Source organism: Squalius cephalus (genome assembly GCF_949319135.1).
Source record: "Squalius cephalus genome assembly, chromosome: 5".
Classification (NCBI taxonomy): Eukaryota; Metazoa; Chordata; class Actinopteri; order Cypriniformes; family Leuciscidae; genus Squalius; species Squalius cephalus.
In genome coordinates this window covers 2,759,419-2,896,250 of record NC_137126.1, presented here as the reverse complement: position 1 = coordinate 2,896,250, position 136,832 = coordinate 2,759,419, and the positions used below count along the sequence as shown (strand labels likewise).

The 136,832-nt window shown below is 39.1% G+C and overlaps 1 protein-coding gene across 1 annotated transcript; it reads left to right on the top strand.

Annotated features, from left to right (window-relative positions):
* Positions 1–18,408: 18,408 nt before the first annotated feature.
* On the top strand, positions 18,409–117,763 carry pappaa (pregnancy-associated plasma protein A, pappalysin 1a). The gene is made up of 23 exons (XM_079872091.1): positions 18,409–19,480; positions 22,194–22,486; positions 23,505–24,274; positions 28,104–28,249; positions 29,148–29,441; positions 30,647–30,839; positions 32,871–32,992; positions 42,910–43,408; positions 54,214–54,342; positions 55,435–55,526; positions 64,356–64,552; positions 75,433–75,540; positions 76,701–76,836; positions 76,953–77,166; positions 85,355–85,523; positions 92,075–92,258; positions 93,490–93,691; positions 93,809–94,004; positions 97,036–97,183; positions 98,332–98,447; positions 104,193–104,264; positions 105,375–105,473; positions 116,805–117,763. Exons 1-23 carry the CDS (start codon positions 19,093–19,095, stop codon positions 116,907–116,909), a joined length of 4,872 nt encoding a protein of 1,623 aa, XP_079728217.1. The 5' UTR covers positions 18,409–19,092; the 3' UTR covers positions 116,910–117,763.
* Positions 117,764–136,832: the final 19,069 nt, after the last annotated feature.

Genomic DNA, 136,832 nt, shown 5'->3' with positions numbered 1-136,832 from the left:
GACAAGTTTGTACTGTGGTAAGAGTTTCTTATACATGTTCAGTCATACTAAAGTTCCTCTGTCTTGTAGGGCTGTACATCAGTTACATCCGTGACGTCAGTGGGTCGGGATGGCTGGAATGCAGTGACACCTCCATCAGAAAATCCAGCTGTGCAAATGCAACACATAACACCAAGAAGAACGGCAAGAGGTAGATACTAGTGCTCAAATAATGACTTTACAGTCAACTTAGCGTCTGGCTGAACTTCTCCTGGCTCCTGTTAACAGCTGTACAATCCTACATTGTCTTCCTCGTGGCATTCCTCACTGGAGAGACACGGTTCATCACGTCACCCCAGGAAAAGCAGGATGTGCCTATACCATCGGGAAAAAAAATATAAGAAATAAAAAGATCAAATATGAAATGGCTTTCCCTCCATTATGAGAACTTCACATCTTCTCAGAGCTGGTAAAGTCAGGTGAGAACTTTGCACACTCCTTTGCATTGGTTTTGATTGGGGTGAGTGTCAATAGTGCTTCATCATCACTGCTAGTAGACGTTCTCTTCAGAAGAGCAGTCAGTCAATTGCAGAAGCTTTGGTAAAATCAGTAGAAATGAGCAGTGCATGGTGTTAAAACCAGGTGATGGAAGAGTTTGCTTCAAAAAGTGCTGTCCTGGTCAAAGAGAGGAGCCTGTGCGACTAGAAAACATATTGAATGTTAATTGAGTAAATGTAGTAAAGTGAATAATAGCATCAAACAGTTAATTGCATACTTTACGAGGGTAACTTTGACAGCCCTAATAAAACTGATAATAAATAAATAATTAAATGCACACAAAAAAGAATTAAAGTAAGAGTGTAAAAATGTGACATCCATTACATTTTGAGAGGTTAAAATAGTTTACAATGTCACTTCAAGTAAATAACTTTCTTTATACGGGTTCAGATTACATTAAAAATGACACCCGCTGACTTTAGACTTTTTCATTAAAATAACAGATCAGATAGTGAGTCTATAACTGGCCAGTTGCTTTTACTCATTTTATGTTTGTCTAGTTTATGATGCCATCTTAGTCACATTATTAGATATATTTAACTCTGTTTAGTGTGTCATGCAACTTACGTATTACATTGCAATAGATTAAAATCATTTGAAATGTTTTACTTTTCTGCTTTTAAAGTCTATGTAAAAAAAAAAAAATTCTAAAATATTGTATGCATTTTCTAAGAAAAATAATGTATTTAGCCTGTATTTTAACTACAGTTCATGGCACAAAGCACCGTTATTAGATGTTTTTGCACTTTAACACCTAAATAATGTTGAATCTAACATAAGGCGCTCAATGCATATTTACAATTAGGGTAAATGAAATCAAATGAGATGATTTTAACATGATTTATTGAAAAGAGTTCTGAGGGCAGAGATGTAGGAAAGCTCTTCTCCTCAGAAGACACTAGGTGGCAGTGCAATATTTGCTTTGCACTTTAAGCTGCTGCATTTCACAGCAAACCATTCTGATGACCTATCAAACATGTGTTTCAGTTTTACGCTGTCTCGCTGTTTGTTGAAAACAGGAAACGACTAGCTGTCTTTATTGGTTCTCTCTCTAAGCCAGTCAGTTCTTACAGAAGTGATTCAGAAGAATGTCAACAGGTAGAACATTTTTTCACCAGTTTCATCAACAGACCTGTATAATACAGAGAGTGTCTGGTTGATGGTGTTGTTAAGATTTTCTCTGCTTTATCAATATAAAAGGAAGTTTTCCAGAAAGGAGACCCACAGGTTTGGCTTCCACTGATGTAACCCTGATTTATAACACTATATTTCCTCACGTGTGTGGAATATATCAGCCGCTTCTTCAGATGCTGGATTCTGTCCGGTCTCTGTTTTATATTGAATCAACAGAACTGGATCAAATTTATGTGAAAGTGGGTTTCTGGCCAAGAACCAACCACAGTTTGATTTTTAACACGCCAATTAGGGGCAAATAAATCTACAATAATACAAAGATGCAAAAAGAATATCGTGAAGTGAGTGGGTCTACAGAAAACTGAAGCAATCTAAAGTAATAATTACTAGCTGATTATTTCACAAACGTAATACAGTTTTGCTCATGGGTGTCAAGTTTACTTTACTTTCAACACATTTTAAGCCACAAACCTGACTTATATAATAATTATCCCAGTATCTTTTTAAAACATATTCTGTGCACCTTGAATCCCAGAACGTGCGTTGTTGTATGTGCAAACATGTCTTTTGTCATGAAACCTAATCAATCACATTATGGAGTTCCAGCTCTCCTGTTGTGATGTCTTTAACATACTGTCTATGGCACGCTCAACCACTTTCAGCTATAAAAGAGCTATTTAGATCATACATCTGACCTCACAGACAACAGCAACACTGCTAATGTTATTCCAATAAGTTCCTTCATTCAAGGTCAGTTTGGAGAAAATGTTATTTTCAAAGATTGAACAGTTTGTGTCTGTTGACCAGATGGAGTTCATATTGTGTTTGGACTTTAAAGGGGTCATGAACTGCATTTTTTTAACCGTGTAAATCATGACATATGAAATAATAGTCTGATTTTTTCAATTTGATGGAACAGTTCATCGAACCTTTAGATAAAATATATCTTAAAAATGTTTGCAAACGTGTTTTTTGTTGACTATCATCTTTGATACATCAAGGCTCATGAAGTGTGATAGAGAAGGCAGTTAGTAGATTGTGTGCTACAGTTTTGATCCGGTTTATCATTTTGAGGCCTTAGAAAAATACAAATAACTTTAGCTGAATTTTTACATCAAAAATGTCAAAATGTTGTCATGTAAACAGCAATAAACAATGTCTTGTGCTGATGTAATCATCTCTGTACGTAATAAAAACAAGGAAGTAAATGATTCGTTTTTGCAGCTTGGTTTCAATAAAAGCTGTTTTTTGGACTAACAAGGAAGTTTTGAGTTCTTACAGTAATAACTTATAGCATGTTATTACAATGACATCTTATATGTTAATTGAAATTATTGATTTCTCAATTCATGACCCCTTTAAAAGACCAAAAATATGGCTTACGATGCAAGTGAATCCATTTTGTGACATTTTGCGATCCTGTTCCCACACGATTTCCTTTACTCTGTCCACTTTTCAGATATACGTACATTATATATATATATATATATATATATATATATATATATATATATATACAGACAGACAGACAGATAGACAAATAGAGATATTTCTGCGTCTCAGAAATTCAGACTTTATGGTAATTGTATAAGTTTAATACTCTATTCTGATATTGAGAGATATAAAGTCACTCAATCATGCAAATTATGCAATGAAATATAATGAACTACTTGCAATATATGTTGCTTGCTTTGTCAAAATAAATAGATAATCGGCCATTAATGAATAAATGGGGGGAGGGTGGGATGTGTTATTGGTCTTTTTATTTAAAGGAATTAAATAATTGAAGGATTGAAAGGGATTTAAGCAAAAACGGAAAAGGAAATAAGAGCGGTAAGAGTTCCAGGTCTGCTGTAGTTGTGAAGTAGGCCTGATTAACTATTTGCACATATTATTTCATTCTAAAATATGCACACATTCACTCTTATTTGTGTCTAATATGTCAAAAACGCAACAAGTTTCTTGCCTCATCACATTCAGTTATGAATTACATGAATCATGTAAATGAGAGCATATTTTCAATTCAAAATGGTGAAATTTCATTAAAAACAAACAGTTGGGTAGTTTGCATTAATGGATATTACTGTCAGTCACTGAACATTTCTATCGTAAAACAGTTGTCAAATATACAGTATGTTTACACCGTAACCCCAACTGAGCCTCTGATCTGATTGGTCATCTCTCGATCATTTAAACAATTTGTGCATTTTGACATCTTGTTGCCCTCAATGTCTCTGGTGGTTACGACCCTGAATGAAAGTACTTTAAATGAAATTACATCGCAGCACTTCAGATTCGAGGACACTCTCTCGACTCTCTCTCCTGATGTGGGTTTATATTGAATGGCAGAATTGCTTTTAATTGGATCCAACTAGGAACTTTATTGCATTAAACTTGTGGTGTCTGGGAATTTGTGTAAATTTTATAGTCATTTCAGTGTCAACTTTACACCGCTACATTGTGTCATCAGACAGAGGTTAAAGACAGATTTCTTAATATGGTTCAGATATTTAATGGCATTATCACTTAGGATATTTGACTCCTAGTGAGATATAGTTGTAGTTGACTGAAAGCGTTAGAGTTTGCGGTTGTTTGGTTTGTAGTTTGGTCTGTACTGTACTGAGACTGTCGTTTAGCCAGAGGCTGATGCTGTAAACGTCTCAGCCTTGATAATTCATCAGCGCAGGGTTTTTATAGTAGCACATCACTGTAACTGCTTAACACAAACCATCTAATGAGGCCTAACCACCTCCATATGGACAAGAAAAGGCACGAGGAGAGACTGTTTTACATCATGCGCTCACTGCGACAAGAATTACAGCCTTTAGTAATGCTTCATAACAGGATCTAAAATGATCATGCAGTGCGGTGAACTGGACGAGCACAATTTATGTCTCAATTTGAATTAAAAATTGTAATTCAAAGTTTAAAACGAAAGTATAATTAAAATAAAACAAAAACAAATGTTTGAATATGAATTGTCCATGTTTACATTCAAACATGTTTTGTGTCTGAGATAAATATAGAAATTGTAGTTTATCAATAATTGATGTATATTTCATTAGATTTTTGATACTAGTTTAATATTTTCTTTATTTATTTTTATGCTTTAATATTAGTAATCCTACACGTGTGGTTGTACCATTTATTGTCTTCATTTACAGGTCTTTTTTTTTTTTTGTAGAGCACATTTTAATATAAGCCATTCTATTACACACTATTATTAGGCTTCCTTGTTACAGTGTAATTAATGTAAATGTACGTTTACTCGACAACGGCGAACTTAAAACAGAAAAAGTTTTCTTTTGCGTTTTTCGTGTGCAGACGACAACTTTGTCAAAACGATCCTCGTTCACACGGATCCGTGAAAACAACTAAAAACGCTGTATTCTGCTGCCAGGCCAGTAGTTGGCGATGTCACTCTGTAAAGAAACACTACATGCCTATAGACTGAACACGTAAACACGACGTCACCGTTTTCCCAAATGTGGGTTTGTGTAGTTTACACAGATGATAACGGTATCAGTTTCAAAAACATGCACTTTGAAACCCGTTTTCAAAGTGTTGTGTTTTCAGGCCCCCAAAACCATAGTTCGAATTACAGGGGGTACTGGGGGTACCCCCCAAAGGGACAGAAATATCAGTTTTGGGGGGGTCAGATAATTTTTCTGATATTGTGAAAAAATATAATTACAGTTACAATACAAGTCAACTCCTATTTTCACAGTAGGAACATTTTAATGTAAAGCGATTTCAGACACCCCTATTGTGGACCGTACCATTTTTAACCACCGTGGCTAGAAGCAACGGAGATAGAGAACGACTTCAACTTCTCAAGCAAGTGTCAACGTTGAATGACAAAACGCTAGGGAAATTCCTCCAGTATAGGCTAAATTCGGTTTGCTGCTGACGTGCATGGGTAAATGTAAGTTGCTAGCTGACGTCTAGCTTGTTGATTTTACAACCTTCATTTATTAACGTGTTTTGTTCTTTCATAGCTCATGTCACGTCTTCATACATTGAATTACCGGCTACTTACCCACTGAGGCTAGTAAAGTGGACCTTGGTTAGTTACCAAGATAATTCTCTATTTAAATCAAGCTTTGTATGTTACCGCTATGTAGTTCTTCTGTGGTAGTATGGTTTTTCATAGTATGCTCCTTAATCACATTAAAGATTGCTCAGGTTTCACATATCTCCAAGTAATTGTGTTGATTTGACACTGACTACCATAGACTATAATGGAAAATTGGTTTCTGTTTATACAGTATATGAGAGGGTTGGGTCTTACCCCCAGGACTTATGAAATCTAAAAATAAACCAAATCAATATTTCATGAAATAGGCAATTGGCTTCTTGTAAAGGTTTTACTTTTACTAGTAATTAGAAAGGTATTTCAGTGCACTTAACTTCTAACTTTTGGGAGTTGATCAAAACAGTTCTCTTTTGGATATATAATAACAATGAGATATTCTGTAGCCTACTGATTATCAGTTTGTCGCATGTTTAGACCTTGTATGTGTGTTGCACAACACATGTTGGACTTGGCGATCACGGTGGGGACTGATATGGTAGTGGACCATGATGGGCATAGAAGAAATGAAGGAGCAGTACCCCCCAATTATGGTGGGGTAATTCGCACTCTGCCCAAAATGCCGTTGTCGTGTAAATGAACTGTCAAAACGCACAAGTTTTGAAAAAACGGTGTTGTGTAAACGGCCCCTAATATTAATTAAAGGAATAGTTCACTTAAAAATAAAAAATCTGTCATCTTATTCTCATCCTCAAGTTGTTTCAAACCTGTATGAATTTCTCTCTTCTGCTGAACACAAAAGAAGATATTTTGAAGAATGTCAGTAACCAAACGGTTGATGGACTATTTTTTCCCCTACTATAGAAGTCAATGGGGTCCAACAACTGTCTGTTTACCCGTGTTATCAGATATTATAATAAATATGTTTGTACTACAAAACATTAATAGTTACACTTCTGCACTGTTATTAACTGATTAGTTCATTCTGAACACAGCCACATATCCAGTTATAAAAGTTTTATTATTCTTATTACTTATCCAGTTTTATTATTATTTTCAATTAAATGTGCAAAAGTTATTTAATTTTTTACATTACAAAACCCAGCTGTTTTAACAGGGACCTTTTATATCCAATGTATTTACAATGAAATCAAAGTTATTTGTGCGTGGTGTTTATGTGTCTGTGAGCGACTCTGTTACCTTTGATTTGTGTGTGTGTGTGTGTGTGTGTGTGTGTGTGTGTGTGTGTGTGTGTGTGTGTGTGTGTGTGTGAGTGTGTGTTTATGTGAAAGATGAATGTACAAGTTTTCCGTGACACGTAGAGCAGTGGACATCTGAAGCAAATGCTTTTGACTTATAGTATAATAAATAACAGTGGGGGAGCGCGGGGCACAACGCAACGCGGGGCTAGTTGTACACTTGTTTTAAATACTTCCACACATGCTAGCATGACGAAACGTGGTGTATTTACTAGTTGCCATATCAACACTATATAGAGATAAAATTGCGCCAAAATTATTTTTTTATTTTTTTTTGGAAGATATCCATAGACATTTATTAAACCATAGCAAAAGTACATTTCTTACTTAAGTTAATTTTTCATCTCTATTTTTTGTGTTTTATATAAAATTAAAATCTTCAATATGTTATTTAACAGTTGAGATAGTTCTTTAATGCTTCGCTAACTAGCAGAAGACACTAGAAGTGTTTAAATCCCAGTTGTGCCGGTGGGGCATGTTGTCACACTGCGTTACAATGAGCCCCTATTAGAAATATGTTATTATATTCTATACTTTTATTAATTCTATTGAGAAAACATGAGAAAAAGGTGAATAAAGACTGAGAGTCAATGTTCAGAAGTGACTAATTATTTATTTGTTTTGAACTATGTTGTATAGCTGTGTTTTCCTGTGTTCGTAGTCAAAACTCAAAAATGAGTTTATATTTTATTATTAAAAAATGCCATTATTTTATATGAATAAGTTCCATCCATCCATCTTCTCTCGCTTATCCGGGGCCGGGTCGCGGGGGCAGCAGTCTAAGCAGGGATGCCCAGACTTCCCTCTCCCTAGACACTTCCTCCAGCTCTTCCGGGGGGACACCGAGGCGTTCCCAGGCCAGCCGGGAGACATAGTCCCTAAGCGTGTCCTAGGTCTTCCCTGGGGTCTCCTCCCGGTGGGACATGCCCAGAACACCTTCCCAGGAAGGAGTCCAGGAGGCATCCGGAAAAGATGCCAGAGCCACCTCAGCTGATCCCTCTCGATGTGGAGGAGCAGCGGCTCTACTCTGAGCTCCTCCCGAGTGACCGAGCTCCTCACCCTATCTCTAAGGGATCGCCCAGCCACCCTGCGGAGAAAGCTCATTTCGGCCGCCTGTATCCGGGATCTTGTCCTTTCGGTCATGACCCACAGCTCATGACCATAGGTGAGAGTAGGAACGTAGATTGACCGGTAAATCGAGAGCTTCGCCTTGCGGCTCAGCTCTTTCTTCACCACGACAGACCGGTACATCGACCGCATTACTGCAGAAGCTGCACCAATCCATCTGTCAATCTCCCGTTCCATCCTTCCCTCACTCGTGAACAAGACCCCAAGATACTTAAACTCCTCCACTTGAGGCAGGAACTCTCCACCAACCTGAAGAGGGCAAACCACCCTTTTCCGACTGAGAACCATGGTCTCGGATTTGGAGGTGCTGATTCTCATCCCAGCCGCTTCACACTCGGCTGCAAACCGTCCCAGTGCATGCTGAAGGTCCTGGTCTGATGGGGCCAGCACGACAACATCATCCGCAAAGAGCAGAGATGAAATTGTGTGGTCCCCAAACCTGACCCCCTCCGGCCCCTGGCTGCGCCTAGAAATTCTGTCCATAAAAATTATGAACAGAACCAGTGACAAAGGGCAGCCCTGCCAGAGTCCAACATGCACCGGGAAGAAGTCTGACTTACTGCCGGCAATGCGAACCAAGCTCTTGCTCCGGTCGTACAGGGACCGGGTAGCCCTTAGCAAAGGGCCCCGAACCCCATACTACCAGAGCACCCTCCACAAGATGCCGCGAGGGACACAGTCGAATGCCTTCTCCAAATCCACAAAACACATGTGGATTGGTTGGGCAAACTCCCATGAACCCTCCAGCACCCTGTAGAGGGTATAGAGCTGGTCCAGTGTTCCACGGCCTGGACGAAAACCGCACTGTTCCTCCTGAATCCGAGGTTCTACTATCGGCCGGATTCTCCTCTCCAGTGCCCTGGCATAGACTTTCCCGGGGAGGCTGAGAAGTGTGATCCCCCTATAGTTGGAGCACACCCTCCGGTCCCCCTTCTTAAAAAGAGGGACCACCACCCCGGTCTGCCAGTCCAGAGGCACTGTCCCCGACCGCCACGCGATGCTGCAGAGGTGTGTCAGCCAAGACAGCCCCACAACATCCAGAGACTTGAGGTACTCAGGGCGGATCTCATCCACCCCCGGTGCCTTGCCACCGAGGAGTTTCTTGACTACCTCGGTGACTTCAGCCCGGGTGATGGACGAGTCCACCTCTGAGCCCTCAGCCTCTGCTTCCTCAATGGAAGACGTGACGGCGGGATTGAGGAGATCCTCAAAGTATTCCTTCCACCGTCCGGTGATATCCCCAGTTGAGGTCAACAGCTGCCCACCTCCACTGTAGACAGCATTGGTAGGGCACTGCTTCCCTCTCCTGAGGCGCCGGACGGTTTGCCAGAATCTCTTCGAGGCCAGCCGATAGTCCTTCTCCATGGCCTCGCCGAACTCCTCCCAGGCCTGAGTTTTTGCCTCCACAACCACCCGGGCTGCAGTCCGCTTGGCTAGCCGGTAACCGTCAGCTGCCTCAGGAGTAACACCAGCCAGCCAGGCCCGATAGGACTCCTTCTTCAGCTTGACGGCATCCCTTACTTCCGGTGTCCACCACCGGGTTCGGGGATTGCCGCCTCGACAGGCACCGGAGACCTTACGGCCACAGCTCCGAGTGGCCGCGTTGACAATGGAGGTGGAGAACATGGTCCACTCGGATTCAATATCTCCAGACTCCCTCGGGATCTGGTCGAAGCTCTGTCGGAGGTGGGAGTTGAAGATCTCTCTGACGCGGAATGAATAAGTTAATAATTGTATTTTATTTAGAAAATATTTTAGTTTGTCTTGTATATTTTTTGTTATTATATCAGACATTTTAAGCTGTCATATGGTCTTGTTACAATGTGCCCCACCTATGGGGCATGTTGTCACATTTCACTTCCATTCTTTCGGGGTATATCAAGAAAAAAGTATATACTGTATTAATAAAACAAAACCACATAATTGTACTAGAAATGTGTGAAATTAATGTGGAAAAAAATAAATACTATGAACCATAAGCAGATTTACACAAACTGAGAAAGTCAAAAAGCGTTACTTTGTGCCCCGCTCTTCCCTGTTATTGTAACGCTTTCTCCAAAAAAACTGTCTTGGTGGAAAAATCTTTACATATGTGAAATATGTGCAATTAAAAAAATAAATAAAAAAAAATCAGTTGTGTAACTGTGTTGAATTTTCTTTAGAATCTAATTGACCCTTCGCAGGGAGTTTGATTGACAGGCGATCTGACCAATCATGATCCGCCCTTTTTGTCCGACAAAGCAGTCAGGAGAGTTAGTAGATTAACGTTGGAGGATTTGAACTTGAAAGGCGGTGTGTACTGACATCTTTCCACGGTTAAAACAACATTCCTTATGTTCATTCATGTTTATTTGATGCTATAAATTAGAAGGAAGAAATGATCGGTTCACGAGCAGCTTTAACTGAGACTCTACAGCGATCTGTCAGACACAAGAAAGACACATAAAACGGTATTTATTGTTTAAATTTCCTCAAAAAATTACCAAATTTGAAAGTTGAGACTTTGTTTCATATCAAAAGTAAGCTGGTCTGTCAGTGTGTTGTCAGTGTCCTCTCTGCTCCGCGATGTATTTTTCACTGTGTGAGAACATGTGTGGCGTGAGAGAGGCGTGGCTTGTCGGACATAGCAACAGTAACTAAAGGGGGCGGGTCTTTGTGAACTTCTCCTATAATTCCAGTGCAATTTTACCACCCTGTGGATGCATGGCACATTCTATTTAAATTCTCATTTAAACTCAGGAACTGAAAGGGAGCATGCTTCTTTTCTCTGTCACAGTCAGTACAGTTACGAAGCTCAAGACCAATCAACCGCTCTTAATGTGAGGATTTTGGCTGGATTTGTGGATGACTTCATCCTCAGATGACACCATGAGAACAACAGAATTGGTTACGCATCACCTCTGTCTTGTTTTAGAGATTAGAGTGAGTGGTGGGACAGCAACTGCTCTTGCTTGTGACTCTAATTAACAGCAGTTGTTCAGTCCAGGATGTCCAGTCTGAATGACAATGTATTATCCTTCCTCCCTGGGAATTTATATGTGAACACTCAGCTCATGCTTAAAGTCCCCCTGTGGTGAAAATCAAGGTTTAATATAGTTTATATGTCTATGTGGTGTTTTTAATATGCTTTAAAGTCCCCCTGTAGTCAATTGCTTTATCCCTTACAACTCATCTTTGATCACTAAAATGACATTTAAAAAAAAATTTTCCTTGAAAAAAAATTCTTGAATGTAACTCGACACTCTTGCCTCATTTAGTTGCCTATACGCGGTTCTAATATGCAAATGAGCCCCGCCTCCACTCACTCAGCTCAGAGATCCACTGGTTGACGATCACACGTTGATCTGATTGGTTACAAGGTAGTTTGTGACGTCAGAAACACCAGCGATTTCAAAGCGTGTTTTTGAGACTGTCTTTGGTTCACTGCAGTTTTAAGGAGGAAATACTCAGCAATGCTGTCGACTTATGAATTTACACATGGTTTGTCTTAAAGCGTATTAAAAACACCACATAGACACATAAACAACATTAAAAGCTGGATTTTCACCACAGAGGGACGTAAGGAAAGGAAACTTTACTATCAGTGTGCAGAAATATCCTCCATTTATGTGCACCTAACACTGGAGATTCTTCTAGTTGCAGTGAGCTAAACAAATCGTTATACAGCAGTGGCCAAAAGTGATGTCCGGAGGGGGTATTTGTTTTTAACGACCCTGCAATGTCAATAAAACCATGTAAATATGAGGGAAATAAGGTATTTATGTGACAAAATTATTTGCCAAAAAAGGAAATCTACAGGTTTTATTTGACTATGCAGAAAAAAAATGCATAGAAAAACAAAACTCTTATACATTGACTACAAGATAACAATTTTTTAAAATATTTTGTTGGTTCTCTCTTGTTTTTGCATTCGTTTCTTTGTATGACAGCCTGGACAAAAAATTATGTCTGCACAATTTAGCATGTTTCATTACAATAGAACAATTGACTCAAAGCGCAGCTAAAAATTTTTTTTACAAAAAAACAAAAAAAAATATTTGAATAAAGGATAACAGATGTCAATTTTCCTAGACTAAACATCACTTTTGGCCACTACTGTATGTCATAAATCATATTAGCACGTTTTCTAATCAGGCACAATACTGAGGCCTTATAGACGGGCTCATTTGTTTATGAACCCGATTTTTCACGACACATGAGCAAATATAAATACCTCTATAATATATAACAGCAGTAGTACACCTATTTACATTTCATGTCAAGACGAGCACATTAATGTGTTTCTCTAATAGAGCAGCTGAGGAAGTTAATGGTAAAGTTGACATGTTTCTTCTTTCTACCCTTCTGACTGCTGTAATGTAATGTTTTTCCTCTTTTTGGAACGTTGTGAAAAAACTTTTTCTTTTGCTGTTAAGGGCAGGTTTGATGACCATGACGATTTCTGCTTCTAAGAACCTGAAAAGTGTGAAAAGCCTCGATACTTGACAAGATATAATAGTGGAAGATGAACAAGGGCTTTCAAAACTGTCCCAGTGATGCACCGAAATGATCATTCTTGGCCACAGTATATTTGCTTATACTATTATCTTTATTTTCCTCATAATGAATGGGTGTTATTGAACTACGGTTCCCAGTATTTGCCTCAAGAGGACCTCATTGCAGCCTGTAGGCCAGTGATGTACAGGATTACATCCACGCTTTGGGGATTTTGGTGGATTTTGTGTGCCGGATTTTCTGCTGTAGCTTTGTTTGGAACTATTTTTTGATGGCAGACCAAAACAGACAGACAAACTGGTGATATCATGTCTAAAATAAAAGATGCTCAATATAGAAGACTTGTTAATTGAACATTTGCAATCATGTGGTTTTTCTGAATATCATCACGGCCTTGATCCGAATCACAACCATGATGGTGTTTGGGAAAAACAGCGCTTTTACTCGGTTGTTTTTGCTTCTAACGTAATATACACTATGTGGTTGAAGCATAAACTAAGTTACTTGCAGAGGAACATTGTTTTGCTAATTTATTGGAATTTTGCATGAATGAATCTGATGCTTTGTTGCGTATCAATGTACCCATGGTTATCTTACCAGTAAAAAAAATTAAAAAAAGTGCCTGATCAATAAATCAAACTAGATTTTTATGCATATATTAAGTAATGCTTTTAGTGCACAATGCTATGGTTTGGTTGACGGGGCTTAAGGGTAAAATAGGAACAACGGCATAATTAATAATCCTAAATTTAGCTTTACTATAAGAAACATACAGCTTTTCAAAGCAAAGGAACAGAATGAGCACTACTACTTTGTGAAATGTCTTTAGTATCATGTAGCGAGACAACAGAGATTTTTCATATTTCGGGAACAACACTTAAAGACAAAATGAAATAATCGTGGCCATAAAGAAAACCCTTGAGTAACATAAACTGGATAGTAAGTTTGAAGGGATAAATGTAAATAATGGGAAACGAGAATCATCAGCAATGTTGCATTAATCGCAAGATTCTAATGTTCATTTGATTGCTCTTAAAACCAAATGCAAATAGACTTTATTGTGAGGTTTCCATTATAATTGTTTACAATTATTACAACATTTACAAAAAGAGGGCTGTGCATTTAGCTTGTTTTTTTAGAATGCATTAATGGATTATATTCCAGTGTGTTTTTCCTTTTCTACTCCAGGCTATCAGAAATCAGCCTAGAGATTGACGTTTGGAGGATTATCGTGTTATTGTCTTTCAAACATCATGCCCTGAATCTTACATGACCGCGTGTTGTTAGCACAGGTTACCCTTTGATGCTGAACTGGAATAAGATGTGCAACTCTCTGTTTATGGTCCATGACAAGATTAAGGTATTTTCTCAAATCAGTGTAAAATAGCAACACATACTCACAAGAATTTTGCACACATGGGTGTGCATTTCTATTTTTGTAAGGCCCTAGACGGATTACACAACACACCGTGATGAGTAAAGCTGTAATCTTTTTTTTATAGTAACAGAGGACAGAAAGGTCCACATGCTCTTGCATGCACAGGTGAGGAGTAATGATTCTAAATTTGACGAACAATTTAACGTGACTCTTGATAATGTAGCCATAGCAGATTAGTCTGGAATGTAATTGGTTATACATGATCTGAAGGATGCCATCGCAGTTGAGCAACAGCACACACTCACAACCTTCAATAGGCTACACCATCAATCTCTTCACTACTTCTTTCCCAGCATTAGAAAAACGTTGCGTCGTGCACCTTTAGCGACAGTTTCAAAGTGAAATGTCCAGTGAGTGGCGCTTAAAGCGTGTTTAGATTTTTCCGGATAAATATTCAAACGTTTTATGACTTCGGAGTTTGTACGTATCACCGCAGCTCTGAAATGTCCGGTGAGTGGCGCTAAAAGATTAATGCTCCATCGAGTTTTAAAATAACATACACCTACTCTAAACCCTACACCTACCCGATAGTGTTAACATAAGCAAATGTGACACAAAAACGCAATCGTTATCATGGCATTTTAGTTTGTTTGTGACCTGCATCTGATAACTGAAACTGCAGTGATATGTACGTATTGGTACGTATTTTGCGTTTTGCAAAAATTTTGCCACATGTAGGCTATGTGTTGTTCCTTCCTGTTCACTCCAAGAATGATAACTATAATGATGACTATATCCACACCAACACACAAAAACGTCCTGTTTATTATGCTGCAGTTTTGTCGTCTGCCGTTAAATGCTTGAGCTCTATAAAGCAGGATGGATTCTGATTGGCTGCAAAAAGGTCTTTTAGTGATTCTAACGAGATCGTTCCTCTGTGCCGTTACAGTGGTGTGGACTTTTCTATTCTTTTACATTTAGAATTGTTTTTACAACATCTTTATCGTTATCATAGTTATCGTCCTTGGTATGAACAGGCCTTAACTGGGCAAATGGGTTGTGTTTAAAGTAGCCTCGTCCTCAGACATCACGGATCATTGGCTGAACTTCTGATGCATATGGCATGCAGATTTTAAACACTTTGGAAGTTTCAAAGTCGCCTTCTGATTTTCTTTAACAATCCACTGGAAACAAAGCTGTCGTGATGCCAAGCCCCCTTATGGAAGAAGAAAGCTGTCATGTTTAAAGACAATGAGTGATAATCAGGATCAACTAAACGCTGGAATTTCAGATGTGAACTACAAAAACACGAATTTGTGAAAACGGTGACCGGTGAAAACACATGGTATTACGCGTTCAGTCTATTGGCGCGTGTGTTCCTATACAAGGGGACATCGCCATCTACTGGCCTGACAGCAGAATACAGCGTTTTTAATCGTTTTTGCGGATCCGTGTGAACGTGGATCGTTTTGACAACGTTGTCATTGTATGTGAAAAGCGTTTCAGTTTTTAGTACATCATTGTCGTGTAAACGTACCCCAAGATTCATATGAATTAGCTACCAATTCAGCAAAACATAAAATACACTCAAACTTGTCATAATTTGCCCACCTTCATTTCATTCAAAACGGTTTTCTGTAGAACTCAAAATGAAATATTTAGCATATGTTAAGTGAATAATAATAATAATAAGACGTAATATAGCACAAGTCATATTAGTAGTTTGTGTCAATTTAGGGGGCTTTAGTACTTTTTAATATGGAAAAGCATAGTTTGGACATCAGAATTGGGTAATAATCATTGGTCTCTATATTAGTCTGACAAACTAGAATCTAGTCAAGGGTTAATCAGTCTTACTTTACAGATCTACTCTTTTATGTAACTGACATTAAAAATGTATGTCCAGTTCTGAAAAAAAAAATAAAAAAAAAATAAATGAAATGACTAACTTGTAAAACTAGTCTAAGCAGTTTATTCAATCAACCACAGCCACTGTTTAGAGTTTACCCAATGATATTGGACAAATTAAGCCACACTGCCATTGAATACATAGGCCTGGTTTCACAGACAGGGCTTAGATTAAGCCAGGATTAGGCCTTAGTTAGAAACGTGCCTGATCTTGAGTCAAAACAATGGCACTGACATATTTTAAGATATCTCAGAGCAAGTTAAAACAGCTCAAACATGCATTTTAGTCTGGGACTATAGACTTAAGCCTTGTCTGTGAAACCGGGCAATAATGTTACATTCAGTGACTTAGAGAACCCAACACAGAGCCATTTAAGTTTGAACATTGCCTTTCTAAATTGCCTTTCATATTTCTTAATGAAGAGGTCATAACATGTTTGGAAAATATACATGTTCAGTTCAATAACTTGACTGAATCATGAACAACAGCAAAAGTGAATAGATTTGAAAATGTTTTACTTTAAAAACCATTATAAAATGCACAACAGATCAGTAATTTCAATGTACAATCAGATCTGTTCAAAAAAATTTTTTTTGTCTTGTTTTCCAGTTAAGAATATCTGAATATCCTTAAAACAAGCTAATAAATCTTGAATTAGGTTTATTGTTTTCTTTTCTTTCCAGATTGTAAGGCATAAACCTTTTCAAATGTTGTTTTGCTTAAAACTAGGAAAAATAATTTCCCAAACTTCATTCAAGATATATGATCTTAAAACGGTCTGAATACGCTCATATTTTAAGCATGTTTAGCCATTAAAATACTTGATTGAGGACATTATGATTATTTGTTTGCAGTGTGTTGAAAGTTTAATGACATTTTTAATTGATCTGTTAACCATTCTTTCATCCAAGTTTTCATTGAAAGCAACACTCTAAAAAATGTTTGGGTCAAATATGGATAAACCCAGCCATTGGGTTAAATTTAATTAATTGAATTAATTAATGATTTTTTTTTTTTTGGTTGGTTGGTTATTTTTAAATGAAAATTTTAACCCAATGTTTGGGTTTGTCCACATTTGACCCACATTTGGGTTAAAACAACCCAGCATTTTTTTTTTTTTTAGAGTGAATTATGAAGTATTACCCCATACTTTGCGACATGGAATTTAGTGGAGCTGAAGGCTTGCTCTGAAGATCAGTCGGGGTGAGCTGACCGCTGAGACCCATGCCATTCTTCTGTTCTGTCTGGACAAAGAAAAAAAAGAAAGAAAGAAGTGGTCTCACCACTGCAATGTGACAAAACTGAGACAAATATTTAACATTGGTTTGGCCCTGTTTAATGGTAGGTAGCAATTTTCTGCTGTCTGCGTGTTCGTTTACACCAAACAAACAGAGAACAAAAGCTCTTGTGGCATTCCTCACCAGCTCTGTCTCCACGCTCCACACAGATGGTCTGCCATACAAAGGTGGACCACCTCAAAGAACTGAGGAAATCAACTCGCCAACAATTTATGTAGAATAGCGCAAATTCCTAGTCTTTGTCCTTCTCCATCCCTTTCTCACCGTCATATTTGTTCCTCTTTTAGAGGGGTGCGTGCAAACGTGAAGTTTTCTTTCGCACCGTAAATTAAGTCCAGTCACACGTTACAATGCATTCACGTGATAATGTACTACTGAGGGTTACACTATATTTTAAGGTGTCATTGTTAGTGTAGTACTGAGTAATATTAATTAACAACATGCATTGACTGTCCGGTTAAGATTAGGGTTTGATTGAGGGTTAGTTGCATGCAATTATGCATGGCAAGTACATGTAACTGTAACAAGGACACTGTAAAATAAATTGTTACCCTATACTGAGATATTATAATCAAGTACATGTGCTTAAGGAGTAAGCTTGTTATTATTTTATTTTAATTATACAATACAAATGAACCTAATTGATATAATGCAAATCATTTTCTGTATAAAAATCTATTAAATGTTTCCACTAGCCTGCCTCGGTGGGTGTCATAATTTTTAATCAACACTTTACAATAAAGTCCCATTATTGTCAATGAACAAAACATTTGTTAGTTTGTTTAATAATCTTTGTTAATGCTATTTAAAAATGTATTTGCAATTTATTGCATTATAGTAACTAATGTATCTAATGTTAACAGATGGAACCAAATTGTAATGTATTACCATAAATCATATTTCTAATTTATGTAGTGCATTTTGGTTCATTTTGATTCCAGTTAGGCTATAATAACATTGTCTGGTAACACACACTAAAAACAAATTACTTCACGTGGTAACTGGTTTTATTAAATTAAGAAATATTATGGCTTATTCAGCCTGACAATATTAGATCAAATAAGTTTTTTTGTTGTTGTTTTATTTTTTATTTTTACAGGGCTACTGTACAAGTGATCCAGTGCGACTCTCTTGTACTGCGAAAACTTTCAAATGAATGAAATTGTTTGAATTGTAGCCGCTAGAGGGACACACACACACACACACACACACGCACACACACCCCTTCCCAACTCTGGAAACACTATCCAACACTCTTGGAGGAGCATGTGTGTAAATGCTCCTGCCGTCAGTGCTTTACCTGTGACTTCAGCACATCACGAGAGGAGGATCGCAAGGAGAGAAACTCATGTAGGACCGAAACATGGGCTGGTCTGCTTCCATCACAGTCTCACTCTTAAAAGACTGAAGGATCCCCACCAGAGCTCACAGCATACATGAGCAGAGATCCGCGATGCTCTGGACACCTCCGGACCTCCTGCAGACCCTCTCATTGACTTCAACTTCAACTTCAGCACAAACAGCATGTGAATGTGCTCCATCCTCAGATATGACAGCCCGTCATGTTTGGACGTGTTCTGCGCTCACGAATTGTTCTTGAACATTGTTTTGCGAGTAGAGAAAGACAGAAGTGCACAGAGTGTGAATGAAGCTCCTTATTCATTGATTACTGATCGAATCAAAGAACTAAAAAGAAGACTCACTTTTGCCTGCAGAAGGAGTAAAAAGAACAACTCCAGCTCGTAGAGCTTCATGGATTTGTGTATCTGGAACATTCGTCTTTGACAAAAGATTGTGAAAGAAGAGGAAAAGAAAAGAAAACAACAATAACAAGTGGAAGGACTTTGGAGAGGAAGAGTGCGTCCGTGCGCAATTCTCTGGCCACCCTCCTCATCATTATCATCTCTCTAGTTTTTAATAAAATGAAAGTTTGGACTTTTCTCCAGTGTCTCGCCATCCTGCTCGTCCTGTGTGTGGGGTCAGACTGCGGGACGGTCCTGAGAAAGATCCGATCCAAACGCGAGCTGGTGAAGATCAGAGAAGCCAAAGCGGTCTTCCCGGGGGCTTGTGCCACACGGCTGCCCCGGGGCAAGCGCTCTTTGCCGGCACTGGACCGCCGGCTCCCCCGCCAGCGCGGCCGCTCCTCTCCAGCGGAGGATGCGAGCTCCTCTCGGGGGAAAGCCGTGTATTTCACGGGCAGGGGGGACCAGCTGAGACTCAAGCCCGGCGTGGAGATACCAAAGGGCAATTTCACCCTCCAGATGTGGGTCAAAGCGGAGGGTGGGCAGCGTTCCCCTACCGTTATAGCTGGTAGGAACAGATTTATGCATTTTACGTGAGTTTGAATGTTGGTGGAAGAGTAATGCATGTGAATGATGGCGCTTGACCGGGTGACTTTGACAGTATTAACTTCCAGATAAATCAATCAGTTCCAGTAATCACGTCAACGCAGAGGCTCCATTTAACTCATTTCTAATATTAGCTAACGAGACAGGAACATTTTGCAGCTTAGGTTTGCTGTTTCAGATCTGAGCGCGAGAGTCTTTGCGCGTTTGAAGAGGCACCGGGTTAACGCGCACGACCCTCGAATCCCTGAAAGACCCCAAATCCCCCCCACCTCCATTCAGCTCGGGGGGAAACACATGAGAAAAGTGAAGCTGTTCTCAGCGTGCAGATTGCCTTAAACGCGCGCATCGGTTACACAAATGACCAAATCGCATTGCATTGCATTTACGTTCTCATCCAGTAGCCGCAGACTTCAGAAAGCGCAATTCTGAGTTTGCAAACACAACTGTTCTGTACGTTGACGCGGGTTTTTCAGTGAGTAAGCATTACACCATCGCTTTCGATTCCGCTTTCTGCCGACAGAGAGCGTAAAAGACACAAAACTAGTCTTTTTCTGAAAGTCATGAGCAAAAAAAAAAAAAAATGCTGGCTGCTAGACGTGAGTTTTTTTCCAACGCTGTCACGCACGACTAGAAAAGACCAGAGTGAGAATCCACTAGTGATCCGGCAGTGGGCATCACTGATTTACGCGGGGCTTCTGATGTCAATGCACCCCCCCCCCACCTCCCCAGTAACCCACCACACTGAGATGGGATGACATCATCTGTTTCAGGCTTGCAGTGGGTTTGCATTGGACTGAATGCCTGACCAGCACAGTATCTCTCACAAACACGCATGTATCCGATCCGTAAATACATGCATGATGATGCTGTACTGTGACATAATCAAAATGTAATACAAAAGTCTGACATCACATTCAATATTTGGGATTTTTCCATTTATGTAAACAAGGATTTACAAATTATGCGTTATGGCATTACGCACTGTAAGAAACGGATAATTACCAGCACCTTTTACGTTAAGGTAATGACCTTCAACCCTAATGCAATGTGTCATTTAAAGTAGGGGTACAACACCTGTGAAAAATCAAGACGAAAAAAAAAAGATGACTTTTCTTTGTGTCAATTAAGATTCTGCACTATTTTCACTGATTTCAACAAGCTCTCACTAAGCATATTTATGACATTGACCATGTGAAACTGTAGATCAGATTTCCTTGCTTCTGCACAAGACGTGTTTTAACTGGAACGTTTTCAAATCATGCTGTTATAACATGGATTGAAAAAATCAGCCTACAAAAATGAAAATTCTGTCATCATATACTCACCCTAATGTATGTTTTTTTATGAGGATGGAATTAAATATGGATATCATAAATCCATGCATTATGATGTTTTGACTCATATAGATATATTTTTGGCTGTGATGTACAGCATGCACTGAACTCTATGTAGACTGGCTCGCCCATAGACAGGGACGGCTGCTACCTAATAAATTCCTTTAAAATATATATATTTTTTCAAGGTATTTGAAGAGCCCTTGTCAGTGAATATCTGTTGTGTTAGGATATTTAAAAGAAACAAAACAAAAAGAAGTGATTGAAGTGGACTCTGGCTTATGTAGTCATGCTTAATCTTTTAAATCTAATTCATGCCTCTGAGAATGAAGACATAAGGCACTTGTTTTGAGGGAGGCCAGTGCTTATTTTCAGCAATCATTGTTCTTGTTGTTGTTTTTACGCAGCGTTAGTCTTAATGTCAAGACTTAATTTTGTTATTGTCTTGTTTTGTTTTTTGAGTCATGTTTTCAATCTATAATGCAGAAGATTGAAGAGTGTGTGGAAAGAGGCTGCTGAATAGGAGCATTTGACAATATGATAGGAGCATTTGAGTATTTGACAGCATTTGACGTAGGAAACATAAAGCTAAATTCAGCTCCACAAAACGCTTATAAATGTCCTAACGCCAGTAAGTTCAGCACCCCGAACAGCGCTGCGTTTGTGTCTGCAGGATGGATGGTAGATTTGGCTGAGTGCTCTATAGACCATGAACATTATTTACAGTCATGACTTGGCAGTTGAAGAAGAACCTGAGACGGACATCACCAGACAGCAGATTGGACAGAAGATCTTGCTTGTTGAGATGGAAACCGTACAGGAAAAACCAGATTGTCTTAATTTGAACAAAACCGAATGTCTCCAACGGTTCAACATGCTAGATTGGTGTGAGAGCAAGAAAAAAGTGCTTAGCTGACACTGATCTTCCATAATGATGAGATACAAAATTGACTTGCACAGCAGATCAGATCTGAGATACATTGCAAGCTTGACCGGTTAGGTGACATCAAAGGAAGGTCAAAACATGGCTTGACAAAGACACACTGTACTGTACTGTACTTTTTTGCTATATAAACTTGTGTAATGCATTTAACCCCCAGAATCCCTAACCCGAGATAATATGTAAGTGTGCCACGTGCAAAGTATTCTTTTGATCTTGGACTGGCCCGAAAACAGCAACAGCCTAAACTGCACACACTACTAATGTCATTTCCTGATCCCATCCCTTCCTCAGCTACTCTGTTGTTTTCTGTCAAAGCATATTTTGCATGATTGTTTCCTGACTTGTTGCAATTGTATTTCCCTCCTAATGCATTTGTTCTTGTACATTCTCAACCACAGGTCTCTTCGACAAATGCTTCTATGCCTCCAGTGATCGTGGATGGCTGTTGGGAATTAAAGCTGTGAGTGAGCAAGGAAACCGTGACCCGCGTTTCTTCTTCTCCCTTAAGACGGATCGAGCACACAAAGTTACCTCCATTCATTCGAATGCCCGCTACTTGCCCAGCCGCTGGGCACATGTGGCTGTGACTTACAATGGCCTCTATATGAAGTTATATGTCAATGGTGCTCAGACTGCTGTTAGCAGGGAACAGTCAGGTGATGTCTTCAGCCCCCTTACTAAAAAGTGTAAGGTAAGTTTAATTCTTTCAGCCTTTCAGAATTGAACTTTTTGCACAATACCTTGAAGAGTCACACACAACCAATAAATATATATATATATGTATGTATGTATATATATATACATGTTTGTTATTAGTTAATGGTGAAGTGTGTAATTTCTGTTTCTCTAGGTGAACCAAACAGAACTGCAGAAATATAAATATTTTTCCAAAAATAGGTTTCCAACCAGGCTCATTGGAAAAAATGTGTCTGTGGCAACATTTCTGCAAAATTTGCTTCTTGCACATTTCGTGACATTTCCATTGTGTCTAGTAAGTTGCACTACATGTGCTTTCAATTTAATCCAATTGGCTGTTTGGAAATGAAACGTCCAATGAGTGGAGCAAAAAAGTTAATACTCTATTGTGTTTGAAAATAATGTTCCACCTACCCTAAACCTAACCTATAGTGTTAAAGGGATAGTTCATCCAAAAAAATCTGTCATGATTTACTCACCCTCAATTTGTCCCAGACCTGGACGATATGAATTTCTTGAACCAAACAGTTGATGAGCACCATTGACTTCCATATAATATTTTTTCCATACTATGGAAGTCAATGGGACCCATCAACTGTTTGGTCACCAACATTCTTCAAATATCTTCTTTCTTGTTCAGCAGAAAGAAATTCATACAGGTATGGAACAACTTGAGGGTGAGTATAAGATGACAGAATTTGCAATTCAATGAAATCAGTGAATTGCAGTGAGTTTTGCAAAAATGTAGACAGAAGCACCTTTTTTTCTTCCTTCTAATGAGCCTGTTGTTGCTGAATTGATGTCATTCCAGCTAATTTTACTGATAGCACCACAATATACACAAATCAACCTACCAAGGGCTAACTTACAGAGCTTTCCACATTTAACACTGGAGTATTTTATCAGAAAAAAGTTACACTCTTCACCTTGCCAGATCTTACATAACACACGTACTGTATGCAAATACAAGTTAACAGATAAATGTAACAAAGTGTTCTGATCTAAAACTCAAGGTGCTGATGGTGGGTGGAAATGCCTTGAATCATAACTACAGAGGCTCTGTGGAACGTGTCGGTTTGTGGCGACAGGCTCTCTCTCAGAGGCAAATCATGAGGGACATGCATGGACAAGAGGACCCTGAGGACCTGGTTGACCTGGTGATCCGCGAGACCTTTGAACACCCAGCGCGCAAATGGCTGGCAGTGAAGGACGGCAGTTTCCCGATACCTGATGAGGGTTCTCGTGCTGGGTTGTGGTCTTTGGACACCACCCTGGAGCCTCCAGCCTGCGGACAGACGGTGTGCGATAACACAGAAGTGGTGCGCAACTACAATCGTTTCTGGAGCTTCCGTCGCCCCAAAACAGTACGATACCGTGTTGTGAACGTGTTTGACGACTTTCAGCGTAAACCCACAGTCACAGATCAACAGATTCACCTGCAGCATCAGCATCTGAATGAAGCCTTTAGCATGTACAACATCAGCTGGGAGTTGACTGTGCACAACGTCAGCAATTCCTCTTTGTATAACCGTCTGGTGCTCGCCAACTGTGACATCAGCAAGGTGGGCGATGAGGATTGTGACCCTGAATGCAACCACACCCTGACGGGCTTTGATGCTGGTCACTGCAAGCCTAGGACGCGATGCCCTGAACATAAACAAGGAAATGGCATCTGTGATCCAGAGTGCAACTGTGAGAACTATGGTTACGATAATGGAGATTGCTGTAACCCTAGCATCACCAATGTGACCAAGACCTGTTTCAACCCAGCTTCTCATTTAAGGTAAGCTGTGATTTATGATGCCAACTTGTTTAGTAAGCTGCACAAATATTTCAGAGATTGTTATTTTGCATTTATTTTAAAATATGGTTTGCTCCTTGTGGTTGTGTGAGTTTTCTGCTTCAGTTAAATGCTAAACGTGGATAATTGGGCATTTAGGTATTATAAACATTTGCATCATTAATTTCTGCTTTGAAACAATGTGTATTGTGGAAAGCACTGTAAAAAATTAAAGCAACTTGAGGTTAAGGTACAGGTAGCGGTGGGGTCCGTTGGCCTACACAGGCTTCACTTCAAGTCCAGGCATAAGTGCAACTTTCCTAGCGGCTTGGCTTCACATTTGTCAGTCAGCGCTGAATAGGCATGTAACAGTAGTCATATTTGCCCGTTTTTGTTCTTCTTTTTTATCTTCAGTGTATTGCCATAAAGAGTTCTGAAAAACTGGCAGTTTATTTCAGGTTAGAAGTTTTTCCTTTGAGTTTTCCACGTATAGACGACACCATTGTCAAAACAATGCCCATTCACACGGATCCGCGAAAACGACTAAAAATGCTGTATTCTGCTGTCAGGCCAGTAGATAGCGATGAAACACTATAGACTAAACACGTAATATGCATGTGCATGACATCATCGTTTTCAGAGATTCACGTTTTTGTAGTTTACACGGAGACCGTTTTCAAAAACTTGCACTTTGAAACCCATTTTAAAAAATCTGCGTTTTCAGGCACCCAAATGCTGTTGTCGTGTAAAGGGACGGCCAAAACGCATAAAAAGTTTGACGTTTTTAGTTGAAAACGGTGTCGTGTAAACAGCCCCTTAGTCCGGTTCCAGGAGGGCCACTTTCCTGCAGATTTCAGGTCCAACACACCTGCCTGGAAGTTTCTAGAGATCCTGAAGACCTTGATAAACTGGTTCAGCTGTATTTAATTGGGCTGGAGTTAAGCTCTGCTGGATGGTGGCCCTCCATGAGCAAGAATGGACGACCCTGGAAAAGAGCAAAATGGGGGAGTTCAGATTCATACCTCTGCTACCTCTTGGTATGATGAAGCTAAATATTTCTTTCAAATCTCCAGATCATTCTCCACACTTCAGTTGCATTAAAAGGTTATTGAAAGGGAGAAGCTGAAGAGCATGTATGAATAGTGGCCATGTCTCTCTAGGTCAAGGGTAGCCCACCCTGCCATCCTGCAGAGTTTGGCTCCAACCCTAATCAAACACACCTGAACCTGCTAATAAATGTCTTCAGGATTACTCGAAAATGACAGCCAGTGTGTTGGAACGGGGTTGAAACTGAAGGGTGCAGGAAGGTAGCCTACCCCTACCCTAAGCCAGTGTTTTTCAAAAATCACTTTTTCACGTTTTTTTTTTTTTTTTTTTCATTGATCAACCCCAGTACAATCAGTACAGTCTCTATGAGTTGAATTAGGTATGTTAGATGAGGGAAACATCTAAAATGTGCAGTGGTGGGGGCCAGGACATGTATGGGAAGCACTGGTCTAAGTAATCTGCAAAGGCAATTGCGGTTTATTACTGTCTCTCACAACTCTTAATTTATTACAGTAGGATATTCACTCCATGAACACTTCAAGAAAAATGTTTTTATCAAGGATTTTGTCTGGTCCGTTGTATGATGATTTGCTCCAAGCTTTAAACACCACTATTTTCGCCAAAAGAAGACAAAAAAAATGATCCAAGGAAATTGGATTTCTAAGTCTGAGTACCTGAGGCCACTGGATAGAAAGCACAAGATGTTCACAATTCCACCAGAATGTAGATGGTCTGGTTTAACTTTCGCTCTATGTGAATTGTAGCAGTGTTCATTTGTTTCAAAAAACAGGTATAGCCCAAGGACACATGTAGCAATCCAAAGCTATGAGATTTGTTTTAAAGAGGATTTATTGGCTTTAGAAGTAGTTTTTTGGTAGTTTTTTATTTTTTTATTTTAGTTGGGTGGACTACAAAGTAGAAACCACAATTTCAAGGAAGCTTATTTCTTGTTTAGAGTGGTCTCCAAGCAACTATTTTGTTTTCAAATTGTAGTCATAAACGATTGTTTACAGAAGTGCACGCAGCTTCATGGGAAACGTTTAAACATTCCATGTTGTGAGAAAATAGTGAATGAATTGATAAGTGAAAACTACCTTTTACATCTTTGTTTTGATCTGTATGATTCATCCAAATATTCCAGTACTGTCCTTGAATTTCGTCACGCCTTAATTGAGCTTCTCGTTCAAGAGAAAGCAATGTTTTCTATTAGCCGTTTTGAAGGCTTTCCAGGCCGCAGAATCACATCCAGTGGTATTCCTGGAGCTCTTTAAATGACTCTGTGTGCGGGCTATGAGGTGACATCAGTCACAAAAAACACGCAGGTGGTTTTTCCCAAATATTATCCCATCGCAATCATCAAGAGACTGTTTATCACTGGACATCCAATCCAGTAACAGAAATCAGCAGTTGGCCAATCCTGAGCATTCAATGGAAATATTGCAACTGATGGATGAAAGATGGTTTAGAAAGATTAGAGTGAGAAGAAGCAGAAGAAGAATTTTCAGATAAGCACCCCAAGTGGTTGTTTATTTTGTTTTGATTATGGGATGTCTAGGGAGACAGACTGATGGCTGCGCCGCGAACATTCGTCAACATTCCGTCTTAATTGTGGAATTCTGGAAGAACACTGCGCTACATGCGTGGCACAACAATGGCTGTGTGGTCGGAGGTTTATTTTTGTAGACCCGAAGCCTGTTACCACTTTTCTTGTTTGGAAATCTAGCTAACAGGAGACATCGGGTTGGAGTCTCTGAAAAATGTGAATGATATCTGCTTAAGTTGTCTAACATGTTTTAGGCATGTGTTTTAAGTTATTTCTCCATGCTTTTTGAAGAATGTATACAGTGCCAGATTGTTATTGCAAGCAAACAGCCTGTCTATAGAGAGAGAGAGAGAGAGAGATTTGTGCTTTATCCTCACAAGCTCACTGATCGGATCTGACGGCATATACCTTGGACACAATTGTGGTTAACCCTGAGCTAAAGTTAAACACTTGTGTGAATCCTCACCATGTGCACATGCTGTACGCAGTAATGCATCCCTGGGTTTGGATCACTTTGTAGATGTGCAATAAGAAAAATGTCTGTCATGACTTTGGTCCAAAGACTAGTCACAGGTGAAAGGTGATACTACGTTATCATTTGGCTTTCCCCTTGGCTATTGTGTGTGTTGGGTTAATTGATGAATGGGGTTTTCTGAGCTGTCACATGGGTCATCTCAGGGAGGTCTTTCATCAGGTGCTTTACAGTCGTGTGAACTCTGAGTGCCAATGAAGCCCATAAACATAACATAACCTTAATGGTTTAGCCCTAATGGAGTGCTCTTGTGTAAAACGAGCTCTTAGCATGTTCAGTTAAAGGAGCTACACACTCATAAAAGCACCTGTCTCTGGAAAGACACTTACATGCGCAAGCCTGGTTTGGTCTGCTAGCTTGCTGCTAAAACGTTAATGCGGACCAGACAAGGGAAGCAGAGAACAAGGTTAAATGGATTCTTGAAAGCGATGTTAAGAGTTGCTATACAACTTCTCCACAGGCATAGTAGAGACAGTGCTAATGAAAGAACAAAACTTAGTGCTGACTGCTATTGCAGATAAAGAATTTGAAATGTAATGCTAATTAGTGATAATTTCATTAATGAAACTTTTTTAGTCAAGGGCCAAGATTTGCTTTTTTTTCAGCCACTTTGCAGTGAGGGAAATGTAGATTTATGGGTGTGTCATAATGAATGCCAAATATGCAGTGGATGCATCAACCAAATAAATGATCTCTGTCTCTGGCTCCAGGGCCTATCTGGATGTGAAGGAGCTAAAAGAGATCCTCAAGCTGGACGGTTCAACGCACCTCAATATCTTCTTCGCCAATTCCTCAGATGAAGACCTGGCTGGAGTTGCTACCTGGCCATGGGACAAGGAAGCACTGACACATCTAGGTACTGAGAAATTGCTACATAAGCATAGTCCAGGTCAAGAGTTTGAATTGCGTTCCCGCAGTCATTTAATGCTGAAAATATCACTGTCACAATCTATTCCTATTCCTATACCTATACCATTTCAGTGGTTCCTACTCCCAAGACTCTCTGTTTGCTCGTCATAAATTATAAAAATTGTTATAGAGGCCTTGAGTAAATGATTAAGGAAGTAAACAACGTAAGTCGACTAAACAATGATGAAGAGCATGCAAAAGAATATGATCAAAATTCAAGTACATTTCGGCTACATATACACTGCAAGAAAGTGCACAGTTCAAGAGTTTCCCAAAAGCATTGTAAGCCTACGTTGATCATAGAACCATTGCTAACAATAGTCTCTTTTTGCCCTCCCTGATTACAACTACTTACACAGCACTCTAATTACTTATAAATATTGAATATGAACACGACCAAACATGATGTTTTATTGCATGTCGATGCTTTTAACATTTTTTTAGTGGTAAACCAAACATCAGAACACTGAATATGATTGCAAAGGAAGACCAGAAAACATCTTACTTTTGAAATAAACAATGATCAGGGCAAATCAAAATTGGATTTGGTTGACAGTGTAAATGCAGCCTTCATTCCACTAATTCAGATTCACTCTATATCACTTCAGTTTTCTACAAAAACAAAATCTGCTCAAAAAGACAAGTTGAAGGATAACCTGTTGTACAGTAGATCGCAATGCAAGTGCAAGGGTCTAACATTTCAAAGGATGTAATTTACATGACATACAACCAAATTTAAGTTTGTTTGACTTAAATACATTTGTATTTCAAATCACATAGTATAAACTACTGTTAAAAGGTACAAGCACATCAGGGTTTACGCTGTGTTTCTTCTCTTTTCATAGGCGGTATAGTTCTGAATCCGTCTTTCTATGGTACATTTGGCCACACTCATACCATGATCCATGAGATCGGTCACAGTCTGGGACTGTACCATGTGTTCAGAGGCATCTCAGAGATCGAGTCCTGCAACGATGCGTGTTTAGAGACAGAGCCCTCGCTGGAAACCGGAGATCTGTGTGCCGACACGAACCCCACACCCAAATACAAGCACTGCAGGGACCCTGATAACGGCAACGAAACGTGTGGCAACCACAAATTTGAACAAACGCCCTTTAATAATTACATGAGTTACACAGGTAAGAACAAATACACGGAAACTCCCCTTTCTCAATCTGCCTTTTACTAAGTAAATCACAAAGCCAAATAGTAAACAGATAGAAATACTGCTATAATTAATACATTGACTTATTCTTATTCACCACAACAGTGTGACTTCTTAGTGACTTCTTATTGGTCAGAAACTTCACCCCTCTCTCACCTCATGCTTGTAGCCTGCTTGAAGAGCACTGAAAGCTTAAAGCATTGGTAGACATTTCCAAAACTACTAAATGGGATTTCTGGGATGCGCACAATAAACGGACACTACAAAGCATCCACACATTTTGAAAATAGCATTTGGTCACTAAAAATAGGGCTTTTATCCTTTTTTTGAATAATCAGTCTAACATTTTGCCTGTAGGGTAGGGCTGTCAGGTTGGAAAAGCAGGTGAACTGTGTATCATTTGCATATCAGTGATAGTAGCCATGTGTCTTTATGCTAAGTGAGCTTGTGTATGTCGAGAAAAGGAGGGGACCAAGCACTGAACCTTGAGGCACCCCAGTAATGTGACGACCTCTCCTGGAAACTTTAACACGATCTTATGCTTTATAAGTCTTTATAAGACAAGACTTAAGCCACTGAAGTACCATACTGGTGATTCTCAGGAGGATATCACATGAGGGCTGCCACTTCTGTAGCTGTAATGTTTGGACTAAATTCCCAAAAATTGTCTTACTAATGCTAATATCATAGCTAGCATTTTATGTTCCGTTTACTAAATACATACTGTTAAATAATATTTTCATGCTTTTTGCATAATTGAAGACTTGTTTGTAAAAGACATAAAAAAGTATTCATACATTCCTTTGCACTTTCTTTTTGACTAACTGAGGGTCTGTGTAAAAATGTATATGATTTTTTTTTTTTTTTTTTTTGCACAGTATATATTTGTTTATTTCACTCTTTATTTAGATTATAATAGATCTTCAAATGTAATGAATATGTTTGTAATATTTTAAATTATGGGACTCTGGAACATTTGAATTAACTTTTTTACTTAAGTTTGTCACATTGCTAAAAGTTACTGTTTCTCATGTCAGTTCAAATTGCCAACTGTGAAAAATGAAAAGTATTGATTTATACAACGTTGTTCTTTGATCTTCTCAACAGGAATGCCTTTTCATGTGCCATGTGCTATCAGAAACTATGTAAAATATCTGAACTTACACATTTTTTCCCCAGATGACGACTGCACTGATTCCTTTACACTTAACCAGGTGGCTCGCATGCACTGCTATCTGGACCTCATCTACCAAACCTGGCAACCCAATTACCGGCCCCCTCCAGTCCCCATGGCACCCCAAGTGGTAGAACAGGAACAAAACTTCATTACTTTAGAGTGGTTTCCGCCCATCTCTGGCCACTTCTATGACAGGTGAACTCAGGTTGCAATGGCATAGCACATATCCTAGAGACTATTTTAAGAATACATGTATCAAAATATATATCAGCATTTGTTGTGCTCTCTGGGAAGATGCAATCTGATATAGGAAAAGACGTGGAATATAAATGTGGACGTAGGCAGAGAGGAGACATGTCTAAGCATGTTCTGTTTAGTAAATATTGAAAGAGGAGAAGTCTGAGACATTTTGTAATAGTTTTTGAGTACAGTGAGAGGATAGATTGCAGGAAGTGCAAAACAACCGAGAATTCTCAGCGTCTGCCAAATAGCTAACACATGCTATCAATTAATAGCGCTATTTCTAAACTGCGTTTAACTGGCTGTGTCGTAGATACAGTGGAATTGTTCACATTGCCTTCCAAAGTCTTCTTGTTGGCACTGGATATCCACATTTCATGACTCAGATCTGTGGAACTTTGTTGGGTTGAGTCTCTTTGTTATTTTGCATCAGTTTCCTTAGAGCTGAATGCAGTCAGAAATATATATTCGTGGGCCTGCAGACGGTCCACGAGGGACCATTATGTGAGAGACAGGTGGAATTCACTAAGGCAAGCGGCAGGGGAATCCCCTCAGAGGAGCATGTCCAGACATGTCGATCTGAAACTCTCCACTTGGACCATGTGACATTGTTTACTGTATATCCATATAACATTCTAACACCACAGTCTGACTGCTTAAGCAGCACCCAGATTTGTCATTGCCCTCTGACTAAAAGTGCTTAATGAGTCATTGAGGCTGATAAGCGAATTCTCACACCAGAGCAGTCTTGGGGTGTAACATTTTTAAGTAGTGTGACAGTAGCTTAACCTTTTCCAAAAACAGTGTACAGTAGTTTTTCCAGTAACAACCTGCTTTTTTCAAACAAGTAGTGGTGTAGCACAACAAAAAAACTGTGATTCATTTGGAAGACGCTTTTATCCAAAGCAACTTAGGTTACACCTGGTATTAAGATGCGTTTTGGGTCGATCGGATCACAAGTAGACGAGGGAGACACATACCCATTTACACCTGGTGTTTTAATCTGTCTCTTTTGTCCACTTTCAACCACTTCTGTCCTGATTTTTTCGAGGGGAGGGTCTATGTGCAGGTGAATGTATGGGTTTTTTCAGATCTTTTAATCTAATGGACAAAATAAGCTTGTGCATTTTACATATGAACACGATCGGAGACGACGGAAAAACACATGGAGAGCAGCGGCTTTCGTTCCTGCTCTGACAGCCACAAGATCACGCTTGGTACGTTTGTCGTATTCAAACCAAACTTGGGGCTTAATGCCAACAAAGTTTAAATCCCGTCTGGCTAGTGCGCTTCCCATAATGTATTTTGAAGCTGTTTGAACACATTCAACCACATGAGGGTTTACACTACGAAAGCAATCCGGTCTAATGAGGTTTCGACTACCTCTGGAAGTGGTTGAAAGTGGACGAGCTCAAAATGTTGTATACCCTGTTTGCTCCTGTATTTAGCGTCGTCCACTTGTGATCCGATGGACCAAAACACATCTCATTACCAGGTGTAAACAGGGACTTACATTGCATTCAAGAGCTATAGAAATAGGAGATAATTCGTTTTTTCTTCATTTTTTGGATTTTTGTCTTTTTAGAAATATTTAGTTAAAGGCTGCAGTATTATGTTTTCAAAGTTAGTGTAAATGTCACTGTTCAAATTCACTCTAATCGAGATCCTTATTTTTTTGTGCTAGAAACATGGTTTTGATTAAATGATAACTTTACAAATATTTTCAAGACCCTATAAAATTACTTTAAGTGCAGTTTTCTGACTTTTGAAATTTGATTTTGTGGGGTCTTTAAAAGGGCAGCGTGACTACACTAAACTATTAGTGCTGATTATATTGAGTGCACTATTGTTGGTATATTTATGATTTCTCCCACTCTGGCATGCTTAACAGTTTTTGCCCCATATTGAAGATATCCATCTAACTTGCCATCTTCTTGAATTTGCTGTATCTAAGTTGCATTTTGTCTGTCTCTGTTGGTTTCCTAGAGAAGTGGGATCAGTATGTGATAAATGTTCAGAGGGTCACGTCCTTCTGCAGTACGCCTCCAATTCTTCGTCCCCGCGCCCCTGTTCCCCGTCTGGCCACTGGAGCCCCAGAGAAGCCGAGGGTGAGTTTATGTACCACCACCATCTCACATCATTTCTTCTAAATACACTTTGGCTAGACCTGCACCCAGTCAATGCTTCTTTAGAGAATCGACGTACCGACTGCATCACAGGCTATTGCGTGTGTTGTGTCTAAGATGCAAGTGCCAAAAGTGCCTGAATATTACACATTTTTTCAACTATCCCGATATAGAGAATGTGTCATAGAGTTGATTAACTCGTCTACTGTCTGCATTCCGGATAAGTGTGATTTAGACTCAAGCAAAAGCCTTGAGAAAATATTTGTGGTCTGTGCATGTCCCTGGACAGACGCTTGTGTGAATTTCTGGTCCAGAATTTGTAATGCTCAACTGTCTCTGCAACCAGAAAAGAAAACCTCAATGTCTTTGGCCCATTGAAACTCATTACAAAAAGGTCCGTATGTCTCAACGGGATACTTGCTTAGCAGAGTCAAACAAGTGTGCCGGCTCTCCTGGTCAAAAGCATGCGATTGCCAAAGTCTCATGAGTTCATGGCGGCAGCATCCCAAAGGAAATGTTTGTTGTCTGTTGCCATGGCAAATTTGCATCCCAAGAGCAAGATTCTCATTTAATATTCTTCTGGTGTAATAGGCTATCCAAACCTGTAGATCTACACTACTTGTCAGAAGTTTGGAATAATTGATTTTTTTTATGTTTTTGAAAGATTTTGTGAAATAATATTATTAGAATTTAAAATAACTTATATATATTTTAATATATCTTAAAATGTAATTTATTCCTGTGATACAAAGCTGAATTTTCAGCATTGTTACTCCAGTCTTCAGTGTCAGTCACATAATCCTTCAGAAATCATTCTAATATGATGATTTGATGCTCAAGAAACATTTATGATTATTATCAATGTTGAAAACAGTTTTTATTCAGCAAAGATGCATTGAATTGATCAGTAAAGACATTTCTAATGTTACAATGTTTTCTAAATCATAAATGGCACCGAAGACTGGAGTAATGGCTGCTGAAAATTGAGCGTTGAATAAATTCAATTTCAAAACATATTCAAATAGGAAACATTCCTTTAATATTTTAATGATATTTTGCAATATTACTGTTTGTACTGTATTTTTGATCACATCAATGCAACCTTGGTTGATCATAAGTGACTCCTTTCAAAAACTAAATTATTATACAAATCTTAATTATTCCAAACTTTTAACCAGTAGTGTACTTTGCATCACATTTCAAATTCTATAGTCCCTGAGAGAACTCAACTCAAATACAGGGGAAAATGTATTATATTAAAATGAAATATAGAGATTATCCAAAGCAAAATTATTGTAAACATCTTATACAACCATTCGATAATTCAATGTTGTTGTTTTTTTGTTTTGTTTTTTACAAACAAATTACAGCAAACAGTTTTCTGTTCATGTTACTCAACGACTGCTTTCAGACAGGCGTCTCGAACACTGTAGTCCTGTCTCAAACTCTCACCTCTAAATGTGATTTTTTTCTATGTGAGGGTGCTCAAACAAACAGATGGGGTCGATGTTTGGCGGGTTAGCATGGTCCAGGTACTCCCTGTTGGTTTACGTCCCTGTTCAGAATCCCAGTGAAGGATTTCGGACTATGTGTGTTCTTGTGGCGGCGTCAACGTTGCCATGATGGGATTTTCAAAGTCTGTGCCCATGTAGAAAAACGAGTGGCTGTTGTGTGTCAGCCGAGCAACTGCCATTGAGTGAATGAATTGCATGGAAGGCTTTCTCCAGGTAACATAGAGCTCATTGAAACAAACAGAGGAATGTTCTGATAGTGCCATGGTGAAATCAACCCACGGCTCATAGTTGGCTTTGTGATTTACAGTGTTCTTGTCCAGTGTAGTGAAGAATGATAATTCCTCACCATGTCAGGGCATTGTGACACTGGCTTCTCACACTGATCCCAGCAAAGCACCCTAGATCTCTAACAACACTTTAAATCTTGGATGAATGAATGCATCCTTTTTCTCTATTTTCGTGTGGGGTTTTTTGCCTCTCGATATGTCTTCTGCTTGTTCTCAGTGTAACTGTGAACAGCTAAGTGAACAGTTAGCTGGCGATGGAAATTTTTTCCTTTATAAATAGTCTACACAGCTGTGCTGCTCCAGAATCTGCAGACAGCTGCTTTATTAATTATTGTTTGTGAGCATGGCTGGCATAAAATAGCATTGTGTTAGGTATGCTCTTACTCTGCAAATCAGAGCATTCTTGGTTCTTGTGGGAGTTTTGGCCGGTGATATATAGCGTATATGTTTTTGTGGTCAAGTCAATGCTGTTTTAAAAGCATTAAGGTCATTGTTTGGAGGGGTGCTTTCATGAGACGATGCGTTTCTTTGCAATTAAAATTATTCCCATGGTCAGGACGCATTCGTTCATGCCTGTTTGGTCTTGCAGTTTTGAATCAAATAAATGCAGCCTTGGTGAGTATAAGAGACTTCTTTCAAAAGAAAAAAAAAAAATTACTAACCTTGGGGAAAGTTACTTTTAAAAGTAATGCTGTACAATATTGCGTTACTCCATAAAAAAGTAACTAATAGCGTTACTTAGTAACTTTTTATTGAAAGTAATATCACCTTTTCTCACCTGGGCTGTGCTTGCTTGATTGTTTTAATAACAAAAACACAAAAGTTCTATTTTTGGCAAATGTAAAGGCCATTTCACTAAGTCTCAGGCTGAAGGAAGTGCAAATCCACACCTGTACTGTAGAGGGCGCCGCTCAAACAAAGCTTTCAGATGCCATTCTGGATTACAGAAGAATAGGACACGGGAGAGGAAGTTTCATTACTCCGACTGCATCCGAAATCGCATTCTTCCCTAATGTATAGTAGACGAAAAACAGTATGTGACAAATGAACTATGTTCGAATTCACAGTACTCATAAAAGAGTAGGCAAAAAGTACCAGGATGAACTACTTCTTCTAGTGAGATTCTGAAGTGCATGGGAGAGGATTTATGAATGGATTACATTCATACTACACAAATTCATACTACAGGTGAAACTCGAAAAATTTGAATATTGTGTATTTCAGTAATTAAACTTAAAAGGTGGAACTAATATATTATATAGACTCATGCAAAGTGAGATATTTCAAGCCTTTATTTGTTATAATTTTGATGATTATGGCTTACAGCTTATGAAAATGTTCAAAATTTCAGAGATTTTGAATTTAGAGTTTGCATAAGCTGTAAGCCATAATCATCAATATTATAACAAATAAAAGCTTGAAATATCTCACTTTGCATGGAATGAGTCTATATAATATATTAGTTGAATCACTGAAATACATGAACTTTTGCACGATATTCAAATTTTTCGAGTTTCACCTGTATATAGAACATACTTTTTTTCAGAAGTCGTTAAGTAATTACTTATTCAAAATAAGTGCCCACTCAAGAGTGTGCGATTTCAGACACAGCCTCTTACTTCAGCAGTAAAACACACTTATTAGTGCGGTTGAATTGGATCATCAAGTGTCAGCAGCATAAACATTGGTTAATAAAGTGAGATTAAATACATAAAGTATATTTGTAATATTTAACATGTTTAATTATTGCAGGTTTGCAAAATATTCTGAGTTTGAATTTTACTGTTTTTGTTCATTTTGAGGATTACCGAATCTGTTTTTTTGCATGTGAGATGAGTAAATGCATGCTCACTTTAGTCTAGAACTATAATAATCATCATGTTCACACACAACGCCTCTGCACTTACTCACGATTCCTCTGAACATGAGGACAGGAGGGCTGTCAGTCAATACATGGGAAAACAAAGTAACTTGCGTTACTTATTTGAAAAAGTAACTCAGATGTTTTGTTGAAAATTTAAAAGGAATGTGTTTCTGTACTTGAAAAAAGTAATCTGATTACTTAACTCGCATTACTTGCAATGCGTTACCCCCAACGCAAGTTACTTTGTTTTCCCATGTATTGACTGACAGCTCTCCTGTCCTCATGTTGAGAGGAATCTTAAGTTCAGAGGCTTTGTGTGTGAACATGATGATTATTATATAGTTCTAGACTAAAGTGAGCATGCATTTACTCATCTCACATGTACAAAAACAGATTCAGTATTCCTCAGAATGATATATGGGTCATTGACGAATAAGGTTTTTAAAAGTGTAAAAAAATAGAATGGAGATATAACTATATTTGAAACCATTTTTTTTAGTTTACCTAGGTGTTAACAATAAGATTTTGTGGTTTGTACAATCAATTAACACTGTTTTTTGTCATTTTTACAAGATGAAAAAATGTCACCAAAAAAGTAATTCGGTTTAACCACTGATTTGAAAGTTAAAAACTGATTTGACATTGATGTTGAGATAATATATAGTGTGTACCACAGAAGAAATATTAAAACAAATTATCACTGATCTCATAAATGTAATCATTTATTGGACTACTCTAAACACTCCAACATATTCAAGTAAAACATTGCACAGGGAAAGGAGAAAAGGGGAAATGTAAAACAAAGAGCCTTATCTGCTTTATATTTGTATTATTGTAGTTCCTTTAGTTATTAAAAACAATATTATTCCATTTAAATATTTACTATATCGGTTTTACCGAATGACCTTTTGACACTTCAAAATCTTTAAAATACCTTTATATGCAGTAAAATATAATTAAAACCTTTTGGATTCAGTAAAAGAGATCAAGTTGTACTACCTTACATACTTTGGATGTTATATATATATATTTTTTTATTATTATTAAGGACTTTGGACAAAAAAAATGACCCGTCACGTCATTGACCCATATATGAATATCTATGACCGGTATTGTGATTCAAATCACATTTCAAATTCTAGCGCTTTAAGTTCATGAGGCATTGCATCTCTATGCAATTAAAATGATTCCCACGGTCAAGATGCGTTCGTTCATGCCTTTTTGGTGAGATGGTGTCTTGCGGTTTTGATTTATATCTCTAGCAGATGGAAAGGCTCATTATCAATTGGAGGAGTGTTTCCTCTTCAAAATCCTGCTTTGATGATAATGAACTCATGCAGACAGTGATGGATGCGGGTCAGCGATTGCTGTTAACCTTATCAGAGGGCACTTCACTTCAGAACAAATCATTTTACTGAAACGTTCTACGACTGGAGATGGACCGTAATTTATAAGTTCCTTGATATGGCTCTCTGTTTTTAGGCAGCACACGTTCACAGTTTTAAAAATAAACACACGCGCTCTCTCACACAAACATTAACACTTGTTGCGGAGACATGCCTGGGCTTGCCGCTGCTTCAGCGTGTAAACGGCTCTCTGTTTTCCCTCTTGGAATGATGCCCTGTTAATCTCAGTCCCCTAAACGCGCCCCTCTTACGCCAGTACTCATCCTGCGTGACGTGCCCCGAAGACCCCAGCACAGCTGCTTGGCGATCTGTTTGTTTGTGCTTCTTTGCAGCGTCCACCCTTTTCTCCCGATGGCATTGCCGCTCCACCTGCCGGCCCTGGAGTTCACCGGGTTTGTGGCTCATGTCCTCAAGCCACTCCTGCTGTTTGTATTCGCAACCTTCATGAGTTGGAGTGCCTCTCTCGTAAATCTTTATGGCCAGGAGAATTATTGCAGACAAAGAAAGAAAAAAAAAAAAAAAAAAGCATGAGAGAAAGTTAGAAAGGGGGGGGGGGGGGGGGACTGCAGATTGGGGAAAACATAAAACCCATTCTTGGCACTTTAGGCCACAGAAAATCACATGCGGTTTGTGCCGTTTGCAGACAACGGATGCAGACCAGCAGAATGAAGGGTTGGTTGGGCTGATTGAAGAGTGAAAAGAAAAAAAGATTCATGTCTTAATGACTAACAGTCTATCTGCATCTGCTCAATCTACATTTTGTAGCAATTTGTCCAGATGTTTGAGGCATGTTTTAATCATGGCACAAACAGACAGTGCTCCGTCTCCATGCTTGTGCTCCGATATATACCCGATGTACGCTACTGGTCAAAAGTCTGGAATAATTGAGATTTTTTATGTTTTTGGAAGAAGTCTCTTATGTCAACAAACTGCCTTTATTTTGATCAAAAGTACAGTAAAAACTGTGAGATATATTTTTACTATTTAAAACAGCTTTTTTATTTATTCCTGTAATGGCTAAAGCTGAATTTTCAGCATCATTACTCCAGTCTTCAGTGTCTCATGATCCTTCTGAAATCATTCTAATATGCTGATTTGATGCATTTTTAAAATTTATTTATTAATATAAATGTTGAAAACATTGTTTTTGTGCTGCTGAAAACCATGATACACTGAAAAAAGTTTAGGCTAAGATAAAAAAAATAAAAAAATAAAAAAAAGAGAGAGAAACAATACTTTTATTCAGCTAGGATGCATTGAAGTGACCTAAAAAGACAGTAAAGACATTTTTAAGGTTACAAAAATTTCTATTTCAAATGAATGCTGTTAATTAAAAAGAATTCAGAAAACTGTTTCAGTTTCCACATCAATTTTAAGCAACAAGAATTGTTTTCAACATTGATAATCATAAGTAGCATTATCAATAATTGAGCACCAATAAAAAATTATAATAACTCGGCACGAAAATAAAATTAGAATTAGTAATTATGCTGAAAATTCAGCTTTGAACACAGGAATAAATTACATTTATATTATAAATATAGTAAAATAGGGAACAGTCCTTTAAATTGTAGTGCTATTGTGTTTGACTATTTTTATCAAAGAAATGCAGTCTTGGTGAGCATTAAAGACTTCTTTCAAAAATATAGAAAAATCGTAATTATTTCAAACGTTTAACTGGTAGTACATATTTTGCTTGTCTGTGTTTTTGTGGACATTGCGTGGTCATCATCACGCTAAGGGTTTTGTACTACTTCTGTGGTTAGTGGAGTAATTGTTATAATTGATGTTAGTATACGGTAGCATTTGGCAGATCTTTTAAGATTTCTACCATACAAAAATAAAAAAGGTGGCAATCGGGAAACATGCTGTAACTATCACACCACATTGGGGGAGTGCATCACAGTATAAACATTTCAGTTCCTGTTGCCAGTAGGTGGCGCTATGATGTGACACACCCGTGTGATCAGCCCCTGTGAACAAACATTCAGCAAATGTCTGAACTATATCATAGAAGATATACGCCTTTTACTATTTTCCTTTTTTGTTGTTAAAAATGTTGAGTCTTCTGGCTCAAATACAGTAACTGTTAAACAGTCTTTAATTGAGCCTTTGATCTCATTCAAGACTCAACATTTTAAACAATAAAAAGAATCTAAACTGACAAAAGTATTCTTTAATAATGACTATACATATATATATATATATATATATATATATATATATATATATATATATATATATATATATATATATATATATATATATCCAATACCTTATAAAAGGAAGTAATTATGCCTGAAAACATTGTTTTCAGCAGCAAGGTATTGTACAACCATGTTTAAATGTAGGGCTATATTAGTTGGCAATCTAGTGGTTATAATATGGTATTACATTTGATTTATTATGTTGACCAAGTTTGGTGGTGAAGGCATGAATACCCTAAGAGTATTTTAAAGTTCTCCACATGTTCTTTTCAAACTATCCAAAATCCATTTTCACTTCAGTTTTAGATATCTCTCAGTACATTGTTAAAGGAAATGCAAAGTAGAAATGTTGACTTGGCAACTGCCTAAAATAAAATGTTTAAGTTTATATATATATATATATATATATATATATATATATATATATATATATATATATATATATAAATATATATGTTTATGTTCAGTTATTTCACTTTAATGGCAATGAAAATGACCTAATAATTGTCATGAAAGTGAAATTACTGAACCTAAATATACGAGCTTGATAAAAATGCTCATTTTAGAAGAAAATTTCAGATGGCACTTAGAGGCTTTTGCATCTGAAGTCTTCATATATATACTGTAGATATACTTGTTTAAGTAATAAAATCTTTAAGTTTATATATATATATATATATATTATTTATACAGTATATATATTACTTTACCTCAGTTAACTTTTATTTGATCTCAAGTGAAGAATAAGGGTGTTTATTTATGGCTTTAACTTGAGTTTATAATCCTGGTCACTATCAGTCACATGGCTCCAGGAAATATGCAGCTCACTTCAGTCAGAATCTGTTTACTGTTTATCAGTATCATTTACTCAGCTTGACCTCAGCTGTTTTCACTAGGCTTTTTCCATCATCATACTGAAGCAAACCTGTGCTCACAGTTCAATGCACCGCAATTACCTTAAGCGGGATGTTTTCAGCCATATAACGCCACCCCCCCCACCTTCCCTTTTTTTTCCATGAATGAGCACTTTCCTAGACAAGCTAATACCCTGATGGTATTAGCTAATCAAGTGAAAATGCAAGGCACTAATTCATGGGCGAATTGTCAGGTCACCTTGAAAGTCATCCCACCACTGCTGTGGCAGATGAACCCTGACTTGAATACCTCCGGGACAGGGTTATTAGTCCACCATGGAGTCATTTAGATAAAAGATGACAGTTATTCAACTTGTGAAATGACTACCTGATGAATACATTCATTACAGCCGTTTAGGCTCTCTTTTTTAAATGTGCTTGCAAGAAGATATGCTCCCATCTTGAAAAGTTCTGTGGCCGGTCAAATGCAGCGTAAGCAAGGTTAGAACGTAAACCTGCGGTATCGAAGACATTTTTATTGTATGTTTACTTCTATTCTGGCCACACACATACTCACAATAATAAACGTGTTGAGATGATGTGGCCTGGAAAGCCAAAAAACTCAGTGCTCAGTTGATTAAACACTGGAATTTTGTGCACTGCCCAGAAATGAGGTTAGCAAATGGAGTTTGCTGTTTCCAGTTTGGAAGTGCACAAAGGAAAAGCAGGAGAACACACTGTCTACAGTGCCCTGGCTTCTCCCCACATTTGATGAATGTTGGGGTACGTCACTCCCCGTAAAATGAGTTGCTGTTGACTCCAAATATGGCTGGACTGCAGCACATGAGAGGTAATTGCCAGGCTGAGATCGAAAGCCTTGTGCGGGCCTCATCCTCAGGTCGCTCGGATTTCTGGTTCTTGCCACAGAAACGAGAGAGAATGTGGAGGAGAAATGGACAGACAAGATTTAACAACATGCATCAAGTGTGTGACTGTGTTTCTCATTGTGCATGACTCCTTTTTCTGCTGTACCTTATGAATTATTGTTCCTGCTCCACTTCAGATACTGCACAGTACTGGGTTACTGGTCTTATTTTATTGATACTATGATGCAATGTTTCCTTGAAATGTTTACTACATCAGCTCTGTACACTGTCAGAAAACATCTGCAACAACTGAACCTTTAGGGGTACAATAACTTGTCACTGGGGTAGTACCTTTAAAAAGACAACTATGTACCTTGTCAACCCCTGGAAGGTCCATTTCAGTACTACTATGAACTTTTAAGGGTAAATAAGGTGCAAAGTTGACCTTTTAAGGGTACTACCACATTGACAAGATGTCATACGTCTAAAGGTATACTTTTGTGCATTTTTTTTTCTTATAAGACTGGATGCATTTTATTTTTTTTATTCAATATTTGTATGCAATAGGAAGCGATCATATCTATGAAATTTAAGGCTCTCTGTTTGCAAAAGTTGGCTTGGGTGCCGTAGAGTTATTATTCTTGTTTGAAAAACTGGTTCATATCCTTCGCTGAACAAGACAAACTGCAGAAATCGGGAAGCCTCAAGTTAGTCCCCCTTCTACAAGAACAAAAGAATTGCTTAATTTTTTTATCTGTATCGTAAACAGTAGCCTTTCCTGTCATTAACTGGTAAAGGAATATTGTAAAAGAGACAATGTACCACAAGTTAAAACTTTCTCAAACTGAACATTGATTTGAAATACTCTAATAGATTTTAATGCAATTGATGCATTTCTTAGGACCACCAGATGTGGAGCAGGCATGCGAGCCCAGCGTCCGCACGTGGAGTCCGCATAACGGCATGGATCTGCGCATGGTGCCGCCTCCCTGCCCTCTGCAAGGCTGCATGTTACAGCTGGAGTTTGCTCATCCGGTTATCCCTGACTCGCTCACGGTGTGGGTGACCTTCTCATCCCAGGAGGAAACAGTTCTGCCTGCCATCCACAATATCATCTTATTGACTATAAGTGGCAACAACCTGTCTCTGGGTCCCAGCAATTTGTTCTGCGACACACCACTGACCATCAAGCTGGATGTGCACGAGAAGGTGTACGGAGTGCAGTTTTTCACCATGGAACAACATTTGGAAATTGATGCTACTCTGCTCACGTCCAAACCTGACTGTCCCCTGTGTCGAGGATGCGAGCCGCTGCTCTATCGGCTCCTACGGCAGCCGCCGTTCATGCACTCACCCAAGGGCATCATCCTGAGGGACTCAATGCGGAAATACGTGGATAGGTGAGTCTTTTGGATTCAATAATGCTGTAACAAATTGCTCATTTACACCTGATGAATTAATGAATGTTGACCTTACTGTGAAGATGGTAACAGTTCTTTGAAAAAAAAAAAAATATTGCTTTATTCCTGGTTAATTATTTTCTGTCATTACATGATTTTAGGTCCTGGCTAGCATTTAGATACTCTTGTCCTGCCAGAAAAAAAGTCGTATTGACTTTGGAACTTGTCTTCGATTTGGAACTGTTTTACCATAGAACAAAAGTAACGTAATTCAAAGTTGGAGTGTGAAATGTGCCTGGTCAGTATAAGGCACAGCAAATCCCTGCTCAAATATTGCGGTGTGTCTCTGTACTTTTTCAATTCTCGAAAGAAGCCAAGAGAAACAAAGAGAAGGATGCAGCTGCTGGTTGATTTCAGTCCAGCGCCTGGCTTCAGAATGCCAGTTAACATGCTCTGCCGTCTTGAGGTTGTTCTGGCCTCGACTGGGCACCTCTGGTTTGGGCAGTATTACACTAACGCTTCCCCATTTAAGGCCAGATACTGGGTCTCTGGTCAGCGTTTCTGTATTGGCCACTTCTGGATGCATGTGAACTTAAGGGTTTAGCTTTACACATATAGTAGCACAACGTTCCAGAGTGTTTCTTAATAGTTGTGGAAAATGTGCAGGTCCAAGATTTATCTACTACCAGCATTGATTATCTTTGCACAGACAATTTTTTTCAGTAATGCTGACCCTTCTATTTCCTTTTTTTTTTTTGTTAGAAACAACAAAGTGCAGAATGTTTTCTGCACACCTGCATCCAATTTTATAGTAGAGGAGATCGGGGATGGTTGTAACATGGGGTTAGTTGTAATACTGTTGGTTTACTGTAGAAATTCATCAATCCAAATGAATCCAAACCAAATGTAGTACCTTAAACTTGGCATTAATTTACATGTGCATCACATCTATTCCGAACAAAACATCTTGCATCAGTTGTCGCATTCAGAAACGGAGAAAGCCACCTAATTTCATCTGTCACTGCAACTAACCTCAAGCATGACAGCAGTTTTTGCCTCGATTATATGTTAGAAAAGCTTATTTAGCAAATATTCAGTTTCTTCCACTGACCAAATCTTTCCACCTGCAGCCACGTTAAATACCTAGTATAAACACATGCAACTCAGCATGGTGCAGGCTTGCAGATGCATCTAATAGGCACCTTTTCCCACTTTTTCCACCTTAAAGGATTTTTTTTTCTTCGCTACACTGTAGCTGAATAAAGCAGACATGTTTTTGATCTGAGGTAGGTAAGGTTTTGGCTCAAGTAAACTGTGGTCAACTCACAGCTGGCTTTGAGAGTCTGTTTTCTGAGTGACGTTGATTCTGAGATCTGAATCAATTATAATCACTTTTTCTGAGTTCCCATGCTGAATGCATTCATTACCTCAGCTCTGATCCAAGAGAGATATTGATCTTTGGTAAATATGTTCTGACACCTCTACCTAATTTGGGTCACCCATGTCTCTCTCACTTGGCACATGCTCGTTAATTTGAATAGAAAGCCTTCGGTTTTGGATTTATGTAATATGGAACGTCAAGGTCTGTTCAGAAATATGAGTGTAGGGTTGAAATAAATCACTCTTGGGTTGACCCTGCATGTGTGTGACACTGGCCTTCAGAACTCCCCCCAGCCATCTGCTATTCCCCTTCCTGACCTGGCCCTCTTTGCTCTCATGGCTTCAAAGGGCACCCCTGCTTTGAGCTGACAGGACCCCCCTGCCAATGAGAAAGAGGCCAAGACAACTGGCCAACTCATCCGCTTTAGGGGCCCCAGCCTCCTGGAACCAGGTCCCCCTTGGTCTAAGACTCTCACCTCATGACACGGTTGTGTCAAGTTCACTGGTTATGGCATTCCAGAAGCTCCACCCTCCAACCAGTTAATAATGCAATGATTACATTGGTTTGAAGTTGTGCCCCATAGTCTTTAATCTCACTGGGAAATTGCTTTATCCAGCATACTGGATAAGTACATTTAATAGGAAATTGCATGGAGGCCAACTGACATTTCTAGATTTTGGAGAGTAAGTCAACTCTAGATCCACTAGATCTTTTGGAACAAGGTTATTTCATAACCACTTCTGTAGGCAACTTTCACATTCTCACGTTTCCTTGAAGATCCTCCTAACTCCTAATTGGTTTCGGACCAAAACGTTCCAAGAATTTGGCCTAGATTATATGTAAACCAGTTGCAAGTTGCATAGGGAATGTGCATGTGCTATACACCGCTGTAGAGCTTTTGACGTCATAGCTGACCGCAGTAATCCCTGTTTACCCGAAGTCATGTTCCGAAGGAAGATTTGCACTGTGGAAATGTTGGAGTTTCTCTCTAAATTCACCACTATAAGTTAATCTCCTTTATATGTGATTGACATAATTTATCAACCAGAACAACTAGGGATAACCCAACTAATGATTTATCTTCGTTGGTGCATTCACTTTATTACGGTAGTATTATCATCCCCAACTGAATCCCTAGAAATACAAGGAAAACCAAATCTTCTGTGGTTTCGGAAATATGACTACATGCGGGCACTGGTGGAACTGGAATTCTTTGAAACGTAGATTGTTTAGTGAGAAATCCTGACAGCCTGGTGAGATGTGGGCATCTCATTTAAGACCATCAGTAGCCGTTTTCCCAGAAAACAACTAAACCTTGTCTGTTCTTCTGCAGAAAACCCTTGTGTTGCTTGCGTATGGTGTTTCTCTTGAGGAGGTCACTTGAATAGCTGCTTTCTCTTGTCTTCGAGCACTTCATAAGTCTTGATGTGTCTCTGTGGAAGTCTTCCAACAAGTATTGAGTCTCTTTTTGGTCAAGAATTCCAGGTTGGCTTTTTATTAAACGAAGTTCTGTCTGAATGGGAAGCTTTCCTGAGCATTCTCTTCCTCTCTCATTCTCTCTCCCATCTATAACTTCAACACGGTTCCTATAAGTTAAACACAGAGAATGATCTGAGGTGCAAACAGATGGTAGCATCACACATTTAACTGAGTCAGCGTTTGACCGATGAACTGCAAGTGCAATTCTGTTGACATGTTAACTTATTTCACACCATGTCATCAACATATATTTATGCCATAAACATATTGGCGGGCCTGTTGATCTGTCAAGAGTGTCTGGCTCACATGACATCATACGACATATCATCAGCTGCACCAGTTCAGAACAGTTGAGGATACAATGATACAATGCATTAATAAGACACAGATGAAGCTCTGTTGAAGGGTGGAGGCTGAGCAGACGATGATGGCATTCTCTGAGACTTCTTTCTTCAACACCTCAGCACATGTGTAACATAGAAAGTCTGGAGGCAGATGTCTTTTTATGCAATAGGAAGTGGAACCTTGTTATCCATAGGGATAGGCATGTTGACTCAGAAGTGAAAGCAATTATCAATTACATAATGATCTGATAATTTTTTAGCTGAAATTTAAAATGCATTTTCCAGTTTGTCAGACAGCACTTCAGCACTGCATATGTTAACATGTTAACTGCTCAACACTCTGTAGTGTGTATATTTGAGTATTATATATAAAGGGTGTGTTTTTCCTTAGCTTACGGTAGTAATGCATTGGCATTAGCACAGTTACATATTGTTCACTGATCAACGCAACATATACTATAGTCTAGTGGTCGGCCGATATTGATTTTTATTTAATTTTTTTATGGCTGATGCCGATATCTTAGAGAGCGGGGAGGCTGATATACAGTCGATGTATATGATATCACACTATTGAATTTAAAGATCATAAAAACACATGCATAACAATTGCTAAACAATATTTTACATAATATTTACTAAATTAGAAATAAACAATTAGAAAAATAATTATATGAATATAATTGAGCTTGATTAAAAAAACGTATCTGTAAGTATTCATACCGTAGATGGTGACTTCTTGATTCTGTAATCACATTATAGTATTTTTCACAATTAAATAAATAAAAAATATGAATAAAAAGGAATATGAATATGCATATGACATAGTGACCAACTGGATATAGCGCTATAGTTTGAAATCAAGGATTTCAATTTTCATGTATCATACTGTGAAAGTGCCCTTCAAACAATGTCAAGAGTTGCCTTCCCTAAAATCTGTTTTATGTCGTCTTTTCCACACATTTGCTCTGTTTTTACTTCATTTAGTTGTCTTTCCCTTTTTTCCTCATTGCATGAACACTCTTATTTTTGTCCAGACTGAATGTTGACTTGTTGATCTTGGCAGACAATATTAAAGAAGGCTCATCTGAACTTTTGCTCTGGAATAAGGTATATTGTGAAAATCGGTTTGACACGTGCTGTGCTCTCTGTGTGGCAACTGGCCCGACTCATCCCAGAAACCTCATTCAGCAACACATGCTACAGCCTTCATATTGCAACTGGCATCTTGCAGGTTTCGTTTTCACGCCTAAAAGTGTCTGTCAGCTAAACAGGGTTGAGATCAATGTGCGAAATACCTGTCAATATTCGGGGGGGTCCCCATCTCCCGACTGTTGCGCAATACCGATCTAAATTTCCTCAATATGCAGTAGGCCTATAACGTTACAATATTTCATGGATGCAAGCCAAGACAATCAGTCTATAGCCGACATGACAACACACACACGCACACACTTAACAATTTTTGATAATCCGATATGCTACAGCATTCTTAAAGCAACACTGACATAGGAGGTTGCATTGGGTAAAATTGTTTGGATGCTGGATATTTGAACTTAAACTTAATATTTGTTGCATAAATGCCATGTCATTTTACATTGTGGCCTAACCAGGTGCGATATGACAAGTTTACTGCAAAAATCATTGTCTCTCCTTGAAGTGAAAATGTTGTGTCATGAGATAAAAATCACAGCCAATCAGCCTGGCATTCATTTACACACCTGAACATGTTTAAAATAACTTTACTTTGTTCCAGAAAAATGTGGGGTGTTGCAACTATTCTCCATCCCTTTCACTCATTTTTTGAGCACACACAGTATTTGCAGTAAAAATAAAGAGTCATGTAATTGAACATTATCACATAGCTTATTTAAACTAGCATAGACAACTTATACACTGAAGATAACAAGTGACTTAGTTAAATGGCCTTTATTTTATATGAACTTTTAATGTGGCATAGATATCTATCTACTGTAAATCGGAACAGTGGAATATTTATAAACATTCATTGTTATACATGCTCTATTTGTGTGTATTGATGATGTATCATGTGACCCTTTCATGCACATTGCCCAGGACTTGCAAACTCAAAAACTGCTGTGTTCAAAGAAGTTTTCCCTTTTTAAACCTCTTTCCACGTACTGAAATCTCAGCTTTATGTGTGTACGTGCCTTTTACTGCGTGTTGTGTAATTTGCTTTTCTCTGTGGAAGTATTATTTGTGTTTTCTGTTTCATTTAATGGGACTTTCACAGACGTTTTTCCCTTTTCCAAAACACAGGAAAATTGCAGCTTAAACCTCTTGCCGGTGTCATTCATGTCAAGTGCTAATTTGAATGATTTGTTTAGCCTCTTATTAAACGTTACTGCTTCCCTGCCCATTAGAACAGGCACCTTATAACTCTGCTGATGGCAGCACAAACACACTTGGCCTCAGGTGAACCTGCGGCGTTCGTAATAAACGTAATATCCGTGGCACTCTGGTAATTTGGCAGTGTTGTTTTGTTAATCAGCAGAGATGTGCTTGCGTTTCTCTCTGGGAACGTGTCCAACGTAAATGCAAATAATGAAGGCTTTGTGTATTTTCCTCTCGCTCATGTTGGCTCTTTTATTAATGACCTGTGTAGGTGTAGTTTTGGAGATGGAAAGCTGAGAGACTTGGGGTTCCTGTCTAGTAGTTAATACACATGCTGTTTTGTAGCTTTGTGGGTGGGTTGTAGTTTACAATATTAGTGGATATGAGTGTAGAAAAAAATGTAGATGAATGTTTTGTGTGTATGGCTTTCTTTGTCTTTCTAGTGGTCGGATTTGTTTAGACTTTAAGACATTACTTAAGGGGTGCAACAGTTAGGCTGTTTATGATTGCTTATGCTGGGTACACACCAAAAGATAATCGGGCTGATTTTGGGCCGATTTCCCCCCTTCCGACAATCCTAGCTATGTCCCGATTATCTTGATGGTTCAACAGATTATCTTATCAGATTTTCCCTTGGTGTGAGGTGTGTTAAGAGTGTCCGAACCTGCTCGGAAGAACGTCGGAGCCGCCCCGATCGCGAATCGTAAATATTAAACATGTTTAATATTTACGATCAGAAATCCTGATGTGTGGGGGGAACCCCGAGGACAAACGCGCGCACGTTCTGGAGATTATCACGTGAAACGAAACAATATCCAATCAGAAAGTGAGATGATGGAAGACGGTCATTCTCACACACACACGCACACATGCAGGAAGCTGAGTGTTATAAGGGTTCAGTGAGGGATTAAATAGGCTAACTTTTTCTAAAGAGAAAATAAATACAATAAAGAATAAATTAAGACAATAAAGAATGAATATATTTCTGTATAAAAGGTTATATATAATGGTGGGTACAATGTTTTTTTTTTTTTTATGTGCATTTTCTGTGAAAATCATTCCAAACACTATCATCATAATTTCTTCCTGCATATCATCCGACATGCTTATTCTGAAGTCTCGCGAGCTTTTGTGAGATTTCCTGTGTTCACAGTTGAGAATCTGGTTGAAAATCTGTTTGTGTGTGGTGTGCTGTCTTTGTCACATCATGGCACACCACACACTATAGGAGCAAAATGCTTAAATCTAGGATTTTTTGTCCTCATGTTTGTGGTCTATCACATTTTGAAAATCTTATAAGATGTAAAAAATCTTTTGGTGTGTACCCAGCATAAGGAAAGTCACAGATGTGTGTATATTTGTTGACTGTTTAACAATGGCTTTGAGTGTCCCCTCCTTCCCTTGTTTAATGAAGTGCACTTAATTGTATTACTGTAAATGTGCACTTGAAGTTCACAGTCTTTTTTAAAAAGTAAGCTAAAGTGTGCTTCTTTTTCACAAGGGCCCACAGAGAATCTGAGCTTGGGCTCTTTTCACTTGGTTCCCGTGAAGGGCCTGCAGTAAATCTTGGCATCTACTAAGTAGCATAGAGGAGAGGTTATCTACTTTCAATCACTTCATTCAGTTTTACTGACCAAATGCAGATGTCCTCCAAGACTCATTTGAGGTGGACAACCCTCCAATTCACCCAGAAGCAGTGTTGAAGATGCGACTTGTGCTTGTTTACAGGTGTCCTCTGAGGGAGGAAACATGTCTGGCCTGTTTTGCTGGTTATCAGCCGCCGCAATCGTTCACCTCCACAATGCCGTGACCCTTTCCTCAAAGCCCAGTGCTTACTGAGCAAGTTTTGGTTACATTGTCTCAGCACAACTTCATCCCTCAAGACATCCCACATGGTTTAGCTTGAGTATAGATCCACTTTCCACTTCAGACTGACACAAGATCTGATGTCTCTTATCTCTGATCTCAACCACCACCAGCTGATGGTTCAAAGTGATAGCTCACGTGCTTAGAATCAGCACTAAACCAGCACTACACGATCTCAGGGTGTAGAAGGAGCAAGGTCGGATTGACAGAATTCCTGTAGTGTAAACTCTGGTGTCTTAGCATCCTAAACCTGACTTTTTCAGCAAGGAATGATCAGAATGCTGTAATTGACCACTGTTAGGAAGTGTCTGAGCTATGCTAGAAGCTATTTGCACTTTTATTGTGCATTAGGTGGACACCTTAAAGCAGGGGTGTCCAATCCTGCTCCTGATGGGCCACTATCCAGGAGAGTTTAGCTCCAACCCCAATTAAACACACCTGAACCAGCAATACAGTGCAAACAGTCGGACGAACAGTGGCACAGTGCTCATTCTTTAAATGCACAGCTAAACAGAAGTGTTTTGAGTCCGGATTTGAATGTGACTACCGTAGGAACACATCTGATCTCTTCTGGAAGCTGGTTCCAGCATAATAGCTAAAAGCGGACTCTCCTTGCTTAGAACCCTTGGTATTTCTAGCTGATGTGATCCTAGTGATCTGTTGGGTTTATATTCAGTGAGGATATCTGCAATGTATTGAGGTCCTAGGCCATTGAATGATTTATATACCAGTAATAATACTTTAAAATCAATCCTAAATCTAACTGGGAGCCAGTGTAAAGACCTGAGGACTGGTGTGATGTGTTCATATGTTCTGGTTCTGCTCAGCGTTCTGTATGAGCTGACACTGTCTTATGGTCCTTTTGGGAAGGCCAGTGAGGAGTCCATTACAATAATCCTGTAATCCTGCTGGTGATGAAAGCATGAACAAGTTTATCTAAGTCTTGTCTGGAAACAAAGCATCTAATTATTGCAATATTTTTTAGATAATAGTATGCTGATTTAGTTATTGCTTTGACATGACTACTGAAACTAAGGTCTGACTCCAGAATCACACCGAGATTCCTGACTTGATGTTTAGTTGTTTGACCCCTAGACTGAAGGTATGCGTTCACCTTGAGAACTTCATCTTTGTTTCCAAATGCAGTGACTTCAGTTTTGTCTTTTTTTAACTGAAGAAAGTTTTGGCACATCCAACTGTTGACTTCATCATTCAAATTCATTAAAATTTATTGTTAAGAGGAAAACCCCTTGAGATGTGACATCTCATTTTCGAGGGGACCTCAAGAAAAACATACTTCACATACACACATACATACATACTAACATACCAAAGACAAAAGCTCTCCACCACACCAAAACCACCCATATCTTCCCCAGTCCAACCATTAGATATTAGACAATAAACAGTTAAGGTCATTCACGTAGACAATTGAGGGAACAAAAAAATATATCAAGCATGAAGAAAACAGTTGCAGCTTGTATGCAAATAATTAAGAAGAGACATCTTAAACTGGTGATCAATGCATTGGCACAGGGAGTCAATGGGGCTGTAATCGTTAGGCGATAGGGCTAAGTAGATCTGTGTGTCGTCTACATAGCTGTGGTAAGAGATTTGGTTCTTTCTCATTATTTGGCTCAGTGGGAGCATGTACAGGTTGAACAGGAGTGGCGCAAGAATTGAGCCTTGAGGGACTCCGCATGTCATGGATGTCCACTCAGACTTATGGACAGATGCAGGGTCGTAAATGCCACACAGCACAAATGAATGGCATAGTTTTAGGGATTATTTGGTTTTATGCGGTGCCAACTTAAGGTACCAGAATAACTAAAAAAATGCCCCTGCACAATTAAACAAAATCTATTACAACTGTCGTGATTAAAGATAAATGTGAAATTAAATGAAAAGTGTAGAGTGTCGTATTGCATTTAGATCTGCTCATGTTGCATCAAATTTCTTTTTACGTTTTTTTTTTTTTTTTTTTTTTGCAGCTTTGATCATTATAACCAATTACATGCGTATCTGCTGATGAAGAAATTTTTGTTCAGAGTCACTCTCGTGAAGAACACTGTAGAATAAACTGTTACCAAATTTTCTTCTAAAACGTACTCCAATAAACACCGTTTTATGTATCTAGTTCAGTCATGAAACTCTAGGGGGTGCAGGCTGATCGGTCCTTTACCTGCAATCTGCAAGCAATCACATCATTACTGGATGGCAGAAGCTGATTGGCCTCTGCTGATCCTTTCAGCCAATGAGATTGCTTGCTCAAAATGTAAATAGTCTGGTTCACTGGTTGTCAGCTTGTCCTGCAGCGGTTCCTCTCAAAACCCCTCCACCTCCCCAGCTCCACCTGCCTAAATGTTTTTTTTATTTTTTTTTTTAGATTATGGTTTTGTGGGTATTAGCTGTAGCAATAATCAACAGCAGCAGCAGAGTAGCAGAACTAGTCCGCCAAGGCCAAATACATTAAGAGTGTGTTCACACTTGGCATGTTTGTCTAGATTAAAATGAACCTTGGTGCGATTGCTCTGGTAGTGCGGTTCATTTGAATAAGTGTGAACGCTGCCATCTGAACCCTGGTGCGCATCAAACAAGCGGACCGAGACACTGAAACGATGGGTCTCGGTCCACTTCCAAACGAACTCTGGTGTGGTTCAAATGAAATATGAACACGGACTAAAGACATGTAAATGAACCGAAGACAGGACATGATGTCACAAGATGCGACCCTAAAAAGGACAGAATGCTCAAGCATACCTGTTTTTTCTCGTCATAGTGGCGATGTTGCCCATCACAGTTCAGTACAGGCATCAGAACCGCGTCTCCTCGCAGTAGATCTTCATGTGTGTGTGACGGAGGGATTGGTTTTAACCACTTTACACATTTTATAAGCTCTCAGCTGGTCAAAATATCATCATATGTAAGCTACGTACATGTGAAATATACAAATTATACAATCAATCAGGTTGTGAACATATCCCTTTGCCTTTAGGTTCAGTATATTTAAATTCGGTGTTAAAAATGGCAATATGAAAGCTAAGCTGACAAGGACTTACAGTGTAGGCTGAGATACTTACATTAATAATTACATGTTGTATGTCGACTCTGAGCAGGATTAATCAGTCTGTGTGAATAAACATAAATGCCATGTCAAATGCAGCTTCTGTTCCACCTTTGCAATGTAAAGATTGCTTTTGATGATACAATTTGATTGGTTGCAGGCAGCCTATTGTATTTTGATTTAGTATTTAATTATTTGACATTAAAATAAGTATTTGACTTTAAGAAGAATCAGTCCTAGTGACAAATATTGCCACTCAATGCAAAATTACATTCCTGACAGATGTGTGATGTTTTTTTTTTGTTGCATTTTTCCACAGGGATGTTGAGTATGGTGGTGTGTACACATACCAGGTCCAAACCGTCTCCAGTCGGAGCGAGAGTGAGCCATCACCTCTGTTCACACACCGCCTCGGAGCGCCGTACTGTGGAGACGGTCTCATCCAGAGGTGAGATTGGATGCGTTTTAACAGCCTTTAGAGCAATGGTTCTCAAGCTTCATTAGTCTAACTTGATTCTCTTAATTAACTCTTTCCCCGCCATTGACGGAAATTTCCTGGTTTTCACTGTTATACGGTAGGGGGGCGCTATTACGCATCTTCTGAAAGAGGACTGATCTCCTGATCAGAAGAATCAGAAACAAGCAATAGCATATGTAATCATATGCATTTGTAAAAATAACGCAATCATCAACATTAATTAGCATATAAATCAAAACTGCCTAATGTTACTGAATGAAATGTCGACCCAGGACGAGCTATAGGACTGTGAAGCTTTAGGACTCGATCTGCATTTGTGTTTTGATCATCGTTCTGAATCCGATCAGGATGTATTGTTTGACAAAAACAAGATTTTCTCAGCTTTTTGCATAAAAAAAAACTTTTTTTGCATGTTGCTTTTTTATGAAACTGACCCACATTCAAGTTTTGATAAAAAAAAGAATGCATAAAAGCTAGAATAATTTTTTTGTTGTTGTTGTTGTTTAAAAGCAGAGGGTCTGTTTTTTATTTCGATAAATTGCATGTTCAGATATGACAACAAAATATTCTGGGGCCCATGAAAATTTTGTGAAAATTATCAAAAATGTTGGCACTGGCTGGCGACTTAAAAAAAAAAAAAAATTCCTGGCTGGGAAAGAGTAAATCTAACTTTATTAAAATGCTACAAAAATCATACAAGAACCCCCTCAACTACGATTTTATTAATTAACGTACAGTTCTTGAAAAATCTGGAATCACAAAATGAATTGTGGTTAAATAGCTTACTTATATCAACTCTGCTAGAATCTGTTAATATATTTTATAGTTATTGGATAGTGTGGGTCTTCCGAGTCAAAAAGATTGAGAACTACTGATTTACAGGATCATCACATTAACCTTGAGGCTCATCCACTGCCTCAACAAAACATTTTGAAGTTGTTGAAAACATACTGTCATATATCTACTGCACGAGGAGGTCCATGCTTTTAACAACATAGATTTATATCCACCAAGGGAAATCATCATTATTATGTTTATTATGTATGCATTGATTTATTTCAGGTCCCAGGGAGAGGAATGTGATGATATGAACACTATGAATGGAGACGGCTGCTCCAGCCACTGTAAGAAGGAGCCATTCTTTAACTGTATTGGTAAGTGTGGAGAGAAACCGTAAGTGCATCAGCAGCTCATTACAGCCATCTGTCAAAAGTGTGGCACACTTTTACACGCACTCAATGCTGTACGTCAGTTTTGGTTGACGGTTTTGCGAGATGTGCCACTGTCTCACTCCGGGGGAAAAAGCATCTTTGAGAGCAGCACTTTAGGAGTAATAGCTTAGCTGGGCTCTTTTATTCACTCCCTCCAGAGCCAAAGATATTTTTTATCGCAAGCATTATGACATCCTTGTAAAATCTGTAAGACATTTAATTCATAACGAACACACTAACAGATTTGTGAAGGATGCCTTGGCACCTTCTCCTGTTCTGTATTATTACTAATAGAAGGCTTTCCAGTTTCTGTTTTTATGGTCGAGTTTGACGAAAGGTTACGTCATTGGAAGACAGCAGTAGGGAAATTTAGTTTACTTTTAGACACAAATGCAAAGCCTCTCATAAGTGTAAAATAGACACCAATACTGCTCTTGATACACATTAATGACACCTATTCAGTGTTCAGCGCAACAAACACCCGAAAGCAAACGTGTGAGTGGAAGTACTTACTTAATGTATTTCACATTGTTAGTCAATCGCAACTAGCCTGGCTAACGTCAGACCTCTTTCTCATTGAGACGTGGTCTGGGAACCACATGTTCATTTTCTCGTATTTGAGGCGTGGTTTACGAATGCCCAGAGCCGTTTACAGAGCCGCCTATTTGATCACAAAGGCCAGAGAGGGGGTGTTTATGAAAAACGAATGTAACTAATAAAATGGTAAATGTACTACCTTTCAAAAGTTTGGGTTAAAACATCGTTGTTGTTTTTTTCACTGGTCAATTTTGAGATTTCGGCCTATTTGTCTTCAATAACATGTCTTCTTTCAGACTTGTGGTGAAAAAAAAGTCACATTTAGGTCTTTATTTTCCTACACTGTGTCTGTTTGCGTCTGTAGATTTCTCCTAAATTCAACAAAAGTTGGTGTTATAAATCAACATGCCGCTCCGCGATCGCTGTCTCACATATACTGGCGGAAAGCTCTCTCTCTCCTGTACAATGTTGTCGGATCCAAATGTGGCCATTTCCTTTTTATCAGCAACCAATCGTGAAAGTACAATGGGGCATTTAACTCTTAAAGCGAAATCTCATTGGCTGATGTCAATTTCTGACAACGTGATTCTGTTTGTGTGTGTTTTTGACAGTTTTTGACTGTTCAGTTGAAGGCCATAAATGCTGTTATAAGTTTTGATGTTTTTTAGGTGGTTTGTATTGTTGTTGCTAATGCTTTGATAAGATATTGTGTTACAGTTACAGATACAGATACAGTTTTTATGATTAATGGAGTGATAAAAAGAGATATCCAAAATCCCCTCTGTAAAAACCTTTGACGCTAATATGTCAACAAAATGAAACAGGAATTGTGAATCTGGCTTTATCCAATGTTCAGATTTCTCTTCTGGAAATATATGCAAATTAGCACATATTTAATGAGATAATACCTAATTTGCATATTTAAACTTAAATATTCTAAAAACTTGTAATACAAAAGATATTTGTCTTAATGTCAGTAATCAACTGGGCAAGTTTCATGCTGATATCTATTATTATTATTATTATTATTATTATTATTATTCTATTCATCTGGGGTCTCTCCCCTTAAGTAGGATTTTTTTAAAAGAAATTAATACTTTTATTTAGAAAGCATGCATTCAACTGACCAAAAGTGACTGTAAAGACATGAAAATGTAAAATAAAAGTTGTTCTTTTTAATTTTCTATTTGTCTATTTTCAATAGAATTTTCTATTTCTTTTGAAATTTTTTCTACAAAAATATGAGGCAACATTCAGAAATGTTTATTGAGCAGCAATCGTGTGACACTGAAGACTGGAGTAACGATGCTGAAAATTCAGCTTTGATCACAGGAATAAATTACATTTTAAAATATATTAAAAAGGCAACAGTCATTTTCAAATTGTAATAATATTGCACAATATTCCTGTTTTTACTGTATTTTTTTTGATCAAATAAATGCAACCTTGGTGAGCAAAGGGGACTTATTTTAAAACGTGATTCCTCTTTGTAGACTGCTAGTGATAGACAAGCACCATTTTCCGAATATCAGGCATTGCACGTTTTTGTCCGAGAGTTTATTTCTACATTTGCTGCAGGAGCCACATCTGTGTGGCAGCTTGAGATATTTGTTTTTGTGTGGAACCATCAGGCACCATCATGAATGAACCGTTTGTCTTTCTGACTGTGCAACTGATTGTTTTTTTAGCTGGATTCCGCTGAACCAAAAGATAGTGTTTGGTTTTCCTTATCTCAGTATTGTGTTTGAATTAGGTTGTCCAGAGACAGTAAATTGCTCGTCTCATTGTATCTGAGGAATATAACGATATTGCGGGTACGGTGTGGCACAAACGTGCATGTGGCTGTGCGTGAGGCCACGTGAACGCTAGGCGTGTGTGTGTGTGTGTGTTTGTCCCCCTCTGCAGCCCCTCGTTTCAACATCAGCAGAGCTGAGCAAAGGGGAGCTCTGGAATTTATGTGAAGGCTCGGGCCAACTTGGCACGGCATGCCTCCGTCCTCCTTGCTGGAAACCCTTACACTGAGAGACAGACAGACAGATATCCCTTTATCACTAAATATATGCTCATTATCACTATTTTTGTCTCCGTCTTATTCTGTACAGAAGTAAATTGTTCTCAATTATGTGCTCAACTGACACTGCTTGTTTAATTGAGTAACACTTTACAATAAGTTCCCATTGTTTAAAGTGCTCCCATTTTTTTTTTTTTTTTTTGATATTAACTTTGATTAAGTGTGTAATATAGTTGTTTGTGAATGTGCAAAGATCAAAGTGCAGATAAATGGAGTTATTGTCTCTCAAAAGAAAGAAGCGATTCTGAACGGCGTGAAACGAGTCGTAAGTAATTTCAGTCTTAATTCCTGCTTAAATCTGCATAATGCCAGTCCGTGCTCTTCATTGCCAGTGGACAACATCAACTTTGACCCTGAAACACTGTAGTTTATCTGAGACTGGAAGAGTTTGGTTCGTGTTGTACATGTCGAGAAGACGCTGTTTTCTGCTGACAAAGCAAATCCACTTTGATGCACTTCTGAAGGATGAGGACTCGGGCTCGAATTGATACAGTAAAACTGTTCGCATGTATCAAAAGCAAAATTAAGATTTGGTAATGGGCGTTTGGTTTCCGACACACGCTGTAAGGAGCCGACCAATCACATCAGCCTGGGCCGTCTGACCAATCAGAGCAGAGCAGGTTCTCAGAAAAAAATAAACCAAATCCTTCATCGAAACGTTTCAGACACTGTGAGAAAAGAGCTTAAGCTGCAATGTATATTATGAGAAAATTAAAGTGTTGCATGCATGATGCATGTACATCTAATATAGGAGACCTCCAAAACAAAATTAGAAGCCTTTAAAATAGATGCACTTTGAATTACAATGAGCAATACAGACAGCGAACATTTTAATAATGTATTAGTAAATGTAGAAATTAACATTAATGCTTTAGTGTTGAAGTGTTGTTATTGTTTGTTCATGTTAACCAGTGTTGCCATTAAATTGTTTAAATTAGTTTTAAAATGGTTAATTTCTTTACATTTTTTGAAATGTTCTCTTTCTTGGTGTATTATGCACTGTTTTTATAATTCGTTTTATTTGCACCACTAATATTCAGTTTGTTGAGAAACTGCCAGACAGACAGAGTAGGAGTGGATGGAGACACAATGTGGGAGAGAAAATGTGATTGGAGAATGTGAAATAGTGAGAGACGAACAGAGGAGGAACGGCTAAAACACTTGAATGAGGAACAGCGGCTCCAGGGCCTGGGAAACTCATCCCAGATATCCCAAAACTCAACAGCTCTCCTGTCTGGAAAACCATGATGGATCCGAAAGCTGAAGAATGCTGCCTTCGGTGGTAGGAAGGCATGAAGGCACATCTGAAACCAATGTTTGAGCAACATCTTGTTTGCCAAGATGCCTTCATCTGCTCGGATTCTGACGGCAGCGTAGATCCAAAATTAACACCCGTCAGTGGCAAATCTGAGAAAATACTCTGCAATTGATCGTTCGCAATGACCCACCCCCTTTAGTTACTGTTGCTATGTCCGACAAGCCACGCCTCTCTCACGCCACACATGTTCTCACCATAGACTGTAAAAAATATGGACAAAGCGTCTGTGACGTCACCCATAGACTTTCTGAAGAACGGTTTTGAAGCCATTTATGGGGGGTATGGGCGGCGCCATCTTGGAAAATCTTGGGAAATCCTAACCCCGCCCACCTTCTGGCCAATCCATATATGGGTAAAGGACGCAGCGCGCGTCACTCAGCTCGCTCTGCTACTCCGGTTATCTCTGTGTATATTTTAGGCAACGAAATATGTTATAAAACACCATACTAACTCTTTTCGTTTTCATTTAAAGAAATCTTAAACATTATAGCCACACAAATGTGGTTCAGGCAACGCGTGATTATATTCACTGCATATAACGTTTGCCTATTTATAACAAAACAAAATATAAAACACACCTGCCTCTTTTCGTTTTAAATATAATATAAAAACATTAAACATTTTAATATGGTCCAGGCAATATGTGCATTTGTACTAAACAACAGATTTTGCAGTAAACAACATTACAGATCATCTTCGTTGTATTAACATTTAAAATGACAAAACTCAACCCAGTCTCTTTTTGTTAAATTTCAGTTTTATCAATATTAGCCATTATAAAAGTATAAGTAAAAGGTACAAGAAGCTATACAAATAAAGCAAACAATTCAGTCAAACATACAAAGTCAGCTCTCTAGTCTAACCATACAACGGTAAAGTTAAATAGCTTATAAAGTTATGAAACTTAACTTAGCCCTCAGCCAGAACGATTGGCCAGGGAACAAATTATAGATTCACGAGACCAAAGATCGCCCGTTAGATATACACAAGACAAATTATATCTCATGTTTAACCACTACAGAGACACCAGAGTCAGCGGCAAACGTCAGAAGGACTAGCCGAGGAAAGGCTGTTCCAGGCGGGGTACATGAGCGCCGAGCGCCCGGTCATCGCTGGATCTCACAACTGGATAAAATTTTCATAAATCTTTAAATAAACCACAGATTTGAGCTTTAAACAACTACATTCTCGCCTGAAAATCTCTTAAAACTACATTTCATGATACAGAAACAGTAGTATTATATTTCAACTGTGTAAAAAAATGGCGCTTATGTTGTCATTCTCCTTGGTGCAGCCTATGCTTGTTATCAGCTGTCAATCAAAGTTAACCACGCCCTTATTTGTCATACATTTTATATCTAAATACTATCTAAACTAACGAGTTAGAAAAAAATTCACCCCCCTCACAGTTGTCAGGCACTCGGAACCTATCGAAAAATACAATAAAAGTCCATGGGACCAACCTGTAAAAACATGAATTTATGCTGTGAAAACGGACATTTTAACATGGGGGCTATGGACATTTGCTCCCTTTTGGGACCTGCCCCTAGCGGATTTTCAATGTATTGCAGTTTTTCGCACTTCCGGGTAGGCTTCATTTTTCAGATTAGAATGTTGCCGCTTGGTTCTCACGCAGTGAAAAATACATTGCAGAGCAGAGAGGACACTGACAACACGCTGACAGACAGGACAGACCAGCTTACTTTTGATATGAAACAAAGTCTCAACTTTCAAATTTGATCATTTTGTAAATAAATTTAAACAATAAATACCGTTTTGTGGCTCATTAATGTGTCTGACAGATCGATCAGTTAAAGCTGCTCGTGAACTGATCATCTCTTCCTTCTAGTTCGTTTATAGCATCAAATAAACATGAATGAACATAAGAAGGAATGTTGTTTTAACCGCGGAAAGACGTCAGTACACTCGTTTTTCAAGTTCAAATCCTCCAACGTTAATCTACTAACTCTCCTGACTGCTTTGTCGGTAAAAAATGGCGGATTCGGCGGATTATGATTGGTCAGATCGCCTGTCAATCAAACTCCCTGCAAAGGGTCAATTGGCCGGTAACTTTATTAGGACCTGCAGCATCATGGATTTAAATAGTATTTGAGATGGACAATCTGACTCTGACTCTTGTAAATTACGTGAGCGTTTCAGATCAGAAATTAAAGCCTGCTAAATAAAACATCTGTTGCCATTCTTTACAGCTCCATGTGCCGGCACACATGTTGATTTTTTTAAGTGAGTCCACTTTCATTTTCTTCTATGACATGATGCTGTAAGTGTAACAAAATGACCTCTTTTTGTTTGTCTCAAAATGCAAAATAGAGTTTCATAGCTAGTAGAAATATTTATTTGTTGAATTCACTCATCATTGGCTGGTGTGGGTGTGTAATTCACTGCCTAATGATATCCAGCGATCTCGTGTGCGTTATAAGAACACAAACAAGGACATTAGAGTTAGCCAAAGCTAAAAGGAAGATGGAAACTAGAATACAAATACATTCTCATGGTTACAAAACTAAATGAAATAAACAAAGCTATGTAGTTTTAGTAAATTATATATAGTATATTATAAATTAAAAACTTTTTTAATTAAACATGATATGGTAATAAAGCTACAGTTGGGCACAGAATTCACAGGATTTACAATATATATATATATAGCCTAAGTTTTTAATGATTTTTGCTTGATTTACACACGTGGTATGTTTTCAAGTCTTAGTAGTAAACTTGAATAGATCATCACATATTTTCAATTGACTTATACACAAAATCACCACCGTCTCTACCTACATTTGAACAAAACTGTCTCACCTATAGGCCTACAGTCACCGCGATTTTGCCAAGTAGGACATGTTCCATATTTTGTTGATCCTGGAACAGCATTCCTGTCTGAAAATTTAGTCCTAACCCTATACATACTCCTAAACCTAACCCTAACTTACCTCTAATATCAGAGGGAAATGATAAGTGAATAACACTGATGTAGAAGCACCAAACCTGGTTGTAAACTTATATATTTTGCTGTTTGCATCATGTAAGCAGCTCCATATGTGTGTCTTTTCTTCTGTAGTAAACTCGCTCTGAAGCTCACCTGATACACTCGTGATGTGAAGCGCTCGGGAAACACGAGTCTGTGAAACACGAGTCACGATAAAAGAGCTCAAAGACTCGTAGAAGCAAGTTAAAATGGCATGCCTGCTTCGGCTAATGCATTTTTATCTCACATTTGCTCTTGATCGGGTATGTGTAGGTGGAACGTTATTTTTAAACGCGTTAAGCATTCACTTTTTTGTGCTCTCACCGGACTTTCAATTTCTGAACTGCTGTGATGCGTATAACATCCAACATAATAAAACACTGACAGATTCACTTTCTGTTTCGAATAACACTGAACATGCTTTTAGCGACACTCACTGATCTTTGTGTTGCGGAAAGAAGCAGCAGCGTAATATCGTTTTGCATGAATTTCATTTAAAGCAATATACTCACGTAGTGCAGTAGACTTAACTTTTAATTTAAATTTTTCTTCATTTTATGAAACATTATTAAATCCAACTAATTTTAATGGTACTTGTAGTTTAAAACAGGATACACTGCAAACAATGCTTTTACTTAGTATTTTTGTCTTGTTTCCAGTCCAAATATCAAAAAATTCTTAAATCAAGATGCATTTACTAGATAAGTAAAATTAGATAAGATATTATGTCTTGTTTTCCGGGGCAAAATGAACAAGCAAGCGAAAACAAGCAAAATGATCTGTCCATGGGGTAAGAAAAATAATCTTAATTCAAACAGAAACAAGATTATTTTTCTTACCCCATGGACAGATCATTTTGCTTGTTTTAAGCAAAAATTCACTTCATTTTGATTTATTTAATCAAACATAACTACTTTAGTAAATGCATCTTGATTTAAGAATTTTTTTTGATATTTGGACTGGAAACAAGACAAAAATCCTAAGTAAGAAAAGCATTTTTTGCAGTGTACCTTTTTCAGATGTTGATGGATAGAGTTGAGTGGTGCATTTTAGCCTGGCCCATAAGAACTTGAGTATAGTAACAAGTATATCATGATATCCTTACATTTGAAAGCCATTAAAATAATGAATATTGATGGGATATATCGATATCAGTATATTGTGTTTAGTCATATGATCACACATTAAATTTGACTATATGCAATATAATGTTGGAGGGACAATGGTATTTAACGGATTATGTTTTTTTTTTGGTTTTTTTTTCACACACAAAACCCCTTGCAATAACAGCTGTTGAAGATTACTGCCAAATTATCTCAGATGATAAACACTACACACAAAAATTGTGTTTGCCATTTGTTAGCGAGAGAGAGAGAGAGAGAGAGAGAGAGAGAGAGAGAGAGAGAGAGAGAGAGAGGAACCAGACTTTGTGTACAGAATCATAGTGTGAAAATAACTTAAATCTAATCCATATTGGTATGAATAATTGGAAATTATATTAAAACTACATACAAAACTAATCACCTTAAATAAAAATGTCATGTGATTGATCTGCTGAAAGAACAAATGTATAAATGTCACTAGTTTGCAGCATATACCGCTGTGATCTTTATTTCCTCTAATTATTATTCGGATGATGAATATGTAACTGTGAGGACAGGGGTTTTCAATCTGCACACGGAAAACAAGAGAAGACTTTCTTAAGTTCAGGCTTTATTCACTCGTCATATTACTGTACTTTTCCCATAAATATTTTTGTTTAAATGTACAGTAAATTTAGTGTTTGTTTGATGCTAACATGACAAACCTGTCTTTCTGAAACATGAATATGTACACGTGTTTGTGTGTGTGTGTGTGCAGATGAGCCGAGCATGTGTTACTATTATGACGGGGACGGCGTCTGTGAAGACTTCGAGCGGGAGACGGGAGTGAAGGACTGTGGTCTGTATACACCGAATGGTTTTCTGGACCAGTGGGCCACCACAGTGGAAGTGTCCCATGAAGATAGGCTGTACTGCCCAGCCGACGTGGCTGCAGGATATCCTGCTATTACTAAGGTTTGTGTCCACCTAGATTCAGCCTTAAAGGAACACGCCGACTTTTTGGGACTTTAGCTTATTCACCGTATCCCCCAGAGTTAGATGAGTCCACACACACCCTTCTCATCTCCGTGCGTGCCATAACTCTGTCTGACGCACCCACCGCTAGCCTAGCTTAGCACAAAGACTGGAGGTAAACGGCTCCAGCTAGCATACTGCTCCCAATAAGTGACAAAATAACACCAACATTTTCCTATTTACATGTTGTGATGTGTATAGTCACAGTGTGTACAAATAACAAGGTCACATGAGACACAGCCATCTTCTAACCGTACACATACTGGGAACTATATTCTCAGAAGGCGAAGCACTGCTACTTGGGCGGAGGGATTTGCTCGCAGCGCCTGAGAAGCCCCGTGGTGAGGAGCAGAGAGTTCGCTCAGAGTTGGAGTAAATCACTCCGCCCAAGTAGCAGTGCTTCGCCTTCTGAGAATATAGTTCCCAGTATGTATACGGTTAGAAGATGGCTGAGTCTCATATGACCTTGTTATTCGTACACGCTGTGACTATACAAATCACAACATGTAAATAGGAAAATGTTGGCGTTATTTTGTCACTTATTGGGAGCAGTATGCTTGCTGGACTTTTGCTCGACTTTGCATTGCCAGCGGTTGCGCAAATGAACAATTCTCATTGACATCGAATGGTCGATTTGTTGTTATAAATTGGGGTCAGTTTGAATTATCTTTAGATTCTTTGAACATTCATGGACGAGCCACAGTCTTTTCACCTGCTATCTGATACATGTCGCTCACAAAAAAGACACCCAATACCCTAAAATCTACACCATTCATAATTTCTTATATTCTATCATGCATGAATGTATTAAATACAGTATATTAATGTGAAGAAAATGGTCTTGTTCTAAAACTATTCAAGACTTTTAACTCTGTAAAGCCTGACATATGAAATCCTTTTTTCTTTAAATGGAAAAGTTTACTTGACCTTTACGCAACATATTATATATTTTCCATGTGTGTTTTTGTTGAGTATCAAATATGATCCATCAGGCTTTTGGGGAGCGTTCATCTCTCAGTCATCATTGCATTGCATTATATGTTTTGCCCTCCACAATAAAAACTAAACAGGATCGATCATAAAACTAAGCATTGAAATGTCATCTTACTGTTTATTTTTGATTATGGAGGGCAAAACATATAATGCAATGCAATACAATGATGATTGAGAGATGAACAAATAAACCTCCCTCAAAAGCCTGATGGATCATATTTCATACTAAACTCGCATAAAAAAATGATGTATGAACAGTCAAGTAAACAATAAGGCATGTGGTCGATTGTGAGCTGTTTTTTCTGCAAAATTGGGCCTTTTGGAATATCGTGTGCAAAAGATGGTCCTTTTCATGTAAGAACATTGGCTTGCCACAAATACTTGCCTCAGTTCCTTCCGTAAGACTGGAGATAAAATCTCCATAGCTGAGTGGACCATAAAGATGTCTGTGAAATTACACGCCGACCTCGGTGTCAAACAGTCCCGGCCTGTTTCCTTCCAAGAACACACAGCGTAAAGTTTTGCTGAGGAATGGCTGTTTCCTAAATTATCCAAGAAATTAACCATTTTTCCAATAAGTAGAATACATTCTGAACATGTTTCCGTGGGTCGATACTCCTGAACATGAAGCACACATGGCTTTTTCCTCATCTCTTAGAGTGCCATCTGCCGTCTGTAGTGCGGCCTGAAGTCAACACAACCCAAGGCGCATCGGCCAGGGCTGTTTAAAGAGCCTTCAATACTTTGAAATGCTTGTGTTGTTTTGTTTTCTTCGGCTGTTTGTTGTGTCCTCTCCTTCAGAAAGGGTTCTGACATGTCCCGTATACCTTCAAGGGCCCGTTCAGTCCTGTAGGGAAAGGAGCGTAGCCGATAGGGATCTGCTGGGATGTTTTCAGAAGACGAGAGAAGGAGAGGAAGAGTCTGTGTCTATTTGCCAGAAAGAACAAACCAAAATCTTTAGGTCATTTTTATTCACTGAAAGCCACATCTGAAGACTTACACACTGTAATGTCTCTGCCCCCCCCCCCCCCCCCCCACCCCCCCCCCCCCCACCCCCCACCTGACATTTTAAAGACCGTCTGTGTGTCTTACAACAAGAGAGAACACAACGCCTTTTCTTCTGTGTGGCCTGGAAGAGATGCTCTTGATTTAGGTCATATACAGTAACTCTAGCCCATTTTCATCCATTTGAACTCTAATTAACATTTAATACCAATTAATCACAGAGATTCAGTGATCTGTCTTCTACATCACGAGTGCAGAGGAAGCGTAAATTATGAGAATGAGTTTCAATTAAAGTAGTTATCTTGTTTCGGGTTTCACCCCTTGGATTAACAATTACTCTTCGATATTCATAATCTGAGCTTGTAAATATTTTATTTCGGACAGTATTTCCTGAGTAGACTTTTTGGACAATAGCTGTAATTATTCCAATATCTGTAATTACTCCAATTGGCACATTTTGAATTGTAAAGCAATATTTAAAAATTAAGATTATTAATGTATAGACATGTTTAAATAAATATATACTGTATATCTTTAATATACCAACATTAGATGTGTTAACACACACACACACACAAAAAAACCATTTTATATATACATATATAATTATTATTTAATTTTTTATTAAACTCTTGACGTTAAATAAAGCTTTCTAAACATCATCATAAAAATGCATCATTGTAGTATCTCAGTATCTTCGTTTACTGTAACTCTCGACAAGTTCAGATTTCTAAAAACATGCACATTAATAAGAGATAACAATGCGTTCATTCGATTTGAACTCAATTTATTTTTCCATTTATCATTTATCATTTTGATGGCATTATTCGTGCCTCTCTGAATAGGGTATTCAGCTTCGGGCACATCCCTATTTTGCATAATAATATAATAGAATGCATGCAATGTGTGTGCTTGTATTTTGTTACCACAATGACGTAAAAACGATTATAATTTGGCAAGTGTTTGCAGTTGCTTTTATATATAGAACATGGTTTCCTAAATACAACAGTGTGTGTTTGAAAGCATAGGAAGAAAGTCTTCGGGTTGTTACACACACCAGCTAATCGAGCATCGGAATTACTGCTGAATTATTTAAATAATTACCTGCTCCTAATTTTACCTGTCTCCTGGGCAAACTGCAACCGGGATCATTTGAGGTACTTCATACACCTGGCCAAGCACAAATGGGACTCCGCTGTAATAATGCTTAAACAGAACATCTTGTTCATGTAGTGGCACCATTAGGATTCTGCTTTTAGCTGACGCTGGTCCGGAGGGAATTCACCAGTTAACAGTAAGTAAGCACATGTTAGCATAGCGAGGTCACATAATGCAGCCAGCTGATCCCTAAGGCGCCCCATGTTCCTCAACGAGCGCTGACGCAAACTCCATTGCCCTGGGGGCGTAATGACGGCATACAGGAGAGCATTGTGCTGCTGGAGTCTGCGTGTGAACAGACTCTACCGCAAAACGCTGGCAAGGTCTTGCAAGGTGGGAGGGTCAGATGAGTCACGCCCATTTCTTGTTGGGTCACTAATCGTCTTCAGCAATGCTTTGATTGCTGCAATGTGGCAAGATAACTTTGTGCAGTCATCTCTGTGCAACTAAAAAAGGCGCCATTGATTCCTGTAGCTCAACCAGTAGAGCATGGCGCTGGGAATGCCAAGGTCGTCGGTTCGATTCCCAGGGAATGCATGTAATGATAGAATGCATACATTAAATGCGACGGATAAAAGTGTCTGCCAGATGCATAAATGTAATGATTTGCCATATACTGTTGAGTCTTCTCCTGCTTCAATTATTCCAGATGGTTTCCCCATTAAAGACTGGATTTTAAAAGGCAACCTCCATTTACACTGCTGGCTGTTAACATGTCAGGGTTTTTGGAAGCCTGTTGAACTAGGGCTGTTTATGTGATGTGGAGTTAGCTCACAGACGGAGTGCTCTTGGGAAGCCATTGGCCAACCACACATTTTCCTTGTTTGCCCACAGAGGCAAGAGCCAATGCTTCAGGCCTGACACCCTAGACGAAGCCGTACCCGGCGCAGTCCTAGTCCCAGTTATGAGATCAGTGCTGTCATAAACCATCTGGGAGAAGTTGATATGGCTGAGGTTGCGCTCCCAACACATTCCCCTTATTCTGTGGCAGATTTTTGAGCCTTGCTGCATGGCTAACAAAGGATGTTACCCCACATGGCGAATGTTGCGCAGGGTTCCCTCATGTTGGGATGGTGGTTTGAACCTCACAAAGGTCTCTCAATAAATAGCTTGCAGATGTTTATTGGCTAGTTGGCAAAGCCTCGTCTTATTTGTCCCAATTTTGCTGGAAAAACAAGTTCAAGTTTATCCAATGTGGGCAGGGAAAATAAACAAGCAAATATGCAAATAGATTCCAAATAAGAAACATTCATTTCCCTTGAAATGGTTTGTGTGAGGAAAGTTCTTTTGCAACAGTAGAGTTGAAAGTCTTTAAGCTTGGAAAACAAAGACAAAATGCCTCTAAATGTTCACAGTGACTCCAAAAATGGCTCATTTTTTAATAGTTAGCGTGAACAACTGCTCAGTTGCACTTTTCATGCATATCACCATGTAGCAGATCGAGGGAAATGCTCTTCCTTTGAGTGATCTTGCAAAAGAAATGATTTTTCCCTCCAAAAAAAAAAAGCATTTTTGCTCAAAGACAAAATGACACTTAATACCTAAAAAAAAAAAAAAAAACAGCTTCTGGTTCATTTAAGCCGCACTGTTAAAGGGGGAATTCACCGCTGGCAAGATGGGCTTTAATAAAATGTGTCTGTCTATGCGGTAGAAACTCACTGCTACATGACTAGAGAAAACAGAGATAAATGGCTGTGTTGTTCATTTTTTTGCCCAAAACTTTAACTTTTGCACTTTTGATTCTGGAACCGACTGTTTGTTGATCTGACTGTCCATTGGCGGGAATACAAACATGCAGAAGTTTGATCTGTGGTTTTAACAAAAGTTGTCAAAAGTCCGGTGGATGACGCAAAATTATGCATTTCGTGTCATCCGATGGACTTTTGCTGGCAAAGGCTGTAAATGGGGATATCTGGGTCCAGGCAACACAGAACAAGAGTGCATGTTGTTCATTTATAAATACTACCGACAGTGTAACAATCCAAAGCTGGTTGCAAATCTGCAAACTAATCCTTTAGTCAAGTGATCCAGGGGCTGATTTGTTGCCAGGCCGCACAGCTGAATGTGTTTTTGTTGCACCGAGAAGCGTGGGTTCCTCTGAGAATTGAGGTTTGCGGTGACTGAGCACTTTGTTTTACCTTTGCAGAGGACACCTGTTGGATATCCACATCTTTTCTGAAGGATTGTTGAAAACATGCTCTCTTTTGGTGCAGCAAACATGGACACTGGTGAACTTTGGCAGGCCTTAATCAGTAGCTTAGTTCACATTAGGGGTGGAACATCTTCCCAAAATTACATATCACAATCTTATAACAAACAATCACGTTCCACGATCTGAATCACGGTCTTCCCAATTTTGAGAATTTCCAGACTGGAACAAGCCTATGGACTTTGACTATAAAATTTGCACAATTTAAAATGCAGTACTGCATTAAACAATCAGTGGTCAAAATATTCATTAAATATACATTGATTCGTATTAAAATACTAAAGTTATTCAGTCAAAAACTTTTGCGATTTTTCCTTCTAAATGTCGACAAGAAACGATTGCGACATGACGGCGTTTCCATTAACCGATGTTATGCGACTAAAACTGAATTTTTTCCTCTCGCGATAAGTAAAATCATTCCAAAAACCATGGCAATGGACGTTGGTAGGTTTCTGTACTATATCCCAGCCACTGCACTGGCCATTATTATCAATCGAAGGAGACGTATGTGTGTTTTCCCAGCATTAATGGTAAGGAACGACCCTTATTATAGCCTACTTGTGAGCGGCACATATGAGGTGTTTCTGGGTGTTTTTCCCTCAGATCTGCTTCGAGGTCTTGATTGTGGCATTTCTTTGACGTTTAGAATCCATTATTCCTGTAATTCTTTTGTCTTATGATTTTAATAAAGAACTCTGTCTCGTATGTTGTCCAAACATACCGTGTCGTCTACGTCAGGTGACCTGTAAATGCGCAAAAACTGCTTCCAGTGCAGTTTTGCGAAATATTTATTTTTCGAATTGCCTGAAAAACCACATCATGCGAGCGTAAAAACTTTTTTTGCGATAAATGGGAGTTTTTGCGAAATTGACGTGTTCCCATTGGGCGTATTTTCAATTCGCAATTTCAATTTGCACAATTTGAAGGGTAATGGAAATGCAGCTACAGACAGCAGCAGGGATTTATTAGGCTTTAAGACCGAATGCATGGATCTAAAATAATGACACGTATCTGATTTCTTTCCCAACTGTTCATCCACTCAAGACATAACCAATACAAATACTTGCCAAGGCAGACATTTTGACATATTTCTGCATATATTTGATCGTTTAGGTATTCCTAAAACCTCAAGTATACTCTGCTCTTCCGTGTTCTGATCAGTCTCTTTTGCAGTTTTAATACGCTTTTTAAAATAAAGCATGTCCCGCAGTAGACTGCATTTTTATGACAGTCACGTTACATGATTTGACTGATCTGGATGTTAAGTTTAGGCTTTTAAGGAGGGGAGAAAGCACACTGCTTTAAAGGAAAGAAACATGCATTGAAACATGCATTTAAAGGCATGTGGTACAATGATCATTTCATCTTGATTATCATGCTTTCATAATCGTCGGAAGCCAAAATCGAAACCAAAATTTGGTTCATCCCACAGATGCTAAATTGTTTTTCAAATGCGTCATCACTCATGAAAGACATGATAGAGACACATGATATCATTTGGCCAGTCAGCAAAGCCATCCAGTAGACAGTCATTGCTGTATTTTAGCATTATTATGAGGACATAAAAGATGTCACAATCTCTATGACTCGCCAAAAAAGTACATTGTGGGCGTCTTCAAGATCGATCACGACATAAAATCGTTAAATTGCCCACCCCTAGTTCACGTTCATGCAATTTTTAATGAAGAAGAGGTATATTTATTTAGCTTGCTGTACATGATGGAGGGTTCAAGCTCAAGACTCCAGCCGAGCCCGAAGCTCCCCCTAGGACTTTCCTTAATTGTTTTTTGTGGTAACCAGCCAAGGAGGTGGAGTTGCCGGAAGCAGGACAGAAGTAAGCAGCGGCTTCTACGCTGGTTCATGCACTGATTGATCAGACTGCGTAAACATGTCCCTCCCGAACGTTTGTTAAGAATCCAATGAGCCCATGTGGAGCCTTTTAACGTACACTGGAACCTGACGGTGTAGCCTTAACCGAACTTTTGCCGAGTTTTGCCCATGCAGTCTGCGGAGAGACGGCCTCCCCCTGTGGCTCCCAATGATTCCTCTCCATTTCCCTTTTATCTTAAGTGGTGATTTACAAACAAAATCTTGGGGTTTGGCTGTGGTTCTGTGTATATGTGTCTGTAGTAAGGTGGTGTTAGGGGAAACTACACAGCTGGTACACATTAGCTCTTGGACACAATTATCAAACCATCCCAGGCTTACTTTGTTTTCAGGAGTGAACGCTTGAGGTTGTTTGCTTGTAGTTAAATCCACATCGAAACATCCAGTTGCTGGGTCGACCCCGGAGCTGGGTAATAAGTGCAGTTTTTCCGCATGTCGCCTGCTCCGTATAACACGGTGTGGGACGTGGTGACAAACACATCCGCAATTACATCACAGCGCAGAGACTGGCCCGGCAAACCGCACCGAGTTGAACTTTGCAGCTGTCAGTGATCCACCGCACTGACAGGACCGGCCTCACTGCACAAAAGATCTCAATTAAGTTTTTTCTTCAGATCGGTTTTCCTCAACCGGCTCCGAGCAATGAGTGTTGATTTTTCCAGCTCCTTTTATAATTTACAGCCTGTCCTCACATTCCAGTAACCTGTGGTTTGAGTCAATAAGTTGTAGATCATTTGTTTTATTGGTTTATTTAGCCCCTCATGCTGGGCTATTGGTGGGCCTTTCCTGGCGGTGGCGTTGTGGTTTTACAGTGATGTCACAGGCCTGCTATGCATCCGCAGGGAGACTTCCACCACCCACTGATAGGTAGCAGTTACTCCACTGATCTCATCAAACCAATGATAAATACACGTGGATGAGCCCAGCCAGTCTGAAGTGTTGTACCTTCCCTTGTGAAAAACAAGAACACTTTAGCATATTTTTTTTTTTTAAAGAGTACTTTTTAGTGCAAACTGCATGCAATGTTTTCGGGCACTTAACTGCATGTTAAATGCAATTAAATGAAAATTTATTACAGTTTAAATTTATATTAAAATGCAATTTGCCAAACTTTAGAGCGCTTTTTGCACCCACTTCAGTTGTACTTATGCACTGCCAAATGTACCAACAAACATTTATGGGAAACTAAAATATACTTTACTGTTATGTCATGTATTTAAGTAAATTTGCCAGTTATTCATTTATAAAGATGAAATTTCATTTTAGTACATTTACATTATATTAGCTTTAAATGTACAATTGAATAACATTCTACAGCACTTAAGTACTTAACATGTGATTTAGTATGTTAATCAACACTTGTGTACTTGTTTAAGGTATGGCAAAAGATTATTAAGACATAGTGATTTAAAATGTACTTTAAATTCAAACTTTTAAATTAACATTATGATAGTGTGCTTTTTAAAAGTGTACTTAAGTGTGTTAAGAAACATAGTCATGAAAGTGCACTCTCTTTAAGTACACTTAAGTGGCTTTTTATTTCATTAATATTATATTCACCTTTATAATAGGTGTCATTAACTACTATATACTTATTGTGTTGATGTATTGCAAAACACTTTTTCTGCTATTGAGGTGGGATACTGGTAAGGATAGGACAGGTTTGGGGATTGGTCAATTATTAGAGATCGACGGATATGTTTTTTTTTTATATATATTTTTTTTATAACCGATACCAATACCAAATTACATAATATATTAAACCGATATTTATTTATTGTTTTATTTCTGTTTTTGACAATTATAACAACAGCACTGAACTGAACAAACTGTTTGAACAAAAAAATAAATAAAAAGATTATACCCGATTATGGGTAAATGCTTAAATATCGGGAAAAATATAGGTAAAACTAATCAGGTATTGCCTAATTATAGGTATCTAGTAATTATTGGTGTAATTAAATAAATGAATTACATATGTCATTACATGCAGGTATGTTTCAATGTAAGCACAATGTAAAAACAGTAATTGAACTACACGTGCACATTCAATACAATTAAGTACACATCTTTTCCACAAAGGCTTTCCATTACACTGGCGTATGATGTTTATCCATTGGTTTGAAGGCTTTTTGCTTTGCACAAACATGGAAAAAGTGCATTCCGTGCATTCTGGGGAAAAAGTGCCACCTGCGGTTGCAATACTTGGAAATGCAATATAGCTTTGTTCCTTGAGGGACCAGATCATACATGACACATCAACAGATCTCTTGGTCAGATGCTTCATTATTTTTCCGGTTTCCATAGTGTCTCCAGTTACATGTATCATATTTCATATGGTCAGGAGATTGGGCGAAACATGGTGTCCTTGTCTAATGCCATGATGTTTACAGCTCTTTTTTTTAAGTGAGGTTCGATAAAATCTCTGTATTCACAGTATTCTCAAAACATTACACAATGCAGATTATTTTAGGGTAGACACTGTTTTCTAGAGCTATTCACCTACAGTATGTCTCTAACAAACAACACTGATACCAGCCACACGCTTCCTCCTTACCAGTCAAAAGACGTGTTGAAGACTGTAAGCTTAACGTGGTCTTTGGCCCTTCATATTAGAGAGAGAGAGAGAGAGAGCAAAACATCATATTGCTAGAAAATTAAATAAATGGCAGGTTTGTGTGGTATTCGTAATTGAAAATCATATACATCTGGAATGGCATTAAAGTGAATGATGACAGAATTTTAGTTTTTGAGGAAGAAGAGTTTGTCAAGACAAAGCCATCTATTTGTCACGGTCATGTTTAGTTCTCTGTCTAGTTTATTTTTAGTCTTTGTTGTCTCTGTGTTGTGTTTGGTCGTTTGGTTCATTTAAGCGTAAATTAACACGGCAATCGCGCTCAGATCCGCACCAAAACTATTCATTTCAGCTGTACAGCAACTCTAAAAGAAAATAGTGTCATTGTTCAGCTAAAGTCAGTTCAGTGTTGATTCAGTTCCATTCTAAAGATCAAGTTTTAAATTAGTTTGTTTCATCTTTAAAGTATCTCTGCAGAAAACAGCTACAGGTAAAGCCACAATAAGCCCGCAGAGCTAACTTGATCCATTTTGATGGATGACGCAGAGAAATGTAAACAGGTGAACTCTTACCAATAAGAGGACAGTTTTGCTCCCATGTGACTAGCATAAACACATTTTGGTACGCTTTGAAATGTTGCCTGACTCAAACCAAGAAGAAAATGCAACATTGTAACAAATGAAGTCCCTTTACTGAACAAAGCAAACGATCTACCGGTTTGAAAACGCTCTTAGTTCTAGTCCTCCAGTAGTCGTCATGGTTTCTCATTAGTTCACACCTGTTTCCTGTTTCTGTTGATTGACTTCCTGGTGTATTTAAGCCTTCTGTCTTCCTCAGTTCCTGGTGTTTATTAAATATTATTTCATCGTTTTTCTGCGTCATGCATGTTTGTTTGGATTATCACTACAGCTAAACAATGACACGTTGAACGTTTACAAAAGTTTAAAAAGCTTCCACTTCCTGTTTTTGTTTGTTTATGTTTCCTATCGCCAGACATGCCAGTCCAAGGTGTTTGACCTCTCTGATGGAGTGTCTCAGTACGCCTGGTTTCCATGTGATCAAGCTCAGGGTGTTTCCTGGTATCCCGAGTACACGTTGAAGGTGAGATTTTTATTTTTTATTTTTTTTTATCATTATATTTGTATTTGACATGTTGGGAGATTTCAAATGTAAATATGCTTCAAGCCAAAGTAGTTGATACATTTCAGACTGTGAGCTGCTGAGGTATAAAGGTGTATTAATTGATTTAAGGCAAGACACCACAGGGGAATAGAGTAATAATAATCATAAAAAAAATAAAAAAAAATAAAAATGTTTTTAATGTAATTTCCCAGTTAATTAATCACAGTACATACAATTTTGTATCACAAGTTTTAAAATGAGGCAAGACAAGTTTATTTAGCACATTTTCATACACTATGGTAATTCAAAGTGCTTTACAAAAGGAATTCAAATAATCACAAAATAAAAGCAAGGAAAGTTAACAGTTATAAACAGCTATGAAAGGAATTAAAAGAGATATATGATACAGTTATAAAATGAATTAAAAGAGTAAAAAGATGATACATAAATAAACTTCTCATCTTGCAAAGCACTGGTGTATCATATTTTTCATAACTCCCAGTTTTACTCTGGGATTTTCCCAAGGATGATTACACCGTGTCTGATAATGATATCTAATTAAAAATGCACTAATATGCATTCATTTTTAGAACAGAAATCTGAACATTGGATAAGTTCAAATTTTATTGTCATATTGGAGTTTTTATAGTGGGGATTTTGGTTATGTCTTTTTATCATTCCATAAATCTGACAATACAGTCAACAGGCAGGAAAATAAACACATTTTCACCACATATTTTAGAAATAAAATGATATATGGACAAACCACTCCATACAAACCATATATATTTGGTGTATATACAGTGAGTGTTATTGAAGTGGAGATTTCTGGCTTAAACCTTTAAAGATTGTTATTGTTATAAATCTACAGATGCAAATATATAAATTCTAGTAGAATAAATTCTTTCCACTAGTCTGAAAGAAGACGTTATTGAAGCAAAATAGTCCAAAAATTGACCAGGTCATGACAAAACAATGTTTTTGCCTGTAGTGTGTTGCCTTAAGCATGTGATGTGATTTTGCTACAGTGGTTCTCTGAAGGTTAGACCCATGTCTCAACTTAAACACAGCTAGTGACTGTTACTACAGTTTAGAACAAGACTTCTGCATAAATGTAAACCAGATCTGGTCTCCAACAGGCATATTTCTCACACCCTATGGTTGCCACGGCTGTTATCATCCATTTAGCCGCAGACGGAACGAGCTTCATCGACCAAGCCCAGTGCAACATTACAGTCCAACTGATCGACACCAAAGAGGGCATCCACAGCTTAGGTGAGATCTGGTGACGTTGCACAGTTTTATTTTTTTTGGCGAGTGCAACTATTTGACTTGGATTCTAATATTGGCAATTGCCTAAATATGTCTATTACTTCCGCTGAAATGTTCAGGTGACTGGCGTTTGAGCTGCCGCACCAATCCTCTGGTCATCCCAGTAAGTCATGACTTGAGCATGGCCTTCTACCACACCAAAGCCATTCTCCTCATGTTCCGCTCCGATCTCGTGGCCATCTCCGGTGTCGGCCTGCGCTCTTTCCAGTTCTTTGACCCAATCACCATCAGCGGCTGTCAGAGCAATGAAATATACAACCCCATGGGCCAGAGGTGAGCGATCAGGCCTATAGAGTCAAACCACTGCTTTCATAGACCTCTCACATTCTTACAAGAAAAGGTTCTATATACAGTCTTAAAAGGTTTTGTCAGGTGCTGTCATCTTATGGATTAAGTTTTAATTTCATTGTAAACAGTTAAAAAAAAGAAGAAGAAATATCCCATCAAATATGAAAGTATTATGCAATCATTTAAGACATTTCTCCTTACATAGAACCTTTCTGGCATAAAGGGTTCTGTAAAATTTAATCAAGAACCCTAAAGTTCTATATATATATATATATATATATATATATATATATATATATATATATATATATATATATATATATATATATATATATATATATAATATTTCTAAGGGTGTATGAGGTTTTCCAGCGGTGACTCATCAGTATCTATGCAGTTTGTGATGGAGAGTAAAACTAGATGGTAAAGTTTGTAGACAAACTTTGATATTGGCTTAAGAAAGCTGGGAAGTTTGAAGTAGTTTTAACAGCTTTAAGTTTGAAGGTTTTAAGTTTAAATGTTTTAAGTTAGAAATAGTTTTAAATTTTAGTTTAGTAGTTTTTCAAAACTCGAATTTTGGATAGATGGATACTTTTAAATTGTGGATGGATGGATGGATGAATGGATGGATGGATGGATACTTTTAAATTGTAGATGGATGGATGGATGGATGGATGGATGGATACTTTTAAATTGTGGATGAATGGATGGATGGATACTTTTAAATTGTAGATGGATGGATGGATGGATGGATGGATGGATGGATGGATAATTTTAAATTGTAGATGGATGGATGGATGGATACTTTTAAATTGTAGATGGATGGATGGATGGATGGATGGATACTTTTAAAATGTAGATGGATGGATGGATACTTTTAAATTGTAGATGGATGGATGGATGGATACTTTTAAATTGTAGATGGATGGATGGATGGATGGATGGATGGATACTTTTAAATTGTAGATGGATGGATGGATGGATGGATGGATGGATACTTTTAAAATGTAGATGGATGGATGGATGGATATTTTTAAAATGTAGAACAGTATGTTGGCTTTCTCCAACCAACACAATGAAGAAAATCTGAAACATTTAAACTAGAATGATGAATTTGGTTTTGAATGTAAACGAAGTCTTATGAGGAAATACATTTTGCTTCGCCTCACTGTAACGTTCAAAACTCAAAACTTTTCCAGAGTCCAAGAGCATTCACTGAAAACAAGACTGAAAGTTTCGAAATCCTCAAGTTTCTGATGTCACAAACACATTAAAATAAATTACCTCCCACATTTATTCATAATCAGCCTCGCTCAGGCAGTAAAAAAAGCAAGACAGATGCAATTATTCCCAAACAGTAGAAGAACTAACAGTAAAATGACATAAAGTCTGTCAGACCTTGTGCTATTCTTCTGTATTTTCGTCCGTATTCCAGCCTTTTTCTGACCAATTAAACAGGCTGAGCAACAGTGCTTTGCTTGCTATTGGCTGCTCCTCTGCCAAATACTTTTTTTCTTGCTTTAACTGTATTACAGCCAATAGCAAGCAAAGCACTGTTGCTCAGCCTGTTTAATTGGTCAGAAAAAGGCTGGAATACGGTCATGAACAACTAAATTAAAAAAAGTTTCAAATGACCTCTTAAGATAATCTGTTTTATATTGTTTCCTAATGTTTCCAAGGCATAACCTTCATTTGAATCTGGCTGTACCACATTTACACTCCATATGGATACTACAAAAACACAACAAAACACAAAACTAAAGAAATAAATTTGAAAACAAAAATGACTTGTGTATATATAGTTCTGTTCTGTATACATCCATTCTGTCCTGAAGCTCATGTAAGAATGTGCAATAAACATAATTTGCTTGATTTATAGAATGAGGTCATTTTGAAAGAGTTCCATTTGCATTTAGTTAAAGCAGAACATTATTTGTTGGCCATGAATAAGCTGCCCTTTGAATGCAAAGTGACGCTGTATCGACAGCAGTTTGATTTGCTTCAGATCCATAGTGTACTTTATTGAGTGGTTGATTTTCTTCAAATAATGCTCAGAGGCACGCATGCGGAATATTCAGACCTTGCAAACTATTTATCAGTAAGTATTTCAATTGGAATCATCTGCAGATGCCTTTGTCCACCAGCAACATATTTCCTGTAATACCGCCCGATACGAAACACCATGTCCCTGCTCCCAATGTTTTTAACAACAGGGTCCGTTAACATGGTTTGGTTTTATGTGTCCCTTCCCTTTTCAGTACTGTATGCCACTAAAGCATTAGTTTAATGTGTTCAGAGGGCTGCGTTTGGCTATGGGATTTGGCTCACTGGTTAATGGGTGTACCATAAATTAATTTGCAAACTAATAAGATGAATTTAGGCCAATAGTAACAATGCCAAAATCTTGTGTGCTTTATTTGTGCTTTGATATCTTGTACTGATAAAAATTAAGACACAAAATTGATTGAGAAAAATGCTTACAATAAGCTATTGGGGTAAATGGGTTGTCAAATAACTTTTTATAGGTGACCTTTTATATGTATGTTTTAGGGAAAGTGCATATCTTCTGCAAGTTTCTGGTGTTACTGGTCATCATTTGTTTTTACAAAAAGTTCACTAGTTGGCATTCACAAGTTCATTTTAAATGGTTCTGCAATGTAATAAAAACATTTAAAGTACACAATTGCATGTAATCAATACCAGTTTATAAAAAATGCATTCACAATAGAGAATATGACTTTCTTGTTGAAAATATAGCATATCACAGGACATAGCTGAAACTTCATGAGGTTTGTGACATGTCTAAAATCATTAGATGCGTGGTGACTATAGTATATAAGCCTGTAGTATATGTCTCCTGAAATGCGTCATGGCTGAAAGCCCACCTCTTCCTTTCGTCCTACGGGGTTTACGTGCCTTTAGCTGTTTAGCTTAGCTGTTTGATCCTAGTGTTTTCCATTGCCATTATGCGATTTTACTTGTTAAGTGTGATGTTGAGCTACCGAGACTGTGTGTGTGGTGTGCTGCTTACACTCTGGTAAGTTTAATGCTGTGTGTTCAGGGTGTTGTGGGAAGTTTGGCTCGATTTAACTTGAGCTACAGCTATGTGTTTCAGTTTGGTGTGCCTTTAGGGCTCCCATCTGTGCGGCATTGCAGTTTAATATAACTCGGGTTGGAGCACCATCTGTTGCTGTTATAGCCACTATAGAAGCTATTGTATGACTTATATGTGCGTTGTGAGTATTTCGTCATCAGATCACGGTAGCTAAATTTTTTTTTTTTTTGTAAGATCTAGATAATCTCACATGCCTTCTAAATGGTCTAAATCTAAAATGTCTGTTTGTTGTTCTCAAGGTCCTTTTTGCATGCGTTAAGGCAGGCTGAGTGAGAGCAGTCACCTGAACGCAGCTCTCACCCAACCCCTCGTTCTTTGAGCCACGCTGCTTTTGGGGTCCAGTTACGAACCCCTGTTTTAAAGTGCTCGTTGGAAAAGGGGTAAGCAACATAAAAGGACACGCGAGGCAGTTTAAACATTTATTATGAGGCTAAATAACAAATGCACAAACTCGCGTATCTTAATCAACAAAAGGCAACAGATGAAACTGGGAACACAAAATATACTGTAATCAAAATATACTTAACAAAGAAAACAAATAAATCAATGAAACATCAAACAGAACACATATTGTCAGGAAGTTGAGACAGCGGTTGAAGAAACCCATCCGGGGGTCGATTGGAAGTCTTACCACTGGCACAGATAGAACAGGCCAAAACAAAACCCTGAATGCCTGAATGGACATGGAGGTCCACCAGAATCGTTGCTTCTAAGGACCTTCGACTCGATCTCCCATGTGAGTTTGGAGACAATGAGTCTCTCAGGTATAATGCCATCGGGAGTGGACGGGTGTTCGGTACAGTCAAAAAATACGAGACAAGGCGTCGGGTTTGATGTTTTTGGAACCCAGACAATAAGAAAGGGAAAACTCAAAACAACCGAAAAAAGTGCCCACCGAGCCTACGTGGAGTTGAGTCGTTTAGCTGACCATATATATTCGAGATTCTTATGATCGGTCCAAATGATAAAAGGTACCCCCGAATCCTCTAGCCCAGTGGTTCCCAATCCTGGTCCTGGGGACCCACAGCTCTGCACATTTTATATGTCTCCTTTATCTGACACACCCAGTTCAGTTCATAGAGCTCTTTCCTAATGAGATGATGATCTGAATCAGGTGTGTTAAATGAAGGAGACATACAAACTGTGCAGAGCTGTGGGTCCCCAGGACCAGGATTGGGAACCACTGCTCTAGCCAATGACGCCATTCCTCCAATGCTAACTTGACTACTAACAACTCTCTGTTACCCATATCATAATTATGTTCGTTTTTTTTCTCATCAACGATAACCGATGAGAACAAAAACGCGCAAGGATGCATCTTGTCATCCATGGATGAGCGCTGGGAGAGAACCCCTCCAACCCCCACCTCTGACGCGTTGACCTCCACCATAAACTGACGTGAAGGATCAGGGGCTATCAGAATGGGAGCTGAAACAAAGCGTCTCTTGTGGTTGGAAAATGCAGCTCCAGCTGCATCGGACCACCTGAACGTCGTTTTATGGAGGTCAAGGCGGTCAGAGGAGCGGCTAGTTGGCTGAAATTGCGAATGAAACGCCGGTAAAAATTGGCAAAAAATTGGCTTTTACTGGAGAATTTATCAGAAAGTGTCCCATTCCGCCACAGTAAGGCAAAGTCCCTTTACCCTCCGCCGTTCTCTCTCCTCCCGGGAAAGCAGAGCTCTACCCACCTGCATGGGTTCATGATCGAACGTGGGGCTGACCGCATTGCTGACACTGGCAGTAGAATACTCAGAGGTTTCGGGACCCAGAGTCTGACGTACACTTTGGTCCCGACGTTGTAGGCGCGTGTCCACGAGCAAAGCCAATTCAATCAGCCCGTCGAGACTCGTGGGAAGTTCCAGCGCAAAGATCTCCTTCTGAATGCGGTCAGCCAACCCATGCAGGAACATATCCCACTACGCCTCCTCGTTCCATTTGCACTCAGCCGCCATGTCAGTGGGACATGTCCGGAACTCGATGGAATCGTCGGAGACGGGTCTGTTGCCTTGACAAAGGTCGGCGAGCATACGGGCCGCGTCCCACCACCGCATGATCAAAGACCCACCTCATCTCCTCAGAGAGTGCTTGGAACAAGGAGCAGCATGGATGTTGGTTCTCCCACACCGCCGTTCCCCCTTGAGCCACGCCTCATCTGTTCCTCCTGCCGATCCTTGCGTGAACTACCGCTGGTCAGGAATTCCTGTAGATCGGAATTACTCGCTGAATCCATAAGTATTTTCAGATCGTTCTGTCAGGAAGTAGAGGCAGATTCAGTAGCTAGTAAACAACTGTTTATTGAATAAACAACAATAATTATAGAAAGAGTCTTCATTAGGAGATCATTAGGATGGCAGGTAACAGACTCAGAGCAGCGCAGGGAAGCAATGGGCAAAAAACCAATCCTCTGTAGTCACCGCAGGAACGATCAGGAAGCCAGGGACCGAGAACCGGTTGAGAAATGAAGTAGTATTCAAGGAACACAGGCGGGACAGGACTTGACCACAGGATAACCAAAAACGATCTGACAACACAGGATGGAATACACAGACATTAAATAGCCGAGCTGATGAGCCACAGCTGGCGCTAATGAGCTGATCAGCCACAATCAGCAGACACACCCACAAACACACACACATACAGGGAGAGAGAATGTTACCCCTTTTCCACCAAAAAAGAACTGGTTCGGAACTGGTGCTGGTTCAAAGTTGGTTCAACTTGCGAACCTTCTCAGAACCTATTTGTTTTTCCACTGACTAGAGAGCCCAGCGAACGTCTTTCTGCAAATGTTTCTCCTGGCTTTGCGATCCTATATTGGGTTCAGAAGAAGACGTTTAGAACACATTTGTGCTGCTCGTCTGGATTACTATAGACGGAGGTTACGTTCGAGAAGAAGTTCGACAATAACCCCACCCCCAGCCCCCGACGTAAGCATGATATGGTAAAAGAACGGTTCTAGTCCAGCAAAGAGTTGGTGCCACTTTGGAACGAATTTTCCTGGCCGAGAACCGGTTCTTTAGCTGTCGAAACACAAAGAACTGGTTCGCGAGTGGAAAAGGGGTATGAGTCAATGAATCCATGAACCATGACACATATAGAACACAGCTTGTCTTCAGTGGCTGACTGGACACCATGAAGCGTACGGGTATTCACCACTGCGTGCCTCATTCGGTTTCACTCTCGTTTCATATACTCAACCAGGAGCCATTAGAGCAACGGGGCACAGGTACGCAGAACAACACTCAGAAGAGAAAACATATCAGAGCACAGAAAAGACAAGCACAAAACACAAATACAACACCCATATAAGGCTTAAGCCGTAACTGGTCAAGTCACGTCTTTGTCTAATGTCCAAGTGGGCTTGAAGGATCTGAGCGCCGGGTCTTTGCTGCACCACAGGCTTTACTTCACCATGGGTTGTCATTATAGCTGTGTCATTATTTGCAGTGAATTTTGTGAGTGTGATTCTGATTGGCGTGGTTTCTCTTTTGTATACCTGGCGCTGTCATACTAGCCTGTTCTTCATATAGGAAGCCTAAAGGTGATGATACACAGGGCAACTTTTTGAGCAATGTTGCTGGGCAATCTTGCTGAGCGATTGTTGCTTGGGCACTTTTCCATTGAAAATGGGCAATCAATTTCTATCTGGATAATTTAGATCAGTCGTGGGCCCTGTGTCTCATCTGGTTGCCCGTTGACGGCAACATTGCCCAGCAACATTGCTCAAAAAGTTGCCCTGTGTATCATCACCTTTAGCCCCTGCAATGATTATTGTTAATTTTCTTATTTTTTTCCCTTTTCCATTCGACCAATGACAGTTGTGCTGGCTTCTGATTTTAAATTATTCTTGGCCATTTTTTTTTAGCTTTTACGGTAACTCATGCCTCTTGCCTTTTCTCTAAGTGGATCGTACTTGTGTGCCTTTATTTGGGTTGTTTTCCCCTTTATTCCGGGGTGGCGTAGTCACTACAATCAAGCTGCTTGTTACATACACAATTAAATACATGGCTCAAACAACAACTGGACTGCATAAAACATTTGAGTGATTCCAAGTACGGGACAGGAGTTACTTTTCATGTTCTCCTGCTTTAAAAAAAAAAAAGAAACCTTAAACCATGTTTCTTCATTTCTTGTTTACTGAAAAGGTCCAGTACCTCATGATTGCCCCTATGACCACCGCCAGATCTGCCAGGATTCTACTTGGTCAGCTAAGAGTTTAAAAATGCCAACTCTGCATTTACAAACTGACTCCAGTAGAGATTTATTTTTCCTTCCCACTAGCTTTTTTTCCCCTCTTTCTGTGGATAGAGTTTAGCTCTCAATTTGTCCAGCATTGTTCATCTGGCCACATGAATTACTCTTTATATAACAAAGAACAGCGTAGACATCTGACACCAAAACTCCCCCACAATCCTCTCAGTTTCCTAACAAACTTTTTTTTTTTTTATCTTGTGAAAGATAGATATTGACTTTCATCTAAAAAAAAAAAAAAGTATATAGAAGCATCTGAAGGCATCCAGTTAAACTGCATTACTGTAATTGTGCTAAAAATCTGTGGTTTTATGAATAGGTACCAAAGCTGTTACGAACTTTTTTTCTTCTTTCCAGTAAGTAGTAATAGACATTCAGAGTTCATTGATTTGAATAGAAGTTCTGGCTCAATGTCTGCACTTCTCAGAATGAAAAGCTTGAAGCCTTTTATAAAGATATTCATAATGTACATCATAATACATTGTCTTTTCATACGTAATTGTTACCAAAGTTAAAATGCATTACAATATTAGCAGATTCCTTGTTACATCTGAAACTGGATATCGGTCTTGTGTTTTAATGCAGTATACTTTCTAAAGGTGTAACAATGAATAGATAAAAATTATAACCATGGTTATAATCATTGATGAGATCATTAAATGCATTGTAAGGTGAATTAATGGATAATGTAGTAATGGTTGAGATTAACTGTGATGGCCCAGAAAAAATAGCATTGCCACGTATTAATGATTATAGTGCATTGATGTGCAGCTCACTTTTTAACCTTCTTCCTTCCTCTCCATCTTTTCAGTTGTGTTCATTACTCGTGTGAAGCCATTGATTGTCAAGAGCCGTTGATCCGGAATGCAGAGGTGCAGTGCAGCGATGGCGGCTACTTCAACGGCGCTCGCTGCACTGTCACGTGCAACTGCGGCTACGTCCTACAAATCCACCGGGACGATGATATCATCAAGAGCCAGGTACTAGATAAAACGACAAAGATTATATGTTTGGTTTGTCTAAAGCTGGTCACACAGAACAATGCAAAGGAGTTTATACTGTATGTAGAGTTGTATCTCAACTAAGTTTAATGATTCAACGGAAAAATATTTAGAAGTGCGTAAGTGTCCCTTTACGTCAAAACTAGGCTAAGCTGTAACTTACGCACGACTGGTGCAACCGGCACCTGCAGAGCTAAACATCCATAGAACTGCAGGACAGGCCTGTCAATTTTCCATCTGTTTCAAGCCAAGAATATTTTTTTGATCATCTCTCTAAAGAAGAAAAGCAAAAATACTGTATGTGAACAAACTGCAATTTTTTAACTCTTGCGATTCATATACAGTTATAATTGAAAATATTCAACCCCCATTATGGGGTTAGAAATATGGCTAAGTCAAAATAATTGTCCAAAAAGTTAAGAGAAGATATCATCGCCCTTCACAAATAAGGAACAGGATACAAAAAGTTAGCGAAGGCACTAAATATTCCTAGAGACACCGTTGAATGCATAGTTCTCAAGTTCAAAGTTAAAGAAACAGTTGTTACACTACCTGGACTGGGCAGAAAAAGGAAGCTATCAATGGCTGCAACCAGATTTCTGAGAAGGCAGGTTCAGAAAAACCCTTGAGTGACTGCAAAAGACCTGCAGCAAGACTTGGTGGCAACAGGCACTGAGGTTTCAGCTTGAACAGTAAGGCAAGTATTAAACACATGCGGTTTCCATGCAAGAACTCCAAGACTGACCCAAAAGCAAAAAGGACAGTGCTCAAAACCATATGAATAAGTCAAAGAAGTTTTAGTATTCTGTTCTGTGGAGCGATGAAACAAAACTGGAACTTTTCGTCCCGAAGGATCAGCAGTACGTCTGGAGAAAGAAGAATGAAACATGCTGAAAGAACACTCTGCCTACAGTTCAGCATGTGGTTTTCGGGGATGCTCTGTGGCTGCTTTGCATCCTCTGGCACTGGAAACCTGCAGTGTGTGGAAGGGAAGATGGATTCATTGAAGTATCAGTCTGTAAAAGTCATTTTGCCATTAAACCTAATTTGCAATGGGGGTTGAAAAATTTCGATTACATCTGTAAAGAGCCAGCCGCAGAATTTCAATCACTTAAAACAGTGGGACATTCTAAAACGCTTAATTTAAAAAAAACAAAAAACAAAGGTCTTATTGTACTCAGACAGTGATATTAAATATGCATTTTATTGACAATGCTTACAGTAAACAGGCTAGCAGATGTGGCCAGAATATGAATTTACATCGCATGTTAAGTGTTTTCTTTATAATGGGAATCTCTTCTTTATAATCTCTGTGAAAATGAGCACATTGGGTTTATATTCTGCAGACATCTGCTTGCCTGTACATGTGTTTTATTAATAAGGTGTGTACTGAATTTGGTCGTCTAATATCCCTATCTTAATTTATTAATCCACATATTATATTATTTATAATGGTTTTCTATGGGAAATGCTTAATGTGCAATTTAGCGCATTGAGTTCATATTGTGTGCGCACATGTTCACCTGTATATAGTATGTGTCATCAAATAGGCGTAAACTAAATTTGGACCTGGTTTCACAGACAGGGCTTAGATTAAGCCAGGATTAGGCCTTAGTTCAATTAAGACATTTAAATAGCTGGTGTGCATCTTGAGACAAAACAATGACACATATGGCATACACAAGATATGTCAGTACAAGTTGCTTTCAGTTAAAACAGCTCAAACATGCTTTTTAGTCTGGGATTATTTTAAGCCTTGTCTGTGAAACCTTGGTCTTTTAATACCACTGTCTTAGTACATTAGTATTTAGTACAAACCTGTTAAAAATAATTGGTGGGAATTGGAGGAAAGCCTTGTTTTTCCCTCCAGGTGGGCGTTCCTTTTCAGTGTGTGACATCACATGAAACTTACATGACTTCGCCTCAACAGCGCATGTGATTGGGTAGCTGTACTAACCAGCGAACCAATGGCATGGCACAGCATCTTAAATGTTAGTTAGGTGGTTCTGAAATGCCTGAGCCAAAGTCTGTCATCAGAATGATTGGGTATGATGACCTCGCTCAAGCATCTCACACACGATTGCGTTTCCAAACGCCAGCATCCGAATGCAAGATAACGTGACAGCATTCATTGATGTATATAAGTCATAGCACTTCCAATTAATTCCATTTCTGCAGAAATATGTTTTCTTTGTGGCAATCCTGTGCGGGCCTGTTCAAGATGCCTCAGATCACCAACTCTCATTGAAACCGGTTGATTTGTCACTGGTTGATTTGTCATTCTGTTTCCCTTGCAGGTAGAATGTCCCATTTTGGTTTCAGTAATGTAATAGTTTGATCAAACATCGCCCAGAGCGATATGATCACGCCCTCGTGTTTGATTTCTTCATTCTTCGTCTCAGCAGCATTTATGAAGAGGTCATGCAATAGAATGTCAGAACATTGAGTTTCTGTGGCATCAGCATGGGAGCAAGGACAGTGGTATCAAGTTGCATCTTGTCGAGCTTCATTAGAAAGTGCACTCGCTTCAGTTGGGTCACTAAGTTCCAGGAAATCTGCTTTAGATGGTGCTATCTTCAAAACGATCTGTTCTCTCCACTTGTTTGTGTGTCCTTGTTTGTTTTCATCATTGCAAAAATTATGCACAGATGTTTTATGGATAACCAATATGAAATCCAGTCTCTTCTACAACAATAACAATATTAAATGTATCTCATCTAATTAGTGCTTAAATGATTTTGCCTGCCATTATCTTTGCCTGCCAACTTGATCTTTAAAATATTACTCAGTGTCTCAAAGAAGTGCTATAGTGGGCATTGAGGATTTGTTTAGAGCTACAATAATTGTGTATATAACAATAACACATCTGGAATAATTTGCGTACTTATGGTTCTATAAATGGATAGTTCACCTCCGTCACATTTACTTGGTCCTTTATTGGCATCTATGGTTCTATGAAGGACCATGGAACCTTTCCATTGCACAAAATTGACTTTATAGTGGGCAAAGTTTCAACGTCTCTAAGTGGCGTCTTACCTTGTTCGGCTTCATACTGTCAGAAGCTAATATTTTGAGGCAGGCAACACACTGTGTTCTCTCTTCATTAATCACGTCATTAATCACCGTTTTACTGGTGAAATGCGTCAATCCAACAGAGCAGCTTTAGGATGTGCTGGCACAGGAGATTCACATCATGGATGAACAGCCGACAAATCTGCAGCGACTGCATGATGATATCATGACAATATGGACAACAATCTCTGGGAAATGTTTCCAGCACCTTGTTGAATCTCTAGAATTAGAGAAAGGGAAAAGGGAGTCCAACCCGGTACTAGCAACGTGTACCTAATGAAGTGGCCACATTTTTGTTTTATTTTAGTATGTTTATTTTATTTCATCATCATGAACATCATCATCATCATCTTCTTCCGCTTATCTGGGGCCGGGTCTAAGCAGAGATGCCCAGACTTCCTTCTCCCCTGACACTTCCTCCAGCTCTTCCGGGGGGACACCGAGGCGTTCCCAGGCCAGCCGGGAGACATGATCCCTCCAGCGTGTCCTAGGTCTTCCCCGGGGTCTCCTCCCAGTGGGACATGTCCGGAACACCTTCCCGGGAAGACGTCCAGGAGGCATCCGGAACAGATGTGGAGGAGCAGCGGCTCTACTCTGAGCTCCTCCCGAGTGACCGAGCTCCTCACCCTATCTCTAAGGGATCGCCCAGCCACCCTGCGGAGAAAGCTCATTTCGGCCGCCTGTATCCGGGATCTTGTCCTTTCGGTCATGACCCACAGCTCATGACCATAGGTGAGAGTAGGAACATAGATCGACCGGTAAATCGAGACTTTCTTCACCACGACAGACCAGTACATCGACCGCATTACTGCAGAAGCTGCACCGATCCGTCGGTCAATCTCCCGTTCCGACCTTCTCTCACTCGTAAACAAGACCCAGAGAGACTTGAACTCCTCCACTTGAGGCAGGAGCTCTCCACCAACCTGATTTTATTTCAAATAACACAACAGTTTTTTTATGGTTAGTTTATAATAACTCTGATTGAATTGTATTTTAACAGATATTGAACAGGAGAAGTTTCTTGCATGATTCAGACTTCCTTCACAAAGGGCAGGATATTATTTTCCCGTTTTTTTCTTCCGTTGGTGAGTTGTTTTCAGCTGCGCTCTGATGCACGCATGCCTAAAGGTCAGCGGTTACCTTCATACACCCTCATGTCCTTAACAAGAGTACAAAACCTTGTCTGATGTGATAATTATATCAATTGTAATCCAGCACTCGCTCTCAGTTCAGGCACTTTCGGGAACTCTGTGCAGATGTTCTAAACATATTGATTGAGTTTATCATGTGGAAAGCATATGTTTTTATATGGAGAAATAAGTAAGTGAGTAATGGCTGGGTAAGAAGATATTGTTGTGGTGTATTAAATAATCAAAGAAAAAGCTGAAATATATGAGAAAGAAAGAATATCTGCTCAAGCCTATCAATATCTTGTGTGTGCAGTGGTGTATTACTAATTAGTGCTTTATAATGAAAGTATAAGTTATGTGATGGGACAACATTTGCAAGTAATGATTGTTACTAAATTGCTTAAATGTTGCAGTTATTTGACACAGTTTATGTGTGAGAGAGAGAGAGAGAGAGAGAGAGAGAGAGAGAGAGAGAGAGAGAAAGCACTTCTGTTGAATGCTCTAGATTGATAATCGTTCACTCAGCACGTGTTATTTGGATTAAAACTAAATCGTATATGCAAGTAAAACATGAACTGTTACCTGATTTATGTATAACGAGTGATTCCCTACATTATTACAGGACGTGTGCAAGTCAAGAAGTTCCATGAACGCAAACATCCAAAGCGCGCGCCCCGAAAACCAGCGTCTCAGTGCGCGAATACTGAATTGAATTGTCTTTCACGTCTCTTTCTTGTACTGACGAAAGTGAACATAGACAGTATATTTAAATGGGGTTTGTGCGTTCGGTCTTAAAGGGGCGGCAGTCTTATAAACCTGCTGCTGTTTTAATGTTAATCCAACAAAGGACAAATAAACTACTCACTGCTTTTGACTAAATAGGCTACCTTTTGTAACTTTACAAAAAAGATCCATCTATATTTAATTTATTCAGTAATGAATATGCAGTGTTTTTTTCACATTTGATTGATTACTGTAGTTTTTTTGTTGTAGTATCAAAATTGGAATAAATAATTGATATTTCACTTGTGTCTCAACATTTGCACCACTGACCCGATCCTCAGCACTGAGCCCTGCTGGAGCCGCTCTAAATATGTGCTTTACTATTAAATGAAAGATAAAATATGATAGAGCAATAGAATGAAGAGTGAAAGTAACAGAATTTCATACAATGCATTTTAGCAGGCTTAATTAAGCATGAAAATAACTGAAGGACATATTTATTTGATGAACAAATTAAGCCAACTAATATGATTTATAGTCTTTTGGTTTCTCTACCAATACATTTAAAAATTACAAATGCAGTGAAAATACAGGTATCGGTTTTCGGTATCGGTATCGGCAAGTACCAAAAATGAAAGTATCGGTATCGGACTCGTTCTGGAAAAAGTGGTATCGGTGCATCCCTAAAAATAATGGATCGAAGATGCTTTTTGTCATGTTTTTCTCAGTGTTTCTTTGCAACTAAAAGCTACCAGGGAAGATATTATCCGCTTGTTATTTTATTGAAATCAGATTCCAAAGATAGTCTCTGTAGGTATTTCAAAAAGCACATTATACATTGAAGTTACAACAAAATCCTGGTCAAATATGTTTCAAGGTCTGTAACCAGATGTCAGGTTGTTTTGGGGCATTTTTGGAATAACAGAGTTTTGGTCAAGAGCATGTGCCAACATTTTTGCACAGCGGTGTCCAAACTACACACATTGTCTTCTTATTTTCAAAACACTGTGCATCAAGTGAAGCTTTAAAGGAAGATGAATATGTGTTATCATTGGATTGTAGCTGTCTGAATCGAGAGCCTGTAAGTGACTGATTTGGATAGTAAGCTATCCACCAAACAGGAGCTCAGATCTTCGTACTGATTGTCAAAAGGCCTTTTACTTGTTTAAAAAGTCTAAACTATCAATCAGATGACAGAAGTTTTTTTTCAGTTTTTCATCATGTTGATTATTTAGAGGCCATTTGGGTATCAAACATGAGGCTTTATAGGGTTAAAATGTCATTTAATTTGGCAGGGTTTTGAGTAAATGCTAAATATGAATTGTATATCTAAAGATTCAAATAACATTCATATTGTAATCAGAAGTATGACTTGCAAAGGACATTTTGTTCCTTATTTTGCCATCAAAAAACACAATGCAAGACTTGGCACTTCTCATGCAAAATACTAATGTACTAGTACGGCTTTCAGACCCATGCATGAGAGGAAGACATGTGTCTTTTTGCAGCGCTACTGCTCCCTACATCGGAGTCAGCCCTAGTGCACTGTGTGGTCAGCATGACATATTGAACTCCAGCTGAAAATCTGACGTGTTTTCTGTGCAGACGGATTCAACCGTGACCATCACCTGTGCTGATAGGAAATGGAACAAGCAAGTATCGTGTGAGCCGGTAGACTGTGGGCTGCCAGATAAGTACCATGTGCACCCTGCCCAGTTTGATTTCCCAGAAGGCACCACCTTCGGCAAGAAGAGCACGTTCCAGTGCAAGGAGCCCGCTCAGCTTGTGGGTGAGAAATGCTGGAAAATCTCAGTGTTACTGAACTTTGATGCAGTGAATACCTGGTTAAACTGTCCATTTTTGAATTTTTCCTATATATATTTTAATTTTCATACACATTAATACGTACTTGATTTTAACGAGCATCCCCAGCATAAAGGAGGACAAATGCAATAACAAGAACTACATCAAGATTAAAACTTGATGAACTTGATAAAACTAAAAAAAAAAAAAAAAAAAAAAACTCTGATTGTAATATTCATAATAAACAATTCCTCCGCCAAGTACTTTGTGACGTGCAGCTGTGTGCGATTGCAACATCGGGCATTGCGATGTAATTCAGTCATGTGTGGCCACAGGTATTTCTCAGAGGTTTGGGACGTGACTCATCCAGTCAGAATTTAGAGGAGCTTTCGATTTTATAAAACTTCATTTAACTCTCCTCACTATGGTTAACAACTATTACTATACTGATAGCCAGAAATCATTTGTACTGGGATTTCTGTCGTTTTTAAAGAAGTGATTTCATGACAGTCACTTAATATATGTAAATATAAATATACTAATTTGTACTGTTAAATTATACATACTGTACACTGCAAAAAAGTGAAGTGTTATTATTGTCTTGTTCCCCAAACTTAAGTTAACAATGTCTTATTATTTTGAATATATATATATATATATATATATATATATATATATATATATATATATATATATATATATATATATATATATTATAGTGAAATATTATTACAATTTAAAATAACTGTTTTATATGTGAATATATAGTAAAATGTAATTTATTCCTGTGATCAAAGCTAAATTTTCAGCATCATTACTCACATGATCCTTCAGAAATCATTCTAATATGATGATTTGATGCTCATGTCGGTCACACTTTAGTTTGGGGAACACATATTAACTATTAACTATGACTTTTGCCTCAACTTTACTGCTTATTAATAGTTCGTAAGGTAGTTGGGTATGATTAAGGGATGTAGAATATGGTCATGCAGAATAAGGCATTAATGTGCTTTATAAACCGCTAATATGCATGCTAATGAGCAACTAATTAATAATGAGAATTGGACCCTAAACTAAAGTGCTACCATTTTCTTATTGTTATAAATGTTGAAAACAGTTGTGCTGCTTCATGAAGACTGCTGATTTTTGTATTTTTTAATTGAATGAACTATTTTACTCTGTGTTAATCATACGAGTCTGTGGCTCATCTGCAGGCACTAATAACACTCTGACCTGTATGGAGGACGGCCTGTGGTCGTTCCCGGAGGCTTTGTGTGAGCTCCGGTGTCCAGCGCCGCCTCCCGTTCCCAACGCCGTGCTCCAGACCAAACGCTGCAATGAAACGGGCCTTAAAGTGGGAACCCTCTGCAAATACAAGTGCAAACCCGGATACCATGTGGCCAAGAAGCCAAAGAGGTGCACATATGATTGTACACTAATCAACACAGGGACTGGATGACGCACTCAACCACTCAATGCATGCCATCATGAGTTGTCTTCAGAACAGTCTCTTTCTCATCTATTTCCCTTCAGGAGAGCCTTCAAGAGGCAGTGCACTGAAGACGGCCGCTGGTTGGAGGGCTCGTGTGAGCCGGTGACCTGTCCACCTCCTCCATCGGTCTTCTATGGCATGTACCAGTGCACAGACGGCTTCAGGTTCGACAGCACCTGCTGGATCCACTGCAACGGGGCCAACCACTCTCTGGGACCGCCGCCGCCATGCAAACAGGTCCGTCTTATTCTGTAGATCCTTCTGTTTTTGGTTATATATCCGTTAACACTTTATTTCGATAGTCCACTTTATACATTCTACTAACTATAAGTAACATTGCAACTACATGTCAACTAACTGTCATTAGAGTATTAATAGACTGTCTGCTTAATGTCCGCTAACACTTGATTTTGTTGGTCCCCCAATAGACATTTTACTTGACAACTACAAGTCAACTTATTCTACTAACCTGAACCCTAACACCTAACCATAACCTAACAATCTACTGACAGTCTACTATAGTCTACTAATACTCTAATGAGAGTTAGTTGACATTTTGTTGGTCCCCCAATAGACATTCTACACTGAAAAAAACAATAAGTAAAATTAACTTAATTTTTCTTTGGCAAGTTTTTTGAACGAAGTAAATTTCACACGCATATTTAAGTAAATTTCATATATGGAATTAAGTAAACTTTACTAAACTAATTTAAGTGAAAGTAACAAAGAAAATAAGTAATTTTAACTTGTGGTAACACTTTATTTTACAGTGTCCTTGTTACATATGTTACATGTACTTACCATAGTAATAACATTAAATTATGCATAATTACATGCAACTAACCCTCAACCAAACCCTAATCCTACCCTTACCCTATAGTGAGTACATGTAGTTGCTTAATATTACTCAGTACTTAAATATATAATTACACTGTAATAATGACACCTTAAAATAAAGTGTAACCTAACTTGTCTAGTAAAAGGTTGAGTAATATCTATTTAGTTGAAGTTTCCTTTGCAATATATTTCACTCAAACAATATAACATTGAATTAAACCACACTGTTTAAGTATATGGTTTCCTTAGAAATATCTAAGTAATTAATACAATAGATATTGTGTGAGACACCATGTCTACGTATCAGAAGTTATGCCATGTGGATGCAGAGACCTCAATGCTTGGTAGACAATACACAACGGTAACATTTGATGGATCGTTTTTTGATCGAGTAGAAAATGAACTCCAAATGTCACAAAAATTGCAAGTTACTAATCCTAACATCAAAAGCAATGATAAAAGCTGGAAAACAGTGAAAAATCAAGCTCATTAATTATTCAAAGCCCAGTGCATGATGGGAACACCAGTAATTTTACTTAATTTTATAACGTTGATTTTTTTACATGCTTGAATTGAGTACTAATATAGAATTTACTTCGTTTTTTTTTTTATTCTTGCCTGAACTAACTTTTTCATGTAAATTACATTCTGTAATTACATTCATTAAATTATGTAATATTTACTTGACCACAAAATCATTTTTATTAGTGAACTAACTAGAAGTTATTCTACTAACCTGTACCCTAATACCTAACCATAACCTGACAGTCTACTGACAGTCTACTAATACTCTAATGAGAGTTAGTTGACATGTAGTTGCAAAGTTACTTCTAGTTAGTAGAATGTCTGAAGTGGACTATAATTTTCACACTGGTTATGGCTGATGCATGATGGTTAGTGCCGCCCTGTGATGCTTGACGGACCTATATTAATCTAATCAACCAAAACCCCCAAATGAAGGTACACTACCCTCCAAGAGTTTGGGGTCAGTACAGTTGTTTTTTGGAAATAAATTAATACTTTCATTGGTAATGCTTTACTTTGATAGTCCACTTTAGATATTCTACTAACTAAGTAACTTTGCAACTACATTGTCAACTAACTTTTATTAGTATAGAGTATTAGTAGACTGTCTGTTTAATATCTGCTAACTCTTTATTTATATAAGACATTATACTGACTATAAGTAACTTTGCAACCTCAATTTATTCTACTAACCCGAACCCTAACCTAACAGTCTACTAATACTCTAATGAGAGTTAGTTGACGTACTTTTGTAAAGTTACTTATAGTTATCAAAATGTCTGAAGTGGCCCATCGAAATAAAGTGTAACACTGTTATTCAGCAAGGATGCATTGCATTAATCGGCAAAAGGATTGGCAATAAAGACATTTATACACTGCAAAAATTAATCTAGTAGGCTACTTCGTTTTTTTTTTTTTTTTTATCTTTTATGTTTTCCAGTACAAATATCTAAAAATTCTTAAATAATTTACTTGAGAAGGAAAATGAATTAAGAAATTAAATCTTGTTTTCTAAAAACAAACAACAAAGTTTCAAATTTAACTGTTTATGTTAAAAAAATAAATAAAATAAAAAGTTACTGGCAGAAAAAAATCGTGTTTTCCGTTTAAATAATTACGTTTATTTTTCTTACCCCACTGACATATTTCTGTTGTTTTAAGCATTAACACTTAATTTTGATAAATGTGTATTTTAATTTTATTTAATTTTACTTTATTTAGTATAGTGTTACAGAAGATCTCTATTTCAACTTCATATTCATCAAATTCTAATACATATATTACAAAATATTAAGCAGCCCAACATTGATAATCAGAAATGATTAAAATGATTTCTGAAGGATCATGTGACACTGAAGACACTGAGTTCTGCTGGAAATTCACCTTTGATAACAGGAATAAATTATATTTTACAAAATGTTCATATAGAAAACAATTATTTTAAATTGTAATATTTCACATACTGTATTTTTGATTATTTTATTGTTTAACCCTGCATCCTTGGTGAGCAGAGGAGACTTTTTTTCTTAACCATTAAAAGTGTTGCGGATCACAAACTTTTGAACGGTACACTGTGAAAAATTATAAGATTAATAAGTTATGACAACATATGTTTTAACAGTGCTTTAACTCATTAAAGTTAATTAAGCATTTTTTTCCAAGTCAGTTTAATGTATAATTTAAGTTGAAATGGCTTAAACAAGTTGATTGAACTTAAAAATTTAGGGCAGCAACTTTTTTTTTTTTTACACTGTAATTTTTTTAGAGCTAAAAATTCTATTTATTTCATAATTGGAGAACTTTGCAACATTAATACTGTTATTTTTCTTTATGAAGCGTTCTCTAGTGCATAAGATGTAATATAAATAAATGTGAGACTTCATAAATGTCTTCCCCGTCTCCACAGGCTGTTGGCACTAACATCATCCACTGCAGAAAGGACGGGAACTGGACCGGAAGCTTCCGGTTATGCCCTCAGATGAAGGGCCAATGCTCTCTACCTCAGAACCTGCATCCCAGCATCCGCATCAGCTGCAAGAAGGGCCACGGCATCGGTGACACTCTCCCTCAAACTCTCGCTCTTCCTCTCTCTCTCTCTCTCTCTGTGTGCGGCTCATTCGGAGCCGGGCACTTTTCTTCTTATGTTGGGATTGGAACGTATGATGCAGATTTTGGTTGTTTTCATCATACTGACACCATCAGATTTCAGGAAATTCATCTCAAGTTTGAAAGTGTATCATCAGAATGTTAATATTAATCTCTAATGTTTTATAAATTCATAACAATCCTGGGTTGACAACCACTATTCTAGATTTTTGGGGAATCGAATACTATATAATTTTGTTTGCATGAAAAAATGTAATTCATCTTTTTTTTAGTAACATCTTACTATTTTAGTCAAATCTGTTGATACAGTATTGGTACTATACATCTCATTTCATGCCTTATCCTCTTTTTAATCAAAGCAATGACATTTTTCTTAAAGAAAACTTTAATATCATTAAGATTAGTTGCTTTGTGAGATAATTTATCACACTTAAGCACTCCTTGTTGCCCTCAATTATATCATCAATGCGAAAGTAATTATTGTGAAGTTATAAAAAATAAATAAATAAATACATTTTATATTCTAAAAATATATATTTTTATAGAAATTAAAACTTACTTTTAATCAGCATGAACAAAAAATTATCAAAAGTAACAGTAACGACATTTATAATATTACAAAATATTTCTATTTCAAATAAATGCTGTTCTTTTGAACTTTCTATTCATCAAAGTATCCTGAATTTTTTTTTCAACATTGTAGTATTTAACATATTATTATAACATTTGATGTACTCTCTGTAATTAATAATAATAATAAAAAAAAACACATAATGGTCCTTAAAACAGGCTTAATTATCTCTATGCAAAATGAGAATTTTCTTCTATTATGCAGTAAAATGAAGTGACGTGAGATTCACCCACATTTACCCAACAATATATCCTGCGATTTCCTGAAATAATCCCCTTTATAACACACCACACTGCCACAGTAAAGAACTAGACACAGTAATCAGTACTTTACGAAACGTGTGCATCTCAACATGACGTTCAGATCTCAACATGTTCTCTAATGATAACTGAGCATTTCATGCGTGTTTAGCAAGTCTATAGAGATGTGTATAGAGATGACCCTCGAGCTGTGTGTTTCCCTCAGGAGAGGAGTGCGAGTTGTCCTGCAGGGACTCTAACAGTGATGTGGTGAATCTGCCGAGTAACACGACAGCCGGCAGCATTATGAGACATCACTGGATGAACCCTCCCAAAGTCAAGGTTTGTGTTTTCAGCCGCTCAGCTTTACTGGCAGGGACGCTGATCCCGAGTGTGACTCAACGTTTGAGGTGACACAGATATTGCAGCAGATATTGGATTGTGCCTGATGATTCATCAGTGTCGTTCATCAATGTCTAGGCTCGAGACTTTAGGGTCAGACAGGGGCATTGTCTATGAGGAATTCACCTCTAAAATGCAATTCATTACATTCAGTGCCTTTTCATGCAGTTATAATGATGCATTCGTTCACACCATGAATGATAACTATAATGGTAACTACAGTATTTAACAGTGTCCATGCTAATGGACAATAACATTCTGTTTATTTAACATTTAATAGCAATAACATTTCACGGATTTTCATGTTTAATGCTGTAAAGCTGCTTGCTTTTAAACAATCTATTGTATAAAGTGGTATTGCTGAATTGCAGAGCACATACAAACGTCCACATCGCCATGATCAGATGCTTTCTGAACTGCTGTTTTCTCACCGCTGTCATTTTTGTTGTATTTATCCTTATTAAGAGAAAATCGTGCAGTGCATTTTAACTTGTTTTTACCTCAAAGCAAAGAATTAAAAATAACTTATTATTGTCATTCTAAATCCCGCTTTTAACCCCGGGTAAAGAAACATTTCACTCTTGTAATTTTGAAGAAATTACAACAGCCAATCGAGTGCTTTTGGACAGTCACACTGAGCATTGTTATAAACGGTAGTTTCAGCGTTTGAGGGGGAAAATGTCAAACGGTGACATAAAACATGAAGAAAACTGACCTTTTCATTTTTACCTTTACAGTCCGAAAAGTCCATTTCAGATAAACTTGATAGTACAGTCGGCAGTATATAAGGATGACACTGCTAGAGCAAATTCATAAATTATCCACTAAAATGTGCATGCAAACACACATGCACACACACATTGGGTTTCCATGTTTTATTGGGACATTCCATAGACATAATGGCTTTTATACTGTATAAACTGTATATTATCTCCCCTTACACTAGCCCTACCCCTAAACCCATCACACAAAACTTTCTGTGTTTCTGTGCACACAAGAAAAAAGTCCCCAAAAGGTCCAAATTTGCTGTTATTCCTCAGCGAACACATGCAGCGATTGTAACTTTGCATTGAATGTCGCAGTTCCTCCAATTACTGTTCATTAGCCGCAGGCTCAGGCATGCATGGCTTTCCCAATTACCTGGCATTGGTAAAACAGGGTATGATTACAGTAATCTCTGAACTCATCTGAACCACAGCGAGGCAGAGGCCAAGTCATAAAAGTTAAAAAGCCGTCTGTAATCACTATAATTTAAACAATGACCCTGTTACTGGCATTAGTAGAAAGACTTAATATACATTTACCTGTCAGAAGTGTTGCAGTGTTTTAGTGGTGACTGCTGGATTTGACTAGCGGTGTTACGATGGCAGTCTGCAGGCTGTTTTGCTGAACACCTTTCAGGCAGGAACATCGAACTTCGTTTCTTGCTTAATTCATCAAAAGGCTGGAATACACTACACAACTTTACAAATCTGAACGGATTTTAAAACATATTTTTTTGTAAATGGTTAAAGAGAAAACCTGGGCATCATGCATTAAATGACTGAGAATCAAATTCCAATCTCATTCAGAAATATGCACATAGGAGATGCATACAAAATAAATACATGTTGATGTTGTTTAAATGTGGCTTAAAATATCAAACATGTTTGATTTCCATTGACTGGACGGATTTATAGCCTGAAGCTTAAAAATGCCCATCATCTGTAGCCTAATCTAGAGAAAAACTGTAATGAATGAATGAATGAATGAATGAATGAATGAATAGAATTAGTTAATTGTTATTCTATTAAATAGATTAAATTTAAAATAAATACTTTTTTTTTTATTAAATATAAATAAATTGAAACTATATTTAAAATATACTTTATTATAAATATATAATCAATTGGCAATCACCATCACACATCTGCAGGTGATTGACCAAATGTGTAGGTAAAAAAAAAAAAAAAAACGGCATCAGAACAGTGTGTGTGTGTGTGTGACGGAGGGATTCCTGCCGCTGTTTTGACTTTACTAAGCTCTTAACGTGTTATCAGTTCCATCATATACCATCATATGTATGCGAACACATTGCAGCACACAGCATAGTTGTGGATGTTCGACAAATTCCGTCGCAAAATATGTCCTAAAAGACGTTTTTTCTTATTATTTTAGGTTCAGCGTTAAAAATGACAGTGTGAACGCTAAGCGAACCAGGACTAAATGTAGAGTTTTTTGGTCCAGTCCAAAAAAAACAAAGAGAACCAAACTAGTGTGAGCACACAGGGAATTTTGGGATTGATCGAAGATGCTAGAAAGTTGTAAACAAACTCACTGCGATCAAACGGATCGGCGTCCCCCCTACTTCTGTTGTGTTTAGATGGGCATTTGTGTCGAGTCAGGCGGTTTTCGGCAGAGAAATGAAACAACACGTTTCTGATTGATTTGTGTAATTGATATGATCTTCCCTGGGTGGTAATTCGAGTCTGGAGACAGAGTGTGAGGGGAAGAGGAGGCCAAATCGATGCGGCTGAAATGTTCCAGGGTGGTCGACTGAGGTCAGATCAATAACTGTTCTCTCAGCAGCCTGTGTCAATCGATGCTGTTTGAATTCCACCGCACCTGTTCACTTCTGCTCGCTGTGCAAGGGCACGATCCGTCCCGTAACCCCCGGGCCCTGATTGACACCTGCGCTAATGCTAATGGTCATACCGTGTTTGTTGGCCGGTGCTGCGAGAACGTCCTATATATCCACACCAGCCGAGGCGTCCCGGGGAAGCAGAGAAGTAAGCTGGCGATTGCACACCGCTGTAAGCTTTACATTTAATCATTTAGCAGACGCTTTTATTCAAAGCAACTTACAAATGAGGAGAACAATAGAAGCAATCAGGCAAGAGGGCAACAGTATACAAGTCTCAGTTAGTCTAGCACAGTACACATAGCATTTATTTATTTTTAAATCAGAAAAACAAAAGAAGTAAGTGCTAGTATTAACTGGTCAGGTGCTGATGAAAACAAATGTGTATTTAGATGTTTAAAGTCTAATAAGTCTCTTAAGTCTAAGGGCGCATAAGTCTGAACTAGTGAGTTTAGGTGCATTGGTACACTTTAGTAGCCATACACATCCAGAGTCTCGTTTCCCATTCTCACTTTCTTTGTTTTATGTTTCCTGCTGAGTCGGTTGAATTACTTATTGTGACGAATCGGCCCTCGAGAGCGATTCGTTTCAGGTTTCACTGCTGCCCTACTAAGAAGCTCTTCTTATTTTCTCACTTATTTGCTTTCCTGACATCAGCAAAATGACATTGCTGATGCATTCGGGTGCCTTGGCAGACCGTGGCCTTTACGTGATGCCGTCGATTGTTCATGCTGGGTCCGCTGAGGGGAGTACTAATATTAACCTCTAATTAATAAACCAAGCCTTTATTAAAGGCCTGAGAGCTAAATGGGATCTCAGGAGCTTCGTGAGAACAGAGTATGGCCGTCTAATATGATAAAAGCTCATTCAGATGATGATGGCATGCTTGTCTGAGGGAAACAAAGCAATCAAATCATGTTATCAGTCAGGCTATCAGCGCATAATGTGTTCACTAAAGTAAATCTTATATGATATAAAGGGCTGGGAACCCTTCAGGCACCAGTAAGGGTTTATTCACGAACTTCACCATTATTGACCACTGTCCTCTTGTGGAAAACACTCAAACTCAAGTTACTGCAGAGGGACTGAATCTGTCATTAATGTACTGTACGATTCCCCACTGAAGTCTTTTCTTCATACTGGATGGTAAAATACTTTTTTCTTCTGCAGTCTGGTGTTTTTCAAGAAAGACAATATTGGGCAGAATTGATTTGGATTGTGAAATGATTGATTGGAGGGGTGGGGTTAAAAAAAAAATGTTAATGAGGCCATGTGGAAAATAAGTGCACTTAATTGTATAGAATGCACTTGTAGTGTACTTTGTGTGTATTAAAGGGATAGTTCTCCCAAAAATGAAAATTCTGTCATTTACTCAGCCTGATGTCATTCCAAACCCGTAAGACTTTCGTTCATCTTCGGAAAACACAAATGAAGATCTTTTTGAGGAAATCTGAGAGCTTTCTGTCCCTCCATTGACCACTTTGACACATCAAAAAGTTCATAAAGAGTTTGTAAAACGAATCCATTTGAATTAAGTGGTTTTCTCCTCATTTTCTAAAGAGACTCGATCACTTTATATGATGAACAGATTGAATTTAGGCTTTTATTCACATATAAACATTGATCAGCGAACATAAACAGAAGCTCAACTGAACCTGCTTGACTCGCGAGTACAAACCTCTTGCTAAAGCTCAAACGTGCTGTGTAACACGAGAATAAACCTCATCGGTTCTTGCTGAAGCTCAAATGTGTAGTTTTACAATCTCTTTATGAACTTTTTAAAGCGTCAAAGTGGTCGTTGCGTAGCTCTCAATGGAGGGACAGAAATCTCTCAGATTTCCTCAAAAAGATCTTCATTTGTGTTCCGAAGATGAACGAAAGTCTTGCGGGTGAGTAATAATTAATGACAGAGTTACATTTTTTTATGTGAACTATCCCTTTAAAAACAATAAATAGGGTTCCCTGTGGTTCCTGCGCATGGTATACCCACAGTATCCCCTACACATGCAGTTTATTTATCAGCACTACGCAGTGAACCCTTCCCCACCTGTCCTGAAATGCTTCAGTGTTTTCTGTTCCTTCTCATTCACTGCCATTATTTTTCTCTCTTTTTTTTTGCATTGATTTGCTGACTGGCATGAAATGAGAAATACCTTAGTTTGCAGTGGTGGGTACAGCACAAGAAGAGGCAGGTGCTGTGTGTGCTCGTGTGTGTGTGTGTGTGTGTGTGTGTGTGTGTGTGTGTGTGTGTGTGTGTGTGTGTGTGTGTTACCGCGACAGGGAATGTTTAGGAGCTCTAGAGGTCAGACAGTCCTTTACTTTTGGCCAGCCTCACGTCAGCCTCACTGAACCCTCAAGGTTTTTTCATGAGAACATGTGCTAATGAACATATATGTGGAACACATCTCTCTCTGTTCAACACCTATATCTCTCCTTAACTTGATGACGAACGTGCTGGAAACTGTCATAACTTATGAGTTCACGCAATTATACATGTTTTGAAACTGATGACATTTCACAAGATGTTTAATTTGGATGGGTTCCTGAATTAGTATTTTTTTTTTTTTCTTCAAGTTGGCCAGACCTGATACACTTGCAAAGGTAAACATTCTTGTTTTGCCTTTTTCTTTTTTTCTTTTTGTGGTCACAAATATGAGACCGATTCAAATTCTGCTGAACCGCAGCTGTAGCAAGATAATGGTGTCATTAATCCGCACAATTCAGTTCAGTGTTGATTCAATTCAGTGTAATAATTGTGCAAAGCATGACAATCAGCTTCATCCGGCAGTGTCAGGACAGTCAAATCAATAACTGCTAAGTTTCACCAATTGAGTAAGAACCCAAACTCCATCAGGTGACAGAAATGGAGGATAAAAACTTGGGAGAAACCAGTTCTCCTCTGGCCTTGATGAACGAACATGGTGTGATATCAATCGGGATACGTCACACGGGCATTAGATGGGAAGGAAGAGTTGTAATTGGCCACTTTGTGGTGGCGATACACTTCAAAATTACACGTTCTGCTTGTCTTTCTGAAAACCTCCTTGTTTTTTGTCTCTTTTCAGCACATAGTCTGCACCATGGGCCTGAAGTGGTACCCACATCCAGAAGTCCTGCACTGCATTAAAGGCTGTGAGGTAAGAAAGTCCAAATCCTCTCAAATGGCTCTCTATCCTGAGTCTTCCCTCCCTCACTGGCGACACTCTTGCCTTGACCTCCATTTGCAGAGGCCCAAGAAGATTCATGAAGATGAAGATGTAGAGGAACTCTACACTAAAGTCAGTATATGTACAAGTGACTGTGATGTACAGTGCTCTTTGTTTCTCCTCTGTGCTTGTCGATCCCTTGGTTCAATCTGTTTGTAGTACGGATCTCCACAAATGTTCTCACCAACACCATATGTGCTCTTTCTTGATAAGAACGGATCTGCCAATGAAAAGATTCATTTTGGAAGGAGGCCATTACCTTATTGAAGCCCATTTTTATTTTAGTCTTAATTTTGACCTTTTTATCTCAATTATGACTAACTATTTTATCATTTTTAATTTTTGTCATAATTCTGACTTAGTATCACATCATTTTGACTTTTTATCCCATAATTTTTAATTTCTAGCTCATAATTTTGTATTGTATTATCAGGACTTTTCGTCATAACCATGACTTAGCATCATAATATTGACTTTGTTTTCATAATTATGACTTTATATCTCTTAATTCTGACTTCGTATCACATAATTTCAACAATTGAATTACTAATTTATTACTTATTAATTACTTATTATACTTATGACAGAATTGTTACTTTTTATCTCATAATTTGTATTAGTATCATAATTTTGATGTTTCGTCATAATTTTGACTACAATATGTCAACTTTTTGTGTCTCATAATTTTGACTTATGTCATAGTAAAAATGAAACTGTCAATTATGAGAGTCAAAACTATGACATAAGTGCATACATAAGTTTACATAAACTTTTTTATTTTAGATTGAGTAATTATGCTTATTAATGATTAATTCATGTAAGAGTTTTATCAGAAGTGCAAAAAAAGTATTTTTTCTTCAAAATGGTGGGTGTTTGAGAAGATGACTTGAACCCATGGCCATACTTATGAGACACAAACAATTAAGTATTGCATATATTTAGGATGGCAAAGCGTCTGTGTTCATCATGTACAGTAGATCAGCGTCTCTACGTTTCTCATGCTAGTGGTGCTCTGAGTTTCTCTCTCTGTTTTTATCTCAGCCTTTCATGGGTGACAATTACTGTGATGCCATCAACAACAGAGCCTACTGCAACTACGATGGAGGCGACTGCTGTCATTCCACTGTCAAGACTAAGAAGGTGCAGTACACATCTGCAACATTTCTCTCAACAGTGTTTTGTTTATAAATTTCATGTGTATATTATGTATGTCTAACATCAAAACCTCACTGAAACTGACTCAATTTGGTCAGTTTTTGTCATTCTGAAATGCCTGAGCCAAAGTCTGTCATCAACGTTCTTCAGTATAATTACCCTCCAGAAATTTCTTACACAACTGCGTTCCCAAACATCAGGTTTCTGCCTCCGATAGCAAGATAGCATGACCGCGTTTATTGCGTTTCACTGGCGTGCTCTGAGACGCAAATTATTTATTGTATATAAAAACTTCAATTTTTCTTAGATTTTGTTTTTTTCTGACTCACTGGATAGAAATTATGCTGTATTCACAAATGTTTTATGTGATATTCCAATTTTGCGCATAAGTTAAATTTGCAACGTTGGATCGAAAAGTAGCTACTAATGTATGAGATACTAGTTGTTACCCACTAACCGTCTGACACTTATTGCACACAAAAAACGGCAAACGCGTTCTGGCAAGCTCTAATCTGATTGGCTGCCTATACGTATATTCTTGGAATGGTATTTATCAGTACGCCTGAAAGCAAAGTTGTGTTTACAAAGTATCAGGTTGTTACGATGACCGCTTCTGAGAATCTAATCCCTGGATTTACCAATGTCTGCCAGGTTAGTGGCATGCAATCTTTTAAAGCGATTCAGAGTTTTGTTTGATACACATTTTCACATTCCCATTTCCCAGAATTACTTTGCACATGAACTGGAGAGCGGTTGAGTGAGTTCTTGTCTATTATTATGGTATCATTTATTTAAGATAAAACTGCCCCTAAACCACTTGTAAAAACAAACTGTGATCAGTCAGTTTAAGTCATCCTTCATTTTTAGCTTAGCAGGTGACAGACAACAGCTGAAATAATTATTTTTATTATTATTATTATTTTAAAAGGACAGAACATGAATCATGAATTCATCTATCTTGTTTTCAACTGGCTTTTGTCAGCCTGAGATTTGGCGGTGTCATTTTCAGCATAGTGCTAAAATAAAGTGTGAATGCCAAGATTTCACACACTGGAATTCCTTTGCCGGTGACAACACACATTCAATTAATATTCAAAATTATGATAATGGCATAAAATGCACAAGAGATAAATCCCATCTCATCCATCTATCTTTTCGTCCTAACAAGCCACAACAACTGACAACACATTTTAACAATTGTTTGGTTTCTGGTTTCAGATCCACACAGCTGTATATTAAAATCAGATATCTTTGGAATTGGCATATCATTTTCGCTTTCAGTTCGAACACTGAACAGAGCAATGGCACCAATGCCACAAGGTTCTACAGATGGTGATTATCTTATTATCATAAAATCACTATTGCATTTAATAAATAAGTGCAGTAACTAATAATATTGCACATTTTGTCTCTTGGAAATGCACACTTGACAGTAAAGCATCGAGCTTGCATTTGGGTGCAGATGAAAATGTACTTTCATTAAAGCTACACTGTAATATTTTAAGTTGATTTTTAACAAAAAACATGTTGTTATTTCAAAATTATACGTTCTCATTAATGTGTAATCACTTCAACCAACTAATTAAGTATTCTCGTAAGTGTAAAATCTGCCATTTAGAATACATACGAGCGAGTCGCTCGAATGGTGGAAGCCATGTTGCGCACCCATCTTGAAAATACATTAGCCAAAGAGGGACATACAAGCTTCGCGTTTGTACAATTCAACGAATGTGAGAGGGAGATTTGCTCGCGTTTGCCGACAGATTTGAAATAATACGGCCACCGTATGAGTTAAAACGCCCTCGGAATGGGAGGAGCTAGAAAGTAATATTCAGTTGGTAGTCATATACAATTTCACCGCTAGATGGGAGTAAATCTTACACAGTAGTCGCATTTCCATTACCCTTCAAATTGCGCAAATTGAAATTGCGAATTGAAAATATGCTTAATGGAAACACGTAATTTTCGCAAAAACTCCCATTTATCGCAAAAAAGTTTTTACGCTCTCATGAGATGGTTTTTCAGGCAATTCGAAAAAGAAATATTTTGCAAATTTGCAATGGAAACAGTTTTTGCGCATTTACAGGTCACCTGACGTAGATGACGCGGTGTGTTTGGACAGAATACGAGACAGAGTTCTTTATTAAATTCATATAAGACAAAATAATTACAGGAATAATGGATTCTAAACCTCAAATAAATGCCACAATCAAGACCTCGAAGCAGATCTGAGGGAAAAACACCCAGAAACGCCTCATATGTGCCGCTCACAAGTATAATAATGGTCGTTCTTTACCATTAATGCTTGGAAAACACACATACATCTCCTTCGATTAATAATAATGGCCAGTGCAGTGGCTGGGATATAGTACATAAACCATTCCATTTCATTGGTTTTTGGAATGATTTTACTTATCGCGAGCGGAAAAAATGAAGTTTTAGTCGCATAACATCGGTTAATGGAAACGCCGTCATTTCGCAATAGTTTTTTGTCGACATTTAGAAAAAATCACAAAAGTTTTGCGCAAATCTGTAATGGAAGCCTACAGCTTTAACAACAGTGATATATGTAAAAAAGTATAAATATCTTATTTTTTTAAAGCATACAATTTGAATATTCTGACTATGTTAGAACAGTGAAATTTCAGTGAAATTTACCATTGTTATTACACAGTATCCATACATTTGTACATTTGTACATACATTTGTACATTGGTTTTAGTATACACATGTGGTAGCCTATAAATACAAATGCTAAAAAACAAATATACGTAGCCCCTAAAAGGACATGGTGGTGAAAAAAAAAAAAAAAATGAGATGGAGGAAAAATTATTTGTCAATGTTTTTGCATTCTCTTGCAAATGTTTTGCATTCCTCCGAGAAACTTTGCGTTTGCTTGCAAAGAGCTCAAAAGGCTTTGCAAGCAAACGCAAAGTTTCTTGGGGGGAATGCAAAACATTTGGGAGAGAACGCAAAATCATTGACATTTTTCCTCCCATCTCCCATTTTTTTCCCACCACCATGTCCCTTTAGGGGCTCCATACAAATAAATACTGTAATTATTCTCCTTAACCCTTGTAATACTTTTGTTTCATTGGGCTTTAAACTAGTTTTAATCCGAGACATTCCCCCTGTTTCACAGACAAGGCTTAAGCTGTTTTAAATGGAAGTAACTTTCAATGATATGTCTTAAAATATGTCAGTGCCATTGTTTTGCCTCAAGATGCACACCACTAATGTTTTTTTCTAAGGCATGTTTATAAAAGCTACTTAAATGCCCTAATTGAAGTAAGGCCTAATCCCGGTTTAGTCTAAGCCCTCTCTATGAAACTGGACCATTGGGTTTTGTAAAAGAGAATTCAGTGGCAAATTCAAGCTCTTCTCATTGGATCTCGCAGCGCAGTTTATGGCGTCACGTGATCGAGATAGTCCGCTAGTAAACGTATTTGCTCTGAGCTCGTGGAATATTCCATGAAATCACAGCCAATCAAAATGTATTTGATGTTCTATATGCACAGCTACAATATTCAGAATTTGCATTCGTCTGAAGCGATTATGTGGCGTTGGCTTTATTTGAGAACAGTTTTTTCAGTAATTGCTCTTTTTACTCTCAAAGTCACTGTGGGTAACTTCCCTGTCTGGTTAGTTAGGCGGCTCTGGGTACTGTCATTGTCTTAAATATTTGGCATATGGTCCGAGTGTGAGTGCATGAACAGCGATGATTCATTGAATCCAGTCTACAAGAGGATGCTTTTTGGGAGTTTCACAATGTGCAGTGCACGTCATTGAGCAGACAGGGATCTTAGCGGGAGTTGACCATGCGCCAGTGTTGATAGAAGGTTAAATTGTTCTCCAGCTATAAGCCAGACTGCTGGTGCCTCCTTCTTTCTGATAGTATGTCACACACTTGGCAGGCGAACGTCAGCAGAATGGGACGAGATAAAGTCATCTTTTGATGAGCTCGAGCTTTTTGGTTGCGTTGCATTGTGACAGTATCAGTTTGCTCACTCCTGACGTCATGCACATGGACGTCTCGTTTGATAGTTATTTGAGAAACTTTGTTGTAAATATTTCTCATTTTCGATTATCCAGTGGCCTTTGGGAACTTGAAGGACAAAATGCCCACTTATAACCCTTGAAAAACAATGTTCTGTACTCAAAAGATTGAGTCTGTGTCTGATGTTGGGAAAATTGGCAACCGATAGGAGAATCACCTGGCATCCTGAGCCTAGTTCAGCGTCCTGGCAGTCCTTGAAGCAAATTATATCAGCAGGGTTTTGCAAAACATCCTGTCCCTGGAAATAGCCAGGGTTTAGGAAGAACTGTATAAAATAACTCTGAAAGAAGCAATCATATTGCGATGGATGGATTGCCAGAGTTGGATATGATGAGGGGGAATCTGAGTTCTGGTGTTTAGCTCCAGGAGTTTCACCACATCCCCCCCCCCCCCCCCCCCCCCCCCCAAATGTGTCCTATATTTGCACCACTTTATCTTTATCTGTTTAAATTCCCAAACTCATTCATACATTTCCTGGTCAGGCCCACAAACACAAGTGCAGATCAATGGAGTTCACGCATTAGTGCACAGATAAGCGGCGGTCTGCTTTGTTTTGAGCCTCTGATTTCAAATTGCACTTAACTTCTCTGCGCCATTCCTGGAGTATTTTGACGTGATAATCACTAGCGATAGTATGTGACTGTTTGTTGTCCCTTGAAATTTGCTCCTAGTCATTCCAACCAAGAACTTTTGTGACCTCACCACCTGATTTTCATTTCTCTCAGGAACAGACAAGGATTTCTTGAGGGTTGCGAGGAATAAAATCTGTTGAAATTTTTTAAGAGCGACTGGAATTGGGAAGACCAATATGCAGGGATCAGTGTGTCAGAAAATGTACTGCAATGTCCTGTATAAATCCTAAACAACACAATATATGAGGTTTGGAAGGATGGATTGAATTGGGGAAATTTCATTAGAAAATGTCACCTATCTACCAAACTTCCACACTTTTGAAAGCCTGTTTGGTGACTATATAAATTTCTCGATGTAAATGCATGGTTAATCTAGATAGACACATCATTGCTTAAGGTGATCATTTCTGGTTTGTGTTCGACAGCATCAGTTCAAGTGCAGATAGGTAAACGTTATATAGCAGTGCTAAATTTGATCACTGAGAGTGATGTTAAATTGCCTGATATGAGTTAATTCAGTGAAGGATTCGTCAGACTGATTCAAAGTGAAAATGAGCCATTTGTTCATGAATCGAACTACACTGACGCTGTTTATTTTTGCGTGCTGGAATAATCGTGATAGAAGCGATACTCATGACATTTCTCCATCCACTCACTCTCTAGTCGTTCTAAACATGTATGCTATTGTTTTAAGCAAGTCTTTTCACCTGGTTCTTTTCATACAGTGACTTTCATAGTGACCAAATCTGTCATAATGCAGAGATGAATGCATAGTTAAATGCGTATGTGTATGTTGACTCAGCCAGACTCTTGGCCATGTTCTTCAACGAGGTATGTCTCGCTTTGGGCGACCCTCTCTTTTGCCACGATGACTTTAAAGCAAAGGAAGCCGAGGCACTTCCCTGCTGCTTGTGTGTTTGTTTCTCTTCCTTATCTCACCCTGCCGTGCTCTCGTCGTGTTCTCTGAAAGGTTTGCGTATTAACATGTTCTGGATGGCTGGCTGTATATTATTCCTCTCAGGGACTTTGAAGGTGCGAGTCAAACAGCATCTAAGGTCACTGCAGGACGCTTTACTAATCACTACAAGCTGCTGGCATGAGGAAGGAGGCCAGTGGGCATATTAGGGCTAGGAAAGAGAAAGCCTTCGGTTTTATTTAGAGGAGATTCCTTTCTGCCTGAGAATGGGAAGTCAAAAGCTAGGTTTTCAGTTTTAGCTTAAAGTTTGGAGAAGTAGAAGGACGTGACCTTGTAATGTTAGGTGTCAATGGATCAGTTTAGCCTTTTACTTATGATCATATGGATGGTTAGAAATGTCAACAAATCCCTAACCATTGCGTTTCGACACATAGCTTGTTTTGCACCTACCACACTGAATGTTGTAGGATTTACTTTCTTCTTTCTTGTTTGTTTATTTATATAGCACAACCGAGGTTGAACCAAAGTGCTTTACATGCAGGTTCTATAAAAGGATAAAAATAAGGACACACATAGACCAATAAATAGACAACATATAGAACATCACATCTAACCATTATAGGCTAACGACATTAGATGGAGTTTCAACAGATTCTTAAACACTGACAGCGATTTGGCAGACCTGATAGATAGCGGCAGCTCATTCCACTGTCTCGGCCCTATTACTGCAAACGCACGGTCGCCTTTATGTAGGCGATTTGTTCTAGGCACTATAAGTAGTTTATGATTCTCTGAGCGTAATGTTCTAGAAGGGTTATATAGGGTTAAAAGATTTGCCAATATGGTGCGGCCTGGTTATTTAACGATTTATATACAAACAGTAATATTTTATATCTTATTCTAAAATGGACTGGAAGCCAATTTAGAGACGCTAGTACGGGTGTAATTGATTCGTGTTTCTTTACCCTCATTAGAAGCCTCTCCACAGCATTTTGCACCGATTGCAATCGAGACAAAGATGCGGCGGTGATGCCACAATACAGAGAATTACAAAAGTCCAAGCGTGATAAAATAAAAGTATGGATTACTCTTTCGAAATCTTTATTTGATAAAAATGGTTTCGTTTTTGCTAATAAACGCAGATTATAAAAACAAGCCCGGACCACAGAGTTAATTTGCTTGTCCATTTTTAGGTTATTGTCAATTAAGAAGCCTAAATCTCTAACAGTCTAACATTTTATTTAACAGTTCAGTACTTTGAAACCATTCACTCTGAAATTGCCAGTACATTTCACAAAGAAAACAGCACGTAATACATTGAATTAAACATGACAGTTTGCAGTAGAAAGATAAAAAATAGTAAAAAAAAAAGTAGTAAATTGTATAACACACTCCAATAACCTTTTACAGTCTACTCCATTGTACATTAAAATAACACAACAAGTGTCATTAAAATAATAAAACCAACAATTCTAAATAACCAAATTCAGATTCTCAGTGGCTTTTTAAGATGTATGAGGGACAACCTGAATTCAGTGGGTTCTTGTTTGCATTCCCAACACCCAAAACTGTGCCAAGGTAATAAATGGAAGCAGGGGAACTCCTCCAGGGGCCGGCCTGCAGTCGGGCGGGAGCAAATGTGTGTCTCTTACCTTTTTATAAGACATAATTATCAACGCATGCTGGTTTTTGCCCTGCAAAGTTTATGGCTATAAAACCACATTTCCAAATGAGCTTTTCAGTTTTCCCAAATTCTTTCCTTTAATCTAAGCTGTTTTAGGGAAAAGTGTCAATGAAGTGCCAACCGTGCAAGATTGGAGCAAGATTGCTGTTTCTGCAGCAAAAAAAATGAGGGTGAGAGATTTTCCGAGACTTTCACAACAAGGTTTCCCCTATGGAGGCTGAGACTGAAGGCTGTGCCTCCCATGACTTTCCATGTTTAATGGCCTGAACACACGAGTACCAGTTTGAACTGAAGGAAAGCATGTTGTAAATGCAACGGACGCACCAACAAACCAATGTTCAATCCATAGTTAACTTTATTAACTCTTTCCCTGCCAGTGTTTTTTAAGTTGCCAGCCACCGCCAGCATTTTCACAGAACTTTAATGGCCCCCAGAATATTTTGTTGTATGAATATCTGAACATGCAATGTATTAAAAGATAGAACAGAGCATCTGCTGTTGAATTTTATTCTAGCTTTTATTTATGCATTTATCAACACTTGAATGTGTGAAAGTTTTATAAAAAACATTTTTCAAAGACTACAGCGTGCATGAGCAATGCTTTTATCGCTTGTTTCTGCGTTTTGCATGTGTTTTGAACCAGAGATTCTCCCTTTCAGAAGATGCGTTACAGCGCCCCCTACCATATAACAGTGAAAACATGGATAGCCAGAAAATTCCATCAATGGCGGGGAGTTAATATTAATAATCTAATTTCCCACTTAGTATAGTTCATCAGCCTAATTGTGGCCTATTTATGCTTGACAGGCCATGTAGAAATTTAAACCATTACTAAAGAATATGTAGTGACGTGTGTGTTTAAGATCAGTTAATTGCAGTTAACATTAGTTAATGCACTGTGAACTAACATGACCAAACAGTGAACTGTTCTATTTTTATAAATTAACATTAACAAAGGGTAACACAGTATGATGCAATAATATATTGCTCATAGTCAGTTCATAACTAATGTTAAGAAATTAGACTTATTGTTAGATTTGCAATAAAGCTAGTCAACAATAAAATAAGGCTTGAGTAAAAAAGGTTAAGAAATGTTTATTTTGTTTCAAATAAAGAACATTTATTTTATGGTTTCAGTTTTAGTTAATGATAATAACCATTCTCTGAGTTTACAGTGCAAGCAGAGTGAAACTGTTATTTCTCATTTCATAAAAAAAAAAAAAAAAAAAAAAAAAAAAAAGATCTTAATCTTACGATAGCAAGAGTAAAACAAATTATTGTTGTTTCTCAAACAATAAACAGATGTCATTCAAATTCTCTCTCAGTTTTGAATGTAATAAATCACGGTCTTACAAATGTCGTGACGTACGCGACTGAGCCTCAGTGCAGACCAACATTATTCTGGTCTGTTTTGAAGCTCTCCGTCTGCGCCCCGATCCCCAGCCCCCTTCAGCTGCAGTCTGACACATACGTGCGTTCTGCCAGGAGCCCTGCAGAGGTGGGGGGGCCGTGCGCCGTGACGTGTGTGTGTGTGTGTGTGTGTGTGTGTGTGTGTGTGTGTGTGTGTGTGTGTGTGTGTGTGTGTTCTGCACTGGCCTCTGCCCCATGCTGACATTCCCAGCCACCATCGATGAGCCCCAGATGTGGCAGCTGGTCCAGCCACCCTAGGGTCAAGGGCAGAGGAAACCATGTTAAATTTGCCACCCACATCTTAGTCTGATGGTGAGATAAAGAGAGGGTGCTAAACGAGAACTGGGAAAGGTTGTGTGTCGTGAGATGGGAGGGAAGATTGAAAAAGAAGTTATGAAAACTACTGCACACCTTTATTAGGGTGGTTGATAACAATCCTCATTGATAACAAATGGTTGATCTGTTTTATGGGGTTTGAGGCACTTGTCAGCTGGTTTCCCATCCTGGCCAGTAAACAACCTTAGGGTGTTTTTTCAGCAAGGTTAGCAAAAGCCAATCTGAATGTGTTGGAACGTGAGGGAAGGCACACGGTTGGACAGGAAATGCCATGCAGGGCAATGACGGCTGGTTTTGATATGTGTCCGGTTCATGCTTGTAAAAGCTTCACAGGAAAGACTAAGTGCTGCTCTCACAAACATGTTTTGTTTTTCGTTACTTAGTCATACATGCCATTTCCGTCTGGATCACTGCACTCTCACACAACAAAAATCTTTTTCTTCATCAGTACTTGTGTCTTGTTATCCAGTAGACGTATCTTAAGATCCTTATTAAAAGTTGTTTTCTGTAACTTGAATATTTTGAATTTTTAAAAGAAATGTATCAAGATCATATAACAAAATAAATCTTGAATTAAGTATCCAATGCTTATTTAGATTTCTACTGGAAAACAAGATTAAGAAACGCTCTTTGCTTGCATCTACATGCAATTTAATTACTGATTAAATTCAGTGATTAAGGAGAAAAACTGGGTAACGTGCCTGTAAAACGTTGTTGTTGGTGCATCACCATACCACATTATTATGCAGCTCTCTAGAATACTTTCATGCTTTTTATTACTTTATTATAACATTCAAATATTCCTTATCAACTATAGCAAGATTATATATCAGCCTCTTGAATCAAACTGCAGACTTGCACTCTCTTGTTTCATACAAACATTAATGATTGCAGCGAAGACCTTTGGGAACTTAGGTTAAAAAGTGAAATCATAATCAAGGACCCATTTAATACTTAAGTTAGTGTTCAATGTTGCTCTTTGAGCATAAACAACATTTGCAAAGTTGCTATGATAGCTATGATGTAAAGGAAGGGCAAAGCTTTGCCTCCGCCTGCTAACTAACATTACATTATTGATGTAGTGTTTACTGTAGCTTTTGTAAGCTCTTGCTTTTGTAAGACTGTTCACCACCCCATAGGAAAATTATCTGTTTTGTGATCGATTACTGTTTGTATTACCATAGTTTTCTGACAAATATGATGTATATATAAGAACATTACAAAAAAAAAACATACCACTCTGAAACGTCCTGTGAAATCCGTGCTTGCAAAGTCTGTGCTTGAAATCCGTTGTTTCTTAATATTGTCAGGGTCTGTATCGGCCTTGAAATGGTTTGAAATTGATGCCATCGTTAATGTTTACATCTCACTAGAGCTCGCGGTTATGAAGGGGCGGGACATTTCCTGAACACATGCTAAGCGCTGCCAATCACAACACACGGGGGCCGGCTAACCAATCACAGCACATTTCGTATTTCAGAAGGAGGGACTTCATCGAAAATGACGTGTTAAACCAGACTGGGGAGAGAGAGGGGTTTTAATAATGTAAAATATGTGAAAAATAATGCATGAAAACATATTCTAGTACACCCCAAAAACAAAATCAAGATTTCGTAAAAGGATATAATAGGACCCCTTTAATATTACTGGAGTTTTCAACTTGTTTCAAGGTCGATTGTTTTGTACAATGTGATGGACTACGTTTTTCTTACAGGAAGGTTTAAGCTAATTTACCTGTAAATTGCAGTACTACACATATCTTTACTCCTATTATGAGCATAATCGCATTATCATAATCACAGTGAGCTACATTTTAAATCAACCTACCAATGGTTTACACAGTCACGTCAGAATGAAATCCGAAACTGTGTTCGCTGGTACAAATAGACATGACGTTACTCCACAATCGATGCTATGAGTTAGAAAATCCACTTTGTTGTGCACCAAGATAAATTGCATACAAGTTCACGTCATGAACAAATCAGTCTTCTCGGCCTCTAAGACAAATGGTTAAGTTAACGTGCAAATGCGAAGTGCACATATGGTCCTGTTTTGAGCGACTGGAGATGCAGTTTATCCCGAAAAGCATCTGAGTCCTGCCTCGAGGGAGACGCACCACAGCAGCTGGTGTCACTGACGCACTGCCAACATTCATTTGTGACGTCAAGTGCCAAACGCCATTCAAATTCTATTTTCAATCCCTCCAAGGGGCTCATCAATTTTTCAAGTCCAAGTGCAGAGCATGTCTTGACCAACATGTGTTTTTCTTTTCTCCTTCAAGGTGATTCCGTTCCCCATGTCTTGTGACATCCGAAGAGAGTGCGCTTGCCGGGACCCCAACGCCTTGGAGAACCGGAAGGGCGAGCACTTGCACTCACTTGGTTAAAACGCTCCACCAAGCCGGTGTGCGGACTGGGACAGGATTAGATATTCTTCCCAGAAATGCTGCTGCTTCACAGTTGTACCTCTCTCCTCTTATAGCTGTTCATCCTTTCCAAGTCCAAGTCTACCTGCTATCTCTTACAATACAATACGTTTGGAAAAGGATCCCAATGCCAAGACCCCCAAAAAAGGACTGAAGCTGGTTTGTGTAGAAGCATCAACATCACTCACGACTCCCACCCCCCCCCCCCCCCCCAAAAAAAAAAAAAAAAAAAAAATTAAAGCAAAACGAAAGCAAGTAAACCAGGATGAAAAATACGAGAGATAGCTTTCCATGCTGATGTGATTTGACCAAAGGCCGAAAAAAGCATCATCTCAAAAGAAGAAAGAACAGTTTGATTTGTTTTATTTCGTCTCAGTCGTGTTTTAGGACGTGACCTCAGTCGTCCCTTGTGAAGCGGACTTGCTCCCAAAACAAGGATGGTACGGTTGGCTGGAAAGCAATCACATGATCGCAGGCCATTTTTAAAGACTGATCACTGATTCTTTTGATGTTCCTACAGCGAAACCATCAGAAATCCATCAAATATAAATGCGCAACGGGGAACGGCTGCAGGTCCCGCCGCACACTATTTATGAAATAATTGTGATTTGAGGTTTATTTAAAATGCACACGGATAGATCCGTGCATAAATGAGGTGAGAATGAATCGGTTTCTTTAGCATGGCTGCTGCTGTTGTTGCTGCTACGATTGCTGCTAATTAGTCAAACAACAGACAACAGGAATACACAGGCCATGATCCAGTGTGTCGTCAGTCTGCCTTAACACTTACCTCTGATCAACGTAACCGCCAATGACCGAACACCTCCCGTCACAGCGCCACGCCAGTGCTGAATTGTAACTCATCTGGTCAGAATGCATAATAGACACAATATATGAATGTAGAGGCCATTGTCATTAACCTTTTATTTCATATAAATGGTTAGTTCACCCAAAAACGGACAATTCCATCATCAATTACTCACCCTCAGTTTTTATTTCTGCATTTTTGTGTGTGAAAACACGTCCATAGAACGAGTTAAAAGCATCATGAAAGCAGTCTTCCGAAGCTGTAGCTTTGTGTGATGAAGACACTGAAGATTTTATTCAAAGAGAATCTTTCCATCTGCTGCCGCTCTCAAATGTCAGTGTCTGGTTACAACACCCATGGGAACCAATGACATTAAACCGTGGTGTGACGTCCAAAGGTGTCATGCTTAAGTCTAACCTTTGGTCTGTTCCTCACACAAATCCATCAGCTTCAGAAGACCACAATGGACTACTATTGTGGTACTTTTCATTATTAAATTGACCCTGATAATGTAATACAGAAAAGCAATGGAGACCCTCTCACACTATTTCTAATGTCAGTGAACGTTGCCAGTCGAAACCACTTTTAAAAGGTAACTTACCGCACACGTGCCAACTTTTTAAACACTTGAAAGTGTTTTTAGCCCTTTTGAAACGAGTTAAAATGCTACGGGCGCTTGTGCCATGGATGTGCTGCCAAATGTGCTGCCAAAAAAAAAAAAAAAAAAAAAAAAAACGCTTCTATCTTCAACATAATCAGAATGACTTTATATACGCAAAATCACCATAAAACAAATCTTTATTATTACTTAATGTACAGAACAATTTACTTCGGCTGCCCGGCCAAAAAAATAAAATAAAAAAGTGTTGCTTAAGAGTCTATGATTGGCTCATTATTGCAGTGATTATTATGTTTCTAGCATGTTATATGTTTGCCAGCAGTTCTTCTAACCCTAATTGATGGAGTGTGTAGCTTTTCATTTCTTCAACAAACAAGTGGGAAGAACATCATGGCCATATTCCAGGATGATAATGTCAAGATTCATCAGGCTCAGATTGTGAAAGAAGATGAAGAATCATTTTCACACGTGAATCTGCTCCTCTGAGTCCAGATCTTAAACTCATTGAAAGTGTTTGGGATGTGCTGGAGGAGACTTTACAGAGAGCTGGACTCTTGCATTGTCAATACAAGATCTTGATGCACCTCTTGATATGGAAGTAAATGTTAATTCGATCAAGAGGTGAATACATTTTCGGTCAGTCCAGCACTCTGTAAGTCTCTGTAAAGTCTACCTGAAATGAAAAGCTACACATAATAATCACTGCAATAATGATCCAATCACAGACTCTTAAGCAACTCTTTTTTTCTTTTTCTTTTTTGCCGGCGGTGTATATATAAACACATTGTTTTTTTTGGCTGCCAACTGTGACCGTTTCCTTCAAACAGACCTCTTCCCCTCATGGCCTTAACATGTTTTGTCTAGTTTGTCAGCGTCTGTGAATCTCCACGTTTGACTGGTGTGTCAGACCTGCTCCTGAAGACTGTAGATGCCCTCCAGGAGCTGGATTGACACCACTGATCTATACCGATGTCCTCTTGTATTGGCTGTTCGTTCAGTCATAATCTTGAGACATGTGGTAAAGAAAGAAGTTATTGTAGTATTCCTCTGCTGGAAAGTTCACACAACTTCACGCTTATGCACATTACAACTAATAACACTTTACAATAAGGTCCTGTTAGTTACACGAACTAACAAAACAGTATTTGTTCATCTTTGATAACATAAGTTGATAAAAAATACAGCTGTTGATTGTTAGTTCATGTTAGCTGAGGTCCATTACATTATAATAACAACAGATACAACATTTGGAAACTTATTGTAAAGTGTTACTGAACAACTGTTTCTGATAAGGTTTGTCCTCTATCCTTAATGTTATGAATTTAGTGCGATCGGGCCATGGCTGAAGAAAATGGATATTATCCTTGATTATCGGGCCCTTAAAACACTTTTCACGGCTGTTTTATTGGCATGGAAAACATGCTAAAACATTAAGGATTATTTTGCCTAATGTTTTAATAATGGGCATCACTTTGTGCAATTGTAGATATGGTAGTTAAAGTATAATAACTTTATGACATTTATAATTAATAAAAAAATAAAAATAAAAAAAAAGAATGGAAGCAACACTTATTGAAGAAAGTCAAACAACCATATCATTTTTTATGCGTTTATTATCGAGTCTTCGTATGTATGGCGTAAAGACTTCATCATGAGATGCAGAAGTCAATAGTTTCTTTTTATTGTGCTTGTAGTGTCACAGGTGCAGTCATTTATATTTCTAAAGAAACGCTAAAGTGAAAAAGACAAAAAAAAAAAAAAAAAAAAAATTATAATAATAAATAATAATCGTATGTACCAGTAGTCAGTATTCGTGTCTTTGACCTCAGTTGCTGCACTTTGGGAAGCTCATTGAACGAAAGGCAAATCTTCTAAAAATCGCTGCTATTGTACGGCAGGACAAATTGGGAGGGAATGTGTTTGTGGTGTTTTATGTTCCTTATTACTGTATGATATTATCATATGCCTCTGATTACTGATCATTATTGTGGTTCCACTTGCTCCGCGTCTGGTTTTATTGTAAACAGCAGAGCAATGCGACACATGGACGCAATTTTATTGGATTTAAATGCCTTGTCAGAACAAGCGTTTGGGATCATGGAAAACTGGCTTTGATATTTATGTGTGGAAAATAAGTCTTTAATTGGGTCATTGTGTTGTATGTATGTTTTTATGTATGTTGTGTTAGCATTTTTTCTTTTTTTCTTGTTTGTTTGTTTGTTTGTTTGTTTAGTCAGCCATCTCATGAATTGGGTTGAAGGATTTATTATTAATATTATTAAGGAACTACAGCACCCAAAGATGAAATAAGTGTAGGAAATATTTCACAGAGAGAAAAAAGCAAATACTATACAATGCACGAGAGTACAAAACTTATAATAGTGATAATGTGTGAATATTTTGTTTGTTATATATTCTTGGGTGAACAAATACCTGAAATGATGTAACTGTACTCAAGATACCAATAGTCAGCATTTATTGCCAAGATGGACAGCAAAAGCGATCAGCATCCACATTGCCAAATTAACACAAACATCAAGTAACTTGCCAACTCGCTGACAGCGCGTGTGACGGACAGGCCTGTCAGACAATGCTTTTTCAGTTTTGTTTTCAACTGCCCGAGATTTCCTTTTTTAGTCATTCTCTCACTCTTCTCACACTTGTTATATCTTTCTCCACCACTGCGTGCAAATCAGCCATCAAAAATACCAGAGTGGAATTACAGCAAATCCTCATTTTCATGCATCTCCAATCCCTCAAAGCGTGCAGGTCTAAAACTGCCTGTTAGCTTGTTTAATGAAGTTTTCAGTGGGATGTTTCACACACACACACACACACACACACACTTTTGCACGCACACACACACACACACACACACACACACACTACTGTATGCATAGGATTTCTTGCTGTACCTCATGCCTGTAATGTTTGCTGCTTCCATATTTTAGTGATTTGCGTCTATTAGCAACATATAGTAGTGTACATAGTAGAACTATTTATTAAGAGTGTTATACTTTTGTAAGTTATATTTTTTATTATGTAAGTTATTTGTACAATGGTCTTATAAATGTAAAATTTAGTTATAGGGGCTCTTGTATTATTTTTCTTTTGTTTTATTATTTTATCCATTGCTAAAGTTGAAGAACAAATACAATAGTTCAGAATTATATATTCAATAATATCTCTTTTTTTTGTTGTTGTTGTTGTTGGTATTGTTGTTGTTGTTGTTGTTGCAACAAACAAATAGAAAACAAAATGTCATTTAAGAGAAAAATTGTGTTTTTGTCACAGAATGTCATTCAGTCGCTCTGGAAATACTGCCAGTAATGCAGTCGAGACATGATTGTAACTTCTATGTTGTAATATATGTATGTAATTGTTTGTTAACACAGTACATTTATTCTATGGCATAAAGGAGAATGGGATCATGACATATCATGACAAAATCAACTTCTGTATACATTTCGAATGTCTCTTTAAATCTGAAACATCCAGAGCTCACATGCATCAGCACTGGACAGGTGAAGAACACACATCGCTGTTTTTGGCCTGCCGATGTGTTTGTCCAGGTGTCAAAATACGGACAAACACAGCAAAACATCAGCGTTCGATGAGTCAGAGTTTCTTCCTATTGGGAGTCCTCAAAGTTGACACATATTTCTTTGAAAAGATGGGTGGATGGTGTGAAAGAAAAGAAGAAAAAAAAAAAAAAAAAAACGAATGGAATTGTATCAAGAGTTTTATAACGGTTTAATATGAATGTCTCAATTATGAAGATGTAAATAGTGATGTGAAAAAGTGTACCAGTTAAATTGCCTTGTATATTTAAAGAGATTCATTAGACACAACGATACGTTTATGATAGTTATTTAAATTTGAAATGCACCATATATTCACATCATCTGTCTTGTACTTCAAGTGTCCTTTAATTTCAGTGTTTTAAATTCTCTTGAAACGGATGTGTTTGTGCCTGTTAAACCCATCTGTGTTTGGTGATGGTGATGCTGGCCATGTCTGCTCTTGACCTCACATTGCTAATAAATTATGACCAAAATTCTGTCAATATTTTGACCTTTGCTTGATTCATACACATAATGTATAACTCTATCCAGTTGACGGGGATTCCCAATCCAGTATTGGGTATATATCCAGTATATTCCCAATACAGTCACTAGACACTTGATGTCTTTCCATCAGAATTCACACATATGCATATATCTCTATCTGATATCTCAATTCAAGAAACAAGATGCATTTTCGGGTGCATACACATTTCCATGGATGATATATGTTGTGATATGCTTGTTTTTTGGGGTAACACTTCACAATACGCTTCTATATGTTAACATTAGTTTACAATGCAATAGCTAACATGGAATAACAATGACAGTTTTACAGAATGTATTAATCTAGGTTTATATTAATCTCTATGTATAATACATTTACAGTGGTGTAAATTAACATTAGCTAATATATTATGAAAAAAAATAAAAAAACATTAACAATGAACAGTATAGTCTATATATGAACAAAAAAAAATCTGCAATTGTTTTAATAAGCTGTTGTTTAATGCACTAATGTTAACAAATTGAATGTTATTGTAAAGTTATATTTTGGTGCTCTGCATTACTGCAAACATATCTGATGTATCACTATTTGAAAAATTAATAACTATTTCTCCGTCATGTATTGTGTATAAATAAAGCACTGGTAACTCCTCGGTGGTATCGTCCACTCTTTGACCATTCCAGCGTTTCGGGATTGGATTCGGTGTGTGTGGGATTTGGATTTGGGAAATGCAGTTTTCTTTTACTCATTCGAGTTGACATGCATTAGAAATTAACAGAATAATCAGTTAGATATGATAAAATATTTGGGTTGCATCCAATTTGGAAGAACCTGAACATGTAATTGAATGTAGAAACATGTCCTGAAGGAATTAATGTTAGCAAACATTATGGTTGTTTGCTGTTGTGTGACTAATGGAACATCAGCAATTCAATGCACTCATGCATGTTTACATTTATTATGTTGGTTTGACAAAGATAATATACTGATATATTACTTGAGGTGCTGCTGCTGCTTCTTCCTCTGAGACCAGATTTATAACAGTAACTTGTCCTATCTATCAGACTTACAGTTTTCCTAAAAAATAAAAAAAAATATCAAATCTATGAACAATCCCACAGAGTTTCATTGAAAGGTTAAAACCTTTACTTTAGCTAAAACATGTTAGCAATGTGTTAAAACATGCAAATGTTATAAAATGCCAGAAACATGCTAGCAACATGATTAAACGTAAGAAACATGTGATGTTAGCAACATGCAAAAACATTATCAATGTTGGCACATGCTAACATACTAAAACATTTAAGAAACATGTTAGCAACATGATAAAAGGTTATCAATGTCTTAACACGTTAACATGCTAAACCATAAGACACGGTAACATCATGTTAAAACATTATCAATGTGTTAAAGGGGTCATGAACTGGATTGTTTTATTATTTTATAATGTTTCCTGTGGTGCAATTATAATGTTAGTATGATTTTTACATCAAAAACTGTCATAATTTATAAATAAAAGCCATTTTTCCAAGCCTGATTTCAGCTTCAGATTTGAACGCTCAGTTTTAAGGGGCGTGTCTGCTGTGAGACTGCAGTCCAAACGCCCACTGCTGTGATTGGCTGACATGCTTGCATATGAAATAGCAGCCCGTTCTCATCCCAAGTCGTCATATACTGACGCTTTCAAAATTTCTTCAATATCTGACGCACAAAGCACCCTTTAGCGTCCATATGAGACGCATAACCCTACCACAGACCTAAACCTACCCATAACCAAAGCGTCTCATATGGACGCTAAAGGGTGCTTTGTGCGTCGGATATTGAAGAATGTTTGAAAGTGACGATTTGGGGATGAGAATGCGTTGGAAATAGCTAGTATTAGGCCTACGACTTTCTCGAAAACTTTTACTACGTTTTTATTATTACAGCTATCGAGATGAACAAATCCTGAAAAGTATCGTTTAAAGCATTATATTTAAATTTATTCCATCGCATGAAAGGTTGCAGCATGATGAGCACTGACTGAGCAGATGACAGACAGTCTGTTGATCGCGTGAATAAAGATCTTATCATTGCAAAGCAATTTTTGCACTCTCACAAATGCTTACACCAAATCACAATGCAAACACGATGTGAATACACAGTAAGAGCTTCGTTGTGTAGTGTAACAGTGTCATTATTTCATCACGAGTTTAGTAAGTGTACAGATGAGCAGCTCTCGCGGCTCGCGCTGTGCTGTTTGATTGACAGCTTGGGCGAATGGGAAGGGATCGTTCTTTGATCGCTTTCTGTATATAATTTAATAACAGTTTAAAGAAGATTATTTTCATAATACTACGAGAAATTATGTGAAGTTGATCGTTTAGTCACTGATGCATAAACAGTATTGAACGATTTTAAGAGAAAGATATCTGAACTTGAATAATTACACAGAAATCACTGATCGCAGATCAGGCATTAGAATACACATGGTTACTTACATGTTGCTGACAGATCCGTGTCGGGAAATTGTGATTGATTGATTTAATCAAGTTTAACCATGCTGGAATCCGAAGGAAGCTTATGCAGACTGTCTTCTTCCACAAACAGGCGCTGCACAATATTTAGTAAACAGCATGTTTATTGCTTGGAAGTAGCTCGATCCGGTTTAGCAATTATCATGTCGTCCTATGTTATTTAGCATGTTTGGGCGAATCAGTGGGCGGGGCTAAACAGGCCGTGTTGAAGTAGGCGTTGATCTTCTTTTGTGGAGGCGGTGTTTTATCCTCTTTGACGTCATAGTTCCCCACTTTGAAAAACGAGTCGTTTGCTGAGCCTGATGTCTATAAAAGCTTTTATTGGACTAACAAGGAAGTTTTCAGTTCTGAAACTTACAGGATATTATTATAGTATGATGATCTCTTATATGTCAAAAGCTCAAGGAAATTTTGATTTCTCAGTTCATCACCCCTTTAATACTCTAACATACTAAAACGTAAGAAACATATTAGCAACATGTAAAAACATTATCATTGTATTAACACATGCAAACATGCTAAAAATATAAGAAACATGTTAGCAAACGTTAAAATGTTATCAATGTGTTAACAAATGTTAACATGCTAAAACATAAGAAACACGTTAACAAACGTGAAAATGCAATTAGTGTTAAAATGCTAACATGCTAAACATTTTAAAAACATGTTACACATCATAAATGTGTTGATGTGTAACATCATAAATGTGTTAACACATGCTAACATGCTAAACATTTTAAAAACATGTTACACATCATAAATGTGTTGATGTGTAACATCATAAATGTGTTAACACATGCCTAACATGCTAAAAACATGTTAGAAACATGTTAGCAACATGCAAAAACGTTATCAATGTCTTAACACGTTAACATGCTAAACCATAAGACACATTAACATCATATTAAAACATTATCAATGTGTTAATACTCTAACATGCTAAAACGTAAGAAACATGTTAGCAACATGTAAAAACATTATCATTGTATTAACACATGCTAACATGCTAAACATGTCAGAAACATGTTAGCAAACGTTAAAATGTTATCAATGTGTTAACATGCTAAAACGTAAGAAACACGTTAACAAACATGCGAAAACGCTATGAGTGTGTTAAAATGCTAACATGCTAAACATTTAAAATCATGTCATCAACAAAACGTTAATGTGTTAACACATGCTTAAAAGCATGTTCGAAACATGTTAGCAACATGCAAAAACGTTATCAATGTGTTAACATGTGAACATGCTAAACGTAAGAAACATGTTAGCAACATGCGAAAACATGCAAAAAAAATGTTAACACATGCTTACATGCTAAAACGTAAGAAACGTTATCAACAAAAGATTATCAATGTGTTAACACATGATTGCATGTTAAAACATAAGAAACAGGTTAGCAAAAAAAAAAAAAAACCTTATCAATGTGTTAACACATGCTTACATACTAACATTACAAAACATGTTAGCAACATGTTAAAAAGTTATCAATGTGTTAACATACTAACATGCTGAATCATAAGAAATATGTTAACAACATGCTAAAAACAATGTGTTAAATCAAGCTAGTGATGTGGTAAAACATGCTAGCAATATGTTACACAATGCTAACATGCTGGTCAGAAATATTAGCAAAGTGCTAAAACACACTAGCAGCTTGTTAAAACATTATGAACGTTCTAAAGCATGCTACCATTTTGTTAAAACATGCTAGCAATGCGCTAACACATGCTAGTAACTTGGGCTCCAGGAACAGGGTTGAAACCCACTGGTATAGGCGAGCAGAATAATCTAACAATGCGTACAACATATGATTAAGGAATACCCATTGCTTTGGTCCCTGAGATGCTTCACAATGAGAAACAGACCACAGATGTTTATTCTCTTAACACAGACTTGGCACGGCTGTAGAAGCAAGAACTTTGATCAACTGAAAATGACTGATCATCACTTACCTGTGTTCAGTCACATAACCCTTTTGTGTCTCCTTAAAGATCAATCTCTGAATGAGAATGTGCACTGAAAAAAGGAGGGATATATTTGAGTCTCTAAATTAATCTTGAGCAATTTAATTTACGAGGGTTTGGTTTCATAATGATAGACAGAGAAGTCTCAAGTTTAAGATGGATCTCTCAATAGAAAGAAAAGAAAAAGATGCAAGATGAATTCTTTCCCTGCCTCTTAGAAAAATTCCCAGCCATTGTTTCATTTTCACAAAACCTTCATGTCCCCCAGAATATTGTGTTGTATGAATATCTGTACATGCAATATATCAAAAGAAAGAACAGATCCTCTTGGCTTTCAAACAAACAAACAAACAAACAAACAAACAAACAAACAAACAAACAACATTTTAATCAAGCTTCATGCATTCCTTTTTTATCAACACTTAAATGTAAGTTTGTAAAACAAAACAAAAAAAAGCAAAAATTGAAACAAAAAGCTGAGAAAATCGTGTTTTTGTCAAAGACTACAATGCGATTTAGACTACAATGCTTTTATTGCTTCTTTCTGCTTTTTTTGTTTTTGTTTTTTTGCCAGTGTTTTGATCCAGAGATTTTTTTATATTTCATAAGATTCATTATAGCGCCCCCTACCATATAACAGTGAAAACATGGATTTCCGGAAAATTCTGTCTGTGGCGGGGAAAGAGTTAAAGCCACTCTTGCACTTACAGTATAAGAGCAGTCATAAACTGTGCTAAATTAGCTTTAGCATTTACTCTCATACTGTATATAGATTAGAAAAACAAACACATGATGTATGGGTCCTCAATCATCAAAACAACATAATGCTGAGGCATACTGAACTACATCCAGGAAGCAAATGCAGTTCTTTAAAGTTTGATAGGAACATGCTCATGTAATCTGATCGAACACAACACTGTCCTTACCTCTCTCCTGTGACAAATCTACTAGTGTCTTTAAACCGATCGCCTCCTCACATCTAGTTACTGAGTTTAAGAGAGTCTCACATTGGCCTCTTTGATGGATGTGGATCTCCCAGTCATATCCCGTGAGGTTTGTACCAAAAAAATGTTAACTAAAACCATAAAGTTTTCCTGCCCCATGCTTGCTAATAACTAAAGGGTAGTTCTGCTGGATTCACTACATGCATATGGGGTACTACTTTTTAGTAGGGGTGTAACGGTACACAGAAAAGAACGGTTTGGGATGTACTGTACCTCAGTTGTGAAGTCACGTTTCTGTATGTTTTACAGTACAGCAGGGGAAAACATGTTTTGTTTTTGTTTTAACAGTGGTTTACTGAACAAACAATGTCAGTCTGTCAATATTGTTTCAGTCGGAAGCAACATACACTTCAGTTCCCTTTCGTTGTCACTCCGAGTTACGTCGGATGACGACGAATGGGGTTTCGCTTAGAAATCCTATCATCTTCGAGTATATAAAACGAGCCAATGGCAAAGAAATGCCATGGGTCTGCGGAATTTGCATAGCGTAACTCCGCCCCACGCAGGGGGTATATCAGAGTCCTGCACGGGTCCGATTTTGTAAATCCGCACCCGCCCGTACCCGCAGTGCTTAAAACCGCATCCGACCCGTTGTCCGACAGCAGCACTAATTCAAATCCGCACCCGACCCGACCCGCTTAAAATAGAACCGACACCCGACCCGCACCCGAAATAAAATCAATTTAGCCAATCACATTATAGACACAATTACAAAAATGTTTATTGCCAGTTCATACAGAAGTTATAACAATTAATACAAGGACAACTTCAGCCGAAGCTGTCAAAAGGCCGGTACATGAAGAACATGGGTAACGTTACCACAAAACTGAGTAACCTTGTAACATTTTACCAATTGAACAGACGCGGCTACAACACTATCTGCCACGCAATTTCGTCTAGCCTACATCAGACAATTTTGGGCTCAAACACGCCCTGCACACCACACATAGGCCTACTTAACAGTGTTAAATTTGAAGAAATACTTTTCGATAGAACTGCTTGGTTTACCACAGTTATCTGCGTGCTTCCTCAGTGATGAAGTTCCACATTTGCGGCTATCCAACACGAAAATGCATGCAGCAAATAAGCCATTCACAATATTTTCTTCAGATAACTCCAGATTTCTGATGACGTATTGTCGACAACTTTACAATCTCCACTAGCTATTCTTTTCTTCAACTCCTCAGCATCCATCTGGACAACTGCAAGCAGATCGCGTGCGCGCGGTTATGATGAATTTTAAACTGAAAGTAGCCTAGGTAACGTTATAGATTCCTGGGAGGGCGTGGCGCGTGGGCACAAATAAACTGATGTGGATTTAAAATTATTTTATCAACTTGAAATACAGGCATATTTTTGTAGATGTGTTCCTAAAAATATGCATGCATTTTTACGTTTGCATGTGATTGTTTTAAACCCGTGTTTAGACCCGTGTTCCCCCGTGTCCGACCCGACCCGCACCGCACCCGTATCCGACACAGTTGGATATTTTTCACCCGTTTGAGAAAAAACCCGCGGGTACCCGAACCCGTGCAGGACTCTAGGGTATATAAGGAAGTGCGCGAGCAACATGCAGATATGTTTTTGCTTCGGAGCCAAGTTGATGTACTTCACTCCACAGCCAATCCTGAGATTCATCTCTTTACTTCTCTTCGAGACGAGCCTCTCTCCAAGTGTTGGTGTGACAGCGAGTTCCAGCGAGTGCACATTCCCTGCTTATCTGTGCAGTGATTTGCCAGTGTTTGTGTGTTCTCTCCCTGGTCGCTTCAGCATTTGTGGAGAAATCTCCTTTCTAAAAGAGCTTGCACGCGGCACGTCTTTTTAAAGATGCCTCGCCCGTGCACTTCTGGTTGCGGTCTATTTGTTTCTGACTCTGATGGGCACAATCGCTGTCTTGTGTGTCTGGGCTTAGAGCACGCTAAGGCAGCGTTTGTGGATGAGTCATGTTCCCATTGCGGGAACATGCCCATCGCACGGTTACGGTCGAGACTCAATGACCTTCATGGTAGAGTCCCCTCATCCGCACCCCGATCTACGGGCTCCGCGAGAGCTAGTACTTCGGCTGGCGGCCAGGGTGACCTGAGGATTACGGTGTGGGACAAAGCGCCGACTATTCCACGCTCCACACCGTCCTCTAGTGCCGTGCAACCCGCGAGTGGTTCAAATGAGCCCGCAGTACAGTCCTCTGACTTGCCGCGGGTCTCATTTGGCGCTCTAGAGAAAGATTCAATGTCGATCGCTGCATCACAGGGTGGGCAAGAGTCCTTGGGAAGTGAGGATTCGGCTGTGCTGCCACCTTCGGGTGTGCCAGCATTGCCCGAGTCTGATCCCGAGATGACTGCCATGCTTTCCCGGGCAGCCGCGGCCATTGGGCTTGAGTGGTCCCCGCCACCTGGTCCGGTGCGCTCGCGGCTGGATGATTGGTTTTTGGGTGCCGCCGCTGATCCTCGTCAGCGCGCGTCCCCAATGCCTTTCTTCCCGGATGTGCATGAGGAGGTCACGAGGTCCTGGAAGGCACCATTGTCTTCTCGTGATCGCTCGGCGACCTCCTCCGCCCTGCCTCCTCTCGATCAGGCGGCCGCCAAAGGGTACACTGGGGTTCCCCAGGTTGAACGCTCTGTTGCGATACAACTGTGTCCTCAGAGTGCTTCATCCCGTGGCGACCCAAAGCACCCCTCCAAAGCCTGTAGGTTCTCTTCCACCCATGTGGCGAAGGCCTATAGAGCTGCGGGGCTGGCGGCCTCCTCACTGCATGCCATGGCGACACTCCAGGTCTACCAGGCCCAGATGTTGCGTGACATGCACGAGGGGAGGACTGACCCAGGGCTCTTTGATGAGCTGCGTGCCGCCACCGACCTTGCTCTCCGAGCGACGAAGGTGACCGCACGCTGCCTGGGTCAGGTGATGTCCACTTGCGTGGTCCAGGAGAGACATCTGTGGCTCAACCTGGCTGATATGCGTGAGGCCGAGCGGACCCGGTTCCTCGACACTCCCATATCCCAGGCTGGCCTCTTCGGCAGGGCGGTTGAGGACTTTGCCCAGCAGTTCTCGACCGCCCAGAAGCAGACTGAGGCTCTCAGACACGTCCTGCCCCGACGGCCAGCTGCTGCCTCCACCCAGCCGTCGGCACAGGTGCCTCAGTCTGCTCGCCGCCGAGGGCGCCCTTCTACGGCTCCCGCCCCTCCCGCACGGCTCCAGCAGCAGCCTCCATCCGGGTCGCGTCGTGGAGGACGCCGTAGGAATGCGCCACAGCCCTCTCCCGCCCCGTGCCCCGCTAAACGCCAGGCCAAGCGGCGCTCCTGAGACGGGCTGCTCAGAGATGGCGTTGAGTTCTTCCCAGGAGACGGTAGCAGGGCCGCTCCTTCCCCCGGTGGGGGGCCGGGGGAGAATCCTTGGTTTTCCCCACCCCGCTGCTCGTCCCACGACGGGTAGCACCCTAATGTGGTTAAAGAAAGAACTCACTCCCCCATCTCTGAGCACACAGAGTGTCCGGATGACAGTGCGCGCCGCTCACGAGCCTCGCCACTCTCGTCCCCCTCTGTCGCCAGTTCCCTGCCAGAGCACGCCCCAGTGGGACGCTGGTCCTCCCCTGGCCTCCTCTGGCAGTATGCGGCTAATGACCGTGCCCCCGCACCGGGCCGCCATGCCACCCACGCCTGGGCCGGTCATTCCGCCTCGCTGCACCACCGAGGGTACGTCTGTGGTCCGTATGACCCCGCTGGTACAGTTCCTGGAAGCCTGGTTAGAGCTTCCCAGGCTGTCCCGCTGGGTCGCGAGGACCATCAGGCTCGGCTACGCGATTCAGTTCGCGCGGTCTCCTCCCCGCTTCAGGGGAGTCCGCTTCACTATGGTCGGTGGCAATGCCCCGGTTATGAGAGCGGAGGTCGATACCTTACTGGCGAAGGGTGCGATCGAGACTGTCCCTCCAGCCGAAATGAGGTCCGGCTTTTACAGCCCCTACTTCATTGTACCGAAGAAATCCGGTGGGTTACGACCAATCCTCGACTTGCGCGTTTTGAACCGCTCCCTTCACAGGATGCCGTTCAAGATGCTCACGGCCAAACGCATTTTCGAGTGCATACGGCCGCAGGATTGGTTTGCAGCGATCGACCTGAAGGATGCCTACTTCCATGTCTCCATTCTTCCTCGACACAGACCGTTTCTACGGTTTGCTTTCGAGGGGCAGGCATACCAGTATGCGGTTCTCCCTTTCGGGCTAGCCCTGTCTCCTCGCGTCTTCACGAAGGTCGTCGAGGCAGCCCTTGTTCCCCTCCGGGAACACGGGGTTCGCATCCTGAACTATCTCGACGACTGGCTGATTCAAGCTCACTCTCGAGATCAGGTGTGCGAACACAGGGACCTAGTGCTCCGGCACCTAGCTCGTCTGGGCCTTCGGGTCAACTGGGAGAAGAGCAAACTCTGCCCAGTGCAGAGGATCTCTTTTCTCGGTATGGAGATCGACTCGGTCGCCATGTGCGCGCAGCTTACGAGCGAGCGCGCGCAGTCACTGCTGACTTGCCTTCGTCAGTTCGAGGGCAAGAGTGTGGTTCCACTGAAACTATTTCATAGGCTCCTGGGGCATATGGCATCCGCAGCCGCAGTCACGCCGCTCGGGTTGCTTCATATGAGACCACTTCAGCTTTGGCTTCGCGATCGAGTCCCGAGGTGGGCATGGCACGACGGCACGCTCCGAGTTCCAGTGACTCCGACCTGCCGTCAGACCTTCACCCCGTGGTCGAACCTCAGTTTTCTTCGGGCCGGAGTGCCCTTGGAACGAGTGTCCAGGCATGTTGTTGTGTCAACAGATGCCTCCACCACGGGCTGGGGCGCCATGTGCAATGGACATGCTGCCGCGGGCTCCTGGACAGGTCCCCAGCGCCTTTGGCATGTCAATTGCCTCGAGTTGTTGGCGGTACGTCTTGCCCTGCACCGCTTCCATGCGTTGCTCAGGGGTCAACACGTACTAGTCCGATCGGACAATACCGCGACTGTAGCGTACATCAACCGTCAAGGTGGTCTGCGCTCCCGCCGTATGTCACAACTCGCCCGCCACCTCCTCATATGGAGTCAGAAGCATCTGAGGTCACTTCGTGCCATTTATATCCCGGGAGACCTGAACCAGGCGGCCGACGAGCTGTCTCGGCTTCGGCCTCTCGCTGGAGATTGGCGACTCCATCCCCAGACGGTTCAGCTGATTTGGGATCAGTTCGGGGACGCACAGGTAGACCTGTTTGCCTCCCACGACTCGTCCCACTGCGACCTGTATTATTTCCCTGACCGAGGGCACGCTCGGCACGGATGCACTGGCGCACAGCTGGCCGCGGGGCCTCCGCAAGTATGCGTTTCCCCCAGTGAGCCTTCTTGCGCAGACCTTGCGCAAGATCAGGGAGGACGAGGAGCAGGTTATTTTGGTTGCCCCGTATTGGCCCAACCGCACCTGGTTCTCAGAACTAGTACTCCTCGCGACAGCACCTCCCTGGCCAATTCCTCTGAGGAAGGACCTGCTTTCTCAGGGACGGGGCACCTTATGGCACCCTCGTCCCGATCTTTGGAACCTCCACGTGTGGCTCCTGGATGGGATGAGGCAGGTTTGAGTACCCTACCACCAGCGGTGGTGGCTACCATCACTTCCGCTAGAGCATTGTCCACGAGACATGCCTATGCGTTGAAGTGGAACCTCTTCGTCAACTGGTGTTCTTCTAAAAATCTAGAACCCACGAAATGCCCCATCAGTGTCGTGCTTTCCTTCCTGCAAGAAGGGTTGGAGCGAAGGCTGTCTCCCTCCACCCTGAAAGTGTATGTTGCCACCATTGCCGCACATCACGACGCAGTTGATGGTAAGTCCTTAGGAAAGCACGACCTGATCGTCAGGTTCCTGAGGGGAGCCAGGAGACTGAATCCTCCTCGGCCTCCCCTCGTACCCTCTTGGGACCTCTCAGTGGTTTCAACTGCCCTGCAGAGTGCTCCCTTTGAGCCTCTGCAATCAGTGGAGCTTAAGTTCCTGTCAATGAAGACAGCGCTCCTGGTTGCATTGGCCTCCATCAAGAGGGTAGGGGACCTGCAGGCATTTTCGGTTGATGAAGCGTGCCTGGAATTCGGGCCGGCTAACTCTCACGTGATCCTGAGACCCCGGCCTGGATATGTGCCCAAGGTTCCCACCACACCCTTTCGAGACCAGGTGGTGAACCTGCAAGCGCTGCCCTTGGAGGAGACAGACCCAGCCTTGGCCAGTACGCGCACTCCGTGCTTACGTTGACAGGACGCAGTGTTTCAGGACCTCAGACCAGCTCTTTGTCTGTCATGGTGGGAAGCTGAAGGGAAAGGCTCTCTCCAAGCAAAGGTTGTCTCACTGGATAGTGGACGCCATTGCTTTGGCATACCAGCAGCAAGGTCGACCATGCCCCCTTGGTGTGACGGCCCACTCCACCCGGAGTGTGGCATCCTCTTGGGCTTAAGCGCATGGCGCCTCGCTAACAGACATCTGCAGAGCTGCAGGCTGGGCGACACCTAACACATTCGCGAGATTCTATAATCTCCGAGTGGAGCCAGTTTCTTCTCATGTACTCGCTTCAACTAGCCGGTAAGAGATTCTGCTCAGGTGTCTTCGCTTGCTCGCCATTCCTCTCCACGGACGGGATACGTGCGATATTCTCCTCAGGTGAGCCTAATAAGCCCTGAGTCTCCTCCAGCAGTGACGACGTCAACGCCAGAGTTATGCCACCGGCAGCTTTCGCGCTTGGCTAGGTGCCTCCATGTGCATGGTTCCCCTCTGGGTGACCCCCACATGTGTATTCCACTGTAAGCCTCTTTGAGCATGTGTCTTTCCCTTGGCAAGCCACCTTGTCACCCCTGGGGTTGAAATATTCCACCTGCGGTTGGACACCCCAGTGTTACTCCGTATGCAGCCCTCCGGGGTCATATGTGTATTCCAAGTCCCCCCCTTCGGGTTGGGCATGATTGCATATTTCCACTGGATATGCTTCCCAGTGTACCTTGGTATTCCTGTGTTAAGTAGGACTCCTTCGTCCGTGCTAGTCTCACGACAGGGAGCTCAGACTTACGCAGGGCACTGGAAGACAGTCGAGAGGTGGCGTGATTACACTGGGAACCCCATTCGTCGTCATCCGACTTAACTCGGAGTGACAACGAAAGGGAACGTCTCGGTTACGTATGTAACCCTCGTTCCCTGAGTAGGGAACGGAGACGTTACGTCTCCCTGCCACTTCCGCTGTACCGCTGGAATGCCTGAGTTCAGTCTCGGCTCCTCAGCGAAGACATATCTGCATGTTGCTCGCGCACTTCCTTATATACCCCCTGCGTGGGGCGGAGTTACGCTATGCAAATTCCGCAGACCCATGGCATTTCTTTGCCATTGGCTCGTTTTATATACTCGAAGATGATAGGATTTCTAAGCGAAACCCCATTCGTCGTCATCCGACGTAACGTCTCCGTTCCCTACTCAGGGAACGAGGGTTACATACGTAACCGAGACGTTTGTGCTGCTGTTGAAATTGGTGGAAGAGAATCAAAGCTCTTTCACTTTGGATGCAAAATATGTTAGCAAAATATTTTACAATAAGGTTGTAATTATTGCACTCCCATTCTTTCCCTGTGGCATGCACGCACTGAAATGGAAATACTTGCATGAACTGTAACATTTACAGGTAAGTATACAACCGTAAGATGTACGTTGTTCGCTGAGGAAAACACATCTCAAACGCATTAAACAACACATGCATCTGACAGCTGGGTCATGCATGTGTCAGATGCATGTGTTGTTTAATGCGTTTGAGACGTGTTTTCCTCAGCGAACAACGTGGCTTGCCATGGGCAAGCCATGTAGATTTATGATTTAGTTTTAAAACACTTAATATAAAGCGTATCTCATGTTGGTCGCATGTGTGCACTTCAAACACTTCGACACCATCAAAGTACAGTATATCGATATAAACAATATTATGCCATTTCAGTACGCTTATGTTTACCATTACACCTCCACTATTTAGCATGCTATTTACGTTAAGTCACTTTTGTTCAACTTAAGTCAAGTGGCTTAGGAAGGTAGAGGAATTTAGAAGAAACAATGCTAAGTTGAGTTCAGTAGGTTACAAAATTCCTTCAACCCTTTTGCTTTCCTTAAGTACCCCGATCAAAATTAGTATCCTTCAAATGAAGACATGAACTAATAACTGGAAGTTATAAATAAACAGGACCCTAGGGGTTCACACAGGGGACAGGAGGTCATTTTACAGAAGACACCATCTACAGTAAGCAAAACATCCCTGAACTCTCAGATATGTATTATGTATGCTGCTGTTGTGGCAATGAGACAATTGTACCAGTCGCATTGAGAGATTTCAAATGATTCAACACATGCATGTGGAAATAACTGGTATTGACAAAATACATTATGTTTTGCATGTTAGGTTGTGCATATGTATTGTGTTTATGCTTATTCCAGATGTACCAAGTGACACACCAAGCCGACAACAAAGAACTAGCGGCGACGAAAGCCGAAAAACCTATGCTTGAACACATCAACAGAACTACATCCGACTCCCAACTAGCACATGTGTTCTGCAACTGAATGTGTGGAAATAACTGTCCGTATCAACAGGAATCAATAGTCTATATTTTTCATTCGAAAGGAGGAACCCAAACTAGAATAGCAGATATACAAACCTTAAATGAAGCAGTGCTTGCTTACCATTTGAATATTGTCAATCATGCTGATTGCTTCCTTCATTCCAGACGGCTCGTGTTGTTATGGAAATGTAAGATGCTCAGGTAACAGACGTCTTGACTTTCCTCGCTTTTATTCTCGACACTGACTCATTGGTCAGTCCTCAAGTCCTTCAAAACCTTTGGTTGTCTTGCATGCTTTACACATTTGACTTCT

Coding starts and splice junctions, on each gene's coding strand:
- pappaa (XM_079872091.1), top strand. CDS start 19,093: ATGAAAGTTTGGACTTTTCTCCAGTGTCTCGCCATCCTGCTCGTCCTG. Junction 29,442..30,646: donor TAATTACATGAGTTACACAG/GTAAGAACAAAT, acceptor TTTTTTCCCCAG/ATGACGACTGCACTGATTCC. Junction 76,837..76,952: donor AGAGGGCATCCACAGCTTAG/GTGAGATCTGGT, acceptor TGAAATGTTCAG/GTGACTGGCGTTTGAGCTGC.